Genomic DNA, 144179 nt, shown 5'->3' on the forward strand with positions numbered 1-144179 from the left:
AAGGTAGTTCTATTTTTAACTTTTTGAGGAACCTCCATACTGTTTTCCACAGTGGCTGCACCAGTTTGCAGTGCAAAAGGGTTCCCCTTTCTCTGTATCCTTACCAACATCTGTTGTTTCTTGTTTCTTTGTTGTTTCTTGTATTTTTGATTTTAGCCATCCTGACAGGTATAAGTTGATGCCTCATTATAGTTTGGATTTGCATTTCCCTAATGATGAGTGATGTTGAGCATCTTTTATGTACTGTTGGCCATCTGGATGTTTTCTTTGGAGAAATGTCTGTTCATGTCTTCTGCTCACTTTTAATTGGATTATTTGTGTGTGTGTGTTGAGTTTTATAACTTCTCTATATATTTGGATACTATTTATCGAATATGTCATTTGCAAATGCCTTCTCCCATTCTGTATGTTACCTTTTAATTTTGGTGATTGTTTCCTTTGCTGTGCAGAAACTTTTATTTTGATATAGTCTCAATGGTTTATTTTTGCTTTTGTTTCCCTTGCTTCAGGAGACATAACTAGAAAAAAGTTACTACAGCCAATGTCAAAGAGGTTACTGCCTGTGTTCTAGGACTTTTAGGGCTTCATGTCTCACATTTAGGTCTTTCATCCATTTTGAATTTATTTTTGTGTATAGTGTAAAAAAGTGGTCCAGTTTCATTCTTTTGCATGTTGCTATCCAGTTTTCCCAATACCATTTGGTGAAGAGACTGTCATTTTCCCATTGGATATTCTTTCCTGCTTTGTCAAAGATTAATTGACCATATAACTGTGGTTTATTTCTGGATTTTCTATTCTGTACTATTGATCTGTGTGCCTTTTTTTTTGTACCAGTACCATACTGTTTTGACTACTATAGCTTCAAGTAATACAACTTGAAGCCCAGAATTGTGCTGCCTCCAGCTTTGCTTTTCTTTTTTAAGTTTGCTTTGGCTATTCAAGTTTTTTTGTTGGTTTCATATAAATTTTAGGATTGTTTGTTCTAGTTCTCTGAAAAAAAAATGCTGTTTGTATTTTGATAGGGATTACATTAAATGTACAGATTGCTTTGGATTGCAAAGTAAGGTTTTTAAGTTTATTTTGAGAAAGCAAGAGAGAGAGAGAGACAGAGAGAAGGAGAGAGAAAATTCTAAGAAGGCTCTATGCTGACAGCATAGATGTGGGGCTCGACCTCACAAACCATGAAATCATGACCTGAGCCAAATCAAGAGCCCCACGCTTCACCAAATGAGCCACCCAGGTGCTCCCCTAAGGGAAGTAATTTTTATAGAAAACTTCCAACATATTAGGTACTGGCACATTATATATATCAATACCAATTAATTTTGATACATCCAGGGATGTATTGACAGAGGAGGGAACTGAGGTTTAAAGAGTTTAAAGTGGCTTAGCCACTGTCATGCAATGGGTAGGGGTCAGAGTGATCAGTCTACAAAGCCCATGCCCCTCCATCAACCCTGGGGTGCCTCCCAGTTTATGGGAGTTCAGAAGGTCTATCTTCTAGGAAGATATTAATGATGAGATCAAGACTTGGAATTCTGGGGCACTCCAGCTCTTGAGAAGAGGAGCTAGCCAAAGAAAAGGGAAAGACCCACCATGGTGCTATGGGTGTGGGTGAGTACTTTGAAAAGCAAAAGGGTGTTCAGCCGTCAAATGGTTCAAAAACATCAGGAAGGATGAGGAGTGAATTGGATCTGGTAATTAGAAGCTCAAGTGTGACCTTTGTGAAAACCAATTCTGCCGGTGCTGAAAGTAGAAGCCAAGTTTAAAAATTTTTTTTTAATGTTTATTTATTATTGAGAAACAGAGAGAGACAGAGTGAGCATGGGAGGGGCAGAGAGAAGGGGAGACACAGAGTCTGAAGTAGGCTCCAGGCTCTAAGCTGTCTGCACAGAGTCGGACCAGGGGCTCCAACTCACAAATCCTCACAAACCTGAGATCATGACCTGAGCTGGAAGTCAGACGCTTAACCGATTTAGTCACCAGGCACCCCAGTAGAAGCCAGGTTTTAATGAGCACACAAGTTCATGAGAATTGAGGGAGTGAGGAGTGTCAGTAGACCGTATTGAGTATGGGCTGTGACAACAAGGGAAGGAGCCAATAGTGATGGCATATCTCAGAATTTGGAGTTCCAAGGAGGAGCAGGCATGAGGGATTAGCAGTGGATAGAGCAGGATAGAGTGGGCGCCTTTTGAAATAGGAACTAAGGAGGTAAGAAAGGAGTCATAATTGGTAGGTCTGTGCATGTGTGAGAAATTTGGGCAGTTTATACGGTTGAAAGTGAAATCTACAAAAGTAAAAATAAAGGATCAGCTGCAGCACATATTGGAAATCCCTGTAAGCTTACAAATTCCTAATTTGTTATCCCTCTTTTACAGATTGGGTACTTCAGGTTCAGTAACTTGATCAAAATCAAATTGCAAAGACCAACTCATGACCGCGAAGTTCTTAACCTAGGTTGAAGTCAGCAGTAACTCGACCTCGCCAGCGGCCGGCGGCCCGGGACACGGCTGGAACTACACTTCCCAGTGTGCTAGGCTGGGCGGGGCGCGAGCGGGGAGGGCGCAGGCTCCTTCCCAGAAGCAAAAGCGGAAACAAAAGAGTCTCGCCGGCGTCCCCTCCCGCACACTCGCGCACACTCGCGCTCGGGCGCACTCGGAGCAGGCACCGGCTGCCGGAGCGAGTTGGCTAGCAGCGAGCCGGGGACCTGCAGGGTTGATCCAGCCGAGCGGAGAGTGAACAGAGCCCACGACGACCCTACGTCCCCGAACCCTGCAGCCGCCCCCAACCGGCCGGTGTCCCCGCCGCCCTCCCTGACCCATGGCGCTGAAGAGGATTCAGAAAGTGAGTGCGGAGGCCAGGCCTGGAGCGGCGGGGTGCGCTTCGGCTCCCTGTCCACACTCACCCGGGCGATGGTCCCGAAAGACGCGCTGAGAGGGCACGAGATGGGAGGGTGGGCGGGGATCCGGCCAGAGATGCCGGACCGGCCAGAGGGCACTGGATAGGTGAAGTGGGAGCAGGAGCAGGTCCCGGGTGGCCGGAGGTGCTTGGAGGCGGGGGCCCCGCTGCGGTCTCGCGCAGGAGCTGAGCCGGGAGCCCTAGGGTGGAGATCCTTCTCGGGCTTCAGACCTTCCCGAAATCTGTGCTTCACGGTCACGACTGGATTTTGCCCTATACCGGTCTAGTTTTGGCCCCTGTCATGCTGTTTCCTCCACGCTGTTTCTTAAGCGTGTTCTCTTATGTTCTTGCTTCCCCGGGCTCCGGGAGAGGGCAAGGAAGGTGTGGTGGGCCTGCAGCCTTTCTCCTCGGTACTGTGGGTTTGTTCTTTTTCTCCTCTGCGGTTGGCTCCTGCTCAGATCCCCGAACGGGCTGGAAAAGCCCATTTGGGGCCCAGGAGCCAGAAGAAGCCTCTTTGCCTCTTCTATTTTGGTACCTCTTCTGCTGCCACTTCAGGTCACATAGCTGTAGTGAAAACATAGTTGCTGATACACAACAAGATGACCTCCTGGCTGTGATTCATCGTGAGTCAAGCCAAACAGGTTTTTTCCCCCTTATGATAAACTTACATGTAAAGTTCGAAACACAAAGAAACTGCCACAGTTTAAGTTGTTTGATGCTTTGACACATGAGTATAGAATGAAGAAGAAATGTGTATGTTCATTCGACAAATATTTATCCATTCCAACTCTGGTAAGGAATTATCTTCTCTTGCATAATACTGTATTTATTGCTACTGTTTCAGATGTGAACATCCCACAAAATTGGGGTTGGGGCATTTTTTTTTTTCTGTTCAATTTTATTTTTTGTTGGGTTATTGGTCTGTTCAGTGACACAAGTTTTAAAAAGGTTTTATAGCTACAGTTTATGTGGAGAACACTGAGAATTTATATCTTAAATGGGGAGTGTTTCAGCAAGTTAAGCCAACAACAGACAGCATGCCTTGTAAATAATTTTAGAGGAAATCAGTGCTACAGAAAATTTTTATTAGGTTTTTCAGGCATGAAGTGATAGAGATAATATATACATTGTGCTGTCATCTTCTAGTACAGAGGACAGCAACTTTCAGGTCCAGACTTTTTTGTTGTTCAAACACTGAATCTGTAAAATACTGTGTGTGTTTGTGTGTGTGCGTGCGTGCCATTTGAGGGTCTTTCACTATAAAACTAACATCATTAAAGCTAACTAATTAACTTTCACTATAAAAGCTAACACTCCACATCTATTGATTAATGTTTTCTGATTTGAAGATAATGCAGTTATACATTCAAAATTATCCTAGTTTTGAAGCCCTAATCAGCATCTTTGCCATGCCTTGTATACTTGCAAATGATGATGTAATATTGGCTTACATTTGAATTAAACAACACACATGTTCCAAGGAAGTTTTAAAATTCCATTTCCTCCTTTCCTACTTGTGACAATTCTTCATAAGACTTTGCATATACCATAGCTTTTAAATAATTTAGAATTTGTCCACAGCAAGTAGACAAAGAAAATGGACACTATTTGTGAATACTTTACTGGGTAGTTGTCAGTCACCATGCTGAACCAATGTATTTGGCTTATATTTATAATATGGAATACACCCAAATCATATTTTTAATTTATAACAGAGTTGCCTGGTAAAAAATAAAATCACATAAAATTGATGTTAGGCCTGTAACAAATTGATATTTTGGAGAATAAATTGGGGATCACATAATGTCGCATCTCTATGTGTCAGTCTTTGGCTTTCCTTTTTTGTTATCAGAAAAGTTGGCTTGCACAAATCTCCCTTTCCACTAGTCACATGTTCCATTCCCTCAAACGTTAAGGGGTGTTATTTTGTTTGATTTTCCACTTTTCTTACTTTTCACACCTTGATTAGAAACCAGTTCCAGGTAAGGTGTGCTGTTTGCCTTATGAACAGTAACAAAGCCTTTTTTTATATCATCAGTATATAAATTTATATTTGAATCTTGGCATGTTCCAACCAAAGAAGATGAATATTAAAGAAGATGAATATTAACTTTTGGCCTTTCTCTGTAAATGTATGAAAATAACACTATTCAATACCTTCCAGGTCATTGGGTTGTGATTTTCCTTTCCTAAAGTGGCAGACCTTCAAGTTGTGTAGAACTACTGAGAACTCTGCATTTTGGAGTTGAATAGAGGGTAGGGGCAGCTTCAGAATAGCTTTGGAACTGCTTCTAGGGTAGCATATTAGAAATAACTGTGGGACGTTTTCAGACTGTCCCCACTGTTGTAAATGGAAAGATGTTGAATCCCTCAGATAGGCTGGGGTGGAAAGAAGGTTGAGAATTTGAAATTATTCAGAGAAGGAACCTGAGGCCAGGAGTGAAGGAATGCTTTGTTTAAGTTAATCTCTGAAGAAGTGACTTGAGAATGTTGAAAAAGTCATGACTTCACATTTCTTTACCTCATGTGAAAAGATTAAAGATGATTGAATTAAAATTGTATGTATATACGAAGCATGTAGATATCAATGTTTAAAATATATTTTTATAGTAAAGTATGCTAAATGACTTAATACTCTTATTTAGACATCCAGTGCCAGTTTTGCATTTCAGCTCATAAATTTACACACCCATGCCCTATTTTTTGATATAGTAGAAGATGTTATCACAGTCACCTAAATCACTAAAGGGAGAAAGTTTGGACAAAGTCTGAGGAAAGATACCTAAGATATATTTGAAAAAAGAGGATAGTTTTTTAGCTGGGCATCTATTATTTTCTAGAATTATTTCTAAGTGTTTCTCTTATCAATACTATGTTTAATCCTTGATAAGCTTTTGTTGGAAATCACTTTTAAAATCATGAATGTTATATCATAATACTGCATGTTTTGAAAAGCAGAAGAAAAACAGGAGATCCTAATATAGTCATTATTATCATCTTAGTATATTTTTTTCTAGATTTTTTTATTTGATAAATTGAAGTTATGATCATCATACTATCATGATATGATATTATTGCTTTTTTGGTCTTTTGAAAAGTGAAACAAGTTTTGTTTTGCAAATATAGCAACACAGATAACTACTCCTTAGTGTACAGTTCTATCCTCAAAATGGAATATTTGCTTTTTTAATAGTAATTTGACTTAAACTTCTTATGTAAGAAGATTAAAATACAACTTTATAAATGTTTTGAGCTGCTGAATTTTTTTATTTGTACAATTCCACAGTACACTCTTTATATCAGTCTGGGAGATCTTAGGATACTTAAAAAAACAACCAAGCCCTTTGTGGATAGAGCATCAAAGAGAAGAAGATCTGTTTTTTTATTTCTCGCTCTGTGACTTACTAGTCTGTTTCCCTATCCATATAATGATACTGTAGCTAAGTACAACCAGCATGTAATATATAATGATTACTCTGTGATAGATGCTGTTCTAAGTGTTTGACATATATTAATTGATATAACCATTAGTGAATCCAAGAAGTTGAAATAATTATTATCCCTGTTTTGCAGATGATGAAGCAGAGGCACAGAAAGTTGAGTAATGTATTGAGAATCACATATCTAATAAGTGGCAGTGCTAGGGTTCAAAACCAGGCAGTTGGCTTTAGATTCCATGCTATTAACCATTTTAGTACATGGCTTTTCTTATCCAAATGGACTTATATCTATTGTATTTAAATTGATAGACATATAGAGTCAAGTGAGTTTATGGTCATGATTTGCAAACTGGACTATTCTATACATATGTAAAGTGGTATTTAAACCTTGGCATATTTAATCATTTTCACTGATGCATCACACTGTGTTGTTGTGCATTTTAAATCTCTGGTCTCAAGTAACATATGCTGAATCATTTAACATGGTAAATGAGTAATATAACTTTGTTTATTCTTGTTCTATCACTTAAAATTTTTCTCCTCCAAAGGGATTTAGAATAATTGTTTGGAAGTTATAAATATTCTGTCAAAGTATCATTTCATTGTGAAGTTTTCATTTGAGAAAACTATTTATGAACTGATACAGCTGTTTAGTCCCTCTAGTGGCTTTGAGTAGCAGTCGACTGTTCAGATGACACAAATATGTTAGGAAGGCTTGCAGATTACAAGATTAGGTCTAGGACTCCAGATTCTTTCAGTAAAGAAGGATACAACTTTGGGGCACCAGGGTGGCTCAGTCTGCTAAGCATCCACTTTGGCTCAGGTCATGATCTCACAGTTCGTGGGTTTGAACTCCACGTCAGGGTCTGAGCTAGAAGCTCAGAGCCTGGAGCGTGCTTTGGATTGTCTCCCTCTCTCTGCCCCTCCCCCACTCATGTTCTGTCTCTGTCTCTCAAAAATAAATAAAGGTTAAAAAAAAGAAGGATATAACTTTAACAAAAATTTTAGAAAGGAAGAACACAGTATTTATGCTTCTTGGTAGATGAAGTGGTTTTCCTTGAGATGAAAGGAAGAAAGTGTTCTTTTTCTAAAAAGCCACAATGTCAGTTTTTTTGGCTTCTAAATCTTTGCAATTAAGCTCGCTCTTCCTTTTACCCTGGGTATCATGTATTTTTCTTTCTTAATCACAACAAAAGTGTAAAAAAACAAGATAACCTATTACAGGTAAAGAGTTCTGAGGTCCTTCTCTGTGGAAATAAATAGCATAGATCTAAATGAAGCTGTTTATGCCTATTTTAGGAAGCCAAACACATATTATAAAAACCAAGTTAGCAGGATGTGGGATTGCCCCCACTAAAGCAGAGTAGCATCCTTACATGCTTTAGTTCCCTGAAATACACATAGAAAACATATTTAATGAGTGCTACTAATCAAAATAATAAGCCTGATACTTTCCATCAAACTGAATTAATGGTTGTCTATAATGTATTAGCTCTCCTGTCTTCCCACCTTCTTTTTAACAGTGGGTGAACTGATATTACATTAATTAAAAACAGGTATTGAGATACTTGTCCTGTCTCCTTTTAACCTTGTGATGCTGGAATAAAAGATGCTAGAATATACAATCCAGATTTTCGGGGAATTGGAGGGATCCTCAGGCTACCTCAGAACATCTGTCTGAAGGCAAAACAGGTTCTATTTCTAGCCACTCTTGGTCAAGATGGCCTCTGAAAAGCTGAACTTTTTCTGCATTTAATTGGTTCTGGGATGAATTTGAAGGTTCTGTTAAACACATTACACAGTATTAGAGGCTACTATGTTCTGCAGTTGTCCTTTGTATGGGGAGGAAGCTACCATCCTGAAGCTTAGTTTAGTGCTACCCATCGTGTTTCTGGATGTTTCCTCCACTGCTCTCTATTCCTATTATTCTGTTTTTTGTTTTGTTTTGTTTTGTTTTGTTTTGTTTTGTTTTGTGGCTCTTTCTCTTCAGTGTACCACATTGCTTATTAGATGCCTAGTATCGTTTTGGATTTATGAAAACCTTTCCAACAGGGATAAGGTTGGTGTGTTGCTTCCTTCACTTTAAACTTACTTAGTAGTGCAAACAATCTGACGATTCTCAGTGCAAATGACTACCCTCCTTATGTGAGCGGAGTCTGGATTTTGTTTAGAGGGAACCAAAAAGACCTGATGGCCTGTGCTCATTGTTCTTCTCTAAACCAGTAAAATTCTGGCCTGTGTTTTTGCTTCCCCTAAATTTTGATGTGTTGTATTTTCATTTAGTTAAAAATGTTTCCTAATTTCCCTTTTGATTCTTCAACCCTTGAGTTATTTAGAAGTATATTATTTATTCTCCCAATACTTGTGATTTTACAGATAGTTTTCTTCTCTTTTCGGTCTTTTTTTTTTTTTTTTATGTTTATTATTGAGAGAAACAGAGCCTGCATGGGAGGGGCAGACAGAGACGGGGACGGAGGATCTGAAGTGGGCTTCCCTCTGACAGCAGAGCCCAAGGTGGGGCTCAGAATGACAAACTGCCAGGACCTGACCTGAGCCGAAGTCAGACCCTTAATCTACTGAGCCACCCAGGCGCCCCCAGATAGCTTTCTGTTATTGATTCTGAGTTAATTCCATTATGAACAAAGAAATTGTTATTTGACTCCTTTTCAATATTTGGGATTTGTTTTATGGCCCAGTGTATGGTCTGTACTTTATCCTTCCATAATAGTGATGCCCTTCAGATGCCCAACATAGCTTTTGAATGAAAATATTTAATGAATTCCAGACGTCATTTTGCCAGTTTCTGGTTGGTGTCTGTGGAGCCTAGGTTATTTCTAAGGAATGAATGCCAAACCTTCCCGATGTCTTCTTGCACTTTTATGAGCTTCCAGAACAGGAGTGATGAAACCAATTTAGTGGGTCATAAACATCATTTTAAAAAATGGAATAGAAAATGGAATATTAATGCTTTAGGTATAGTAAGAGTGGTAGTGTTTCATGAAACTTTTCTTTTTTAATTATATATTTGTGCCTGTGCCCTGTGCCTGTGTGTATGTGTGCTAGGTTGTACTATATGTATCATATTTTTCTTGTTATGAATTGCTGTAAGAAAAGTATGAAAAACATTGTTCAATAGCATAAGATCCTTAGGTAAAATTAATATTATCAGAAATATATGCCACACATTCGTATGTGTGTATATATAGAGAGAGCAAATGGACATACATACACATAGAAACACATATACACATATATATATGTATATATATATTCACATATACAGTATAAAGTACTGTAGCCTTGGAAACCGTTCTATTTGCTACAAACCGCCAATGCTCATTGTTTTCTACTAAAAGTTGTAGCATTTGTGATATATAACCACAGTATTCAAGAATAGTGCTGAGTGATACTAAGATTAATTGATTTATTATGCAAATACTTATTAAGTGCCTGCTGTATAACAGTTATTTGGGATAGAACTGTAAGAAGTGATACATAATAAATATTTGGCAAATATTGAAAGATGTGTTGGTCTTTTAAGTAGTTTTTAAGAAATAGGCTGCTAGCTTTTTATTCTTTCATTTTTTTTCTTTCTTTTTTTCCTGAAGCACCTTTCTTTGTTACTATGAAGTAAATAGTAACTTTTAATAATGTAGCATTGAAAATGCTCTATGTTGCATGTTACATTATGTGTTAGAATTGTATTATGCATTTTGAAAAGTTGTCTGTAATTTTCTATCATGTTTTTCTTGCCTCTCAGAGTATCTTTTTTTTTTTTTTTTTAATTTTTTTTTTCCAACGTTTTTTATTTATTTATTTTTGGGACAGAGAGAGACAGAGCATGAACGGGAGAGGGGCAGAGAGAGAGGGAGACACAGAATCGGAAACAGGCTCCAGGCTTCGAGCTATCAGCCCAGAGCCTGACGCGGGGCTCTAACTCACGGACCGCGAGATCGTGACCTGGCTGAAGTCGGACGCTTAACCGACTGCGCCACCCAGGCGCCCCAAGAGTATCTTTAAACAAAAACATTCCTCAAAGCTTATGGAGTAGTGTTCATTTCTAACCTTTTGTAAAATTAGAGTTCCTGGGAGAAGAAAAAGAATCCCTTTTCATTTCCTCACTTGTCACACTTTTGTGTTTCTTGAGTATGGCTGAAACTGTACAAATGGCCTTAATTCAAGTACCAGAGTATTGTTGACTCCAATATTGATTGAGAATAATGGGCTGTAGTTACTGTAGCCTTGAGGTGAGTATTGTTTCAGGGTGGGGAGAGTGCTGGAGTGGAAATCAGATGGTCTGAGCCTTTGTTCTAACTTTGGCTTTATGACCTTGGCCAAGATACTCATAGTCTTTATTTTCTTTATCTAGAAATGATGCATTGAACTAGATCGTTTCCGTGGTCCTTTCTGATTTATAATGAGTCTTTTAAGATGTCTTACTCTTTGATTAAAAAGCAGTTATTTGTGATGCAAATAAGATATATTTCTGTTTTTGTACCAGTATCACATAACAAGCTTTTCTAATTCCATTTAGCTTCCATCTGTTTCACAGGTATCTTTAAAGTATAGAGATCGTTTTATCCACATATTTAGAAAACTGCCTTATACAGCTACCTTCCATGTAGTAGATTTTTTTGGATTCTAGTTAATGCATTTATGGAGTACCTTCTGTATATAAGGCATATACAAAATGAAATAAGGAGATACATGGAAAAGTGATGTATAGCTAGCATGAACCTAAGAAATTTAAAACTATTAATAGTGAGAAAGATACCATAATTATTGGGTAGACTTATGAAAGTACAGTAAGGAAAATGTAACATATTTGAACAGAAAGAGAGTTGAAGGTTGGACAGACCAAATTTATTTAGGGAAGATCAGGAAAAATATTATGCAGATGGAATTAGATATAGGTTTGGAAGAATGGGTAGCATTTTTAAAGATGAGGTTCATAAAGGAAGCTACAGAAATGAAAGCACCAGAAAGTACTTGTCTTGTTTAGGAAGGAACAGATAATCCTGCCTTTGGGAAGCATTTGGGGAATAGTAGACATACAAGTTCATACAGTGGAGGGCCTTGAAGACTCATCATGAGAAATGTGTACTTAATGCTTCAAATTTGGGAAAGTTTGGGAAGCCATTGAAGTTTTTTTGAGTAAGGAAGTAACATTCTTAATCATATTCTTAGGTATCCATTCTTGCCCTCATAGAACATAGGATTGTTTACCATTTGTAATTACAAATCTGATGAATGTCATAGTATAGAGTTCTCTGGGAATATAGCAGGGATCCTTTGAAGTGTTCAAGCAAAACCTTAAAAAAATGTGTTTAAGATGAGACTTTAAAGGTAAAAGGAAAGTAGGTAAAGTGAATGAGTGTGTGTGTGGTGGGGAGGTGCTTAGGAGTCTTCTATCTAAAAGGAAACAAGGGACAAAATAGCATTTGGGGACTTTAAAGTTATGATTGGTATGGAGAGCATTGGGGGAAAATGGTTGCAGAGAGAAGGAGTCAGATGCTAGAAGGCCTGGTAATAAGCCATTTTAAGGATTTATAAATTTTATGTTAAAGCTAATGAAAAATATTGAAAGGGTTCAACTTGGTACTTTGAGAAGATGATTTTAACTACAGTGTCTTGGTAGAGAAATAGGACAAGTCAGTTAACCCACTACACTTGTTTAAGTGAGATCCAAAGAGGGTCTGACCTAGGATGGTGGCAGAAGACATTTGGAAAGAGGGTTATATGAGAAACCCTGGCCTTTTTGAGTTGGTCTGACCCACCCATGCCTACTTGGCCTTTCAGATCAGATCTCTAAGGCTCGGTGGTCAAGGCAGTCTCTTCAGACCCCTACTACCCAATCTGTTCTCAGATACTTTAATAGTGTCTCCCTGATTTGAACCTTTGGCTTCTTATGCTGAAATGTCTCATCTTGCTCTTCTCAGACTTTTTTTGTCCATTGGACCTCAGTTTTTTATATTCTGGGACCCTTTCAGTGGGAGGGATTTGGACTGAAGGAGAATCTGAACAACTTGTACTGATTAATTTGAGGGATGGGAGAGTGGGGTGGGATATGATGAAGGAATCAGATGGTGATTCTAAAGTTTAGAGTTTGGATTACTGGAAAAAGTATACTTTTATCATAATACTTCATAAAGAAGACTGAAATACAGTTTTTACTGGGATATCTTAGATTTATCTGAGATGCATTTTTATTTATGTAATTCCTGTGATGGAAATATATGTAAAGGAGGTGACTGGGAGTCTTCTCTTTAAGAGGAAGCTATGTTTTAAACTACAGGCAAGATAATATCGTGAGAAATTGAAAGTCATTATGACTGCTGTAGAAATCACTGGGAAAAAGTGGTTGCAGATCTAAGATATTGGGTAGATGATGTCCCTAATCTTGACCTCAAACATTTATTCCAAATTATGCTCTTTATAACTCTGGTTCAATAAATACTATTTTGATGTAACAAAGTCAGTAGCATAACTGCTTTCTTCATCTTTTTTTGTGCGGAATTTGGCTGCATTATTATTATTGATTGATTGACTGATTTTTTAATAAATAGCCTTTACCAGATATATCTGGTGATATATCTAGTGAAGCAGCTAGGACCATTGTGTTGAAATGAGTAGTTCCTATGACTTAATCAATTGGATGCCATCAGCGTTTTGAAGTCTTCCAGGAAAAATCTGCATGGTTAATAATAAAGATGTTCTTTAATTCAAGAGTTTAAGGAGGTTCTGTATATGGAGACCTTTCTGACAATTGTTTGATATCTCTATTGAAATAGCTCTAGTCAGCTGGATAAGGAGACCAGAGTCTGAACTGTAAGCCTGTGAATGTTTATTTACAGACAAATCAAATATAGCTCATATATCCCTTTAGAGACAACATCAAAAATACAATGTGGTAAGAATCACTGTCTTGTTTTAGGAGTTTTCAGGTAAAGATAGTTGTGTCACATGAATTAATTGCCTGTTGAGCCAGGGTTTATGAAATAATGTTTTCATATGCTTTGGGTTCAGTAATTTAGATTTTGGACTGTAAATCAGTCCCTATGAACAGGCTGTGCATTAATGTCCTTTATACACATCCAGTGGGGTATATATTGTATCTATTACAGAGATTTAGACCTTCTGAACATTGAAGCTAGAGAACAACCAAGCTTTTTCAGTCTGGTCAGCATAATTTTTTAGAGAATATTTACTGCATAGTGTCATATTAAGTTTGATGGTAAATAAATAAGGCAGCTCTGACTTGTTAGCTTTCATTCTCCACTGTTCAGGTTGGACTGTTAGCCTTCTGGGAACTGAGAGATTAATGCAAGCCTCTCTTCTCTTAGATTCCCTTCTTTGTTTCCTTTTATTTGTTTACTTTCTTTGAATTAGGCTGCCTCATCTACTTTTAGATTTTTAAATTCCCTAGAGGCAGGGACTGTGTCTAGGTTGGTTTTATGGAGAACACTCAGCATATTGTGGGGGTGTTATAAACATGCCATCTGTATCAATTTAAAATTCAGTTTCAGACCTCTTAGTACTTTCCTTTGTGTCTACTTGGTTATAGAAATCTGAACTGGAATAGAGGTGCTTAGCCATGTAAGGCTATATAAATCCATTAAGTACACATTTTTGTGGACGTATAATGCTTCTATAGTTCCAGTCAAAATCTGCCTTTCATATACAATATCTTACATTTTTATCTTTAAATTTAGATACCCCAATTAGTTTTTTTATTTGAATGTTAATCACATTGGAATAGAAAATTGCTTCACTGACAGATTACTTTTGTCTGGAGCATCTTTCACCAGTTTGATGGTATTTATTGCCTGATCTGTGTTTAGGTATAAGGTTAGTTTGTTTTAAGCTTACTTTGTCTCAAAGGAGAAGAAGGAAATTGGATCAACTATGTATTTCAATTTTAGATTTTAAAAGTCACTGGAAATGAAATTGGAAGATACACCCATACATTAGACACACACACACACACACACACACACGCACACACCACATAGTGTGTTGACTATAATGAATTTCTTTTCATATATGGATTCATAACTAGTCTCATTGTTTGATAGACATCTGTTAACATTAGAAGATTTCTACATATTTCTGTTAGGTATATACCTGACAGTAAACTTGCTGGGTTATTAAGTATTCCTGTGTTTACCTTTGGTAGTTAATGTCAAACTTTGCCTCATTCACCAGCAGCATGAGAGTTCCAGTTGCCTACCATCTTTGCCAACACTTAAATTTTTTCTGGCTTTTTCACTTTAACTATTCTGCTGGGTTTGTGGTGGCATCACATTTTGGTTTTAATTACATTTTTCGTTGATGCCTAATGAAGCCAGTCCCCTTCTCATATATGTATTGGCTGTTTGGATAGTCTTGTCTTGTCTTGTCTTTTCCTTTCCTTTTCTCTTCTCTTTTTTCTTCCTTCCTTCCTCCCTCCTTTCCTTTCTTTCTTTCTTTCTTTCTTTCTTTCTTTCTTTCTTTCTTTCTTTCACAGTCTCTTTTATAAAGTGCCTATTCGAATCTGTCTTTTAAAAATTGATCTGTAGATAAAGATTTTATGTATTCTGGATGTGGTTCTTTTGTCAGATACGTATATTACAAATATTTTCTTCTGTTTGATGGTTTGCTTACCCTGTAATACTTTTAATGTGTCTTTCGATGAACAAATGTGCTTGATTTTAGTCCAGTCCAAATTTTTTATTTTTTCCCTTATGGGTGGGTAGTGCTCTTTGTTTGTGTCCTGCTTAAGAAGTTTCTGTCTCCTCCAAGGTCATGAAGACATTTTATGTTTCCTTTTAAAAGCATTATTTTATCTTTTAAATGTAAACCTATGATCTATTTAGAATCCATAGAACCATATCCAAAGATATGGTTTGAAGTGGGAGAGGTCAAGGTTTATTTTTTTCCCATATGGATACCTAGATGACCATCTATTGAAAAAATTTTTCTTTTCCTCCACTAGAATCCTGCTGACTTCACTTTTAATTTTTGAAGGCTAGGTTTGCCATTGTTTTCTTTCCATTTGAAATACATTGATAAGTAACGTAAATACTCATGGTCCCACTCATATGTCAGACACCATCACTTTTGCTTCTACATCAAAAGTGCTATTTGTTTATCAGAAATAGTGATAATATCCTAAGTTGGGTTTAAAGGATATATTGTCCATTTCTTTCATGTGCAACTCTCTGCAGTTAAACTTTATAGAGCCCTAGGGAGATACCACCCCATTAAAGTGTGTGAAACATACCCCCTGGATTTGGCTTATGCCCTGTGTGGCAAAATGAGGCAGCCCTAACTGCTACTTGTAATAACTGGCTAATACAAAAACAAAATACATTAAGTTTTCTGTGCTGTAGCAATCCACCTTTTGCAAATAAGGGTTATTTTTATTTAAGTATAGTATTGTAGTGTGCCACAGGTTTAAAGGGGTAGAGTAGGAGATAGTCTTTGAGGTAGTATATGTGGCTTTCCCGAATTTACTAGATCATATAACCTTATTTATTAATGTTTCATACTTGTACTTATTTTTTATTTAAAAGGTATTTAGTGTCAGTCCAGATATTCTATGCCAGTTCCTTACTAGATCACACTTCTGTCCTAGGAAGAAACTTTCTAAGATCCTTAGAATGTTCTAAACTTGAGTAGACACATTCAGAAGATGACTCTTGAGGTGTATGGCTACTCTTAAATGTATTTGCTTGGAGACAGAACCATTTTTAAGTTTCTAAGAATCTAGAGGCCCTCTTTACTATAGCTTTTAAACTGTGTCTTATGAAGTTATTTTTTTCCACAAATCAGTTCTCCTTGAATTTCATGCCTCAGTTTAATCATCAACAAATATGCCTGACTGGTGACTTAGGAGGATTTTTATTAGCATCATAACCTGATATCATTAAGTCTTTAAAACATTGAGAGGGTAAAGGTGGGATAATAGTATAAAAACAGAATCATAATCCCTATTAGATAGGATGTGGAACTGCTTAATAAACGTTTGCTATAATTAGTCCACTGGTTAAATTAATCATGGGACAAAAAACAACAAAAACAAAAAACTCTGTCATTGCCACAAACTGCGGCCCTATCCCTGGGCAGCTCTGTCACCAAGGATTGCCAGTGGTTGGAAGATACCCTACTTTGAGCCTGGTCAACTCAGCACAAACCCCTAACTCCTGTCAGAAAAGCAACCAAAAGCTGTATCCTGACATTAGGTCAGCAGCATCCTAAATAAGGATGGAATATTTAGAGTTATGAGGTCTTCTAAACCAGAAAAAAAAAAACAAAAATTACTAATGAGAATTTTGTGTGGCTTTGGCTATTTTACTAGAATATCATACATTCTGTAAATTGAAAATAGTTGCAGCAGTAGCATGGTTTTTAATACTTTAATGATTAATATTCTTTTGAGATTCATTTTTAGGTATGATTATATGTTACTTAAAAGGCCACCTCGGTGTTTTTAAGTGAACTGCACTCTTCTCTCTTAACACCTGTTATTACAATACTCTTTTTATTATATGTAGTCTACATGGCTACCTAAGGGAATAATTGATTCTGATTCTGTTGCCAAGTCTAATTATTTGCATTTTTTTAATGTTTTTATTTATTTTTGAGAAAGAGAGACACAGAGAGACAGATCATGAGCGGGGGAGGGGCAGAGAGTGAGCAAGACTCAGAATCTGAAACAAGCTCCAGGCTCCAAGCTGTCAGCACAGAGCATGATGCAGGGCTCCAACTGGAGATGAGATCATGAATGGAGCCAAAGTTGGATGCTTAACTGACTGAGCCACCCAAGCACCCTAATCATTTGTATTTCTAAAAGATTTAAATTTGAGTTGTCTATTCCCTGCTGATCATGTTTTTCCTTAAATTTTATTGGTTAGCTGAAATCATATCACACACCCTATATGAAAGGCATTGTGCTAAGGGTTATGGAGGAATCCATCAATAAAATGCACTAAAACCCTAGTTTAAAAAAAAAAAAACAACATTCTGGTAGAAGAGGAAAAGGAGGGAAGAAATAAGTTCTTATTATTATACATGCCAAATATTTAGGTACTTTTGCATTTTCATTCAATTTTCAATATAGTTCTTCAGGGTTACCAGTGATGTCCCCAGATGAGGCACTTGATACTCAAAGAGGTTAAGTTGCCCAGAGTCACACAGCTAGTAAAGGTTAGTGCAAGGCCAGATTTCATCCAAGTCTGACCCCAAAACTTGTGGTCAGTGACTGTTGAGAAGATGGCCACTATTAAGGAGAATGGGTAAATTTTGGGCATAGGGAAACAGAAAGAAGATTATTTTAGGAGAAAGAAAATTGTGAAGGCCAGAAAATTTAGCCTTATTACAACCAAGTAATCAGGTGAAACCTGACTAGATGCTCTCAAACTTTTGGTTCTTAGGACCTCCTTGTATGAAAAGCACTGAGGGCTTCAAAGAGCTTTTTTGTTTGTATGGGTTATATCTATTAATATTTACCATATGAGAAACAAAAACAAATTTAAAAATAGTAATTTAGAAATAACAAAACCATTACATATTAACATCAAGTAACATTTTTATTAAAAATAACTTTTCCAGGGGCACCTGGGTGGCTCAGTTGGTTAAGCATCCAACTCTTGACTTTGGCTCAGGTCATGATCTAATGGTTCATGAGTTTGAGCCCCACATTGGAGCTGCACTGTCAGTGCAGAGCCCGCTTAGGATTCGGTCTCTGTCTTTCTCTCTGCCCCACCCCCGCTTGTGCTCTCTCTCTCTCAAAATAAATAAGAATTAAAAAAATCAAAATCTAAGAATTAGATGATAGTTGAATCCTCATATCTGCTTAGGAATTCAGTCTGTTACAATCTCACATGCCATATAACTGGAAAACTCCACTGTATACTCATGAGATATTGAGAGTGAAAAAAGGTAAATAACATGTTAGTTTTATCATGAAATTAATGCTGTCTGCATAGACCTCCTGAAGGTGTTTTAGAAAACCCATGGGACTTCTTTGGAGTATTATTGGGCAAGCTTGTGAAAGAGAACCCAATTGAGTATGTAGGGTTGAGTTCATTGGTTAAGTTTGGTTTTAATAAACAATGTGGGAGCCACTGAAATTTTCTAAGGGAAGATGAAATAGAGCTGTGCTTTTAGAAGATTATTCTACACATAATGCATAGATTTGGGAAGCAATTGTAGTTGTACTATAATTGGTTGTTGAGGTAACTGTGATAAGCAGTGTAACAGATATTGAGAATATATTGTACTCTTCATCTGACTATACATGAAGGACAAGAGAAAGAGTCAAAATGATGCTGAGATTTTTGAGCCTTGTGACTGGGAGACTAATACTCTATTAGTAGATCTAGGAAACACAGGAGAAGAAGTAAGCTTGAGAAGGAAAGTAGTGGATTAAGTTTTAGAAAAATGTACAAAATCTACAAAAAAAATGTTTTACGTTATTATTACGTTGAAATAAATTTAGTCTTAGAGAAAAGTTACAAAAAATGATACAAAAAATTCATATGTATCCTTCACCTATTTTTCCCTAATATCTACAACTTACATAACCATAGTACATCTATCAAAATGAAGAAAGTAACATTAAGTACAATACTATAAACTAAACTCCTGACCTAACTCAGATTTCACCAGTTTTTCTACTGTTCTTTTCCTATTTGAGGATCCATTCTGGGACCCCACACTGAATTTATTTGTTATGTCTCCTTAGTACATATATTGTATATGTACTAAGATATGTACTAAGGTAGTTCCTCGGTTTTCCTCTTATAAAAATTATTTAGTGAAAAGAGAAGATGTTTATTCTAAGTGTAGTGGAAAAAAGTGTCTTTTCATCTTTTTAAAAATGCCTAAGAACCTGAGTAAAATTTCACTATTTTTTCTTTAAAAAGTTACAAAAGTGGGCGCCTGGGTGGCTCAGCCAGTTAAGCGTCCGACTTCGGCTCAGGTCATGATCTTGCAGTTTGTGAGTTCAAGCCCCGGGTTGGGCTCTGTGCTGACAGCTCAGAGCCTGGAGCCTGCTTTGGATTCTGTGCCCCTCCCTCTCTCTCTGCCCCTCCCCTGCTCTCAGTCTGTCTCTTTGTCTCTCAAAAATAAATAATAAAAATATTTTTAAAAAATAAATGGTTTTAAATGCTTTGTCTTTGAGACCTTTTACCTTTAGTCAGTGTGAGGTAAAAGCATGGCCATGAGGAGGCCTAGGCAAGGGATTAAAATGAAGCAGTTATTTGGAGACTACCTATAGTGTACATCCTAGATTTCGAGGTACTTGGTGGAATAGGAAGAAGTATTCAGGAAGTCAGAGCCAGGGTCGGGTTGTGAACTGTATTTTAGAGTGGCTTCCATGAGCAGTAAGAAATGTGAAGTTAGGTTTTGGCTCTTACATGAGGATCTTATGGACTTGAGCAATTTGTATAATTCAGTGATGATTCTTAAAGAGACAGTGGAGAGAGGAGCAAAGGAAGAGATTACTAATCCTAGAATTTCCTTTTGAAATAACATAAGAATCACTAAATTATTTTTAATAGAAAATTTATGTGGCTGTGATGATAGAAGTAGATAAGTAAGAATGCCAATTAAGTCAGAAAAACTATAAATCAATAATAAGACAGTTTTTGAAAAACTTGGAGTAAACTAAATCAGAAGAGACAATTTAACAAGGATCAGTGGTTCTTGTTTTGTGTGTGTGTGTGTGTGTGTGTGTGTGTGTGTGTGTGTCCTATCTTAAAAGTACACTGGCTGCTGAATAGACTAAGAACAAAAGGGTGGGGTTTTGGTTTCTTTGGTTTTAGTTTTTGTTTGTTATATATTTCACCCCCTTAGCAAGTCTCAGAATTCCTCATTTTTCTTTATTCAGTTTTAGGAATCTGTAGTTTTCTGGGTGAGGGAGAGTATATTTTGAGCCTTTTGTTTTCTGTTGGTTCTGTCTGTAGCTAGACAAAATAGTTTCATTTATATATTTCCAAATATATCAGGGCATATTTCTAGAGATGTGGTTTAAGAAAGGTATAGAACCTTAGATATTTAGACACCTAAAAAGTCTAGGATGTGTTAGTCTCCTCACCTAAGCATTAGTGTCATTATTAGTAACTAATGATCAATCTCACTGTTAAGAATGTTTGATGTACTGTCAGCTGCTTCTTTCCTATAATAAGTGAGCTTTAAATAGACAACTTAAGAACGTAACCTTTACAGTTCAGTTGTGAGATTTTCTCTCTTGTCCTGAGCTCTAACTGCTCCTAACAGGAGGTAGAATCAGGGCACAAAAATATAAAAACAAGATAACCTTTATTTTTCTATAATATGTTAAGGAGATTTGAAGAACAGTTTAACATTTAAAATTTGAACATGATTCAAGGCTATTAAAAATAAAATTAATATGGAGTTGTTAGTATACAAAATAAATTTATGTATTTATATATTTGATATATTCACACATACAATAGTTCTGTAAAAGCTGTATGGAAGTTATTTATAACTTCCAGTTTTTTAACTATGGAAACTCATTTTCTTTTTTTTAAAAATTTTTTTTTTTTTAACATTTATTTATTTTTGAGACAGAGAGAGACAGAGCATGAACGGGGAAGGGTCAGAGAGAGAGGGAGACACAGAATCCGAAACGGGCTCCAGGCTCCGAGCCATCAGCCCAGAGCCTGACGCGGGGCTCGAACTCACGGACCGCGAGATCGTGACCTGGCTGAAGTCGGACGCTTAACCGACTGCGCCACCCAGGCGCCCCGGAAACTCATTTTCTAAATAACTAGTTTTGTAGTTAAGATAAAGGCAAACTAGTCCTATTTATCCATTTACACTAATGTTTAGAAAACTCAACGTGATTAATATTTTCAGAAGTAATCTCCTAAAAGCCCAGATTAGAAAACTATTAAATAAAGCACAGTCATCTAAAATGGATCTTGACTTGGGAACACCCCTCCCCCAGTCATTTAAACTGTTCAATAATTGCATTCTGCTACTAGAGAATTGGACAGTTATCCATTCCATATTAACGTAACATTTACTTGAATGCTTACTACATGTCAGGGATTGCTGTACATTTCACATGTATCATTTCTCTTGTTTGTTATAGAAACTATGGATAAAGGTACAAATGCCACTTTACATTGAAGAAAACTAAGGTTTAGAGAGGAAAAAAAATGTTTTGCCCAAGATCATATGGCAAGTGAGTAATGGCACCTGGACTTGAAGTTCCAAGCCTTGCTTTTTGACCATTTTTGCTAAGTCAAAGACTGAAATCTTCCTCTTTATTGTTCAACTATACCTGGAGCAAAGAAGCTGCTAACTGTGTTGAATTCTTATCAGGAAGAAGAATATAGCACCAGCTGTGAAGATAACAGCAACAAAAACAAAATGAAAGTACCAAGATATACTGGAGAAGATTTGGAAGAAGGAGACCAGAGTTTGCATTTGGCTCAGTTTTAAGCTCATATGTCACTTTCTTAGGAAGGCCTTTCCTACCACATCCTCTTCCATATTTGTCTCTGTTAGAACACTGAACTCATTGCTGTAATTATACAATGATTCTAAGGTGCACATATTTTTCATTGTAGCATGTCTAAAATCTGGATTCATCTTATAATTGATGGTATCTTAATTGGTAGCACTTCTTCTTAATTGTTGGTACAGAAAATAAGGATGTAATTTATGTTCGATGGCATCTTAGATTTGATGAAACACAGTATTTAAGTGTGTTCCCATGGAAAGGTTTATATCATTCCAACAGTTTTAAGTACCAGGTAGAGACAACGATTTTCCAGTTTCTAACCTAGTTCTCTTTTAAAGTCCAGATCTGCATGCATGATTAACTGAATCTCCCTTTGATACCACAGGGATCCCTGTTTCAATATGTGTACTTTCCAAACAAACTTTGTCTTTTAGTATTCCGTCTCAGTAATGGAATCTACATTTGTGAAGCTAAAAAGCTAGAAGTTTGCCAGGTTTTGAATCCTACTTCTACCCTATACTAGTTATAAAGAGACACAGTGAAACGTTTGCCTTTATCCTTCACCTGTAAAATGGGTACCATAATAACACCTACCCCCTGAAGTGGTTAGGACAATAAAACATGGAGTACATGTTAGCTGCCACTAATCTTCATGATAAATATCTGTGACCTTTCTTCTTCACTCTATACATGTAATTTCATCATGAAACCCTGTGAGAGGTAAGCTCTTCAAAACATCTCATTTCTATCCACTTTTATCTCATTGCTACTTCTCCACCCCAAGCCCTCATTTTTCTCACCTATACTAATAGCTTCTCCTCTTTTGCATCTCTAATCTGTTCTATACAAAGACCAGTCAGCCATCTTTCAAATCAGGTCATGCAGCTTCTTAAAACCCCCAATCCTTGGTATGATGTGTATTGTTCTCAGTTGTCTGCCTGGCCTACATTTTCAGCCTCATCTTTTGCCACTCTACCTCACAGTGTCACTCATTTCTCCCAAAACAAAGTCCCATTCATCCTCATTTTTCAACTTAGATGCCACTTCCTCAAAGACATTCTGATCTTCCAAACTTGAAGTGGGTACTTCAGTCCTAATGTATAATCTTTTATATTGAATTTATACCTTTCAAATTTGGGGTGAAGGTAAGGAAGTTAAATGATTTCTCCAAGGCTTGTGATGCTAGTTATGGCAGAACTAGAATGTCAACCCAGGACTGGCCAACTGTCATTTCCATGATCCTTCATTTGCTTCCTTGAGAGCAGAAAAGAGCATATGAATCAATGTGCCAGGCTTTCAAATATGGCCTGACTTCTCTCCTTTCTTTCCATTTAATCTTCAGGTTGTTCTTTCAATATCCATTTGGCTGTCAGCCATCACTCCCAAAGTAGATTGTAGACCTACTGAAGTCGTTCTTCATATATTCTTATAGTATAGGTGCTTTTTTTTTTTTTTACATGAGAGAGCATTTGCATGAGCAAGGGAGGGGCAGACAGCGAATCCCAAGCAGGGATGGGGCTCAATCTCATGACCATGAGATCATGACCTGAGCTGGTATCAAGAGTTGAATGCTTAACAGACTGAGTTACCAAGACACCTCTATAGCATTCTTATATATCTAGCACTTACATAAATTACTTTGCATACAGTAGATACTCATAAATATTTTTGCCTTAGGAATATTAGAGAAAAACTATTGTAATCAATTTAATTTTTTCAAGGTTTGGAGCTATCTCACGAAGGAATTTCATACCTCCCATCCTCTTCTACCAATCAGTAACAGTACATTGGCTGTTTCATATTTTGAATAGAACTGCCTAAAATTATTTTGAAGTAATTTGTGTCTATTCTATACAAAGACAATAGTTTGTGTCTTCATGAATTATTATGATTGTGTCACTGGAAAAACAATTAACCTTAAGTTTTTTTGCTTTGCTACAGGAATTAAGTGATCTACAACGTGACCCACCTGCTCATTGTTCAGCTGGACCTGTGGGAGATGACTGTAAGCATTGCTTTCTTGCTAGGATTTTGCTACCATTAATGGTATAGGTTTGAACACTTGTTAATGACTCCAAAACTCCTTTGTTTGTTTCAGTGTTCCACTGGCAAGCAACTATTATGGGACCTGTAAGTATGATTCACAAATATGAAATTAATTCTCTCAGCCATACTTCATTCTTGCCATTTCACCTTTGATCAGATGTTTGTAGCTAAGGTGGAGTTTTTTTGTACTCTGAATCACTCAGGAGGAAAAATACAGTTAAAGGATTTATGATAATTTTCTAAAGCAATGGTGGCAAATACTTGCTAGGATCACTGTGATTTTTCCTTTGCCACATCCTTGATCATTACACATAGTCATGGATCATGCATAGTGCAACCAGGCTGTGTGTTTGCTTTATCTGTTTAAAAAAAAAATTTTTTTTTAACGTTTGTTTATTTTTGAGACAGAGAGACAAAGCATGAACGGGGGAGGGTCAGAGAGAGGGAGACACAGAATCTGAAACAGGCTCCAGGCTCTGAGCTGTCAGCACAGAGCCGACACGGGGCTCAAACTCACGGACCGCGAGATCATGACCTGAGCCGAAGTCGGCCGCTTAACCGACTGAGCCACCCAGGCGCCCCATCTGTTTTTTTTTTTTTGTTTTGTTTTGTTTTCAACATTTTTTATTTATTTTTGGGACAGAGAGAGACAGAGCATGAACGGGGGAGGGGCAGAGAGAGAGGGAGACACAGAATCGGAAACAGGCTCCAGGCTCCGAGCCATCAGCCCAGAGCCTGACGCGGGGCTCGAACTCACGGACCGCGAGATCGTGACCTGGCTGAAGTCGGACGCTTAACCGACTGCGCCACCCAGGCGCCCGCCCCATCTGTTTTTAAACACAAAAGTCAGTTGTTCAGAACTAAGCATTATTCTCATATCACCAAGTTTTGTAGGTTAGAAATGAGTCTCATTAACTCAGTAATGGAATACCTGCAAGTAACAAGCACCAGTTTACAATAACTTTCTTCACTGTTCGCATGTGTGAGAGAACGGATGAGATATTGCAATGGATCTGTCTTTGCCACCTCACGATTGGTTGTTTTTAGTTTTGGTGTATTGTACTGAACTCAGAATTACCTGTGATTTTATGATTGGCTTTTCTTAACACTTAACCACCTTTGTTAAGATTATTTCTTTCTATACCTAAGAGGCAGTTATGACTTGAAACAGGCTTTTCTTTCGTGCACAAAAAACTGATTGCATAAGAATGGGCATTGACAACCTTCTGGGTGAGAGTATACTAGTAGCATGTTTCCATGAACATCATTCTCTCTTCCCTCCCCTGAAAGAGCTGTATCTAGTATGCCATAGATGTTTTAATCATATTGCCTTGTGTTTCACTTTTAAAAACAATAGCAATTACTGAATTTTCAGAGCTGGAGTCCTCGGAAAATGTCTCAAATTACTAAATTGTTATATTAAGTTAGCTTACCAAAGGGTAAAATGCAATATATTTATTTAAATAACAATAGTAAGAATCTAGGTATTTGTTTTTCATTGCTTACTAAGAACCTTCAAAATACTATTATTAAAAGGCCCACCCTAACCACTTGAATTATAGCCCTTCACAGATATTTCTTAGGTGAATCACATGTAGCAAATGGTTACAAATGATGTTACTCATCCCCCCTTTATTTTAGTAATGCATACATGCCACTCTATAATATGATTTGAATATCTGAGCAGACCATATCTGTTGATTGTAATTACTTACATTTTCCACATTCCTTATAATTTTTGATGAACTAGAATTAAACTAGTAAGAATAATTACACTATACAGTTTTCTAATGTATATGCAGAAACTTAAGGAAGTAATGATAGTCTTGCTGTTATTACCAAAGTGGTAGTTTAACATGATAAATGTAATTAAATATAAAGGAGTCAAAATAGAATTTTAGGGTTTAACTGTTACTAAGTGAAGATTGGAGGTCTGCATTGTGTTACTTAGCCTTTCCTGTTTATAACTTGGTCTTTTTAGTTTATCTCTATTCTTGCCCCTTTCTTATAGGACTATCAGAACTTAAGTTTTATAAATAAAAAGGTAAACATAGCCCTAACCTTTTTTCCCATACTGATTACTGTTGCAGAAAATTCTTCTTTTCTCAAAGCAATCTTGCGTGTATACTGATCTTTAAAAATCTTTACTCACAAACAGACCTGTTTGAGTAAGTCACACCACTGTGTGTGTGCGATTTTTATGTTTAACCATCATGATTGTTGTCTTCCTTCATACCTGCAAAGGGAAACCTGTTTTCAAGGTAAATGATTTGAACTTATGACAAAATGATGGCATTTTTTTTCAAATATATTTGGGGGGAAATCATCTTAGGTTATTAAATAAATATAATAACCAAACACTGATGCAAATATTTGTAATTTCAGCCTGATAGCGCCTATCAAGGTGGAGTCTTCTTTCTCACTGTACATTTTCCGACAGACTATCCTTTTAAGCCACCAAAGGTATTTTTAGTTTTATGATTGGTGTGACTCCTTTATCAGGGATTTTACTTTCTACCCCAAGATATGTTCATGATATCAGAGACTTTGGGTAGATTAGCATGTTCAAACTATTCTGTAAAATCACTGTATCTAAAATATGCTTTCTTACTCAAATATTGGACTATATCTGTAAAACAAAAGGTGGTATCTGATATACTATAAATTAGCTTCTTTACCTTTTTTTCCCCCCTCCTCATTAGGTATATATGTAGTTTGGGAAATTTTTTAATGGTCAAAAATCAGACTTTTCTTTTTTTTTTTTTTTTTTTAAATTTTTATTTTTAATGTTTATTTATTTTTGACAGAGAGAGAGGGAGACAGAGCATGAGTGGGGGAGGGGCAGAGAGAGGGAGACACAGAATCCGAAGCAGGCTCCAGGCTCTGAGCTGTCAGCATAGAGCCTGACGCGGGGCTCGAACTCACAGACCGTGAGATCATGACCTGAGCCGAAGTCGGACACTCAACCGACTGAGCCACCCAGGTGCCCCCAAAAATCAGACTTTTCTGTTCAGAGGATTATCTTTCCAAAGTTGACCTTATTTCTCAGTTCTTAAGTATTCAACAAAAATTTATTGAGCACCTCCAATGTTCTGTTACATTGGGGACTACAAAAGTAAATATGACACAGCCCCTTTATTAAGTATGGTAGGGAAAATAAAAACATGTTCTTATTAAATTAAATTTAGACTAGACCTGAAGAGAAAATAAATGATGGTGACATCAAGGAGGGACAGATTTGTTAACAAATTCTGTCACTTGAAATAATTATTTTATATTTTTAAGAACACCTGATTAACATTATATTTATGAAACAATATAACAATAACTCTTGTGGAAGATTAGAATTGTTAGCAGATTCCTTAGGATAAGTAATAGGCTGAGGCCCCTCAACTTGCCTCTGGAACAATGTCAGCACTCTATTTGTAGATCCAGGCATCACTTGTAAGTATCAGTGATTTTCAAATTAAGAAAAGGATTACTTTGAGGGATGATGGAAGCCATGGTTAATTATTCAGGTACTACTCAGCCAGTCATACCGGCTATCATGGATTGTCACATTTTTGTTTTGTTTTTAGATTGCTTTCACAACAAAAATTTACCATCCAAACATAAACAGTAATGGAAGTATTTGTCTTGATATCCTGAGGTCACAATGGTCACCAGCTCTGACTGTATCAAAAGGTAATTTCATTTATCAGATTTATAAAGCTGATAACAGTGAGACAGAAAAAATATTTAGGGACTAAATATTTAGGGAAGTATTAGCGGAAGTATTCAGGGACTAAAGTTAAAAAAAAAATCTGTGTTTTCTCCTGCTTTGATTTTGCTTTTCTTACCTAGTTCTTCTATTACTCTTTTGCTTTTAGCAATTAACTTATGGGGAGGGGTTGATGGGCAAATATAAATGATAAAATGAGAGAAATCTTAAATGTTAGAGCTAGAAATTTGGATAAGCCTGTTGACATTTTGCCCCTTTAGTTTGGGCTTTAAAGAGAGAGACAGAGATAGAGTAAAAATAAGATTTTGGGACCAGCTGCCTCATTTATTATGTGGGATTGTTGATGTAATGAGTAAAGCTTTATATCTTTTACTTCATCTAGGAAATACCTGATTAGGCTGATAACTGATTTAAAATGAATGACACATTTCACTCTTTAGAATAATGCACTACATTTAGCATGTTATTCTAAACTTTGAATAATCAATAACATTATTGTAATGACTGATAACATAATCCCTGCGGATTCTCATCTTTCACAGATATATAGTTTTGTTCTTTGCTAAATTATCAGATGTACCCTAGACTATCTGAAGCCTTTTTGTTATTAGCCAATACTATTTGCTGTGCCAGCCCTCTTAATTCATGTCTTGTTTCTCTAGCAGAAGAGAACCTGACTGTTCAAAATATTGTTTTGAGTTAGAAGCATCTGCCCCTGAAGTAATTTGGTAGTTTTCCCTTTTTGTAAAATTTTTTTAAAATTTAGGAAAACTTATTTCTCTTGAAGGATTCAGGGGAGGAATCTATGGTCATTTAAAATGTCTTTTAAATAAATGCTATCTGAATGTTTAACTTATTTTTTATAAAAGTGATAAGGATTATAGGAAGCAGCATCCACAGCCATAATTATTTCAAATATTAGGTAAGTAGTAGCCCTTCAGGTCAGCTAGTTATTATGACTGGCAGCTTTTCTGACCAAAAATATTTGTTTAAAATGTTCATGTCGATTCTAGTGCCTTTTTAAAAAATCTCACATAGTGTAACTGTTATGCAGTAGATGTAGGAAAAATTTTCTGTCGAAGGGTTATTCAAATTAATATACTCTTTTCCTGGAATGGTATCACAAAATGAAATTCATTTGGCATAAGTGCTTAAGTACTTACACATATAAAAGAAATGGCAGACTGCCAGATGTTAAGCATTTATCTCCTAACTCTTGCAGCTTTTTATAAATATTAATTAGTATGGTTGGCTTCTGGAAACTATCCTTTAAGAAGAATTTCTAATAGCCTCAGTTTCCTCATCTGTAAAATGGGGATTATAATAGTATTACCATATAAGGTCACTATGCATCTGGCACATAGTAAGCACTCAAATGAATGTTAACTATTACTACCTTTTTCCTTATCTTAAAACATTTGATTTGTGTGCATGATCGTGAAATAAGGGCACCTGGCTCTTGACAGCAAGAGTGGGGAATGAAGAACTTCCCTCTTGGTTATTTTATAGGGTAGCTTATACTTTTGTTCATTTGTGCATTTTTCACTTTTTAATATTTTAAATGGTTTATTTTGCTTTTTATCATGAGTTTAGTATGGAAACTTTCTAGGGATGTGGGCCCAGATAATCTACCCTATTGGTTTAATATACAAGGCATAAAATTTCACTGGGCAGATAAGGAAGATGAATAAAATATTAGTTTTCTCATTAGCCCTGAGCAACCCCTTGTCTGTATCATTTAAGAATTAACTCTGCTTTATACATTCACTTGTGGATTTGTAAGAGTAGGAAAAGGTAAAGGAACATAGAGGTGGGTGAAGATGAAATATTGTTCCAAAGACTCCTTGTACCCCCTCAGAAGTGGTAGCATGCAATTGAAGCAGAAAAATGAGGAACCAGACAGAGTCCTTGTTCCTTACTTTTTCAGATACTTAGATTTTTTTTTAAATGTAGCTATTTGAATTTGTATTTTGACATGGCAGTAAACAACTACTTTTTCAATTTTCACTTATATTTTAATATACTATACAAGCTATGTATTGATAACTGTTCACATTATGTTTAAATGAGTGATACAAATGTGTATGGAATAAAAGATTCATTAAAAAATCTGACAAATGTTTCTTCTTGGTAGGCAAACTATAGCACCAAAGTAAAAAAGTGCATAAACATGAGTCCGAAATGGTTTTTGGACTGTTAACTGTAATTTGATTGCTTTAATTTGAATTGATTAGAACATAGATCTTCTGCATTAGATAATTTTCTCATTAAAATACAAAAATATCTCTAAGAAATATCTAAAGTTAGGATACGTTCTAACAATGTTTTGATTAGGTACCATATTTGGGGTGTATACGTATTACCTAAAAATATTTTTGTAGAGAACTCTTCAGTTTAAATGTTGTTAATAGTTACTTTAGAGATGCACATTTTTTAAATAAGTAGAAATTCAAATAGAATTTAAAACTTCAAAAGTTTTAGTAATTTTTTATTATATACATTGTATGGTAATTTTATAATTTTAAATATTAAAAATACTTGCTCCTAACCAAAGATAATCTAAAATGTAATTTAATATGTTTATTTTATTTTGTTTTCTTTGTAAGTTCATTGTCTATATTCAGTAAAGTCATTTTCATACATGTGATTGTATAAAATAGATCATTATCTAATGTGATGTTCTCTTTTCAATCTAGTTTTATTGTCCATATGTTCTCTACTTTGTGATCCTAATCCTGATGACCCCTTAGTACCAGATATTGCACAAATCTATAAATCAGACAAAGAAAAGTAAGTGTTTACTTATATTAGTTTCTGCTTAGAAGTATTTCTAGGTAGTCTGCCAAAACATAAGTATTATTAATATATTTAAGTCCATTTAATTGTGCTTATTATCTTTCCAATGGAAGATATTGTTCCTTTTAAAAATTTTTTAAAATCTTTTTTAAATCTTTTAAAAATATTTTTATAAAAAATATTGTTCCTTCCTACATAGTGTTTAATCCTTTACTATTTAATAGTACATGTTTATATTTGCATGATATGTCATGTTTTTTGATAGAAAGAACTATCCATAGTTCTAGGTAATAAATTTAAAATAAAAGTATTTGATAATTGGAAAGCATTGAATATTATATTCCTTATCTTCTCCCCAGAAGAGAAGATATCCCTAACTGCCTCCACCCTGACCTAATTTTCAAGCTGCCTCATTTTGCTGGTACCATTGATTCATTTACAGTTTACAGATTAATGCCCATTCAGGGTTGGCTTTTATAGATTTGTTAGAAATTGGTTTCTTCATTTTTTTGTTAATAACTTAGGTATTTTTTTATATTGGTTGTAGAGAAATCCATCAGTTAAAAAATCACTTGTTTTCTGTTTTATTTAATGTATGGTCTAAGTCACATTGACCCAATAATTGGCATATGAACGATTATTGCAATTAAGTGTAAGATGGTAGAATATACAGTTTTATGTAAACAGGTCTTCTAAAAGGTTCAATTTGTATGTTTTTACTATATCCCTTTTGTATGCCCACAGATACAACAGACATGCAAGAGAATGGACTCAGAAATATGCAATGTAAAAACAAAAAAAAATTTCATATATACCAGAGTACTGTAAAATCTAGGTTTTTTCCAACATTAGCAGTAAATTGAGCACTGTTTACTGTTTCATTGTACCATGAAATCTTTGATTTTTATCCATTTTACATGTATTTCTGAAGCAAGACAGACTTCCAAAAATACCCTTAAGACTGTGATGAGAGCATTTGTCATTTTGTATGCATTGAGAAAGACATTTATTATGGTTTTTAAGATACTTGGACATCTGCATCTTCAGCTTACAAGATCTGTAGTGCATCTGAAAAGCAACCAAATTATTTTTTGCTGAAACTAGATGTTTTTACATGAGAAATACTGTATGTGTTGTCTAAGATGTTATCAGTTTTATAAATCTGTATTCAGATTTCATTCTTTGTTAGCTCACTTTATAATTTGTATTTTTTTACTGTATAGACTAAATATATTCTATGTACATGTACCTAAACTCGTTACCTTTTTCCTGTGAACAGTATTGAAAAAAACCCAACAACTGGTAATTAAATGAATTAACTGTCTGTCTCCCTTGTTTTAGGGTATTCTGTAGATTGAGTGCAGATTTCTTAAACCTGAAATGATCTTTACACTGTAATTCTCAGTATCCTGATTATGGAGAAACACTTGTTTTGATTTTGTTATACTTGACTTAACTTTATTGCAATGTGAATTAATTGCACTGCTAAGTAGGAAGATGTGTAACTTTTATTTGTTGCTATTCACATTTGAATTTTTTTTTCTGTATAGGCAATATTATATTGACATCTTTTACAGATATTAATGTAGCTTTTTCCATATAAATAAAATGCTTTTTCTACTATTTGTCTTGATTACTTAAAGAAATAAATTATCTATAAGTAAGGATAAAAACTATAAAATTTTGCATGAAAATTAATTCCAAATTGTGGAAATGAGGTCTGTTGTATTTAGCATTAATTGCCATTGATTTTAAAAATTCTATTTCTTTAGGTTTGTATCTGTTTACTGTATTAAAAGTCTAGAGGATGATATACATTGGTCCCTTGTTATAGAAGAGAATTTAGAATATGCTGAGGTTTGTCTTGGATCACATTTTAAATGGATTATTTACTAAAGTACTGTGATGAGTATAAGGCAGTGTCACCCACATTGAAGAAAGTATAGACCTGAAAAATACATTAGTTTAATTCATTAAAATGCCCCTCTAGATGAAATGGACATTGTATTTCTTAACATTTTAAAAGCTAGGATTTTTATCATTTGGTGTCATCACAGTTTGAAAGAGGACATCCAGTTTTTACTAAAGATGTTATAAAGAAAATTCTAAAATGATGCTTTCCTCTGTTTTTATAAATTTCCAGTTAAAAAGTGATTTAAATAAACAGGTTATCTTTGCAGATTTTAAAGAAAGCTAGAAAGTTTAATGTTTTAACTTGAAAAAAATACATTTCTAATTATTTAGCATGCTTACCAAACTTGAGTGGGTGTCATTTTTAAGAAGAGTTGTAGCTCTTTGGATTATTGCAGTAGCTGTGTAAGTGTACAAGAATCTGTGATTGATGTAGTCATTAGCGAAGCATTTAAATCACTTAAGTATTTTATCATGGATCATTATTATTAAAGTACAAAATAACCTGTTCTTAGAAAATGTGTTTTTATAAATGAATGTAAAAATAATTAAATGAATTGTGAAGTGGATGTTTAAGAAAATAGAGGCTTAAAAAGTACTATTAAGTAATGTCTTGAAACAGACATATCATGAAAAACACTGCTTTACTACCTATATGATTATAAGCTACATTCACCCAGAATTTGAACACTCAACATCATTAGATTTCAGTATTTAGTGTATTTTGATAGTAAAGGATTTTGTTTCTTGAATATCTTCCACTTTTTTAAAACTTTGATTTGTGTGGCATTTATTTTTGGAAGTGGCTTTTTTTTTTCTTTATTAAAGTTTTTGAAAGTCGTCTAACTCTTGTTTGCCTTTGCTTACATCTGAATTATACGACCAGATTCTGGAAGAGTGAACACAAGTTACCATACTTAAATAAAAACCTTAAGAGTTCAACAGTGGCATAATGATTAGCCAGGTCACCATTTTGGTTATGTTGTTTTTGCTTAATGCTGACAAAGAGTGCATCAATTACCTTGTACAACTGCAAGTTCAAAGCAGGGAACTTCCTCCATGGATTAACCATTAATTTAGGGACTGCTTTGGAGTGAAGAAAATGAATAGTCTTTGGAGATTTAGGATTTTAACCTTTTGAAATCTTGGGTGGTCCAAGACAGTTGGAAACCATATTCAAATTGGATTCTGGACACTTGTAACTGCCACATATAGTAAGTCAGTAATACAAGTTGTAAGGGTAACCTGACTTGCATCCCCCAACTAACTCAAAAGCATGTGGTTCCTGTGGTACAGGCTTTACACCTACCTATGTAAACCATATATGATTATTCATTTTTGCTTTAAGTTATCCCCTTGCCCCCCATCCTTAAACTATTTAAGGAAGGTGAAAAGTTTACTTTGTAGATCAACTACTTATGAATTGCAAAGAATCATAAGGTATCAGGTGAGAAAGAAACACAGAAACAAGAGGAACCCTGAAAGTTAATATTCAAAAGAGTAACTTTTAAAAAAACTTGAAAAAAATGTCACGTAGTTTTTCATTTCTTTTATTACTTTATCACAGTGATCTGTTTATCTTTGTATATGATTCAGTCATTGATGTTATGCAGGATCCTGCTCTCACAGTTCTGTATTTTTAAGATGGAAAGATTGGGGATATTAATTTTCCTCTTAGATTAAAAGAGATTGTTGGTCATGAAAGAGATTGTTGGTTTGATAGAGTAGAGTATCCTACTCTATCAAAGTAGGATTTTCAAAAAATGTTTGCTTAAAACAGAGGCTTAAATGCAATTCATTAGCCCTAAAGGATAATGCAGGTCATTTGTGAAAGTTCTCATTTAAAAAAAATTTTTTTTTTTATGTTTATTTAATTTGAGAGAGACAGAATGTGAGTGGGGGAGGGGCAGAGAGAGGGAGACAGAATCCAAGCAGGCTCCAGGCTCTGAGCCCTCAGAATAGACCCAACACGGGCTCGAACTCAGAAGCCGGGAGATCATGACCTGAGCTGAAGTCTGACACTTAACCGACTGAGCCACCAAACACCCCTTAAGTTCTCATTTTTTTTTTTTTAATGTTTATCTATTTTTGAGAGACAGAGAACGAGCAGGGAAGGAACAGAGAGAGAATGAGACACAGAATCCAAAGCAGGCTCCAGGCTTTGAGCTGTCAGCACAGCCTGACGCGGGGCTCGAACCCACGAACCGTGAGGTCATAACCTGAGCAGAAATCAGTTGCTCAACCGACTGAGCCACCCAGGTGCCCCGTTCTCATTTTTTTAATAGTACTTCTCTAATAGTTCTAATAGTTGCACAGATGAGAGACGATTCATCTGATTTCACTTGTAAAAATTGCTATGTATAGATAACTAGTCGTGTGTGTGTGTGTGTGTGCGCGTTGAGTGATGTTGGCAAACTTCCTACACAATTGATGTGCTTTCACCAGAAGTTTTTTCAGTAGTAGTGATAATTAAAAATTTGTGGACAGCTGATGTTTTTGGTTGTAGAAATAATCTAGTGTAAAAGTATCTTCAGGACAACCTGAGTATTAAACCACTTAGTTGTATTGTATTACATTTAAATTTCTGCTGCCATTATCCTGTTATATATAAGAATGTAGTTTTAAATTATAAATGAATTGAACTAATAGAAGGAGGGAATATTCACCTAAAACTATTAGCATTTGGAGGCATTTTTATACAATAAGATATATTTCTTTAAAAACTTACTTTAGCACTCTATTAGGTTCTACTTGTAGAGGAAGGGATGTGCCTTTTTTACCTCAGGAGGAAGTTGCCTTTATTATTCTGAGTTATGCTTTCCCCATATAATTTATTTGTGTGACGATCTCTTTACTGCAAAGGATCACGATGAGTTGTGTATGAAATACAATATTGTAAATTCTTAATATACATATTATGAGAAACAGTTGTGACACCATTTGTGTTAGCACTTCTGACCCACTCGTTTTAGCAGTCCTGTGAGCACCCACACATTCAACGTGTCAATGTAATTCATAAGACTAAGCATGTGGTCATACTCCTAGCTAAAATTTATTATAGTGACACAGTGAAGATACACAGCTGGATCAGAAAGAGGAAAAGACTAGAGTCTAGAGGAATCCATGTGCAGGCTTCCTATGCTGTCCTTGAAGGGGCCACATTGAGTGCACTCCCTCCAAAAATGCATTAACCTGGGCACACTGTTTCTCCCTAGGGAAACCTGTTTAAAATTCAAAGTCCAGGGTTTTTATTGGAGACTAAATCATATAGGCACATTTTGCCCTCCAAAATCCTAATCTCCCAAAAGAAAAGCAAGTATTCACCATAAATCATATTGTTTTTAAACAGTCTTATCAGGCTAGCACAGCCTATACAACCTTTGCACATAAAGAAAATTTCAAAACCAAGTTCTAGATGCCTGCTGAGGGTCAATCTTGTAAGCAAGCCCTTCTAAAGATCAGGCCTGCACCGTTGAAAAGACTTTTCTTTCCCTTTGAATGGTCATGGTACTCTTGTTGAAAATCAACTAGACACAGGTTTATTCTGGACTCTATATTCTACAGATCTACATGCTTTATGTTAGTACCATACTATATTGATTACTGTAGCTTTGTAGTAACTTCTGAAATCAGGAATTATGGGTCTTCCAAATTTGTTCTTTTGTGATAGTTTGACTCTTCACGTCCCTTGTGATTCCAAATGCATCTCAGGGTCAGCTTTTCCACTTCTGCTGAGATTTTAATTGGGATTGTATTGAATCTATAGAGAGGTTTTAGTAAAGACATCTTTTGTTCTGGTTATTTATTGTTGAATGACAAATAACCCCAAATTAAGTAGTGTAAAGGAAAAACCTTTTTTATTATGCTCATGGATTCTGTTGATAAGGATTTGGGATGGGGCACAGTAGGGATGGCTTATCTATTCCATGATACTTAGGCCTCAGTTGGGGGCAACTAGGGACTGGAGGCTTAAACCATCAGGAGGTTTCTTCACTCAGATGTTGGCATCTGGACAAGTATTGTCTACTAGAGCACTTATTAAAAGACTTTCTATGTGACTTGAGCTTCTCACAATATGGCAGCTCAGCTCTAAGAGGGAGCATCTGGGGAGCAGTGTTCCAAGAGAACAAGGAGAAAGCTGCATGACCTTTTATGATCTAACCTTTGACGTTACAGTGTCACTTCTGCTGTACTTCATTGGTGGAAGCAGTTATAAGCCCTCTCAAAGGGAAGGTGACATAGACTCCCACCTTTCCATGAGAAAATCTGGGGTCACTACCACATCTTATGAATTCCTCCATTCCATGAATATATATTCATGTTTAATGGTTGAATGTTTTATAGTTTTATGCATAGAGGTCTTGCATATTTTTCACTGGATTTATTCCTAGTATCTGATTTTTAAAATGTATTAAAATGTTTCTCATTTTCTATGTTCTTACTGTATAGAGATCAATTTATAATATTTTCCTTGTATCTGGCAACCTTGTTAAATTCCTTAATGGTTTGTACAATTTTAAGGTTTTCTGCAGTTATATTTATGTAACCTGTCAATAGTGATAACTTCCTCATTTCTAATATATATATATATATATATGTCTCTTATTTCCTTTTCTTTCCTTGTTGCATTAGCTATGACCTCCAGTATCATGCTGAATAAAAATGATGACAGCAAGCATCCTTTCTTGATTTCTGAGGGAATGCTTTCATCTTTTCAGTATTAAGTATGGTGTCTGTTTATTACTAAATTACCATCTATTCCTAATTTATGGATCATTTTTACCACTGTTGAGTTACATGTTAAGTTTTATTGAGTACTTTTGCTACATCAATCAAGAGTATTATTGTGCTTTTTATCCCTTTTCTCAATGTAGTATGAATTACATTAACTGATGTTCAAATGTTAAGTTATCTCTACATTTCTGGACTAAACCCCCTTTGAGATGCATTATCCTCTTCTAAAACCGCTGACTTCTGGTGGGAGCTAGATGGCGGCATAGGAAGAGGACCCTAGGCTTGGCTCATCTCAAACACAGCTAGATAACTATCAAATAATGCTGAATATCCAAGATTGACCTGAGGACTGACAGAACAAACTGCACAACTAGACAGAGAGAAGAGGTCAGCCACAGGAAGGAAGTGGGAGAAGAAACAAATTGTAAGTGCTGCAGAGGCGGGGGGGAAGCCCTGGTCGAGGAGAAAGGCAAGACAGAATGGAGTGCACAGGGATATGCATAAGGAGAACACCTCCCCAAAGCCAGTGGCTGGGAAAACGAGAGGCACTGATATTTTCATGAGTTTTTGCAACCAGTGGGGTCAAAGACTGGAGTTTCAGACGTCAGCAGGTTTGGCTGGGATAGATCACTGAAGGTGTTGCCCTGCTCCAGGAGAGAAGGCATGCAAGCAACCTCGGGGCAGAGGGCATGATCTGAAGATCTCCTAAGGTGCGCGGGAAGAGAATGTTTGCTCTGCTTGGAGTGCATCTGTGAGAGGTAGCATTCACAGAGAAGCCTCTCCTGTGACCAAAGAATGAGGGGGGCACCATTTCCCTCCCCTGCCCCTCAGAATAGGTGCAGAGACCTGCTGAGGACCACTAACCCAGATACTGGCTGTTTAGTCTGCTTTGTTCCAAATCCCATACCCCTGAACTTGAGTGCCACTGCCCTTGTTGGTCAAACCTGCATCAGTTGCAGCATGGTGAGACCCACCCCCAGAAGACTAGTGCAAGTATCCCTGCCATTCAAGGACCCTAAAGTTTGGAGTTATAAAGTCACCAGGCTTGGCTGGGATAGAGCCCAAAGTGCACTGTTCTGCTTCAGGTGGGCAAGCAACCCAGAGACAGACAGCATGAAAACAATGATCTGAAAAATGCCTGGGATGCAGGAGGGGAAATTATTCACTCTTCTGGGAGTGCTTCCCCGAGAGCAAGAAGCATGGGCTCCCCTCTAGGGGACAAAGCAGCTGGCTGGTGCCATTTCCCTTCCCCACCCCTCAGCATCAACCAACTTCAATAAACAGCACAACACCAACACTGGTTGCATAACTGGCTTACAGCAAGTCCTGCCCTGCTGTGCTCTGTTGATACTGCTTTTTTCAGGCAAGTGTGCCTAGGGACTAGAGCAGCAGGCTCCTTCTCCAGAAGAGTAGAACAAACCATGCATACACCTTGCCTACCAACCATAGAGTTCTACAAGGCTTCAGTTCTAGTGGAAGTAGCATCAGGTCTCATTTAACAAGGAGACCATAGTACCCCTAGTTAAAACTCATCATACTCTGGCCAAGGTCCAAAATTACCCACTCCCGGCAAGGAGAGCCTCTGCATATGACTGACCTGAGGGACAGGCTGCCAAAACACATCAGCAGAGTGCACACAGCACACATCAGACATTCTCTGAAGCACCAGGCCCTGGACACTATATGACCCCTTCTTTATAAAGACATCACTCTCAGGAGCAAAAAACACAAAATGCCACAATGGAGGAATTCATCCCAAAAGAAAGAACAAGAAAAGGTCAGGGCCAAGGATCTAAGTGAAACAGATATAAGTAATATGCCTGATGGAGAATTTAAAGCAACAATCATAAGAATACTTGCCGGGCTTGAGAAAAGCATGGAAAACATCAGAGAGACCCTTACTGCAGAGATAGAATTAAAACAGAAAAGAAAAATGCAATAGCTGAGATTCAAAACAGATGGACATAATAAATAAAAGCATGGAAGAAGGGGAGGAATGAATAAGTAATATAGAAGATAGAATTATGAAAAATAATAAAGCTGAACAAAAGAGAGAAAGAAGAATGATGGATCACAAGAGTAGAGTAAGGGAACTCTGACTCCATCAAGTATAATAACATTTGTATCATAGGAGTCCCAGAACAAGACAGAAAAGGGGGGCAGAAGGTTTATTTGAAAAAATAATAGCAGAAAACTTCCCTAATCTGGGGAAGGAAACAGATATCCAAATCCAGGATGCACAGAGAACTCCCATCGTGATCAACAAAAGCAGGCCAACACCAAGACATATCATACTTAAATTTTCAAAATATAGTGATAAAGAAAAGATCCTAAAGCAGCAAGACAAAAGAAGTCCCTAACTTACAAGGAAGGACCCATAAGGCTAGGTGCAGATCTCTCCATAGAAACTAGGAAAGCCAGAAGTGAGTGGCATGATATATCCAACATGATGAATGGGGGAAATCTATAGCCAAGAATACTCGATCCAGGAAGTCTATTATTCAGAATAGAAGGAGAGATAGTTTCCCAGAAAAACAAAAACTAAAGGAATTCTTGACCACTAAACCAGCCCTACAAGAAATATTAAAGCGGACTAATTGAATGGGAAGGAAAGACCAAAAGTGACAAAGACTAGAAAAGAACAAAGAAAATCTCCAGAAACAACAAAACAACAAGTAATAAAATGGCACTAAATACACATCTACCAATAATTACTCAATGTAAATGGACTAAATGTTCAAATTAAAAGACAAGGGTATCATATTGGAGAGAAAACAAGACCCATCTATATACTGCCTACAAGAGACTCATTTTAGACCTAAAGACACCTGCAGATTGAAAGTGAGGGCATAGAGAAACACTTACCATTCAAGTGGATGTCAAAAGAAAGCCAGAGTAGTAACACTTATATCAGACAAACTAGATTTTAAAACAAAGACTATATAATAAGAGATGAAGAAGCGCACTATATCATAATAAAGGGGACTATACAATAAGATTCTAACAATTGTAAATATTTATGCTACCAACTTGAGAGCATCCAAATATGTTAAATAATTAGTAACAAACATAAAGCAACTCATAGATAATAATACAATAATAGGAGACTTCAATAGCCATCTTACAACAATGATACATGATGTAAACAGAAAATCAACAAGGAAACAGGGCTTTGAATGAGACACTCAACCAGATGGACTTAACAGATATATTCAGAACAATTCATCCTAAAACAGCATAATATACATTCTTTTCAAGTGCACATGGGATGTCCTCCAGAATAGATCACATACTAAGTCAAAAATCAGACTTCAACAAGGACAAAAAGATGGAGATCATACCATGCGTATTTTCTGACCACAATGTTATGAAAATTGAAGTCAACCATAAAAAAAATTGGAAAGACCACATATACATGGAGCTTAAACAACATACTACTAAAGAATGAATGGTTCAACTAGGAAATTAAAGAATAAATTAAAAAAAATACATGGACACAAATGAAAACGAAAACACGATGGTCCTAAGGGTTGCAGCAAGGGGGTCATAAGAGGGAAGCATATAGCAATACAGTCCTACATCAATAAGCAAGAAAAATCTCAAACAACCTAAACTTACAACTAAAGAAGCTAGAAAAAAAGCACCAAATGAAGCCTAAAATCAGCAGAATAAGGGAAATAATAAAGATTAGAGCAGAAATAAATGATAACGAAACTGCTTAAAAAAAAAAAAAACAGAACAGATCAATGAAACCAGGAGCTGATTCTTTGAAAAAATAAAATTCATAACCTCCTAGCCAGACTTATCAAAAAGAAAAGATCACAAATGAGAGAGGAGAAACAACAACCAACACCACAGAGATCTGAACAATTATAAGAGAAAATTATTAAAAATTATATGTCAACATATTGGGCAATGTAGAAGAAATGGATAAATTCCTAGAAACATATAAATTACAAAAAATGAAACAGGAAGAGATAGAAAATATGAACAGATCAATAACTAGCAAAGAAATTGAATCAGTAATCAAAAATCTCCCAACAAACAAAAGTCCAGGACCAGATGGCTTCACAGGGGAATTCTTCCAAACATTTGAAGAAGAGCCAATACTGGGGCATGTATCTGGCTCAGTCAGTGGAGCATGTGACTCTTGAATTTGAGGTTATGAGTTTGAGCCCCATGTTGGGTGTAGAGATTACTTAAAAATAAGATCTTTAAAAATAAAATTAATTATAGCTAGCTAGCTAGATGATAGATAGATAGATAGATAGATAGATAGATAGATAGATAATATATAGATAGGAGTCAATACCTATTCTTTCAAACTATTCCAGAAAGAAGACATGGAAGAAAAACTTCCAAAGTCATTCTAGAGGCCAACATTATACTGAGTCCAAAATCAGACAGAGACCCCACTAAAACAAAGAGAATTACAGGCCAATATCCCTAATGAACACAGATGTAAAAATTCTAAACAAAATACTAGCAAATCAATCCAATAGTACATTAAAATAATCATTCACCATGATCAAGTGGGATTTATTCCTGGTTTGCGAGGGTGGTTCAATATTCACAAATCAATCAATGTGATATACCACATTAAGAAAAGAAAAGAACCATATGATCCTCTCAATGGATGCAGAAGTATTTGGCAAAGTACAACATCCATTCATGACAGAAATCCTCAAAAAAGTAGAGAAAAAGGGAACATACCTCAACATAATAAAGGTCACATATGAAAAACCCATCCTCGGTGGGGAAAAACAGAGCTCTTCCTCTATTGTCAGGAACAACACAGGGATGCCCACTCTTTATTTAACACAGTACTGGAAGTCTTAGCCTCAGCAATCAGACAACACAAAGAAAAGTCATCCAAATCAGCAAGGAAGAAGTCAAACTTTTACTATTTGCAGATGACATTTGCAGAAAATCCAAAAGACTTCACAAAATAATTGCTAGAACTGATAAACGAATTCACTAAAGTCACAGGACACATTCAATATCCAGAAATCAGTTGCATTTCTATACACCAATAGCGAGCAGCAGGAGAAATCAAGAAATAATTCCCACTTACAACTGGACCAAAAACCTTAAGATACTTCGGAATAAACCTAGCCAAAGAGATAAAAGATCTGTATTCTGAAAACTATAAAATACTGATAAAAGGAATTGGAAATGACACAAAAAAGAAATGGGAAAATATTCTATGCTCATGGATTGGAAGAACAAATATTGTTAAAATGCCTATACTATCCAAAGCAATCTATACATCTGATGCAATCCCTATCAAAATACCACCAGCATTTTTCTCAGAGTTAGAACAAACAATCCCAAAATTTATATGGAACCAGAAAAGATCCCAAATAGCCAAAGCAATCTTGAAAAAAAAAAAAAGCTGGAGGCTTCACAATTTTGGACTTCAAGTTATATTACAAAGCTGTAGTGATCAAGGAAGTATGGTATTGGCACATAAACAGACACATAGGTCAATGGAACAGAATAGAAAACCCAAAAATGAACCCATAACTTTATGGCCAACTCATCTTCAACAAAGCAGGAAAGATTATCCATGGACAAAAGACAGTCTCTTCAACAAATGGTGTTGGTAAAACTGGATGACAACATGTAAAAGAATGAAACTAGACCACTTTTTTACACCATACACAAAAATAAATTCAAAATGGATGAAAGACCTCAAGGTCTTTGGTGATCTATGAGCTTCATGAACTTGGAAATCCAAATATCCCCAGATTTAGAAATTTCTCAGCAATTATTTCTTTAAGCTTTCTTCCCCTTCTCCTTCTCTTCTCCTTTTGGAACTTCGATAATTTTCAGAATGTTTCTTCGTATGATATCCCATAGATTATGTAGACTTTCTTCATTCTTTTCCATTGTTTTTATTGTGGTTGTTGTTGTTCTCCATCTAAATAACATCAAAGTTCTTGTCTTCTGACTCACAGGTTCTTTCTTCTGTTTGTTCATTGTGATGTTGATGCTCTCCATAGCATTTTGCATTTAATTCATTGAATTCTTCAGTTCCAGAATTTGTTTTAGTCTTTTATGATTTTTATCTCTTTGTTAAACTGCTCATTTTTTTCATGTATTGTTTTCTGATTTTGTTGAATTGTCTTTGTGTGTGCGTGTGTGTTTTGCGGGGGGGGGAGAGAGAGAGAGAGGGAGAGGCGGGTGGGGGGGGAGAGAAAGAGAGAGAGAGAGAGAGAGAGAGAGAGAGAGAGAGAGGGAGAGAGAGAGAATCTTAAGTAGGCTCCATGCCCATCATGGAGCCCAACTTGGGGCATGTTCTCACGACCACGAGATCGGGACCTGAGCTGAAATCAAGAGTCGTACACTTAACTGACTGAGCCACCCAGGTGCCACCCGCCTTTTTTTGTAGCTCATTCAGTTTCCTTAAAATAGCTATTTGAATTCTTTACCAGGTAAATTGCAGATCTCTATGTTTTGGGGATCATCAGTTCCTGGATGATTATTGTGATCCTTGGTGGCATTGTTTTCCTTGATTTTTTTTATGTTCCTCAAAGTTTTGCATTGCCACCTTCACATCTGACATAGTACCTCCTCTAGTCTTTACTACCTTCAGGAGAGAAATAACTTCCATCAGCCCTGCTAGGGATTCTGAGGCTTTCTTAGATCTTCTATGGATATACCTGTTCCATGCTTCTTGCTCCCTCTTGTGGCAGAATTCTTAAACTTATATGCCTTATCTTGATTCTGTAATGCACCAGGTTGAGTGCTTGATAGCTTCTGTTTTGTTTTCCCAAAGGTGGTGTTAAAGCTCAAGTTTGTGGTCTCTCTTTGGCCTGTAGATTCCACGTGGTTCTCCATGAGTGCTCACTAGCCATATGTCAAAGTTTGCTCTTACTGCTGTCATCAGAAGTGCACACAGGAAGTTGGACACAGGGTATAAATTTGTGTGTGTAGTGTGTGTGTGTGTGTGTGTGTGTGTGTGTGTGTGTGTGTGTTGCAATGAGGGCTGGGGGGTGCCCATGGCAGTTGGGAGGATCCATGGGTGAGGCATCCCCAATAGCTGATGGGCTGGTTTATTGATGGAGTCCACAACACCATTGGTAATACTCACATTCCTTTAATGCCCTCTGAGAATCCTATCTGACACTCCCTCAGCCTCTTCCTACTCCCCAGTCCTGAAGTTTATGATTCAGTGTTCTGCATGGGCTGAGAGGAAAATGAGCTCCTTTAACAGTGTTCTACACAGCTGGGGAAGTGGATTGCTCACTCACATACTGTCACTTTCCCTTGTTGGAGAAAGTGTGGGCTCAGATTTCTCTTGGCCTTATGCTGTGCTGTCTTAAGAAAGAGGTGATGACTCTGTTCCTCTTACCTTTTCCAATGTGTCAAAACTTTTTTTTTGTTTGTTTGCTTTTTTGCTGGAAGTTTTTTTCTGGAAACCTGGACTTCTACCATGGCTCTTTTGGCCTTGATTGTCTAAGGCAGTGTTTTGCAGGGACTCCTAGACTGTGGCTTAGAGGGGCTGGAGTGGTTCACAGGCCACTGCAGTGTCCACAACTGACACTAAGGTCAATATGCCTATTACCCATCACACAGGTGGGTGGAACTCCTCCCAAATCCCTTGGCAAATAGTGCTAGATTCCACAGCTCCCACCTAGGCACTTGTATTCATGGATGGATGTCAAATTGTTGGGGACACAGATGAGGGATGTCTTATTCAGCCATAATGCTGACATCACTCCACCCCCAGTGTGTCTCTTTATAATTGCCCTTACCATGCTATATTATCAGTATCATTAACTGTGAAATACTTTGTGCTTTCCACTTTTTACTCCCTGGCACTTAGTACAATATCTAGCACACAAGATTTCAATTATTAATTGAATAAATAAATAAATAAGGCAACAGAAGATACTTGGAATTTTTAATGGCATATTTAAATGGGGAAGGCATTAATTAAGATAAGTGAAACCAAGCAAAGATAATAAAGTAGAAGTAGAAATAAGAGAAATAAATAGTGGCCTTGGAGGTCTGTGTGCAATTAATGAGAGAAAAGATTAGGCGGAGAAGGCAGATCCACTGGATGTGAAACCTTAATTTGATAGCCTATAAAAAGTCAGTGTAAGTTTTTAGCCAGAAAACTTATGTAATAAGAGCATTTGTTTAGGGATATTTATTTACCACAGTATAGGATTTAAATTGGAACAGTCTGTCATACCAGAATCCTCAAAGTCATTCTTGGCTTGCTGGTTGTACTGAGAAATGCCTTTGGATTTTGAGTCGTAGCAGCATGCTAGTTCAGAATTTCAATCTCTTTCCTGGATTATAGCAATAATCTCCTCACTCCTCTTTTTTAAAGTTTCCTCATTCCCATCACCTTCTGTGCTCCTACCAAAGATATTTATCTAAAAACAAGTTTAACCTACCTAAAAAGTTGTTTATCTTTTGCTAACAAACTCCTTAGCATATTACACACAGACCTTCACAACCTTTTGGATTTGTGTCATATAACTCCTTTCTACATATGTACAGATTTTTAAAGTACACCATGCTCTCATGTATATCTGTGACTTGAAAATTACTGTTTCCTTTTTCTGAAATGCACCTCCATCCTTCCCGACTTGGAAAAAACAGTTCAAGTGTCACCTGCTTTATGAAGCCATCCCCTCCTCCCCCAGGGAGATTTAAACAGATGGATAATGCCTTAGTCATCTTTGTATTTTTAGAAGTTATTGCAGTATTAAAAAAATATTATAGGGGCGCCTGGGTGGCGCAGTCGGTTAAGCGTCCGACTTCAGCCAGGTCACGATCTCGCGGTCCGTGAGTTCGAGCCCCGCGTCGGGCTCTGGGCTGATGGCTCGGAGCCTGGAGCCTGTTTCCGATTCTGTGTCTCCCTCTCTCTCTGCCCCTCCCCCGTTCATGCTCTGTCTCTCTGTCCCAAAAATAATAAATAAAAAATGTTGAAAAAAAAATTAAAAAAAAATATTATAAAAGATTAATATTACTGTTATATTTTGGGAAAAAATGTAAATCAATACAGATTTATATACAGTAAAAAGTGAGTACCATCTACACACTCATGCAATACTCAGGTATAATCACCAGTAAGCCCAATTTTGTGTGTATTATTTTGCATACTTTTTAATGCATTCACACATGTGGATGTATGTGCATAGTCAAAAAAAATTCAAGCCTAAATGTTTTTGAATGAATGAGTGAATAAAGGAGCTTAAGATGTTATTATTATTTTTAATGTTTACTCACTTTTGAGAGATGGAGAGAGACAAGCATGAGTGGGGTAGGGGGAAAGAGAGAGGGAGACACAGAATCTGAAGCGGGCTCCAGGCTCTGAACTGTCAGCACAGAGCCCAACTCAGGGCTCGAACCCACAGACTGCAAGATGTTATTTTAACAGTCTACTCATTAATTAAAGAAGTCAAGAAAGCCTTTAAGGGATAGAAAAGAACAGTATATGAGTATTGAAAAAATAAACTACTGTAACTTGATGACTCACTAGCTTATATTGTCCTTACATACAATAAAATATAATTTCAAAGTTGCAAACTATGGATTCATAGGTGGAAATTTTTAATAAGATGCAACAAGAACAAGAATCCTTCCTATCTCTCTCTCTCTGAATACCAGTTTTCATGTCTGTATAATACAAAGAATTCCAACTTGTAGGATTTTGAATGATTAGAGATAATGTATTAAAATGTTTGGCACATACCAGAGGGGAGGTGAGTGGGGGGTTGGGTTAAATAAGTGATGGGGATTAAGGAGTGCTCTTGTTGTGATTTTATTTTATTTATTTATTTAGTTTATGTTAAAGAGTGAGTGAGTGTGAGCAGGGGAGAGGGGCAGAGGAGAAAGGGAGAGAATATTAAGCAGGTAGAGAGCCTGACACGAGGCTCAATCCCATGACCCTGGGATCATGACCTGAGCAGAAATCAAGAGTCAGGTGCTCAACCAACCAAGTCACCCACGCGCCCTAGGAGTGCACTTGCTGTGATAAGCACAGGATGTTGTATGGAAGTGTTCAATTGCTATATTGTACACTTGAAGCTAATATAATACTGTATGTTTACTAACTGGAGTTAAAATAAAAACTTAAAAAACATTTGGCACATATTTGAGCAATAAATTATAATTTGAATCGATCAGGTGTTTTATAATAATGTGAGGGCAAATACTCTAAGTTATCCTGTTTATTAATAGCATTATTCCATCAATATAATCATTCTGGATTTCTTCCACTCTTTATGTCAGCTTTCAGGAATATCCAGCAATATGAATTTGAGTTTTATAATTTGCATAAAATTATAGCTATCCTGTTTTACTTGTCCTACCTCCTGCTGACTCATAGAATCAACTTTAAAATAGAAAAGCTATATTTATTTTGCATAATGTTGCCACAGCAATGGCTAAAAATAACTTTGATATGCTGTTAATAATTAAGGCTGCATCTACACTTTGCTCTACTTGAGAAATAATTTATAAACCAATTTGGATATCTGGGAACTGTTAATATGCAATAGATCTTTCTTTCTAATTTTTCTCTCCCTTCTATCCTTTTGTATACTATTTTAAGGCAAACTCAAGTGTGGTCATAATAGACACTAAGTAAATGAAAATGTATTAAAAAAATTTTTTTTTCAATGTTTATTTATTTTTAAGACAGAGAGTGTGAGTGAGGGAGGGGCAGAGAAAGGAGAAGACACAGAATCTGAAGCAGGCTCCAGACTCTGACCTGCCAGCACAGAGCCCCATGTGGGGCTCAAACCCAAGAACTGTGAGATCACAACCTGAGCTGAAGTTGGATGTTCAACGGACTGAGCCACCCAGGCGCCCCAAATGAAAATTTTTTGAAGGAAAAACTTACATACACAGTTTTCTACTGTAACTAATTAAAATCTTGATTTATAGAAAAGATAAGCTTTTTCCCTCTTGCTGCATTAAATTGTTATACTTTTATAATTTTCATGTGTTGTTGCTTTGTTTTCCTAATCAGAGTGAACCTCCTTGGGACAGGAACAATGTCTTATTCTTATTGTGCTACTTCCAATACCTATGCAGGGCTATTTAATTGAGTAAATTGTCTTTACATGTGGTGTTTACAGTATAATCTTATTTCTTATTTCTACATTTACTTATGAGTTCAGAATGCATCTATTCCTTGTGCTAAACCTATCAGGTGATTGCTCTTATTTTAGTGAGTTTATTTATTCATTATAATTACAAAAGCAAAACTGCTTTCTTTTAGGAATATTTTTTCTTTGAGTGATATCACTGTATCTAACTCCATTATTCAGTAGGGAATTATCTTGGTCTCTGCTGCTATTTATTGCTGCTGCTATTTATTGTTGCTATCTTCAACTTTACCAAGTATTAATAAACCATGATCATTATTTTCATATATATTTTCCAAAATTTTACATGGTTCCTATCTCCACACATAACTGTCCCTTCTATTGGCAGCTGCTATTTTCTAACAGGTAGTTGCTATTTTCTACGAGGCCAAATTTGCATATAAGTAATTTGTGCAGATACAAATCTTTTTACATTTTCTTTCTTGCTCTTCCTCTCTTCCTCCCTCTTACCCATCTGTCATGCTTAATATACTACACTAGGTACTACAACTGATAAGTGATAGGAAGAAGAATAAGACTTGATCTTGTCTTCAAGAGCTTACCATCTATTGAGGGAAAAAAAAAAAAAACATCTGCACATAAAAAAGGTTAAACACCAGAGCAGTATATGTCACAAGTAAATAATACAAGCTCACACACTATAGAAGATTCAAAGAAGATATTTGGGGCTGGAATAATGTATGTTGAATGAGTCTGAGGGATAGTCTTATACAATGGGGGAAGCATTAAGACAATGAATTGGAAGACCAGGTTTTCACATTCACAACTTACTAATTAGTGTATGTAATTTAATAGAGACAGAAAATGACAAAGTAATGACAGGTTTGTGATGCAAATCTGACTTTGGGGAAAATTTATACTATACCTATAATTATTTAAAAGCTAATAATAATTGTTATGAGTAATATAAGGATAATTATAGCCACTGTTTGTTGACCCTCTTACTATGTCCCAGGGACTCTGTTAAGAACTTTTTGTACATTTTCTAATTTAATCTTTGTAACAATCCAAAGAATCAAACATTATTATCCCCATTTCACAGAAGGGAAAACTCTGGGTCACAGAAATTGTCATTTGGCAAGGTCACTCAGCTAGTAAATAACAAAAGCAGGATTCAAACCTAGATCTAACTTCTGAGTCTGTATTCTTATCCAGTAATTTCCATAACTTTGGCATATCACACAACATGCAATGGTAAACTCAGAGCCAAATGAAGTGGTTTCAGTCAGAAGAAATAGATGTTTAAATAATAAATTATTTTTAAGCAAGGTTGAAGTGAGAAATGAAGCTATAGGGGAAACAAAAAAGCCAGTTCATGGAGGACTTGTATGCCATGTATGAGAACTTAAACTTGATACCATGGGCAATCAGAAGCCACTGAAGGTTTCAAATATAGAAGCATGATCATTGCCTGGCATGGAGTCTGTCTTAATAAACAAGTGAATAAATGAGATTTGCCTTTTAGAAAGACTGACTTGGTGACAGAGTGGAATATGATTAGGAGGGAAGTAAGCCTGAAAGTAGGAAAAGTACTTGTAAGAGTTTGGGAAAAGATGTCAGAGCCTGAACCAGTGAGCGGCACATAGGAGCTGGTTGGTACTGGCCTGGACAATCGATTATATATATCTCTTCCCAACTTCAGGAGTAATGATACCAAGTTGGTAGTTTGAAATCAGCCATCGTAGGAGTGTCTATATCACAGACCTCAGCAAACACAAATTAGGGCTTTCTTTTTGAGACCTGACTTACCAACATATTACTGTCCTGAACAAAAGCAGCAGCAATTGGACTGGAGAAGAAGGAATACTTACTAGAGGGGTTAATGAGGTAGAATCATCAACACTTATCATTAGCTGGTTGATGGGGAAGAAGTTATGCCACCAGCTAGACCCCTGACCTTTACTGCTCACCTGCTAGTACCTACTGACCTTTGTCCCACATTTTTCCTTAAGCTCTTCTTTCTAGCTTCTCTCTTAATTCAGGCAAAAGACCCAAGGGGAAGGAAACCGAAACTACCCCTCAAGCAATGACAACTGCCTGGGCAAAGAGTTCAGTCAGCCCAGACTAATTTGAGATTAACCCCAACTCACACCTGTACAGATGGACCATGGAATGACTGACAGTTACCTTTACCTCATTATACTAAAATCTCCATCCAAGGAAGAACACAAGTCTCATTTACATAACATATGATGTATGTATAGGCATGTTTCTTTAAGGTGCACGCATGACCTTATGCCCACCTCTACATACAATGACAAAGCTTCCCTATCTAAATATTCATCCTAACCCTAAATAAAAGGAACTCATTCACCCTTGCTCAGAGAGTCATAGCTTTGGAAGTTTATTCCCCATCATCTCCTTATTTGCTGCAAATAAAAGTTTACTTTGTGTCACAATTCCATCTGGTATAGTTTCTATCTGTGACTTGCCAAAGACCAAACTCATGTTAGTTCAGTTACAGTGTCAATGGGAGATATTATAAAATGATTTATCAAGTTATTAGCTTGGATGATTCAAATGGGATACAGGTGCTTCTTAAGAAGAGAAGTTGTTCAAAACAGGAGAAAGATAGTGAATTCTGTTAATGAAAAATTGAAGTATCTGTGAGACATGATGGTAAAAATGTCCAGAAGACAGTGTTTATGTAGATTTGGGACTAAAATGGATTCAATATAAGATATGGGAACCATGAGGATATAACTGATAGCTGAAGTCATGGGAGTAGATAAACTTTTAAAACAAAATAAAAGAACAGAACCCTAGGAAGGGCTGTGGTAAGTCTTCATGTTTCATAAGTGAAACTCAAAGATAATTTGAGTAAGCAGGTAGAATTATATTTTCTTTGTAAATGCTGCATTTGGAATAAAATTTTGCTGCAATGTAAATGACTGTTAAGGAATATTGGTATTTGCTGAAAACAAATATTATAGATCAGATTTATAAGACCTTTACAGTAAGATCAAAATGACACTCTAAAAAAACAAAAAGATTTTTTAAATATCCAAAAGAAGTTTTGTGGGAAATCAAATAGCTATGTCTTAGTTAAGGAGATTATAGGGAATGCATTACACTGCTTTCTGGCCCTGCTGAAAACAGCTGACCAGTATCTAGTTAGTGCATATTTAGGGGTTGGGTCTTTCCTGTGCTCATGAATTCCTTAGACCATGTTATCTATGGAATATCTTATCTTGTTCTCCACCCTGCTTTCTGCATCTGCTCTTTGGTGGTCTTGGGAATGCCTTGTTTTTTGTGCACACTTTCTATAGATCTTACTGGCACATAGCCAAAGACATATTGTGCAATGTTCTCCCTATAATGTATGCTTAATATATACAGGAGCTGGAGATCAGGTAGGGGAGATTTCCCTTAGCCTCCCTCTCATCTCTCTTGACTTGCATGGAGTCTTGAATAATCTTTTCTGCTGAACCCACAATTGATGATAGGCTAAACCTGCAATTGGTGACCCCAATGTGATAAGCCGAACCTGCAATAGTTTTTTTTAGCAAATAACTGAAAGAACAAAAATATTCTAGAAAATATAGAGAAAACAAATTATTTCAGAACCCAGCTAAAATGTTATAAGGAAGTATATTCTATACTTACCTCTGCCTTGTTAGTGCATTATAATTGTTTATTTCCTTCTGTCAGACTTTATTGGGAGTGGGGGAATGTTGTGTCTTTTACCTAAGTTTGGGGCCTTGTACGTAGTTATGTAATCAGAAAAAAAAAGCTGTTTTTCCATGTCAAGATGAGAAGTTTGAACAGATGACCTGGAAAGTTCCTTTCAGAAAAGGGAGTAGTGATAGTTGTTTACATACCACTTAAAAGTGGGCTTTTCCTTTGTTGCATCAAGGGCCAATGTTTCAAAGCTACAGAAAGCAGTTGACTCTCAGCTTAATATTACAGTGGTAAGAAGTTTCTAACAAATATAGCTACCCAATAGAGGCTGTTTCAGAAGGAAATAATTGGAATATAAAAGCTGATCCTTATGTACCTTTAGTTTAGGTCTTCCCAATCTTTTTCATGCCATTGCCGACACAGAAAATGGTTATACAGCATATCGATCAATATCTCAAGGCGTATTTGTCACACTTCCTCAGGACTTCGAAAAAACTAATCTAGTCTAACATCCTCATCTGCAATGGGGGAAAGTGAGTCTTAGGGAATGCTACATTTCCGGATCAAGACTTTAACGTTAATAATGGGAATAGAGTCTTTGCACGACTAATCAGCCAAAGTTTCCTCCCTACTAATTAAGCAGGGTTGGATGTCAGGGTTGAAGACTGGGTCTGGGATAGTTGCAGTGGAGGGGACGAGGGTCTAGTTCAGTATTGCTTTAAATGTGGTCCTGGGGCGCCTGGGTGGTGCAGTCGGTTGGGCGTCCGACTTCAGCCAGGTCACGATCTCGCAGTCCGTGAGTTCGAGCCCCGCGTCAGGCTCTGGGCTGATGGCTCAGAGCCTGGAGCCTGTTTCCGATTCTGTGTCTCCCTCTCTCTCTGCCCCTCCCCCATTCATGCTCTGTCTCTCTCTGTCCCAAAAATAAATAAATGTTGAAAAAAAAAATTTTTAAATGTGGTCCTATGACCACTGGCATCAGAAATTGTTAAACAATGAGGAACCTGTTGAAAACAGAGTCACGGGCCTCACAGATATACTGAATCAGGCACTGCAGCAAGTCCAGGAAATCTGCATTTTTAGGTTTGAAACGTGCCCCACTTCCCCCGCCCCAGCAGTGTTTTGGATACTGAGCGCCAGTTGCGGCCTGAACTCAGCGGCTCTGCGGGTCGCGCAGCACCCGCCAGCTTGACCTCGGAGCAGCGCAGGCCGCACAGCTATCCCGCGTCCTCGCGGTAAAACTGTTACGTACTGGCCCTTTCGGTCGTCACAGGCGGACGCCAGCCAGCCCCGCACTGTTGCGGTGAGGTGGCCACAGTGCCTCCATCAGCCTCCAGGCCGGGCGGAGGAACCGAATGCGGAGGGGAGGGCCGGGGGCAGAGGTGGCTCAGCTGCGCCTCCTCTAGGCCAGGGCTCTCCGCAGGCAAGCCGGGCTGCGGTTTCCTTCTCCGCCCCCGAGCCCTCCTCCTTTGCAACCTCACCCACCGGGAAGCTACTACAGCGCCTGCGTGAATTCTGCCCTGCCTAGCTCCCCGGCTACTGACCGGATGTTAGCCGATTTCCCATAGTGCCTTGCGAGTGGCGGGCATGAGAGTAAACTACAGAGGGTCACCAGCGGGTTCTGTTCGTCATTGTTGGAGTTCTGTTGTGCCGCGGGTCTGTAGGAGGTTGGCGCCTGGTCGCTGCCTTGTAAGTTGGTGCAATGGCGCTTTTCCGGGGCGTGTGGAGCGTGCTGAGTGCACTGGGAAAGTCCGGAGCGGACCTCTGCGCGGGCTGTGGAAGTCGACTGCGCTCTCCCTTCAGGTAAGGACCTCTCGCCTGCACTTCAGGAGGCGGCACGGCTCAGGACGGTCTGGGTTGGAGTGTAGACGTTTTCGTACACTTTTTTGTGTCTCCTAGGTGGTCCGGGCCACCGTGGCGCTTTGAATCATGCCGCGACTTTGCGAAGGGGCTGGTGGTTTTGCGACCAGGCCTTATCCAGCAGTCTTACTTTCCGGCCACCCTCCACCTTTCCTCTTCCTTCCCGCCGCTCCGCGCTGTCCAACCTTGTAGCCCTCGTTCAGAGTTCTCTGCGAAGTCGCGCGCCAAAGAGTCTGCCTCCATCAGTAGAGGCGTTGAGAAGGCAGGGTCCAGGAGCTGAAGTGCAGATGCTTTCCTCCACTCTGCCCTTCTTAACAGGCATAGATGAAGCTTTGAGAGTTCAGTTTTGCAGGTCTTTTCTCTGGTTAGGACAGGGTTTTAAAAGTCACTAACACCGTGCCATATATAGCATTCTGATAGCGTCTTTTTGGGGGGGAATCTGTGTTCATCTAAAAGTGAATATTGGCACTTAAATACTTGATATTGGTTATTTTCTTTATACGTAGTTTTGCGTATGTACCGAGATGTTTTTCATCCACCGTGAATAGTTATCCAAAGAAGCCTCTGACTTCATACGTTCGATTTTCTAAAGAACAGCTACCCATATTTAAAGCTCAGAACCCAGGTAAGGAGTTTTGGAGCATTTACTGTTTTCTGATGTAATAAAGAAGCCACTAAACAGTTTTACTTCAAACTTGATTTGCACTTTGAAAGCATCCAGTAACTGCGGAAAAATAACCATTAACGTTTAGTGGTCTGTAAAGTATGACATTTTTTACCAAGTACAAATTCCTTATAAATAATTGAGCTAATGAAAGGTATTTTTATTTATTTCTTATTACTATGTATATTTTATTGAGGTATAGTTGAAGCACAGTGTTACACTAGTTTCAGGTGTACAACATAGTGGTGACTGGACAACTGTATACATTATGCTATGCTGACCACAAGTGTAGCTACCATCAATCACCATACAAGACTATTACAATACCATTGACTTTATCCTCCTGACTTACTCATTTAATGAAAAGTATTTTAAAAATAGCAGCATGTGGAGTGGAAGCACCCAGGGAAGAAGATGAAAAAGCTGAATTTTGGGGGTCTAGTTGCCATTGGCCTGGAGCACCATTGATGAATCATTTTATTACTTGCTTTAGCTCCTGCTTCAGGGAATTGTTAATGAAGTTGCAATGAAATAACTTATGTGGATGTGTTCTGTAAACTGTAAAGCTCTATACAAATTGCTAATTCCAAGAGCTTTTTCACTGGAAATCGGTTGACTTCCTGAAAAAAAAAAACGATTTCCAGGTAGGATTTTTGTTGACTCCCTAGAAAGGCTGTGGGCCTTCATTTGTGATTATAGTAGTGTAAAGATAATAACTAAATTAAGAATAGTCAACTTTATGATTTCTAGAGCCCTTTCACAGGGTACTTGTGAAAACCAAATGAACTGTAATGAAAATTCCTACATTATAAAGAATTGGTTTAAGAGACATGTTTAAGAAGTACTCACATGTTTTAAAATGTTGTAGTTCAAACTAAGTGGTTTGTTAAAATGCCACTCCAGTTAAGATGAGGAAGGAAATGGGGAATAATGAATTGATTTTAGAATAGCTTGTTGCAAGTAGTGTTTCTGTAACTGAAATACAAGGCAGTGTTACGTGAATCAAGATTATATTTTATTGTTGAGTCAGGTTTTATGAACTTAATAATTCCTGAAAGATGGGAAAAAAATTTTTGTTTGAAATATGAAGTAAAAAAGCTTGAAGACAGTGATTACCCAACTGCTTAAACTAACAATTTTGGGGGGATATGTGACATATTTCTTAATTATTAGGTAACAGACTTTAACAATTCTTTTTTTTTTTTTTTAAATTTTTTTTTCAACGTTTTTTATTTATTTTTGGGACAGAGAGAGACATAGCATGAACGGGGGAGGGGCAGAGAGAGAGGGAGACACAGAATCGGAAACAGGCTCCAGGCTCCAGGCTCCGAGCCATCAGCCCAGAGCCTGACGCGGGGCTCGAACTCAAGGACCGCGAGATCGTGACCTGGCTGAAGTCGGACGCTTAACCGACTGCACCACCCAGGCGCCCCGAGACTTTAACAATTCTGGATAAAGTATGAAATTAAAGAAAACCTAAATCATTGTATTAAATTATATGTGGTATAGAGGTGTCTGTAATAAAACTTAGAGCTAAAGCTAGACTTCCTAGAAGTCTTTAGAAATTAATCCTGAGACATAAAATTGTGACTTTTTCATTTTATTTCAATCTATAGATGCGAAAAATTCAGAACTAATTAGAAAAATTGCCCAGCTATGGAGGGAACTTCCTGATTCAGAGAAAAAAGTAAGCATATTGGTTTTCAGTATTGCTGACCAGTTATTCTGCAGTTAAGAATAATAGTCATGTCCTTTAAGGGACTAGATGATTAAAAAAATTTTTTTAATATCTGTTACCTATAAAGGAACTTCATACTTTCTGATTCATAATGATTAGAAGATGGATGTATGGCAGTGGCAACAAAGGGTTGGCAGTATCTGAAACTGAAGACTAGTTGTTAGACTCTCACCTTTGTTAACATTTTTATGAAAAAAACATGTTTTTAGTCCATATACATGTGATTCCAGAGCACATTTTTCACTTGGTGGTTTAGTCTGTCTTTTTATTTTTTTTAAATTTTTATTTATTTTTAATGTTTATTTTTTTTTTAATTTTTTTTAATGTTTATTTATTTCTGAGACAGAGAGAGACAGAGCATGAGTGGGGGAGGGGCAGAGAGAGAGGGAGACACAGAATCAGAAGCAGGCTCCAGGCTCCGAGCTGTCAGCACAGAGCCCGATGTGGGGCTTGAACTAACAAGTTGTGAGATCATGACCTGAGCTGAAGTCGGACGCTCAACTGACTGAGCCACCCAGGTGCCCTTAGTCTGTCTTTATCTGAAGTCATGCAATTGTCTTTCCCTGGCGGGTGTGCTGTGTTTGATTTATCAGCAGTAATTTATTGACTTCATGTTTGGGTTTTTATTTATAGATATATGAAGATGCTTACAGGGCAGACTGGCAGGCATACAAAGAAGAGATAAACAGAATTCAAGAACAGTTAACTCCAAGTCAGATTGTATCTTTGGAAAAAGAAATCCAGCAAAAACGTTTAAAAAAGAAAGCATTAATAAAAAAGAGAGTGAGTATCAGTGAAATATTTTTTTCCTTTGGCAAAGAACTGAAATTTATAGAACAATGAATATTGGGAGTTTTTCTTATTTTGATATATGTGGCTAAATGGTAGAATGTCATCAGGAGTACCCCAGTTAGGAAAAAATGGGATAACTCTTTTCTGCCACTAGGACCACTTGGCATTGAGTCTGTCTTGGAACCCCTTGTTACTACTTTTGAATGTATCCAAATTTAAGATACGTAGTTAGGACTAGAATGAAAGCTGAAGGAACAGAGTTATGAAACAGCCAAATCAGGAATAGCAAGAATCTTTGTGTCTGTGTCTTGTCTAGGATAACCTGCTGATTTGAATTGTTTTATAGGTAATGGTGAGTTTGATTATGGATGAGTTTCATTATGGATGTTGCTAAATAGACTGATTTCATTAACACATCAGGAAAAAATGCCTTTATTGTATCTAGTCAAATAAGAAGTCCTATAGGATGAACTACTTTTCCTCATTAAACACCCCACATGGTTCAGATTTGTAGTCTGGTCCCAGTTTAAGGTTATTAATCCACATAAATACTATTGCTTGAAAGACTACATTTTTCTGTAGGAACAGTATTAGGTATGAGATGGTCAGCTTGCTGGTCCAGTACATATACTGTAAAAAATGGTCATCAGAGTTAAAACTATTTCTTTGAAAAAGTAAATTTGAGACTTTAATGTGAGATGACAACATATGTCTCCCTGACTCTTGTTGAGCTCTCCTAGCACCAGAGTTCAGGACTCACCCATTTTAAGTCAGTAATCTAGATAGCAATCTAGTCTTCTGATCCAATTAGTAAAAAGGAGCTAGAAAAGACAATAGAAATACAGTGTCTGCATAGGGGTAAGTATTTGGAGGGGTGGGTACTGAAGTTTATTCTCCCTCCTTTATTCTCCCTTCCTTTTTAATGCACCCATCCAATGTAAGAGTGGAGAGACCAGAAATGAGGATTGGGCAGTAATATGGGATTTCCCTTTCATATATTTCTTTTTCTCTTTCTCCTCCTAGTATTCCCATTTTATGTTGGTTACACCTGTTCTAAGTTGTCCTATAGTCCTTGGATAGTCTTCAGTTTTTGGTTTATTTTTCAGTCTTCTCTTTGTTTTGGATTTTTGAGGATTCTATTATTACATCCTTTAGCCCAGTGAGTCTTTCTTCAGCCATGTCCAGTCTACTAATAAACCCATTAAAGACATTCTTCGTTTCATTACAACATTCTTGTCTCTCTTCTCTCTCTCCTTTCTCTCCTCTCTCTCTCTTTTTTTTAATAGGTGCCATACCCAGCTTGGAGCCCAGTCTCCTGAGCTGAGATTAAGAGTCAGATACTTAACTGACTGAGCCACCCAGGCGCCTCTGTTACAGCATTTTTGATCTCTAACTTTTTTTGTTTTTTGGGTTTTTTTGGTTACTTCTTGGGATTTCCATCTCCGAGTTTTATGTTGCCAATCTGTTCTTACATGCAATCTGGAGCCTTTAGCATACTAATCTAGTTGTTTTAAATTCCCAGTCTGATAATTTCAACATCCCTCCCATATCTGGTTCTGATGCTTGCTTTGTCTCTTCATATTATGTTTTTTGCCTTTTAGTCTGCCTTGGAAGTTTTTTCTTGATTGATGGACATAATGTACTGAATAAAAGGAACTGCTGTAAATAGGCCTTAGCAATGTGGTGGTGAGGTGTGGGGGTCAAGAAAAGCATTCTGTAGTCCTACAATTAGGTCCCGATCTTTTAGTGAGCCTATGCAACTGGTCTGTGAACTTCACAAGAGTTTCTCAGTTCACTGTTCCACACTCCCCCTCCCCATTAGGTGTGAGTCAGGATGACTAGAGTGTGCAGGAGTTGGGTGTTTTCCCTTCATGCAGGTAAGTTAGGCTCTGGTTAACTAGTTTTCCCTGAAGGCAGGCCTTGTTAATAGTTGAGTGCTCAGGCATTTCAAAATAGTTTCTTTTCCTCTCTTCCTTTCTTACAGAAGCAGGGGAAATATTTTTTCTGGTATTAATTGTGGAAATCTGGTTTAGCTCCTAGAAGTATATCACAATACTGTGAGGACTGTCTTCTTTTTTTTTTTTTTTTTTTTTTTTTTAATTTAAGTTTATTTATTTTGAGAGGCCAAGAGAGCCAGCAGGGGAGAGGCAGAGAGAGAGAGAATCCCACTCTGTCATCGCAGAGCCCAATGCTGGGCTCAAACTCACTAATGGTGACCTGAGCTGAAACCAAGAGGCGGACGCTTAACTGACTGAGCCACCCAGGCGTCCTGTGAGGACATTCTTATGACTGGCTCCCCCTGAAGCCAGAACATCCAGCAATTAATTAATTACAGTAGAGGTTTTGGTACCCCAGCACTGGTTCCAGCAGGGGTTGCTTCGACTCCCTGTATTTACTTGTGTGTCTCTCCAGTCTAGGGGGCAGCAGTTTGAAACAAACTTCTCTCCCTTAGGGATCCAAGAGGGTTGTTGATTTTTCAGTCTGTTCAGCTGTATACTTATTGTTAGGAAGGATGATGAATTCCAAGCTCTAGAAACAAAAGGGGAAACAGTTACGTTATGAAGTACCTGGAGTCTGCAGTAGTTTTATAGTAGTTCTGTGTCTGAGAAGTCCAGGAAGAATGAGGTTAACCACAGGGGCTGTACTTTATTTATGAAATAAAATTGGGTTTGTTATTGACTTTAACCAAATTGCCATTAAAAACCACATAATTTATGAATTACAAGTACTACTATCCAAATTCAAAAACTAAATAGAATAGTGCAGCATCCTTTATTCTCTGAAACTCAGAAAGTAAACATTAAAAAAAATTTTTTTTAATGTTTTTATTTATGTTTGAGAGACAGAGTGTGAGTGGGGGAGGGGCAGAATGTGAGAGGGAGACACAGAATCTGAAGCAGGCTCTAGGCTCTGAGCTGTCAGCACAGAGCCCGAACTCAAGAGCTGTGAGATCATGACCTGAGCTGAAGTCGAACACTTAACTGACTGAGCTACCCAGGTGCCCCTTGAAACTAAACTAACTTAAACAGTAAGGGATACATGTATTTGCTATTTCTTGCCTCCTCTGTCCTTTGGTACCTAGTTAAAAGAATTGAATTTAACACATCTGTTGAAGTTTAAAAGTTGAGAGATACCAAGGAAGGAAATGAAATGAGAGATTATTAAACAGATACTCTAGTGTTTATGAGTTGTGGTAGAGGCATATAGTGGCTGGGAGATGGTAGTGTTCTGGAAGGATGAAACTGAAATTGTTTTAACCTTTAAAAAAGATTTTGTACCTAAGTGCTCAGTTATTCACTTCATGGAGACCATGAAAATAATATGTAAGGGAAAAGTTTTTATATGGAAAATAACTCATAAAATAATCACAAAATATCACAAAAATAATTCTGATCCCAAGAGTGAGTAGTCATTTTGTATATACAAAGAATCATAACATTCACTTATAGGAACTTCCTGTAATGCATAGTAGTGAATAAAGTTTCTGTAGGTAAAGTCTTACAGAAGTTAAAACTATATCTAACTCTTCCATTTTTGTTACTCAGGAGTTAACAATGCTTGGAAAACCGAAAAGACCTCGCTCAGCTTACAACATTTATATAGCTGAAAGGTTCCAGGAACATAAGGATGGTACATCACAGGTAAAACAGAATTAGATTTGTTTTTTAAATTTTTGTTTTGATTTTTAAAATATTTAGACAGAAAATTGTAGGGGTGTCATATGTTAGGATGTGAAGAAAAGTAGCAAATTGTTATAAATAAGTACTTTATACAAATAATGCCCTCTTGTATCTTTTAAAGGAAAACACATTTTCTTGCCACATACAATTTGAGTACTTAGCGGCCAATATATATATTGTCAGCTTTTTTAAATTTAAAATAATAACATTTTCAAATTTATAGGGGTGTTAAAGTTCTGGACTTCTTATCAGTCAGTCCTGGGACTGTTTTACCATCACTGGGAAAGAATGAGAGTGGGATTATAATACTTTGTACTGGGATTTGAGTATAACCTTGCTTCACATTATATCCTTTAATAAAATTTTGGTTATGCCCATGGGAATGTATTACACCCATGAGCATCACCATATGAATATGTCAAAGAAGAAAAGAAGTGTGTCATTCCTGCCGTGGCTTATTCTTTCCTTATTTCCTTGTTAGAAGCTCCAAATTGGCAATTGTATTTTTCCTTTTATAATATGATAGGGTAAGAAGAGCATACGTTCAGATCTCTAACTTTTGTCAATTTGAGATGAAGGTTTTTGCCACTGTGCCACATTTTGGGTTATTAGGATCTGTAGTTCATTTCATAAGTCCTGTTTGACACTTGATTAAATAATATGTATATGTGATATGGTCTTCCCTGGCTGTATACTTGCATTTATTTACTCCTTGGGATTTTAAAATTGTTTCTATGGCCTTAAATTACTAAAAATATATGCTTGTTTATTTTTTTAGATGGAATTTGCTCAGTCATTAAATGACTTTGGATTTAGTTTTCTTATCAGTGTAAAAAGGTTATATGCTAGAGAATGCTTCTAAATCAGTGGTTCTCAACTCGACTGCACCTTGGAATCACCTAGAAAGCTTAATGGCTGAGGGACCCTATCTCAGGATATTAAAATTAATGCAACTATCATTTTTATTCATTTAAAAAATATTGGGTATATATCCTTATAGTTAAAAGAATCAAAATAAGACTTGTTATAAAAGATAACCAGTTTTCACAGCCCTGTCATGTAAGTGAATACCTTTTATTGTTAGCTCATTCTTGTGCTGTTTATCTTCATTTCTGTAAATAACAGCCTTATATTGTTACTTCTTGATTTTTTTTCAATTTTCAGCATTACCTATATTTTAGGCATTATCTCCCATTATTTAAGATGAGTATTTATTACTTTCTCATCCCACTGTTCATGTTTCCATTTTCCTGCCTCCCAGTATACTTACAATTTTGGTTAGAGAAGTATCGAGTATGATATTTGCTATGCCATTTGCTATGCCATTTGCTATGACTATTTTTTTTTAATTGCAAAACTTTCACTGAAGTTCAGTATGTCTTATGTTTTTGTTTCCTTAGTTTTTTATGTATTATCAGTAATTTAGCCCCAAACCCTTAAATATTTACCAGCTTTCAGTGCATTTAGATGCATTAGCTATTCTGTCAGTTTCAATCTGGAACCTCTGTTTTGTTCCACTTTGGTTGTAGCCTTTTATTGCTAGTACACAGTTGACATTCATCTTTGTGGTGGTTTTGCTTCTGCTGTTGTCTTTCTTGGTTTACTGATTTTATTATAGGAGCATCTCCCCAGTGAGAGTACATGGAAGATCAATTTTTTGAATTTTTGCTTGTCTGAAAATAATCTCTAACCTTATATTTGCTTGATAGTTTGGGCATAGAATTCTAAGCATAGAATCTAGAGATCATGTTCTTTCAGAATTTTAAAAATATTGCTTCTTTCTCTTGTTAATAGCTTTTGAGAAGTATAAAGCCATTTTGATTATTGGTCCTTTGAATGTGATCTGGTTTCTTTTTTCTTCTCTCCCCTCCCCCCCCACCTTCCCCGCTGTGTTCTCCTTAAGACCTCATACTTGTTTTTGTGTCTTCTGAGCTGGTCCTCTCATTTTCTTTTCTGTATTGTTTTTCTCTTAACCTTTTTTGCTTTTCTTTCTGGGATACTGTATACATACATTTTTACTTAATCTCCTTGTTTTCAGTGTGGTACCACTGGCCCCAACTGTACCTAGTATCCACAGAGTAGCTCTATTTTACCCTTTTGAGGGGATAAGTCCTAGAATCTGCCCATGGTGGGGATTTAATCTCTTTTTCCAAGAGAATTTCAGTCAGTCTTACTGTTTTAAGCACACCTTTCACCACCGTTTTCTACCTATCTGGTGCTGCCAATTCCTGAGCTGCTTGGGAATTCTGCATTATAAATTGGTTTGCTTTACGGCTTTCCCCAGTACCAGGTTGGGAATCTGCCTTCTTGGTTAGGTAACTCAGTTACCATTTCTCCACCTACTTTTTAGCTGCTAAAATTTTGTGTTGGTAGTTTCCTCTCCTGTTGTCTTTGTCCATGTGGGTTTATGCCTTAAAAAATGTTGTTTATTCATTTACTTAAAAAAAATAAACAATAGAAATTTATTGTTCACAGTTCTGGAGGCTGGGAAGTCCAAGATCAAGGCACTGCCATAGTTGTCTGCTAGTGAGGTCCCTCTTGCTTCATAGCTGGTACCATTTCACGGTGTCCTCACATGGTGGAAGGGCTTATTTAATGAGTTTTAGGAAGGAGCAAAACTAAACATCTTTCCATCTCTTTAATTTTCTTTAATGAATTACTTTATTAAGGTGAAAGATCAGATTTTTTTATGCTTGCAACTTTATAAATTATTGTTGAACTCAGTGAATACAAAAGCTTATGGATTAAACATAAGGAAAAAGCTTAGCTATGAAAGATTGAAGCAATTCCTTCCAGAGCTAAGAGAGCAATTATTTAGTGAGTAAATGTCCCTGAATATATTAGATGTGTTTATAAAGGTAAGTATTAAAGTGTTCCAAAACATGATGGTTATGTAGTCTCAGATACTGTCTATACCTCTATTTTTGTTGGTAGGATAAAATAACAGAGTTCTGGTCAGAACAGTAAAGTTCATTATTCTCACTCTGCTTCTGTTTAAAATCACTGATGACTTCCTCTTAGATTTAAATAGATTCTTTTCAGACCATTTCCCTCCCTTCTTCACACTTGCCTTCTCCGACCCCTCTGCCCCTCATTCTTCACCCACCCATTTATTGCCTCAGTCTCTGCTTTCTGGGAGCAACAGCACATACTGTGTGAGGTGTGCTGACTCTCCTCTCTAACTCTCCTCCATCCCTGGGTTTCCTGCATCCTTTAATTTTATAAATGAAGAACCAAGCCTAAGAGAGGTAATAATGACTTTTTCCAGGTCATATGATTTAAGTTCAGCTAAGTAGAATTAAGGACCAGTGTTGTATTGTTCCTATGAGTATGCCTGAATAATTAGGTACAAATTTTAGAATAAAACATTAAGATACAGGGAAGAAATAAAACATTTAAGTCTTTGAAGTTAGTCTATCATAGGAATATAGATTTATACTTGAATATAAGTATTGTTGAATCAAAAAAGATACATCTGCACAGCAAAGGAAACCATTAACAAAGTGAAAAAGCAACCTATTGAATGAGGGGAAAGATTTGAAAATCATATATATGAAAAGGTTAATATCTAAAATATATAAAGAACTTGTACAACTCAGTAGCAAAAAAACAAGCTGACTTAAAAAATGGGAGAGAATCTGAATACACATTTTTCCAAAGAAGACAATACAGATGACTAACATGTACATAAAAAGGTTTTCAGCACCAGTAATCAGGCAAATGCAAACCAAATGAGATATCACCTCATATCTGTTAGAATGGCTGTTATCAAAAAGATAACAGGTGGTGGCAAAGATGCTGAGAAAAGGGGGGCGCCTGGGTGGCTTGGTCGGTTAAGCATCCGACTTCGGCTCAGGTCATGATCTCACGGTCCGTGAGTTCGAGCCCCGCGTCGGGCTCTGTGCTGACAGCTCAGAGCCTGGAGCCGGTTTCAGATTCTGTGACTCCCTCTCTCTCTGCGCCTCCCCTGTTCATTCTCTGTCTCTCTCTGTCTCAAAAATAAATAAATTAAAAAATTATTTAAAAAAAATTAAAAAAAATTTAAAAAAAATTAAAAAAAAAAGATGCTGAGTAAAGGGAATCGCTGTGCATATGTTGATGGGAATGTAGATTGCAGCTCACTGTAGAAAATGGTATGGAGTTTCCTCAAAAAATTAATAGAACTTTCATATGATCCTGCAGTTCTACTTCTGGATATTTATCCAAAGGAAACAAAAACACTAACTTGAAAAGATATCTGCACTCCCATGTTCATTGGGCATTATTTACAATAATCAAGATGTGGAAGCTATCCAACTGTCCATTGATGGATGATGGATAAATAAACTGGTGTGCATGCATTATTCAGCCATCAAAAAGAATGAAAATTTTGGGGCGCCTGGGTGGCTGGTCGGTTGAGCGTCTGACTTCGGCTCAGGTCATGATCTCACGGTCTGTGGGTTCGAACCCCGTGTCGGGCTCTGTGCTGACAGCTCAGAGCCTGGAGCCTGTTTCAGATTCTGTGTGTCTCCCTCTCTCTGTGACCCTCCCCCGTTCATGCTCTGTCTCTCTCTGTCTCAAAAATAAATAAACATTAAAAAAAAAAAATTAAAAAAAAAAGAATGAAAATTTTGCTGTTTGCAGCAACATGTATGGTCTTTGAGAGCATTATGCTAAATGAAATAAGTCAGAAATAGACAAATAACTGTATGATCTCTCTTATATGTGGAATCTTGAAAACAACAACAAAACAACCAAGTTCATAAATAGAATGGATTGGTGGTTGCTAGAGGTTGGGGTTGGGATGCAGAATGGGTGAGAATGGTCAAAGTGTACCAGTTTCTAATTTTAAATAAGTAAGTCCTGAAGATACATTGTACAGCATGGTGACTGTAGGGGTGCCTGGGTGGCTTCATCGGTTGAGCATACTACTCTTGATTTTGGCTCAGGGTCGTGAGGTGAGCTCCGTGCTGAGCGTGGAGCCTGCTTAAGATTCTCGTCTCTTCCTCCCCCACTCACATGTGTGCACATGCTCTCTCTCTCCCCTCTCCCTCTAAAAAACAACAACATGGTGACTATAGTTAAAAATAATATATTGCACTTTTGAGGGGCACCTGGGTGGCTCAGTTGGTTGAGCATCCGACTTTGGCTCAGGTCATGATCTTGTGGTTTGTGAGTTCAAGCCCCACATGTGCTGACAGCTCAGAGCCTGGAGTCTGCTTCAGATTCTGTGTCCCCCTCTCTCTCAGCCCCACCCCTGCTTGTGCTGTGTCTCTCTCTGTCTTTCAAAAATGAATAAACATAAAAAAATTTTTTTTTAAATGACATATTACACTTTTGAAAGTTGCCTGGAGTAAATCTTAAAACTTCTTGTCGCAAAAAAAAATTTTGTAACTATATATTGTGACAGATTAGTTAACTAGACTTACGGTGGTGATCATTTCACAGGATATACAAAATGATGAATCAAGTTTACACCTGATATTAATAATGTCATATGTCGATTATATATCAATAAAAAAGGATAATATCTACATTCTATTCACTTTTTGTGTGTTTTAAGTTTAATAGTTCTTACTTAGAAAGACGGGGCTCCTGGGTGGCTCAGTCGGTTGAGCGTCTGACTTCAGCTCAGGTCATGATCTCGCAGTTGACGAGTTTGGGCCCCGCGTTGGGCTCTGTGCTTATAGCTCAGAGCCTGGAGCCTGCTTCAGATTCTGTGTCTCCCTCTCTCTCTGCCTTTCCCCCGCTCATGCTCTGTCTCTCTCTGTCTCAAAAATAAAGATAAACATTAAAAAAATTTTTTGTTTTTTTTTTTTAGAAAGAAAGGTAAGGAGCCCCTGGGTGGCTCAGTCAGTTATGCATCTGACTCTGGCTCAGGTCATGAGCTCATGGCTCATGGGTTTGAGCCCTGCTTCAGGCTCTGTGCTGACAGTATGGAGCCTGGAGCCTGCTTCAGATTCTGTGTCCCATCTCTCTGCCCTCCCCCACTTGTCATCTGTCTCTCTCAAAAATAAAGAAACATTAAAAAAATTTTTTAAAAAAGGGAGGTAAGGAATTGATAAGACTTTGCCTGTGATTCTCGATATCAGATTTTATTATTGGAATCAAGAATTAAAAAAGATCTTTCTTTAACCACTGAAGTCTCTGTATCTGGTACTTAAACATATGTGTTTTACAGGTAAAGCTGAAGACTATAAATGAAAACTGGAAAAATCTCTCCAGTTCTCAAAAGCAAGTAAGTAGTATGGTTTTAGTCTCAAGTGTCTAGTTGGAATATCTGTGAGAGAATATATTAGGGCGAGGCTTTATTCATGTGAAAACAACTTTATATCACTAGTATCACAAAGTATTTTAAAATTATTTTTATATCTTTAGGACCAGTTTAGCTTTTTTCTTTTGGTAGTTTTTAACTACAAATAAAAAACAATGTCACTCATAACTTAAAGTGTTCACTCTATCCAGTGACAATCTCACCTTGCCTCAGCTCCTTACCCACATCCCAAACCCTGAAATTGTAACAACTTAATTATCTTTAACTCTTAGCCTTTTTCTCATCTTTTATATCAAAAAAAAATTCCTTCCTTAGTCCCCCATTATACATGTAGAATAATAGTAAGGTGATTTCTAGAGTATATGGAAGCATTCCAGAAATTAATTGTAAAGATTCTTCTAAAAGAAATTATTTTAACAATTACACTTTTTCTCAGGTGTATATTCAACTTGCTAATGATGATAAAATTCGTTATTATAATGAAATGAAATCTTGGGAAGAACAGATGCTTGAAGTTGGACGAAATGATCTTCTACGTCGCACAGTAAAGCACCAAGCAAAAAATGGCATTGAAGAGTATTAAAATAGAAGATTGAGTTATGTTCATAATGGATAGACACAAGAAACCAATTAGGTCTCCATATCTGATGCTGTTGAAAATTAGAAAGGATAAAGTTGGTGAACATTTTATATTTAATTCCTTTTTCTTTAGCCCATGGACTTCTGCCAGTTCAATACATTTTGTATTAGTATCTTGCTTTGGAAAACCCAAACAGATAAAAAGTTCATGTGAAATTTACTTTGTGTTAAGGAACTACTGAGAATCACAATAATCCATGAAATGCAGTAGTGAATCATTTTACCTTTGATAAAGGTAAATCAGACTGTGAAGTTTTTCATACTTGATGACTGGAAAGAGTATTCTTGTTTCCTTATATATATATGGAGGCAGGAGTTTCATATTCAAAAGTGCCCCAAATTGTAGAAGTCATGGTGTTTTATGATACAGTTGTACATGTTTAAAAGAGGGGTGCCTGGGTGGCTCAGTCAGTTTTACATCTGATCTTGGTTTCGGCTCATGGTCTCACCGTTCATGAGTTTGAGCCCTGCATCCAGCTTTGCTCTGATGGTGTGGAGCCTGTTTGGGATTCTCCCCGCCCCCCTCCCCGCCCTTCCCTCACCTGTTCTCTCTCTCTGACCCTCCCCACTCATACCCTCTCTCTTTCTCTCTCTCTCAAAATAAAAGAGCACCCAGTACTCATCTATGTAAATGCCAATTCCTAGGTATAATTCATATATTCAGAATTGATAGTTGTACTTGCAAGGAATTGCTGGTTTCAGTTGCAACTTTTTATAAAAGGGATGGAGAGATTTATAAACCTTTTCCTTATTGCCTTGTTTCCTAAAGTAAAAACCAAGAAATTGTGTACCAAATCTATGCATATTGTTTTATATTGCATAGAATAAAAATTTTAAATGTTTCCTAATTATATGTTTTAGGGTGAAAGATTCATTTTGCAAAAATTTTTCCTGTCTTCTTTTTTAAGTAGGGATATGTATTCTGAATTATTTTCTCTGTCTCACATGAGTGTATTTATCCAGGAAGTAGACAACTTGTCTAGTATAAGTTTTAAAATGAGAGATCTAAAAAACAAAAGTCTCCAATGTCTTTAGACTTGGAATTTAAACATTTTGTGTAACATATAGAAGCCCATATAAGGTATAGCCAACTCTGGTCTGTGGGCCAAATCCAGCCCAATGCCTGCTTTTCATGGCCTGTGGGCTAAGGATTGTGTTTACAGTTTTAAGTGGTTAAAAACAATTTTTCAAAACACACAAAAATTAAAAGAGATTTCGTGTCCATAAATGAAATTTTATTGGAACACAGTTGTACTTTTTTCCTCATGGTTTATGGCTACTTTTGTGGAACATTGTTGAATAGTTATTTCAGAGACTGTGTAGCCTGCCTAAAGCCTGCCTAAAATATTTACTATCTGACCCTTTACAAAGAAAGTTTGTCAACCTGTGGCCTTTAGTATAGACTAGTGTGACTAGTGTTCTATGTGTATACTACTAGTGTCCAGTGTATAATTGTTAGTAATAGTTCTATAAAACTCTTTTCAGAGGTTCTTGTTTTAGAATCTTTGTCACCATTATCTTAAGAGGAAAGAAGTCAAATCACTGAAGAAGCTAAGCAAAGTTGCTCCACAGTGTTAGCAAGGAAAATACTCTTTAGTTTCAAATTATATTAGTATAATAAAAAAGGTCCATGTAGTGTAGGATGAGATTCTTTTAAATTATTTGTTATGGCTTAGTAAAAGCTTCATAAGCTTTCCAGTTAGTATATACCACATACCTTATCAACTTTTAGCATTTGTTTATCCTCTCTGGGGAGTCAAGCAAAGGTTTTCAAAATCTATACCACCTTTTGATTAAAATCATTCATCTTTTCACCATCAGTTCACAGGAACAGGATAACTCAAAATTTATATGCACTTAATTTTATGCTAAATATGGAGAAAAATTGTAGCTTCTAAATCTCCAGAAAAACTCTGAAGATTTTTGTAGTTTCTATATAGAAAATCAATACAAAGTCATGAAAAGATAACTTGTATATAATAAGCTTGACAAAAGTAGGGACTGAAGAGAAAAATAGAACTTAAGAGGAAGAATAAGATTTAAACATATAAAGTTGGGTGTTTTCAAAGTTTCCCCTGTGGTTACAAATACAGGATGGTCTGCCATTAGTTAAATGGATATGCCATGAAAAAAAAAATAGATATAGCGTGATTCTGAGGCTAGAAGGATTTGGGGAAAGAAGAGGAGGTACACTACTAGTGTCTATCAGTCTTTATCATTAGGGTTTCCAGGAAAGAATTAAGCCCTCATTCCCTGTGGCATCTAGAAAGGTACTGATTATGTACCATCTTGAGAATGGAGAAAGTCATCAGTGAAATAATTTGCTGTGTTCTGTGCTTCACATGAGCCCAAGGAGCACATATGAGTCCGTGTTGATAGTACAATATTCATTGTAGAATGGGTAAGATAGAGAAATGAATTTTGTAAACATCTGCCTGGACAAATGTAGTACAAAACATATCTTCACAATTACCTTCTGGGTGCTTTTAACATTTAACTACCTATGTATGGTATTTTATACAGAACACATTCAAATCATATCTTTCCAAGTATATTGGGAAATCCAGTATCCGGTAAGTTCTCAAGTAGTTACACTCTCATATTGGAAAAAGAAGTATGAAACAGTGGCTAGAGCCGAACCACATTATGATAATACTTTATTGGGTATTGATAAAGTTGGGTATCATTATAAAATAATGATAATTTATTGGGTTTTCTTCATTTCTAAAAGAATGTTATTGTTAATACTTTAAATATTGGAATATCTGAGTCCACACCTTAATAAACTTCAGTACATGCGGAAGACTGGAATGCCATATACCAAATGCAATCTAGATTCACAGTATACACAGTTTCTGTTATAACTTTTAATTTTTTTTTATTTTTAGAGAAGGAGAGAGCAAGTGGGGGAGGGGGAGAGAAAGAGGGACAGAGGATCCGAAGTGGGCTCTTTGCTCACAGCAGACAGCCCCATGGGGGTCTCAAGCTCACAAACCGTGAGATCATGCTTGACCTGAGTCGAAGTCGGGCGCTTAACCAACTGAGCGACCCAAGTGCTCCACAAAGTTTCTATTATAAAGAACAGGATCTTACTGGTCAATAACCAGTGGCCACTCATAAAAAGCCTTACTTTTGGGGCTTTTCTTAAGTTGCCCCAACAAAGTATTTGCTGTAGGAGGTACAGAAAGTGCTAGAGGGAAAGATGCTGAAGAAATGAAACAAAGTAGTGTTTATGCTGTTCTAAGCAGTTAGTCATAAAGAGATTTTTGTACTTTTGTTCATTGGAGTACCAATGTTGGGTTCTTGAAATAATTTGATGACAGGAGAGGGGGCGGTGTGATTACTTTCTGACATTTACTTAAAGGATATTGTGTGCACATTCAGCCTACTGTAATTGTGTAGTTTTGCTATTGTTTTTGGCTAACTTCTTTTTTGGAAATGCCATTTTAGAAGATAAGCCTTATGTTTTTATAATGGCTCTAAATGTGTATATTTAATTTGTAAATTAAAAAGGTATTACTATAAGTGGATTTAAAGTAACCAGAAAATTTTGATTTTTTTCTGACATTTGCTGCACCTAAAATTAATCACCACCAGGTTGTGCTAAAACAGCAGGAAGTTTTAGTATAGTTAACTGATGGTATCCATTATTTCTCTTAATGTTATCAATATTCACTTTAAGAAAATTCTCTTCCTTACTTTTTTATTCTCTACCACTCTTTTCTTCATAGCACCAAGCTCTTACAGACAAATTTGAAAATGTTATTAAGCACAGATTCTGTGTGTTTTGCAATTTTAAAGCAGTAATATTCTTTTCTAAATTGAAGCTTTGGAAAGAATAAGAAAATAAACATTTATTATTTTGAACTTGTAAAACTCCAAACAGAAAGTAAAATTATACAAAGCTGCTATTATCAGTCTCTCACATTTTTCACAAATAGAATACTTCTGACAATTGATTAAATCATTGATTGCATTTAATGGAAAATACATAAAATGCAAAACCTTTTTCTAATACATTTAAAATATTAAAAAAATTTACTGGATAAGGATCTAAATCCTAAAATTGACCCTAAACAAGAATTTTGAATAAGCTAAACATTTTTCTTACCTTAACATCATTCGAAATATTTTATATAAAATGGTTTCTGATTTACATATGTGATGTACAAGAAGATACTTGAGTAATTCTTTTTTGCTGAATTTAGAATTTATCCAATTTCATTTCTCCTCCTGCCCCAAATCATGTATAAAATATGGACAGAAGAAAGGGAGTGCATGGTTTTGACACAGTGACCTTTTATTATACAGGCTGCCAACTACCAGCCTTCACATTAGAAAATTTGATTTGGTTGTACCCATCTCAAGGTCCTATTTAAATTACTTGTTTAAACTGGAAATTTACTGCATTGAATTGGGTGGGATTAATGATGAGAGGAGGGATCCAAATTTGTTTATTAATCCTTCAGAAATTATTGAAGCATTATGAGCATTTTCTATGAGTTTTGGATTTTTTTTTTTCCTCATTCACCCATCAGAACAGGACCTTAGTAGTTGTGTAACTAAGGTTTATACCCTGACTACAAGACTACTTAGGTGGGGGGAGTGGAGATTTGTTAAAAACATAGCAGTTTTCTCTTAATTTTGACATTAATAAATCTGATTATGTGTAAGCTTAGTATCAAATATAAATTAGACCTAAACAACTCAGGATATTTCCCCAAAAGTTATCTCCATCCTCAGTTTTTACTTTTGCAAAGCTCCTACTTGTCCTCTGTAATAAGAGCCTGAATGACAATTTGACTGAATGGTGAGATGTCATAACCTTTAGCTAATACTATTACTGACAGTATTATCTTGGATTCAGATGTGATGTGTTCCTTTTTAAATGGAAAATGGGAATTGATTGTTGATGGACTTTGTTTTTATTTAATTCTAATTGGTTAACATGTAGAGTAATACTTTTTTCAGGAGTAGAATTTAGTGATCAATCACATATAACACAAGAGCCCTCCTTAATACCCATCACTAATCTGGCCCATTCTGCCTAACTTCCTCCATCAACCCTCAGTTTGCATATGAGTGGGGAGAGGGACAGAGAGAGGGAGATACAAAATCCCAAGCAGGCTCCAGGCTCCAAGCTGTCAGCACAGAGCCCGACTTGGGGCTTGAACTCAGGAACTGTGAGATCATGACCTGACCTAAAGTAGGACACTTAACTGACTGAGCCACCCAGGCACTCCTGTTTTCTATAGTTAAGAGCCTCTTACGGTTTGTTTCTCTCTCTCGCATTTGTTTTTCTTCTCCTTCCCGTATGTTCATCTGTTTTGTTAAATTCCACACATGAGTGAAATCATACGGTATTTGCCTTTCTCTGACTTCTTTCACTTAGCATAATAAACTCTAGCTCCATCCACGTCATTGCAAATGGCAAGATTTCATTCCTTTTGATGGCTGAGTAATATTCCATTGTACATATATAGCACATCTTTATCCATCAGTTGATGGACATTTGGGCTCTTTGCATACTTTGGCTATTGTTGATAATGCTTCTATATAATCAGGGTACATGTACCCTTTCGAATCTGTATTTTTGAATCCTTTGGTTAGATACCTAGTAGTGCAATTGCTTGGTTGTAGAATAGTTCTATTTTTAACTTTCTGAGGAACCTCCATACTGTTTTCCAGAGTGGCTGCACCAGTTTGCATTCCCACCAACAGTAAAAGAGAGTTCCCCTTTCTCTGCAACTTTGTCAACATTTGTTTCTTGTGTTTTAGCCATTCTGACAAGTGTGAGGTGGTATCTCATCATGGTTTTGATTTGTATTTCCCTGATGATGAGTGATGTTGAACAGTTTCATGTGTCTGTTAGCCTTCTGGATGTCTTTTTTACAAAACTGTGTATTCATGTCTTCCACCCATTTCTTAACTGGATTATTTGGTTTTTGGGTGAGTTTTATAAGTTCTTAATAGATTTTGGATACTAACTCTTTATCAAATAAGCCATTTGGAAATTCTTGTCCCATTCCATAGGCTACGTTTTAGTTTTGTTGATTGTTACCTATGCTATGCAGAAGATTTTATCTTGACGAAGTCTCAATAGTTCATTTTTGCATGTTTCCCTTGCCTCCAGCGACTTGTGTAGTAAGACGTTGCTATGGCTGAGGTCAAACAATTTGCTGCCTGTGTTCTCTAGGATTTTGATGGTTTCCTGTCTCACATTTAGGTATTTCATCCATTTGGAACTTATTTTTGGGTATGGTGTCATAAAGTGGTCCAATTTCATTCATCTGCATGTTGCTGTCCAGTCTTCCCAATACCATTTGTTGAAGAGACTCTTTTTTTTTTTTCCCCCATTGGATATTCTTTCCTACTTTGTCAAAGATTAGTTGAACATATAGTTGTGGGTTCATTTCTGAGTTTTCTATTTTGTTCCATTGATTTATGTGTCTGTTTTTATGCCAATACCATACTGTCTTAATGACTACAACTTTGTAATGTATCTTGAAGTCCGGAATTGTGATGCCTCCAGTTTCACTTTTCTTTTTCAGGATTACTGTGGCTACTTGTGGTCTTTTGTGTTTTCCATACAAATTTTAGGGTTATTTGTTCTAGCTCTGAGAAAAATGCTAGTTGTATTTTGATAGGGATTGCATTAAATGTATAGATTCCTTTGGGTAGTATAGACATTTTAACAATATTTTTTCTTACAGTCCATGAGCATGGAATGTTTTCCTGTTTCTGTGTCCTCTTCAATTTCTTTCATAAGTGTTCTATAGTTTTCGGAGTGTAGATCTTTTACTTCTTTGGTTAGGTTTATTCTGAGGTATCTATGGTATTTGGAACAATTTTAAATGGGATCGATACCTTGATTTCTTTTTCTGCTGCTTCATTATTGGTGTATAGAAATGTAATAGATTTTTGTACGCTATTTTTATATTCTGCAACTTTACTGAATTTGTGTATCTGTTCTAGCAATTTTTGGGTGGAGTCTTTTGGGTTTTCTACAGAGTATCATATTGCCTGCAAAGAGTGAAAGTTTGACTTCTTCCTTGACATGTTGGAGGCCTTTTGGTTTTGTTGTTGTTGTTGTTGTCTGATTGCTGAGGCTAAGACTTCCAACACTATATTAAATGGTAATGGTAAGAGTGGACATCCTGTCTGTTCCTGAAGTTAGGAGAAAAGCTCTCCATTTTTTCCTGTTGTGGATGATATTACCTGTGGTCCTTTCATATATGGCCTTTATGGTGTTGAGGTATGTTCCATCTATCCCTACTTTGTTGAGGGTTTTTATCAAGAATACATGCTGTATTTTGGTCAAATGCTTTTTCTCCATCTATTGAGAGAATCATATTTTTTTTATCCTTTTTTTCTTTTTTTAATATGGTGTATCACAATGATTGATTTGCAAATATTGAACAACCTCTGCAGCCCAGGAATAAATACCACTTGATTGTGGTGAATATTTCTTTTAATGTATTGTTGAATTCGATTTGCTAGTATCTTGTTGAGAAATTTTGCATCCATGTTCATCAGAGATATTGGCCTTTTTAGTGAGTTCTTTGTTTTTGGAATCAAGGTAATGCTGGCCCCATAAAATGAATTAGGAAGTTTTCCTTCCATTTCTATTTTCTGGAACAGTTTGAGAAGAATAGGTATTAATTCATCTTTAAATGTCTGGTAGAATTCCCCTGGGAAGCCATCAGCTTGGACTTTTGTTTGTTGGGAGGTTTTTGCTTACTGATTCAATTGCTTTGCTGGTTATAGGTCTGTTCAAATTTTCTATTTCTTCCTATTTCAGTTATGGTAGTTTGTATATTTGTAGGAATTTGTCCATTTCTTCTAGATTGCCCAGTTTGTTGGCATATAATTTTTTATCATATTCTCTTATAATTGTTTGGATTTCTGTGATGTTGGTTGTGATCTCCTCTTTCATTTGGGATATTTATTTATTTGGGTCTCTTTGTGATAGTCTGGCCAGCAGTTTCTCAATTTTATTAATTTTTTCAAAGAACCAGCTCTTAGTTTTTTTTATCTGTCCTACTGTTTTTGTTTATTTGTTAGTTTCTGTATCATTGATTTCTGTTCTAATGTTTATTATTTTCTGTATTCTGCTGGTTTAGGGCTTTATTTGCTGTTCTTTTTTCAGCTCTTTAAGGTGTAAGGTTAGGTTGTATATCTGAGACCTTTCTTCCTTCTTTAGGAAGGCCTGGATTGCTATATATTTTCCTCTTATGATCCCCTTTGCTGCATCCCAGAGGTTTTGGGTTGTGTTTTCATTTTCATTGGCTTCCATGTACTTTTTAATTTAATTTAATTTTTATTAAATTTTAATTTTAATTCCTATATAGTTAACACCATTTCAGATGTACAAAGTAGTGATTCAACAATTCCATACATCAGTGCTCATCATGATAAGCACACTCCTTAATCCCTATCGCCTATTTCGCCCATCTCTCCCACCTACCTCCCCTCTGGTAACCATCAGTTTGTTCTCTATAGTTAATAGTCTATTTCTTGATTTGTCTCTCCTTTTCTTTTTCTTTGCTTATTTGGTTCTTTTTCCTTAAATTCCACATATGAATGAAATCATATGGTGTTTATCTTTCTCTCACTGACTTACTTTACTTAGCATTATACTTTATAGCTTCATCCATCTTGCAAATGGCAAGATTTCATTCTTTTTTGTGGCTTAATAATATTCCATTGGTAAATGTGTTTTTGTGTGTGTGTGTATACACACATGCCACATCTTCTTTATCCATTCATCTATTGATGGACACTTGGGTAGCTTTCATATTTTGGCTTTTATTAGTAATGTTGCTATAAATATAGGGATGCACATATCCCTTTAAGTTAATGTTCTTTTATTTTTTGGGTAAATACCCAGTAGCATGATTGCTAGATCATAGGGTAGTTCTAGTGTTAACTTTTTGAGGAATCTCCATACTGTTTTCCATAGTGGCTGCACCAATTTGCATTCCCACCAACATGCATGAGGGTTCCTTTTTTCTCCACATCCTCGCCAATACCTGTTGTTTCTTGTATTGTTGATTTTAGCTATTCTGACAGGTGTGAGGTGATATCTCATTGTAGTTTTGATTTGCATTTCCCTGATATTCAGCATTTTTTTTCATCAGTCTGTTGGCCATCTGGATGTCTTTTTGGAGAAATGTCTGTTCATGTCTTCTGCCCATTTTTAAATTGTTTTATGTGTTTTTTGGGTGTGCAGTTGTGGAAGTTCCTTACATATCTTGGGTACTAACCCTTTATTGGATATATCATTTGCAAATACTTTCTCCATTCAGTAGATTGTCTTTTTTTAATAATTTTTTTTAATGTTTATTTTATTAATGAGAGACAGAGCATGAGCAGGGGAGTGGCAGAGAGAGAGGGAGACACAGAATCTGAAGCAGGGTCCAGGCTCTGAGCTGTTGCACAAAGTCTGATGCAGGGCTCGAACTCACGAGCCACAAGATCATGACCGGAGCCAAAGTTGGATGCTTAACCAACTGAGCCACCCAGGCGCCCCTCAGTAAGTTGTCTTTGAGTTTTGTTGACTGTTTCCTTTGCTGTGCAGAAGCTTTTTATTTTGATGTAGTCCCAATAGTTTATTTTTGCTTTTTTTTCCCTTGCCTCAGGAGACGTATCTAGAAAAATATTGCTACAGCTAATGTTACAAATATTATTGCCTGTGCTCTCTTCACAAATATTTATGGTTTCAGGACATTTAGGTCTCTAATCCATTTGGAATTTATTTTTGTGTAAGGTGTGAGAAAGTGCTCCAGTTTCATTCTTTTGCATATAACTTTACAGTTTTCCCAACACTATTGGTTGAGGAGACTTTTTCCCATTTCATATTCTTTCCTCCTTTGTCAAAGATTAATTGATCATGTGACTGTAGATTTATTTCTGGACTTTCTATTCTATTCCATTCATCTATGTGTCTATTTTGATACCAGTGCCATGATGTTTTAATTACTACAGCTCTGTAGTATAACTTGAAGTCTGGAATTGTGATGCCTCCAGATTTGCTTTTCTTTTTCAGGATTGATTTGGCTATTTGGGGTCTTTTGTGGTTCCATACAAATTTTAGGGTTGCTTTTCTAGTTTTGTGAAAGCTGCTATTGATATTTTGATAAGGATTGCATTAAATGTGTAGATTGCTTTGGGTAGTATAGATATTTTAACAATATTTGTTCTTCCAATCCAGGAGTATGGAATGTATTTCCATTTCTTTGTGTCATCTTCCATTTCTTTTATCAATGCTTTATAGTTTTCAGGGTATAGGTCTTTCATCTCTTTGGTTGAGTATATTCCTAGGTACTTTACATTTTTGGTGCAATTATAAGTGATTTTTTTCTTTTCTTAAAAAAATTTAATGTTTATTTATTTTGAGAGAGAGAGAGAGATAGAGCACGAGAAGGGGAGGGATAGAGAGAGAGGGAGACACAGAATCAGAAGCAGGCTTCAGGCTCTGAGCTGTTAGCACAGAGCCCAATGTGGGGCTTGAACCCATGGACTGTGAGATCATGACCTGGGCTGAAGTCAGATGCTTAACTGACTGAGCCACCCAGGTGTCCCTAAATGGGATTGTTTTCTTAATTTCTCTTTCTGCTGCTTCATTATTAGTACATAGAAATCAACTGATCTCTGTAAAGATTTTGTATTCCTGTGACTTTACTGAATTCATGATCAGTTCTAGCAGTTTTGGGGGTTTTGTTTTGTTTTGTTTTGTTTGTTTTTTGTTTGGTAGAGTCTTTCAGGTTTTCTATATAGTATCATGTCATCTGCCAATAGTGAAAGTTTTACTTCTTCCTTACCAATTTGGATGCCTTTTAATTTCTTTTTGTTGTCTGGTGCTGTGGCTAGGACTTCCAGTGCTATCTTGAACAAAAGTGGTGAGAGTGGACATCCTTATCTTTTCCTGACCTTACAGGAAAGCTCTCAGTTTTGTTTTTGTTTTTTCTTTTGAGTATGATGTTTGCCATGGGTTTTTCATATATACGCTTTAATATGTTGAGTTATGTTGCCTCTAAACCTACTTTGTTGAGGGTTTTTATCATGAATGGATGTTGTACTTTTCAAATGCTTTTTCTGCATCTATTGAAATGATCATATGGCTTTATCATTTCTTTAATGGATGAAATGTATTATGTTGATTATTTGCAAATATTTAGCCACTCTTGCATGCTGGGAATAAATCCCACTTGACTGTGATGAATGATTTTTAATATATTGTTGGATTTGTTTTGCTAGTATTTTGTTGAAGATTTCCACATCTGTGTTAGTCAGATACTGGCCTGTAGTTCTCTTCTTTTATGGCATCTTTATTGGTTTGGTTATCAGGGTGATGCTGGCCTGATAGAATGAATTTGGAAGGCTTCCTTCCTTTACTGTTTTTTGGAATAGTTTGAGAAAAATAGGTTCTATTCTTAAAATCTTTGGTAGAATTTACCTGTGAAGCAGTCTGGTCCTAGACTTTTTTTGTTGGGAGTTTTTCGATTACTGATTGAATTTCCTTGCTAGTAATCAATCTGTTCAAATTTTCTATTTCTTCCTCCTTCAGTTTTGTTAGGTTATATTTTTCTAGGAATTTATCCATTTCCTCTGGGTTGTCCAGTTTGTTGACATACAGCTTTTCATAATATTTTGTTACAATTGTTTGTAATTCTGTAGTGTTGGTTGTTATTTCTCCTCTTTCATTTGTGGTTATGTTTGAATCTTTTCTCTCTTTTCTTTCTTTCATGAGTCTAACTAGAGGTTTGTCAATTTTGTTGATATTTGCAAGGAACCATCTCTTGGTTTCATTGATCTGTACTTTTGTTTTTTTAGTTTCTATATCATTTATTTCTGCTCTAATCTTCATTTCTTTCCATCTGCTAGTTTTGGGTTTTGTTTGTTCTTTTTCTAGCTCCTTTAGGTGTAGAGTTAGGTTGTTTATTTGAGATTTTTCTTGCTTCTTGAGGTACGCCTGTATTGCCATAAGCTTCTCTTTTAGAATTGCTTTTCCTGCATCCCAAAGGTTTTGGATCCTTGTGTTTTCACTTTCATTTGTTTCCATGTACTTTTTATTTCTTCTTTGATTTCCTGGCTGACCTAGTCATTACTTAGTAGTATGTTATCTAAACTCCATGTGTTTGTGGTCTTTCCAGATTTTTTTTTTATGGTGGGTGATTTCTAATTTTATAGCATTGTGGTCAGAAAAGATGCATGGCATGACCTCAATCTCTTTGAGTTTGTTGAGGCTTGTTTTGTGCCCTAATATGTGAGATATTGTGGAGAATGTTCCATATGCACTTGAAAAGAATTTGTATTCAGCTGTCTTAGCACGGGATGTTCTGAATATATCTGTTAAATCCGTCTGGTCCAGTGTTATTCAAAGCCACTGTTTCCTTGTTCCATTTCTATTTGGATCATCTTTTCATTTATGTAAGTGGCCTGTTAAAGTCCCTATTATTATTGAATTGCTATCAATTAGTCCTTTATGTTTGTTATTAACTGTTTCATATATTTAGATGTTCCATATTGGTTCCATAAATATTTACAGTTGTTATAGCTTCTTGTTGGATTGTCCCTTTGATTATTAGTGTCCTTCTTTGTCTCTTGTTACAGTCTTTTTTTGTTTTTTAAGTCTATTTTATCCGATGTAAGTTTTCCTATCTTGGCTTTCTTTCGATATCCATTTGCATGATAAATGTTTGTACATCCCTTCACTTCCAGTTTGTGGGTGTCTTTTGGTCTGAAATGAGTCTCTTGTAGGCAGCAGATAGATGGATTTTTTTAAAATCTATACTGTCATCCTATTTTTTTTATTGGATTGTTGAGTTCATTTACATTCAAAGTAATTACTGATAGATATGTATTTCTTGCCATTTTGTTACTTGTTTTGTTTCCATAGTTTGTCTTTGATCTTTTCTTGTACTGTTTCATGGTTTGCTGGTTTTCTCTAGTGATATACTTGGATTCCTTTTTCTTTATTCTTTGCATATCTATTACTGGTTTTTGATTTGTGGTTATCAATAGGGTTGTATGTAACATTTTTTGCATATCTCAGTCTATATTAAGTTGATGGTTGCTTAAGTTTGAACCCATTATTTACTCCTCTCCTCCCTTCATTTTAGGTATATGTTGTCATATTTTACATTCTTTTATTTTGTGTATCTTTTGGCTGATTTTTACATATATATTTATTTTTTATACTCTCATTTTTGGTCTTTCCTTTTCACTCATGGAATCCCCTTTACATTTCTTGTGAGTCTGGTTTAGTGGTCATGAATTCCTTTAGTTTTGTTTATCCAACAACTTCTCTATCTCTCCTTCTATTCTGAATGATAACCTTGCTGGATAGAGTATTCTTGGCTGCAGATTTTCCCTCTCACCACTTTGAATATATCATGCCACTTCCTTCTGGCCTGTAAAATTCCTGTTGAAAAATCCACTGATTGCCTTATGGGGTTTCCCTGGTATGTGACTGTTTTCTTTTGCTGCTTTTAAATATTTTTCTTTGTTGCTACTTTTTGGCATTTTAATTACTATGTATCTTGGTGTGGATCTCCTTGGTATGATTTTGGGGGGGAATCTCTGTGCCTCCTGGGTCTTAGTATCTATTTCCTTCCCATATTAGGGAAGTTTTCAGCTATTATGTCTTCAAACATATTTTCTGCCATTTTTTCACTCTGTTCTTTTTCTAGGATCCTTATAATGCAAAATCATTACAATTGATGGAGTCACTGAGTTCCCTAAGGCTATTCTTGTTTTGCATAATTCTTTTTTCCCCCCATTTGCTCAGCTTGATTAATTTCCATTACCCTGTTTTCCAGATCACTAATTCATTCCTCTGCTTCCTTTAGCCTGCTGTGTATTCCATCAAGTGTATTTTTAATTTAATTTATTGTGTTCTTCAATTCTGATATTTTTTTTCTTTCTCTTTGTTAAGGATTTTACTGATGTCCTCCCCTATTTTCTCAAGTGCAGTGAGTATCTTTGCGATCATTATTTTAAATTCTCTATCAGGCATATTTTTTATAACTGTTTGGTTAAGTCTCTTGCTGTGGTTCTGTCCTATTCTTTCATTTAGGACATGTTCCTCTGTCTCCTCATTTTGTCTAACGTTATGTGTCTGTTTCTGTGTGTTAGAAAAATCAGCTATGTCTCCTGCACTGGAAAGTAGTGGCCTAATGGAGAAGGGGTCTTGTAGTGCTCTGCTGTGTAGTGTCCCATGTTTGCAAGAATCTGTTGCTTCAGGAAGTTCTCTTGTGTGTGTTGCATGTGCCTTGCTATTATGGCTGGGTCACTTTTTCCTTCAGTGCAGTCATCTGTAATGGCTTCCTTGCAGTATTAGTGGGCCAATCTGGGGACTCCTTGGGCTTGAGTTGAATCAGACCAGGCATTTATTTGAGATTCAGTAACACAAAACTGTTGGGTGCTTTCCCTGTGTTATCCCCTGAGAAGTTTTCATTGGTGGACGGGACCTACAGTCAGACTAGTAGTTTGCCTCCAGCCCACTGCTGACGTCTCTGTCTGATGGGTGTGTGTGATTATCTTTCCCTCTCTCTGGAGCAGGAGTCACTTTGGAGTTGTGCTGGCCACCATAGGGGCTGCTTGCACACTGCCAAACCTGCAGCATTGCCCTATAACTGTGTTCAAGAGTGCCCCTTGGAGAGGGTGGTTCCCTCGAGGCACAGTGCAGGGGTAGTGTCATGAAGGGGGGCCGGAGAGATGCCTTCAAGCTTGTAGGTCATGGGAGGGGCTCTGTAGCACCAGCACTGAAGTACCCATCAGTCTCCACCGAAACACAGTGCATGGCAGCAGTGCGGTAAGGGGGTGGTGCATGACTGTTCCATTGCAGAAGGGGCCCTGTTACACTGGACTAAAGCTGCCCTTCCAGAGGGGTGGATTGGTGGAAGCACAGCATGTAGAGGCAGGGTGGCAGTGTTAGCAAGTTAGGTAGGGGACAGGGAAGGAAAATGGTGCCTGCCAGTTCCTTTGTTCCTAGAGGACTTCCCCAGTGATTTCTATGCCTCCAGACACTCTCTGAGATGAGTAAATGACTCTTCCTCCCATATGCCCCAGGCACCTTTCAAACTGCTGCTTAGATGCTGTATATCCACCAGCTGTTTGTTGTGCTTTTTAAGGGGGTCGGGAGGACTCAGTGTCCTCTCAACCTCCTTACTCTCCCAAAGCTGAGCCCACTGATTTTTTTTTTTTTCTAATTTCAGGTGTTAAGTCATTTAGCTCCTGACTGTGTCTCCACCCTCCTACCCTTTTCCATGTGCACTCTTCTCCACAGTTAGTTGTGGAGTTTATTCTGCCATTTTCTGAGTTATTTAGACTGCTATTGGGTGTTCTCTAGTTGTATCTGTGGGATGAGGTGAGCCTAGACTTATCCTACTCTGCCATCTTCCCCAAAAGTCAATATGGTATGTTTATACACAGCAACAAAAACGAATGACATACTTATATATACATTAGGATGAATGAATTTGAAAAGCATTGTGTTGATTGAAAGAAGCCAGACATAAAAGAGTATATTCTGTATGATTCCATTTATATAAAAATTCTAGAAAACACAAACCAATTTATATGGACACAAATCAGACTGGTAGTGACTGGGGCTGCCAGTGAAGAGAGGGATGGACTACAAAGGGTTTTAGGGAAGCTCATAAGGATGATAGAAATGTTCTGTAACTTGCATATGGTGATGAGTTCATAGGTGTAATGTAAAGAATTAATTGAATTGTACCGTTTATATATCGTATAGTTGATAAAATATGTTTAAAGTTTTCATAAATATTAAAATAAAATTTTATTGGGAATATACAGAAGAATAAATCCCTACACAAAGTAGTAAAGTCTGTCTCACTTTTGAACCAAAGCAAATAGTGCTGCTGTGATTAATTCATCATCTGACTTCATCTCCTATTCTATCTATAACTCACCTCATTCCACCCACTTCTCCCCCACCAGACCATAGGTCCACTTCTGGGGCATGCTCCTCTCCATAACTTTCTTCAAGTCTTTCTTCAAATGTCATCTTTTATTAAAGGCCATTCTGAACATTCTTTAAAATGGTAACCTAATACAGGGAAAGACAGATACCATATGGTTTCACTCTTATGTGGATCCTGAGAAACTTAACAGAAACCCATGGGGGAGGGGAAGGAAAAAAAAAAGACATTAGAGTGGAAGAGAGCCAAAGCATAAGAGACTCTTAAAAACTGAGGGGCGCCTGGGTGGCTCAGTTGGTTAAGCGGCCGACTTCGGCTCAGGTCATGATCTCGCGGTCCGTGAGTTTGAGCCCCGCGTCGGGCTCTGTGCTGACAGCTCAGAGCCTGGAGCCTGTTTCAGATTCTGTGTCTCCCTCTCTCTGACCCTCCCCTGTTCATGCTCTGTCTCTCCCGGTCTCAAAAATAAATAAAACATTGAAAAAAAATTTAAAAAAAAACAACAGAGAACAATTGATGGGGGGGGTGGGGGGGAGGGGGGAGGGGGGAGGGGGGGGAGGGGGGGAGGGGGGTGGGTATTGAGGAGGGCACCTTTTGGGATGAGCGCTGGGTGTTGTATGGAAACCAATTTGACAATAAACGTCATATATTGAAAAAATAAATAAATAAATAAAATGGTAACCTATATCTTCCTCACTATACTTTGATCTCTTCTACTTCACTCTTTCTTTATTCTATAGGCCTTAACATCTTCTAAGCACTATATAATTTACTCATTATATTTAGGATTTATTGCCATTTTGGATGTAACTTCCATGATGGCAGAAATCTTTGTTTTGTTCTCTGCCATACCTAGCTAGAACTGTGCCTGGCATATGCTCAGCCCTCAGTAAATGTTGAATAAAAGATGAATGAAAGTAGACTCAAAACTGAAGACTTCTCAAGTTGGTATATATTTGTGTCACTAAGATCCATCATTAAACATTTTAAACCCTTCTAGGGATTAAAGATAAGGGTACTCTGATAAAAAATCAAAACAAAAAACTTACAGTTTATATAACATGTATAACAACCTTCTTGTATGACAGAGATTTATGCTTTCAGTCACATCACTGAAACCTAGTTTCTCAGAGATTTTATCATTCCTAATTCAAAGGAATGTCTACTTTTGACACAAAAGTGTCATAGCTTAGGTAGATTTCTGTACTACATATGTTTAGCACCCAAAGAAATGGAGTGAGAAAGTCAGAACTGGGTCAGGAGAAACTGGCCCAGTTGTGGGATTATTGTCAGTGCTTGAAGTGCTTTTACTGAACTGTTAAGTAGATCAAAAAGACAATAGTCTTTAGGATGTCCAATCCAGTGGCCTAATTAAGGGTAGGGTGAAGGTGAAATGTGCAGTGTTCAGAGGGAATGTAAACAACAGGCAATGCTCAGGTAAGTAGAAACAAGTAATGCCTCAGGAAGCAGGATGAGGCGAGATAAGCAAACACACAAGAGAAGGTTTCTAGCACAAAGGCTGGGCAACATGGCAAGAAGGGCAGGGTGCAAACAAGGACCCCAGTTCAAGCAGAAACTATCAAGACACCTTGCAGTTTGGGGGACTAACCTGGAGTAGTAAAATATGTAGGGAAAACTCTCTCTTCTGAGAGCACTGAGGAAGCCACAGAGCATTCACCTTTGAGACCCCTTAATCTTAGAATTTATGTAGGATAGGGAGATTGCAATCAAAGATGAATTTCAATTAGGGTCAGAAGACTAACTTTTACAAAATTTCTCAATATTGAGAATCAGCATGGTACAGTAAGAATAGCACTTTCATTATAGTCTTGTTTGAAGATCAAATTAGTGATGTTTATACTGCATTTAGAATAGTACCTTACATAGTAAGCACTACATTATCAGGAAATGTGTCTTATAATGGAACATAATTCTGTGAAAATACAGTGCCTAAGTTCTCACCCATCTAGTATGTAACAAATGTTATGTTGTACCTTCCTGAAAAAAACGTAAATTTAGAAATTTCTTGAGTAAACTTTTAAAATTGCAAATGGAACTGAATATTGATGGATTTGAAAAATATTGCAGAGCTGATGAAAAGAATAGTGGTATAAGAAAAATGTATGAATGTTACACATGTATTTGCACTTCTACTTTACCTGAATGACATCTAAAAATAACGAAGTAAATGAAAAATAAGTGGCAAAAGACAACTAATAGTTAGACTACAAGAATATTGACAGACCAGTGAAATTACAATACTTATGTAGTGTGTAAATAAACTATATGATCACATAGTATATATAATGCATATAATTGCATAAAATTGTATGAACTATCATTTAAAGGATGTCTATCTCATGTTGCTCTCTGAGAAGAAAAGTGTCACCGTATAAATTGAAGTAGATAAAACATTCTTAAGTCATCAACTGGGTAGCCAATTGTTTTGTGCTCATAAATCCATCTTTCCATCTGTGAATAACTCTGGATGACCAGGAATGACCTTTACTGTACTTCCATTATAGTTCTTAGAAAATGATATAGATAGCCTCAAGCTCAAAAGTACCAAAATATGAATATTTGTGGAGGACTTCTTGCTTCTGTGAACAAATTTGCCCATGAACACTAGCCAAATTTCAGGGCCCTTTTGAGGCCGAGCTTGCTAAATGGAATGGTTTGCCCTCTCATAGATCCTGGATCTGACTTCAACTTAGTGAGAAGACTTATTTCACCCTAGATATGAGTTCTGTGGTTACTCTAACGCTGTTTCTCAAAGACTGTTCCAAGGACCTGCTGAATCAGAATCACCTGTTGTGCTTGATAAAAAAGATACCAAATGGGCCAAAGATCTTAGGAAACACTTCATCAAAGATTTGCAGATGGCAGATAAGCACATGAAAAGGTGCTTTTCATCCTATAAATAAAATACAAATTAAAACAACAATAAGATACTACTACTACTACCTATTAGAAAGGCCAAAATCTAGAACATGGACAACACTAAATGCTGGTGAGGATGTGGAATAGCAGGAACTCCCATTGATTGCTGGTGGGAATGCAAAATGGTACAGCTACTTTGGAAGACAATTTAACATTTTCTTACAAAATAAACGTACTCTTACCATACAATCCATTAATCATATTTACCCCAAGGAATTAAAAACTTACATCCACACAAAAACCTGCACTTGAACGTTCACAGCTACTTTATTCATAATTGCTAAAACCTGGAAACAACCGGGGTGCCTGGGTGGCTCAGTCGGTTGAGCATCCGACTTTGGCTCAGGTCATGATCTCACAGCTTGTGGGTTTGAGCCCCGTGTTGGGCTCTGTGCTGATGGCTCAGAGCCTGGATCTGCTTTGGATTCTGTGTCTCCCTTCTCTCTGCCCCTCCCCCACTCACACTCTGTCTCTCTCTCAAAAATAAATAATAAAACATTAAAAAATTAAAAAAAAAAAACCTGGAAGCAACCACAATGTGCTTCAGTAGGTGAATGGATAAATAAATTGTGGTATAACCAGACAATGGAATATTATTTAGCTCAAACAAGAAATGAGCTATCAAGCTGTGAAAAGACATGGAGGAACTTAAATACATATTATTAAGTGAAAGAAACTAATCAGAAAAGACTATGTACTGTAAGGTTACAACTACATGTATGGCATTCTAGAAAAGGCAAAATTATAGAGACAGTAAAAAGATAAGTGGTTTTCAGAGGTAAGTGGAGAGAGAGGGATGATAGGGTGGAATATAGAGGATTTTTAGGTCAGTGAAGCTACTCTGGGTGACATTATAATGGTAGGTATATGTCATTATACCTTTGTCCAAACCCATAGTATGTACAACAAAGGTGAGCTGTAATGTGAACTATGGACTTTGAGTGGTAATAATTTGTCAGTGTAGGTTAATCGATTGTAACAAGTGTATCACTCTGATGGGGGATGTTGATAATGGGGAGGCTATGCTGTGTGGGGGCATGAGGTATATTGGAAATCTCTGTACCTTCCTCTCAATTTTGAATCTAAAACTGTTCTAAAAAATAGTCTGTTTACAAAATAAAAAACCCCACCAATTCCAGCACCTAATCCCAGACCTATAGAGTCACAATCTCTGAGGAAAGACCACTTGGATCTTCATTTTCTGCAAGCAATCCAGATGATTCTTATGCCTACTAAAATTTAAAATCTACTGCATTGGCATACATACATATGCTTTCTCAACTCAGGCTGCTCCGTTCAGGAACAGCTCTGTGCCCAGATGGCTGAGGTTGAAGGCAATTGAGGCTGAAGCAAGCTGGATTGGGCTCTGGCTGTGTTTCATTCAGCATATATTCTTCCCAGGCTCTCTCACTCAATCTGTTAACCTCAAATGGTAGTGTAATATACATACTGTTTTTGATTTTGTTGTTATTATTACTGTTTTACATTAGCAGTGTATCTAAAAGAAAAAGAAGCATAGAGAACTGCTTCTGTTTTTGTTTTTGTTGTTTTTTTGTTTTTGTTTTTGTTTTTTAAGCCTGTGCTGTATTCCATTGCATGGCTATAGCCACAACTTAAAAAAAAAAACAAAACAAAAAACCAAAACCAGATTCCCTAATGATTGATTGTTTCTCAACTTTAGCTGTTACAAAAAAAAAAAAAAAAAATGCTGCCATAAATAGTCTTGTACATGTTTACACATGTTTTTAGCACCTCTGTGAACATATATAAGATAAATTCCTTAAAGTGAAAATGCCAATTGGAGGTATATGCATTTGTAATTTTGATCTGTGGTGCCAAATTGCCTTCCACAGAAGTAGTGCCAATTACATACCCCTAGCAGTATGTGAGCACTGCATAACTTTTTAATGACTGCTTATTATTCGACTGTAGAGATTACCATAATTTGTTTAATCTGTCTTTTGTTTGTGAGCATTGAACTTTTTCTCTAGCCTACATTCATTTTGATCTCAAAGCCACACTATTTTGTAGTACTATGACTAAACTAATCAACATGGGGGATTTGACAGCCTTGGGAGGGTCCTTGTGCTTATTGTTGTCATTATCCTAACAACAGCCCTACAAAGTCTTTTCAAAGTGCTTCTCCATCTACATCTCACTTTTGTGGCCAGACCTCACCCTAGCCTCTGGGAATTTCTTCAGTGAACCCAGCAGGATGACATCCCTTAAGTTAAATTCCAAAGCTTTGAAGCATATCAGCAGATCAGGACCCCTTACTGACTAAATACACACAGCCCTGACCCCACACAGCTTCAAGCTTGTTGTTTTCTGCAGCCTTTCATCCCTGCATCCTTCAGTCCATCTCTTCCCCAGTGGGAAAGCAAACAGTGGAGTGGGAAGAGCAAGATGCCAGTCCCACAGGCTGTGCAGATGGCTCTGATCTCTGCAGTGACTTGTTTGCAAACAACTTCTTTCCTTTAGTGCCAGAGGACTGAAGAGAGAAGTGGGAATGGGGACAGCTCTGGCACCTGGAAACTGAAGGTTAATCTGCATGAAGCAATATAAGAAGTGGTTTATGCTGAGCATCTCCAGCTTGTCATATTTTAGTTCAGCTCTAGCCTCAAACTTGGATGGTTTCTTACTGTTTGTTAAAGAGTTTAACAAACTCTTTATTTAGAGGTTTATTTAGAGGTTCTCAGAGATGGTGGTCTTGGAGTAGAAACAGTTCTCAGAAAAAAGTGCTACAACTCCAGCCATGATGGCCTTTTGTCATTAATCTCCTAGGCTCTTCTAGTCTGGATCCAATTAGAAATCAGAGTGAGAGAGAGATGATACTAGAAATTACTGTAGCCAGAGACCCATGAAGATTTAAATCTTACCAAAGAATAGCCAAGAAAGACATACAAGGAAGAAAGGTTAGCAAAGGAATACAAAGTAACGCATGGTTGATAAATGTGCTTCTGACCCCGCAACCCCAATATACACAACTAAAGTTTTCTAAAGCTTCCTTTAGGTAGTACCTATTCTAATGTAACTTCACCCAAAGATCCCGAACCATAGTTCTGGTTTGCCACAAAAAGGCCCTAAGGAAAGAAGAGGGAAGTGAGGAGGTTATGACAATTTACTTCCTGTGAACATGGACCCTGGATCTATATCAACTTGGAAGGAAGATGAGAGACTCACACTCCTGTGGATGCCATATTGGAGGAAACCAGGCTCCAAGCAGGGAGAAAGTAAAGGCACTGAGGCAGGAGCATTCTTGGTGTGTATAAGGGACAGCCCCTGATCCATGGATTTATTTAATTTATGATTCTGGCAAGTGTTTTGGATTACAGTTGGTGGCTTTGGATTTAATAATTTTAAATATAGTAGCCTTCATTTTTTGGATGCACTGAACAATACTTTATTCAGAATTCTGTTTTCATCTGTTGACATATGCTTGTTCCTACTGGCATATAAAATTCTGAAAATCATGGGGCACCTGGGTGGCTCAGTTGGTTGAACAGCTGACTCTTGATTTTAGCTCAGGTCATGATACCAGGGTCTTGGGATTGAGCCCTGTGTCAGGCTCCATGCTGAGTGTGGAGTTTGCTTAAGATTCTCTTTCTCCCTCTGCCCCTCTCCTCCCACATTCCCTCTCTCTTTCTAAAATAAAAGAATAATAAAAAATAAAAATAAATTAAAATTAAATTAAAATTCTGAAAATCAATGATGTCACTCTTTTCCTAACTGTGGTTGGGAAGACCTTGTAAATATAGATTACAAACCAAGAAATGTCAAATTAATGACACTGACAATAAATTAAATTATTTTACTGGAAGTCTTCACTTTGGTCCATAATTTGTATAAATCATTCATAAATTAATTGATCATCTGCTTTTCTGATCATTGAATTTACCAAAAGGAATAAAATTTCTCCATTCTGATTATAAAGGGAAAAATAACCTATACCTAGAAGTTTGAGCCAGTAACACCTTGGCAAAGTTTGATTTGGATGTTAATTGGCCAAATAATTTGGAAGTAGTTTTGGTGTCCAGTGGGTTTTTCCCAGTTTCCAAGAAGTTTAGACATCTATAGCTACTCATCCAAGAAAACTACAGCTAGATGCATTCCATCATCTGGTTATATTTCAGTGTTTCTCAAGAGTAGTTTATTCCACAAACATCAGAGGGCAGCATTTGATAGGTATTCCAGAAACACAGAAAAAATTCTCCACATCAAACCTGCCTGAATGTTCCATTGAGCTATGCTTTTCTCTCTTCTCTTCTGATTGCATTTCTGCTCTTTGCAAGCCAGCAAATGCCTTCACCTGTGGCTTTTCACTACTCACTGCTCTCTCCTTCCTCCATGGACAGAGCCGGCTGGCTGAGGTTCATCCTTTGCCCCTCCATTTAGGATGCTTGTCTGTACCTCATAGGCTGGGAAACCAAAAACTGTATCTCTGTTTAGGGCTGCAAATGTGATTTAAATTTGGCCAATCACTTGTGGGATGCACTTGTGGGATATTTGGAAGACAGATATAAGTATGGAGGAGTGCTGTTGTTTCTGTTTCTGCAGGCAAGCATGGTGTGGAGGGGTTGGGCTTTCTGTAGCAGCATCACAATATCTAGTCACTAGCTCCATTGGGCTCAAGGCATGGGATACTGGACATGCAGGTTTTGCTGATGCTGGTCAAGCAGGAGCAGTGTAACTTCAGAGACAAGAGCTATAGCAGTGGGGCATTGTGATTTCAATTCCATGGCAGTTTCCTGATTCTCTACCTTTTTGATTATGCCATGGTAGCTGGTTTCTTGGCAGGCCAGTTCTGTCTTCTGGGAGTCATTCCTGGAGGCCCTGCCTCAAATTTGTTTCCCCATCTTTTCCAATATTTTATATACACCCAATTCTCTGCATTTCTTACATTCCTTTTTGCTGAAAATAGCTAATGTGGTTTCTGTTTTCTATAACTGACCCCTGAATGATGCACTGGCTAGAGGTAAGCAAAAGTTCCAGCTCAAGTACAGTACCAATCATATTTCTATGATCTTTGTAGCCATCCAGTGAACTGAACTGAAATACCACCATGAAATCTAGGGAATAAAAATTCTTCCCATGTGTCTTGCCCCACTTTTAAAGTAAGTTACTATGATTCTACTGCTGCCACTAACATAATGGATTTGAAGTGAGGATCTCTTGGATTGCATGCTGGCAATTAAGCTTACAGCCATACTCAATAAACATTTACCTAGCAGATGACAGCAAGATAGTTTAGAAAGGGTTATCAGGAACTAACCACCCTAACGTTAGCGTAGTGTAGCTTCCCTGGCCCTCAAAAGACACATTGGCTGGAGGATACTGATATAGTTGGCTTGAGGAATCCACATATCTAAGGATGCCTGCCAACTTCCTCAGCTATTCTATATACCTTTCTTTTGTATGAGGCATAGCTTGGATATGTTCCCTGACACTATTCACATGCTAGCATGAGAAATGTCTAAACCCATTTGACCTCACAAGATAGATCCTAAACAAATATGTTCTATTTATTCATGTTTCCAACAGCTACTATTGGGGTATTTAAACTATTCCTTTACATGAATTCCCAGTATACCAGCCACTCTTAATGACATGATACTCTAGTGGGCATATTGAATAGAGTCTCTGGTAAGGGAACTCTTTAAAAATAAATGTCCAGGATTTTTATATAAGAGAATTGACAAGACTGTAAATCCAACCTATAATCTAGAAGATCAAACTCAGGGTTTTATTTTCAAGGAGACAAACTAAAATTCCTTATTTTTTTATGATCAGCATGCCACAAGAATCCCTAACTCTTATAGCTATAGGGCTGAGATTACTATAAGAGTTGAAGAAGGAATCAAAGATTTCCAAGCAACCAATCCCTCTTTAAAACACATACACACACCACCACCACCACCATTGAAATTTCATTGCATAAGGAAGCCTTTCTGTCTTTCTCGTTTATAGAAACTATACTTTTTGCTACACTGAAAGCTCTCTTTCAGGAGGAAGCTGATAATCCCCTTCATGCTACATCTACTGTCAGGAGACTAGGGACTAGGACCACATCCTATTTTTCCCTGTGGTCATGTGCACAACTGGACATTTCAAAAGAAATTTCTGAAAACATCACAGGAATTGGCAAACTCAACTAGCAAAAAAAAAAAAAGCTACTTGGCTCAGATACAGAGATGATACTTTCAGATGGGGCTAAATTTGTTTCTATGAGTGCACAATTCTCTTATGGCTCTCTACCCTATAATTTGATCCCCGGATCCATATTCCTATCTGTTAGGATTCTTCAGTCATTAACAATACAAATCAATGCTGGGTAGCTGAAACAGTATAGAAGTTAATAGCTTAAGCTTACCTTGGTACAAATTCTGATTTTTTTAACTTACTAATTATGTCATTGGGCAATAAAACTAACCTCCATTTGTTTTCATTTGTATAAGGGGATAATAAAAATACTACACACTTCATAAGGCATTGTGAGAAATAGGTGGAAAGTTGTATGTCAAGAGTTAGGTGCATAGTAACTTTTCAATGGATTTCAACTATGATTTTATTTCTGGATGGCCTCTCTTACATTCCTCAAAGGAATTGTTTATGATCATTAAATAAAAAACATACCTGGAGCCCACCACATAGAGTTTTTGATGCTTGTAAATAAGTTTTCCTTTCCTGAATGAATGCTTATAATTTTTGTGTTTGCCCTTGTGGCATTAAATTTGGAGTTTGTACTCAAAACCATTTGTGTCAGTTGGGTTCTAGAGTAAGCAGACCCTGAGACAAAGTTGGAAGTGCAAGAGGTTTATTGGGAGATACTATCTGTGACAGGCAAAAGGGGAAAGAAGTGGGATTTGGCAGGGAGAGCCTTCAGAATATGATACAGCTCTGACACCTGCAAAGGAAGAGAAATGGAAAACAGGAATGGATAGGGAGAGCCTCAGATCTGACAAAACATCAGCCAACCTGGTGGGGACGTCTAAAGCAAAGATTGCTTTTTAGAGTATGCATTAATGGTGAGGCACTAGTGTCTCTGTTGTGTTGTCATTGGCCGGGAATGGCTTAGAAGAATGTGGCTTCAACTTGAAAGTTAAGGCAGATCCTGAAAGCATTAATAGCTGAAGCTGCTGGCAAGTTCTTTCTTGAAGGGAGTTCTGAGCAGTCAGCATCCATGGCTGCCACAGTCCACCCTTCATGCTTCTTGGTAGCAGCTCCTCCAGGGTTCTAATGAGCCTCCATTCCTAGTGAAGAAGTTACAGTTTCCAGCTGATATTCATTGTCTTTCGTCCTCCAGTGACCGTTCTAAATCCTCCCCTTCCTTAGCTACCACTTCTCTGGCCTCAGTGACTTGTCTGTTGGTTTTTCCCTAAAGCTAATTCCTGAGGAGTCTGAGCCTCAGAGAACCATCACAAACAAAACTCTATGCCCATTAAAAAAAATAACTCCCCATTTCTCCATCCCTTCAGCCTCTGGTAACTGCTATTCTACTTTCTGTTACTATGAATTTGCCAATTCTAGGTACCTCATAGAAGTGAAATCATATAATATTTGTCCTTCTGTGAGTGGCTTATTTCACTCAGCATGTCTTCAAGTTTCATCCATGTCATAGCGTGTGTGAGAAGATGGCTTTAAAATTTTTTTTTAATTTTAACTTGTTTTATTTTCTATTTTTTAAAATTTACATCCAAATTAGTTAGCATATAGTGCAACAATGATTTCAGTAGATTTCTTAATCCCCCTATCCATTTAGCCCATCCCCCCTCCCACAACCCCTCCAGTAACCCTCATTTTGTTCTCCATATTTGTGAGTCTCTTCTGTTTTGTCCCCCTCCCTGTTTTTTTTTTTTATTTTTGTTTCCCTCCCTTTATGTTCATCTGTTTTGTATCTTAAAGTCCTCATGAGTGAAGCCATATGATTTTTGTCTTTCTCTGATTGACTAATTTCACTTAGCATAATACCCTCCAGTTCCATCCACATAGTTGCAAATGGCAAGGTTTCATTCTTTTTGATTGCCAAGTAATACTCCATTGTATATATATACTACATCTTCTTTATCCATTCATCCATAGATGGACATTTGGGCTCTTTCCATACTTTGGCTATTGTTGATAGTGCTGCTATAAACATGGGGGTGCATGTGTCCCTTCGAAACAGCACACCTGTATCCCATGGATAAATGCCTAGTAGTGCAATTGCTGGGTCATAGGGTAGTTCTATTTTTAATTTTTTGAGCAACCTCCATACTGTTTTCCAGAGTGGCTGCACCACCTTGCATTCCCATCAACAATGCAAAAGAGATCCTCTTTCTCCGCATCCTCACCAACATCTGTTGTTGCCTGAGTTGTGAATGTTAGCCATTCTGACAGGTTTAGGTGGTATCTCATTGTGGTTTTGATTTGTATTTCCCTGATGATGAGTGATGTTGAGCATTTTTTCATGTGTCGGTTGGCCATCTGGATGTCTTCTTTGGAGAAGTATCTCTTCATGTCTTTCGCCCATTTCTTCAGTGGATTATTTGTTTTTTGGGTGTTGAGTTTGATAAGTTCCTTATAGATTTTGGATACTAACCCTTTATCTGGTATGTCATTTGCAAATATCTTCTCCCATTCTGTTGGTTGCCTTTTAGTTTTGCTGATTGTTTCCTTTGCTGTGTAGAAGGTTTTTATTTTGATGAGGTCCCAGTAGTTCCCCTAAAAAAAATTTTAATTGAAGTATCACATACAAAGAGAAAAGTTGATAACTCCTTCACCACTTAAACGCATCAGGGTAAGCAACACCTAGATAAAAAATCTAAAATTACTAGTGCTACAGAAGACCCCCTTGTACTCCTTTCCAGTCATAACCCCCAGTGGTAACCTCTATCCTAACTTTTAAGAGTATAAATTTTGCCTACTTTTTAACTTATGAAGCCACACAGTATTTACTATTTTTGATATGCTTTCTTTTTTATTATATTTGGTAGTATTCATCCTAATTGTATATATTTATAGTTTTTAAAATTCTCAGTCCTTTATAGTATTCTATCAAAGAATATTTTGATATTCTATTGATGTAACAGAATCACAATTTATCCATTAAACTATTGATGGATACTTAGGTAGTTCTTGTCTTTAGTATTATAAATAGTGCTGTTCTGAACATTTTTATGCATATCTTTTGGTGAACACATGAAAAAATTTATATTACTTATATGCATATATAATTTATTGAATATATGGTATATAACCTGAATATATAATGTGAACATATTATATATATACCTAGACATATGTAGTCAGAAGTGGAAACATTGGGTCACAGAATAGGCATATATATATATATATATATATATATATATATATATATATATATGTTTAGATTTAGTTGCTTTCTAAAATGGTTTATGCATTTAGAAACAGGCACATTTAGGGGTGCCTGGGTGGCTCAGTTGGTTAAGCATCCAACTTTTGATTTCAGCTCAGGTCATGATCTCATGGTCTTGGGATTGAGCCCCACGTTGGGCTCTATGCTCAGCATGGATTCATCTCCTCTTTCTCTCTCTGTCCCTCCCCTGCTTGTGCACACTCTCCTTCTCTCAAAATAAATAAAAACAACAAACAAGCAAATAAACATTAAAAAAAAAAGTCACATTTAAGCTGTGGCCTGAAGGACAACAGGGAGTGGAAGCTGCACTGATATTTCTGTACTAACATCTCTCCATTGCTGTGCCAAAAATGTATCCTTTCTTAAAGTGGTTCCAGTCCAATGGGAGAAGTCCTCCACCTCCTTCTGGCTGTGGCCTCCCAGTGACACTTGAGTGAGATGAGCCTCTGTCATTGTGGTCAGATCCAGGGAGACAGGAGATGCTGACTGATGACTCAACCCCCTCGGCTCCACTTTCCAGAACTCCACTCACCACATCAGTGAGCCTGGCACTAGGGGGAGACTAAACACAACCATGGTGTTGATATCAGTACTAGCAGAGATGTCAAGAGTGAAAGCCTGAGAAGAGGAGGAGAGAATTGGGGTAAATATGTCAATGGAAAAAAGATCAAGTGAGGGACTTGAAAGTCATGTCTAAAGAATTGTTTAAGTAACAGTGGCAAATGAAACACAAATCTCTATTGCTAAAATAAGCAGTGGGTACCTATTTCAGATTCCTAAGCATCTTTTTGGGAGGTCTCGGGACTCAGAGTTTTGCCAATTGTGTGGCCTGGGATGAGAGCCATCAACAGAGGTTGGAATTCAGGGTTTTCTTCTCAACAGAATTGAAAGGAGGCCAAAAAAGCTGGCCACAGTAATGCCTATAAATGCTGTGCGAGTGTGAGGGACTGATTCTTTGTCCTTGTTCAGGAAGTATAAATAAAACTGGTAGAAATTTGTCATTTTGAGGAAAAGTTTCCAGTGGGAAAGAGAAAGGTTTACTGGTTTTGCCCTTCAGTGGTTTAGAGTTTCCTCAGGACATAGAGGTTCCAGTGTGTTTCTTTGAGGTGCTGCTCATATTGTCCCATCTTTTGAAAAGAAGAAACAGAACAAAAATTATTGGTGTGTTAAGGTGGGATTTCATTCTCATCTATATGGTCACAAGTCACTGATCCCTTTTTGAATTGTTTGTGTCTTTAAGGTTGCCAAACAGGTGTGCAGCAAACTGCCCTTAAGTACAATGCTCAGGGCTAGAAAGGATTGTGTCTTATGTCAAAATCTCTTCTGGTTATTTTTCTTTCTTTAGTATGTACAAAAAGTGAGATTTTAATAGTATCTCAGGGTCATCATTCTGAGCTTGAGCTGAGTGCTCATCTTTTATAGATTAGAGCTGTAGATGGAGAAAGTATTAAAGATTGAAATGTATCTATCCTCCAACAGTTGTGTGTATGTGTGTTCTAACAGAATTTCTTGTTCTAACAGAATAACTCTCTTTCACTTATTTGTGTCTCCTATGAGTCCTCTGGGAAAATAAAGGTTAAATTAGCTTAGAAAATTCTGATTGGTTGTGTCCCACTTATAGTGGTTTCCCTATAATTAGAGATGAGGGGAACAAGGGAGAAAGATCCCATTTAAACATTGGGCCCCATTTGATACAGTCTGTATGATGCATCACATTCAAATAAATACAAGTTTGACAATAGAGACTAATCAGAAGATAATTCGAATATTTGCCAAGACTCTCAAAGAATGACAAAATAATATCTAGGAGAACTCCTTAAAATTACTTCATCACTCGTCCCATTCCCTACCCACTCTAAAGTTCTTTCCAAAGACTCTCTCAGCCCACCAAATCTGTTTATCATCCCTATATACACTCAGAGTTCTGGTCTCCACGCCCTGCCTCCCCCATGGCTCCCCCCACCCCACAACAAAGAAGGTTTTTTTTTTCTCTTTTTAAGATTAAAAAATAAATATCCTCAGGCTATTATCTTCCAATGCCAGGAGGTAAGCACATAGTCACAGAGGGGCAAAGTTGAGAACTCTCACACAATAATGCTTTTGGCACCACTTGAGCATTTTTTAACAGACTATATTCCTGTCACTAAATGGCAAAACATTTTTTTTTGCAGTAAGAGGCAAGGTTGACAGTTACCAAAATCCACATTTTTTGAAGACTGGAGGAAGGAAAGAGTTGAAATGGTACAAAATGAACAACAAATTTGAGCACAGATATAATTCTGCTTAGACCCACCTTTCTTCTGGAGGCTGTATTTCTTGAAACCTGAAAACATAAACCAGTAAGTCATCCCCTTGTAAATTCACCTACTTTTCTTGAGGGGCTGGGATGGGCTAAGGCCAGTATTTAACATTGAACCTGAAGTAGGATAGCTAAAGTGCTTTACTTGATGTATCCAAAAACTAGAGCAGGCAGAGAGGGAGTCTAAGAGCATGCAAAGTAAAGACATAAACAATATGATTTGATAAGATATAAGCATAATAAAAAGTTAGAAAAGAAGAAATACCAAATACACACTAAATGTAAATGTGCTGAAGAGATTGCCAGAGTGTTTTCATAGTGTGGCAGAATAAGTAAAATGTTTCCTCAAAAAACACTATATTGAGAAAATTTCCATGTCATTTATATTTGTCTAGAAAGAGCTATTTTGAGAGCACCTAGATGTCTTGGGATTAAACTTCTCAGCTCTTAGGGAAGGAAGTAATTGCTTGTTCATTTATTAACAGAATAAGTTCAAATAAAATTTACTGTAAAAGCATAGTATTAGGCAATAGAAGTAGGACATAGAATAAAACCAACATGGTCTTTACTCTCTTGGAACTTACAATATATAACAGGGAAGACATTGAATAGGTTATTACTCATTCAGACATTGAATATATGCAGTGAGAATTATGATGGAGAAGTGCATGGTGCTTTTCAAGCTAGTCAGGGAAGGCTTTATAGAAGAATATGATTTACAAAAAAAAAGACAGAGTTGCCTTCCTTTCTCTGGCATATTAAACCAAGTAAATATGTGTTGAGTAATTCAGGTGTTACTACTATAACCTCTGGGCATAGTCTTTCTCCTTTACCTAAAAAGCATACATTAACATCAGATTAAGTGAAGAGCTCATAAAATGCATGATGGCACACTGACCAATCAAAACATGCCAAGCATTCTTTTTCAGAGGATTGGGAAAGAGATTCATTTTGAAATAATTATCTGGCAATAGGTTCAACCTGAAAAAAACAAACATGAAGCCATAACTGTTTTCCAACAAAACTGTAGACCTATTCTACTTTCTGAAATTGTATATCTCTTTCATGGCACTGGAAGGTCAATACCATGTTTTATGTTCTAAGGGTAAAAACATAATGTCTGTTTTATTTCACAACGTGAATTGAAACATTTGTGGGACAGGATGTTGTTTTGGTTGAATAGGTTGTTCAAGGTTCCTTAGGAGTTTTATCCAGTAACTGCTTTCAGCTTTAAGGTATTAATGTTTCCACTTGGTTCTCAGGTCCAAAGACTGCGTAAGCAGATTTTTCTGTTTTTGATCCTTTGTGCTACTGCTAGTGTGGTTTAAGGTAATCAGTCATATAACTGAAAGTAATAAAGGACTCTGGCTAAGAGTTTTTACACAAATAAAACATGCATTGGGCTTGAGTGGAGATGGCAATTATTCAAGGATTGCAGGAATAACTTCGAGTCAAACCTCAAAAATGTCCCAGATTTGTAACTCGTGAGCTGGTTGGGAAGGCTGTCCCTCATGTTAACTCAGGTAAGATGCTGGCCAGGCTTATGTTAGGGAAACTAGAGTGCCTGTTGGGAAAAATAAAGTGACCTGATTCCCTTGGGCTATTCAGCAAGTCTCTACTCCTCCTTCAGGAATCTACCTGCCAGACTCTACAAGGAAAACCTGCTCTACTCCCATCTTTCCCTGGGGACCTTGCATTTAGGAACACAATTAACAAGTCAGGTTTGTCATAAACTGTTTTCGCTCAGGACCCTTTCCCCTTGGGGTCTATCTGCCAGTTCTCAGAACTATACTGCTACCCTCTAGAGGCTCAAAGTTCACCACATTGAAGCCCTACTTTGGTTTTCCCTATTTGGCCCAATATTGCTAATGATAATTCTCCCCAATTTTTTTGCTTCCCCACTACATTAGTTTACTGTTGTTTCAACAAGTTACCACAATCTTAGGGCTTAAAACAGCACAAATTTATTATCAGACAGTCCTGAAGGTCAGAAATCTGAAATGGTGTCATTGGGTTAAAATCAGGGTGTCAGCAGGGCTGCATTCCTTCCTGGAGATTTTAGGAGAGAATCCATTTTCTTGCTTTTTCCGTGCTTTCCTCATGGCCCTTCCATCTTCAAAGCCAGCAGTGGCTGGTGGGGGCTTTCTCTTATATATCTCTCTGACTTTGTTTTTGTCATCATATTTCACTCTGACTCTTACTTTCCTCCTTTTACTTTCAATTTTTATGTCTGTGATCACTTTGGGCCCACCTGAATAACCCAGGATAATTTCCCTGTTTTGAGGTCAGCCTTAATTCCTTCTTTCGTCTTCACTCTCTCTTGCTGTGTAACGTAACTTATTCACAGGTTCTGGAAATTAGGGCATGAACATCTTTCTAGAGTCTTTAATCTACCATACTCGTCTTTAATTTTGCAGTCAAGAATTTTATTTCTCCAATGATTCCCTACAAAGCTGAAAAACAGACCTGATAATTGAACTCAATAGAAGATGTTAAAGGCAAACATGTAGGACATGTCCCCACTCATTCTCCTGTGTCTGTTTACATATCATGAGTCAGCCATGGTCCTTTCCTATACAGAACCCAAATGAGTCTTCAGAATCTTTTTAACATAGTATTCTTGGTAACCCCTTCCAGTTGGTCAGATTCAGTGTTAAGATGAAACTCATTTGATATTGCTGCTTTAGTGGGTTACTTCTTCCTTTTAATTGGGAACTTCCAGATATGCAATATTTTAACCCAAAGGGATACTTTTAATGGTAAACTTTAGAGTACCAGTAATCAACCCGTGGAGACAAGTGTGCTTAGGAGGTTTTCCTGGAATCTTTTAAGATATAATACCTGTGCCAATTCCTGTTCCCCCCTTCCTAAGGCCACCTCTGCACAGGGAACAGGATTGGATGATCTAGGACAAAGTTTCTCAATCTCAGCATTGCAGGCATTTTGCATGGGATTATTCTCTGTTGTGTGTGCTGTCTGTGCATTGTAGGATGTTTAGTAGCATCTCTGGCCTTTACCCACTTTGCCAGTAGCACTTCTCCACTGAAAAACATCTTTAGACATTGTCAGATATACTCAAGGCAACAAAATAGCCCCCAGTTGAGAACCACTGCTCTAGTAGAATGAAGTGGAAACCACCTATTTCTGGAATTAATGTTAGAAAGATATACTTTTGTTTTGTTGTGATTCTTTGCCTTCCCTTTGGCTTTTATTTAATGGCATTTCCATTTCTTTGCCAATTGAAGACCCCATCAACAATATCATTTCCCCAAGTCTTCATTTCAGATATCCAAATCTCAGACCAGAGTGAAAGCCCTTTTGTTAGCAAGGGTGTAACATGAGCACAAACATTGATTCTACCCATTTTTAAGTCTCAGCTCAGGCATACTCCTTTAATAATCATTCTCTGCCCTCTTCTGAATTGCTGTTGGCTAAACCTCCAATGACTGTTATCATATACATTTGGTAGTCCTGGTCATTTTATTTATGGATACATGGCTGACCCGAAATAGAATACTTTGAGAATGGTTTTTATATCTTACTTATGTACAGTATCCTGAATATACTAGGTACTTAACAATTACTTTTTTAAAAAGGTTTACATATTTCTTCCACACAATTTAAAGAGCCAAATAAAACTGTTGAGGCTTATGAAAAGTAACAGAGTTATGATTCTCTCTTATCACTCTCCCATTTTCCAGAATGTAGAAACAATCATTTTTACCTTTTTTAGAATGTCTTGGTGTTTAACTCTATGTTGCTAAATAATGCCTGTATTGCTGCCTCTTTTTTCAGTTTTAGGCGGTATCTATGTAGGGATTTATCTCTCTTTACATATATACAGACTAGCAATTTTCAGGAAATAAAAGTTATATTATTAATGTGTACTTCCCAGTACAATCTTGCAATATGGTTATACCATTGTTTTCAGTTGAATGATTTTCACTGTTTATGCATGTCATTTAGTATATAAGTGCTTTTCATAGCTAAACTGCATAGCATATGATGATTTCTATTCCTTTTCTGTACATTTTATAAAGTTAATAAACATCTACAATCCTTAATTTACAATTTCAAAATTCAAAAAGCTCTGAAGACCAAAACCAAAACAAAATAAAACAAAATTTTACATTGGCAGAAAATTCATTTGACAGCAACATCTGATTTGAACATATCTGGCTACTTATAGTTCTTACTTATGCTACCTGGTGTGATTATTTAGATGCTTTGCTGAAGAAATTTTGATGTGTTTGATTATAGTGATTATAGCAAGTGATCCACTTGGGGAGTTATAGAAAATATATCATATCCACCATATTTCTAAAATCTGAAAAAATCTAAAATTTGAAGATAAGTGATTGTCTCATTTTGTTTTCTTTCTTAAAATTCCTTTTCACAATTTTATACTATGAAATACAACAAACTTACAGGAAAGTGCATAAAACATAAGTGTACAATTTAATGAATATTTGTAAAATGAACGTGTGTTTAACTATCACCTAGGTCAAATAGTACAAGATTCCCAGCACCCAAGAAGCTCCAAGCATTTCCCTTCTCAATCATCATCCTCTCCCATGCCATTAGTGGTAACCACTGACCTAACTTTTATGTATTAATTTCCTTCGTTTTCATTTTAGTTTTGCCACCAAATTACACATCCCTAAACAAATAGTTTTGTCTGTTTTTTAACTTTAGATAAATTAAATCACACCCACAATATATATATTTATATTATATACATATATATAATATATGTATATAATATAAATATACATATATATATACACATACATACATATAGTGCCTGACTTTAATTTTCCATTTAAAATTTCTCTGAAATTGGGGCGCCTGGGTGGCTCAGTTGGTTAAGCGTCCGACTTCGGCTCAGGTCATGATCTCACGGTCCGTGAGTTCGAGCCCTGCGTCGGGCTCTGTGCTGACAGCTCAGAGCCTGGGGCCCGTTTCAGATTCTGTGTCTCCCTCTCTCTTGCCCCTCCCCTGTTCATGCTCTGTCTCTCTCTGTCTCAAAAATAAATAAACGTTAAAAAAAATAAAATTTCTCTGAAATAAATTTATAGAAAAGTTGAAAATATGGTACATAATTTTTTTACACTATACGAGAATAAACTGCTAATATGTCCCATATAATTCTCCATAATGCCCCTTACTTCTGGGATACTTTAGTATGTGTTTCTTTTTTTTTTCTTTAAAAATTTATTTTTTTTAATTTTATTTTTTATTTTTAAAAATTTACATCCAAATTAGTTAGCATATAGTGAACCAGTGATTTCAGGAGTAGATTAGTATGTGTTTCTTATAAACAAGAACATTCTATTGTATAACCTCAATACAACTATCAAAAGCAGGAAATTAGCATTGGTACCATTCCATCTAATCCTTAGATTCCATTCAAGTTTTGCACATTGTCTCAATACTGTCTTTTATACCTACTCCCTAATTTGCAATTCTAAAATTCAAAACCTCCAGTTCAGAATCACACACTCTTGAGGCTTCTTCAATTCAATTCAAAACAGTTCCTCCAATTTTCTTTGACAGTCATAACCATGAAGCTTTTGCAGATTATAGGTCAATTATTTTGTAAAATGTCGCTCCATTTAAGCTTATCTGATATTTACTCTTGATTAGATTTACTTTATACATCTTTGCCAAGAAAATTATAAAAGTGATGTTATGTTCACGGGGCGCCTGGGTGGCTCAGTTGGTTAAGCGTCCGACATCAGCTCAGGTCATGATCTCCCCGTTAGTGGGTTCAAGCCCCACATTGAGCTCAGTGCTGACAACTCAGAGCCTGCAGCCTGCTTCGGATTCTGTGTCTTCCTCTCCCTCTGCCCCTCCCCTGCTCACACTCTGTCTCTCTCTCTCTCAAAAATAAATAAAGATTTTTTAAAAATTAAAAAAAAAGTGATGTTATGTTCTTTTCATTGCATTCTACCAGGTGGCATATAATTTCTATTTGTTCTGTTATTGATGTTGTTAGTTTTGATCACTTGATTAAGGTAGTTAAGTTTGCTAGCCTTCTCAGCTGCAAATTTACTCTTTTGTCCTTTATAATTAACAGATATTTTGTGGGGAGATTCTTTGATGATATTGAAGTACCTCATTTAAATATCTTATGAAACTCAGCTTATTAATTTTTAAATTTATGTTGAGTCATGGTTTCCAATTTTATTCAAAGGATTATAGTGCTTTAACATATGATTTACTGTGATGCTTAAATCATCCCAGACGTGTGGGATAGTCCCTTCAAGACGTCTTTGCCATTTTGACATATCACCATCATTCTTTAAGCCATTCCTTATTTTCTGGCACAAAAAGAAAGAATATTCCAGGATCATGTTCTACTTTTCCTGACCTTATCTTGAAACTGACTATTTCTCCAAGAAATTTAATTCCAAGATTCCACTTAGTGGATTTAGAGAATAAGATCTGGATACTAGATGTGCTTATTGCTTTTGAAGGTATTACTGCTCACATGTTCTCTTAGCGGACATAGCTAGAGAATATATGTATGTGTATGTATACATTTATATGTATATATGTATGTATATATGCATATATATCATATATATATAATATTCATTCTCTGTTTTTATCTTATTTTCCCTTCCCTTCCCTTCCCCTATGTTCATCTGTTTAGTTTCTTAAATTCTACATATGAGTGAAATCATATGATATTTGTCTTTCTCTGACTGGCTTATTTAACATATCATAAAACAGAGAGAGAAACCCTAAGAGACTCTTAAATACAGAGAACAAACTGATGGTTGCTGGAGGGGTGTTAGATGGGGGGATGGGTTAAATGGGTGATGGACATTAAGAAGGGCACTTGGGATAAGCACTGTTATATGTAAGTGATAAATCACTAAATTCTACTCCTAAAACCATTATTATACTATATGTTAACTAATTTGGATTTAAATAAACAAAATAAAATAATAAAATAAAATATGTTCACATATAACAATACACATTTACATCTATATTTACCTATCAATCTATGTGTTGAAAAATATGAATCTACAGTGACAACTCTAATTTTATTTTAGCACCAGAAGGTTCATTCTAGTTTTCCTTCTTTCCACACATTTACTCCCTTTTTCCCAACAGGAAACTGATTCCATTATCCTTAACATATTTACCCAATTGATCAATTTCTTTTATGCAATCCCATCACTGCTGCTCGTTCCTCTCCCACTTTTACGCTGTCATCATTTTACTGGTGCTCTGACACCATGCAATGGGCCTGTGACCAGCCTTATGACCCTTGTTAATCCCTCCATTTTACTCTTCCTACGTGACCACTGATCTTCTATGTATCTCTATAAATGAGTTTGAATTTTCTAGAATTTTATGTAAATGGAATCACACAGTGTATACTCTTTCATTCAGCATAAGTAATTTAAGATTCATTCATGTTGTTATATCACTAGTTCCTGCCCTGTTATTGCTGAGCCTTCCATTGTATGGATATACCACAATTTATCTATTCATCTGCTGATAGACATTTGAGTTGTTTCCACTTTTTGGCTATTAAAAATAAAGCCATATGCTTCATGTGCAAGTCTTTGTGTGGACATGTATCTCCCTTTCTCTTGGGTAAATACCTAGGAATTAAATGACTGGATAATATTATAGGTATAGTTTAACTTTTTTTTTTTTTTTTTTTGGTCACACATCTGCCTTTATTGTGAGCAGCAAATGGGACACTTCCAGCAATAGTAAAAAAATTAATTTGCAAAAGCAGATATTCAGTGAAGCCACCTGGTTGGAACCATTGGGAGCCCATACATAGATGACAACCCAGAGCAACAGGAAGAGGACTCCAAAGCCCATGAAAAGCAAGGCCACCAAGTAGCTGAGAAGCTGTTTGTAGATAAATGTACTTAGTGGAGGTAACCTCATAAATGAAGAACCAGGCAGTGAAGAACTTGCCAATGGTCAACAGCACCACAGTCAGATGGGAGAGGACAACCAAAGTTCATTGGGTTGGTGTATCTGCTCATGGCCTCAGTGTCCATTTTGCCAGGCAAAGGGTGATCCACCACCACCACCAGAATAACACATTGGCAGAAGCGGTATATGTTTAACTTTTAAAGAAACTGCCAAAATGTTTTTCAATGTGGTTGTGCCATTTTACATGCAGACCAGCAGTGTAGGAAAGTTTCAGTTTTCTACATCCCACCCACACTCATAAAGTCTGTCTTTTAAATTTTAGCCATTCTAGTGTACCTCATTGTGCTTTTAATTTGCATTTCCCTAATGACCAATGATATTGAACTCATTTTCATGTGCCCTTTATATATCTTCTTTGGTGAAATATCTGATTAAATCTTTTACCTAATTTTTAATTGTCTTGTTTTTTTCTCTTATAACTGAGCTTTGAGTGTTCTTTATATAATCTGGATACAAGTCTTTTATCAGATATATGCTTTGCAAAGATTTTTCCCAGTATGTCGCTTGCCTTTTCATTCTCATTCTTTTATTTAATTTTCATTCTTTCATTTAAAGAAAAATGGTGTATTTTTACAGAACAAAAGTTTTAAATTTTGTTGAAGTCCAATTTATGAATTTGTTATGAATTGTTTTTGGCATCATATCTAAGAAATCTTTGCTTAACCCAAGGTCACCATAAGTATTTGTTATTTTTGTTGCTGTCATAAGTGGTAATCCTCTTTAATGTCAATTTCCAAATCTCTGTTGTCAGTATATATGTGTAATGCTATATAGTTCCTCTCCATCATGTCTGGAGGCACATAATGCCAGTTTTTCCCACTCATAGTAATTCTTAGATTTGAGTTGAGATAGTACCAACATGATCTTTCCATTAAAAAGTTCTCCTTCAACCTTTCAGTTAGTATTTCTGAACCACTAATGTTGCGTAAATGAATTATTTCATTAGGGGGATGTAAACTGATTTTCTAATGCTATCAATCTTGAATTTACTACCTGTGATTCTTTTATAAAGAAGACATTTCCTTAGTCATTTATTTTGTTAACCTGCAGTGCAATGTACAGGGAAAGCAGTATAAAAACTTGATTCTTTCCTTTTATCATTTTTAGGATAAGGATTTCTTGCTGTAGCAACTTCTAAAAGTGATAATTGAGTTTTTATTTTTGGACTATCATTATGAAAAATGGATTTGTATATATTTGATATACTTCAATTCATTGGAGCCATTATTTTTTTAGATGCTTAAGTTGTCCCATCTTTGGTCAGTATGAGCCCCTTCTGATTGGCTCCTGTGTTCTTTCAGTATGATACTAGTAGCCATTGATAACTTTCTTGCTTTCAGGCTGGACAAGATATCTCTGATTCATCCTGTACATTTGGTGTTACAGATTTGGAACTGCCATCACTAAAAGGTGCTCTGGTTCTCTTTTTGGAGAAATAGTATAATGAGATTACAATCTAGATACAAAGGGCATTCATTACTCCTGGAGTGTCATTGTTTATTTTGGTGGTGTAATTTCATGAACAGAAGTATTTAGTTTAAATTTTGTCAAATTTATTAATATTTTTATTAATATTAGCCTTATATTTTTTTGTGTGTTTTGTTTGGGACTATATCCTTACCCTGAAGTTCTGAAAATATTCACCTATATTATCTTCTAAAAGGGTTTATTATTTTGCCTTTCCTATTCAGTGCCATGAGCTAGGTGGAATTGATTTTGATTTCGTTGCATAGTAAGTGTTCCAATATCATTTTTCCCCAAAAGGATGCTCAACATTCCTGTCATTATGTACTGAAAAGACCACCCACTTCTAACTACTCTACCTTATTATTATGACTTGTCATAAGTCAAGTACCCATATACGTGTAGGTCAGTTTCTGGAGCACACATATTTTATTTGATTTGTCTATTGGCCTGTCCTTGCACCACTACCTTCTTTTATTTTATTTATTTATTTTTGTTTTTTAAAATATAATGTATTGTCAAATTGATTTCCATACAACAGCCAGTGCTCATCCCAACAGGTACCTTCCTCAATGTCCATCACCCACTTTCCCCTCCCCTGTACCTCCCATCAACCCTGTTTGTTCTCAGTATTTAAAAGTCTCTTATGGTTTGCCTCCTTCCCTCTCTGTAACTTTTTTTTCCCCCTTCCCCTCCCCCATGGTTTTCTGTTAAGTTTCTTAGGATCCGCATATGAGTGAAAACATATGTTATCTGTCTTTCTCTGACTTATTTCACTTAGCATAACACTCTCCAGTTCCATCCACATTGCTACAAATGACCAGATTTCATTCTTTCTCCACTACCTTCTTTTAAGTGCTGTACTTTAATATCTTTATTTTTGGTAGAGCCAAGGTCCTTACTATAATTGTTTCTTGTGTATTCTAGTCTTGGTTTTTTTTTTTTTTTTTTGTATTGTATATATATATATATATATATTTATTTTAGAATTGGCTTGTTTTTATTTCTTCAGACCTATTGAGATTTTTATTCAATTGCATTGAAATTGTAGATATATTTGTGGAGAACTGTTATTTAATAATAGAGAGACCCCAAATCCATGTGCTTAGTCTCTGTACTTGTTTAGGTCTCCTTTAACTTTCTTTATTAAAATTTCGTAGTCTTTTGCCATATACGCCTTACAAATCTTAGGCTATAATTATTCCTAATTACTTAAATTTTGATAATATAATAAATGGCATATTATTTTGACTTTTGTTTTTTAAATGTTTGTTGCTCATGTATAGAAATACATTTTATATTGATGTTGTATCTAGCAACCTTGCTAAAGTGAATTAATTATCACTAGATTATTTTTGTATTTCTAGGAACACAATCATAACACTTGCAAATAATGACAGTTGTATTTTGTGTTTAACCCTTATACATTATATTTCTTCATTTTGCTTTATAGTTTTGGCTAGGACCCTTAGGACAATGTTGACAAGAAATGGGACAGAGGCATCCTTATTTTGTTACTTACATCAAAAAGATAACTTTCAGTGTCTCTGCATTAAAAATTATGTTTGCTTGTGGGTTAAGATTGATTTTTATTTATTTTTTTATAAAAATAATCTCTTGTGTTTTAAGTTTCCTGAGCTTTTTCTTTTTAATCATGAAAGTATGTTGAATTTTATCACATGTTTTTCTACATCTATTGAACTGATTGTACAATTTTTCTTCTTTAACTTCTTTTTTTAAATTTATTTATTTATTTTGAGAGAGAGAGAGAAAGAGAGAGAGCATGCAAATCAGGGTAGGGCAAAGAGAGAGGAAGAGAGAGAATCCCAAGCAGGATCTTAACTTTCAGTTCAGAACACCACATGGGGCTCAATCCCATGAACAGTGAGATCATGACCGGAGCAGAAATCAAGAGTCAGCTGCTTAACCAACTGAGCCACCCAGGCGCCCCTCTTCTTTAACTTCTTAACATGGCAAATTACATTGATCAACTTTTTTTAAACTGTTAAACTCCCCCTGATTTGCTGGTTTAAACACATTTTTGTTTATCTTATATTATTTTGCTATACTGCCAGGTGTAAATTGCCATTTTAGTAGGATTTCAAGGGTGACTGAAATTAAGTGCCTATTTTCAGTCTGCCATATTTACCTACAGGTTAATACTCATTAATTTTTGCCAGATGTTTTACTATGTTGGCACTTTCTTTTTTTTTCTAAATGATAAGTCTGTTTATTTTTTTAAGTGGTTATATCAATTTATTTATTTTTTAAATTTTATTTTTCATTTTTTAAAATTTACATCCAAATTAGTTAGCATATAGTGCAACAATGATTTCAGAAGTAGAATCCTTAATGCCCCTTACCCATTTAACCCCTCCCCCCTCCCACAACCCCTCCAGTAACCCTCAGTTTGTTCTCCATATTTATGAGTCTCTTCTGTTTTGTACCCCTCCTTGTTTTTATATTATTTTTGTTTCTCTTCTCTTAGGTTCATCTGTTTTGTCTCTTAAAGTCCTCATATGAGTGAAGTCATATGATTTTTGTCTTTCTCTGATTGACTAATTTCACTTAGCATAATACCCTCCAGTTCCATCCACGTAGTTGCAAATGGCAAGATTTCATTCTTTTTGATTGCCGTGTAATACTCTATTGTATATATATACTACATCTTCTTTATCCATTCATCCATAGGTGGACATTTGGGCTCTTTCCATATTTTGGCTATTGTTGATAGTGCTGCTATAAACATGGGGGTGCATGTGTCCCTTCGAAACAGCACACCTGTATCCCATGGATAAATGCCTAGTAGTGCAATTGCTGGGTCATAGGGTAGTTCTATTTTTAATTTTTTGAGCAACCTCCATACTGTTTTCCAGAGTGGCTGCACCACCTTGCATTCCCATCAACAATGCAAAAGAGATCCTCTTTCTCCGCATCCTCACCAACATCTGTTGTTGCCTGAGTTGTGAATGTTAGCCATTCTGACAGGTTTAGGTGGTATCTCATTGTGGTTTTGATTTGTATTTCCCTGATGATGAGTGATGTTGAGCATTTTTTTCATGTGTCGGTTGGCCATCTGGATGTCTTCTTTGGAGAAGTGTCTATTCATGTCTTTCGCCCATTTCTTCAGTGGATTATTTGTTTTTTGGGTGTTGAGTTTGGTAAGTTCTTTATAGATTTTGGATACTAACCCTTTATCTGGTATGTCATTTGCAAATATCTTCCCCCATTCTGTCAGTTGCCTTTTAATTTTGCTGATTGTTTCCTTCGCTGTGCAGAAGCATTTTATTTTGATGAGTTCCCAGTAGCTCATTTTTGCTTTTGTTTCCCTTGCCTCTGGAAACGTGTTGAGTAAGAAGTTGTTGCGGCCAAGATCGAAGAGGTTTTTGCCTGCTTTCTCCTCGAGGATTTTGATGGCTTCCTGCCTTACATTGAAGTCTTTCATCCATTTTGAGTTTATTTTTGGGTATGGTGTAAGAAAGTGGTCTAGGTTCATTCTTCTGCATGTTGCTGTCCAGTTTTCCCAGCACCACTTGCTGAAAAGGTTGTCTTTATTCCATTGGATATTCTTTCCTGCTTTGTCAAAGATTAGTTGGACATACGTTTGTGGGTCCATTTCTGGGTTCTCTATTCTGTTCCATTGATCTGAGTGTCTGTTCTTGTGCCAGTACCATACTGTCTTGATGATTACAGCTTTGTAGTATAGCTTGAAGTCTGCGGTTGTGATAACTGTTGCTTTGGTTTTCTTTTTCAAGATCGCTTTGGCTATTTGGAGTCTTTTCTGGTTCCATACAAATTTTAGTATTATTTGTTCTCGCTCTGTGAAGAATGTTGGTGTTACTTTGATAGCGATTGCATTGAATATGTAGATTGCTTTGGGTAGTATCAACATTTTAACAATATTTGTTCTCCTATCCAGGAGCATGGAATCTTTTTCTATTTCTTTGTGTCTTCTTCAATTTCTTTCATAAGGTTTCTATAGTTTTCAGTGTATAGATTTTTCCCCTCTTTGGTTAGATTTATTCGTAGGTATTTTATGTTTTTTTTGTGCAACTGTAAATGGGATCGATTCCTTGATTTCTCTTTGTGTCGCTTCATTGTTGGTGTATAGGAATGCAACCGATTTCCGTGCATTGATTTTATATCCTGCAACTTTGCTGAATTCATGAATCAATTCTAGCAGTTTTTTGATGGAGTCTTTTGGGTTTTCCATATAGAGTATCATGTCATCTGTGAAGAGTGAAAGTTTGACCTCCTCCTGGCCGATTTGGATGCCTTTTATTTCTTTGTGTCATCTGATTGCAGAGGCTAAGACTTCCAATACTATGTTGAATAACAGTGGCGACAATGGACATCTCTGTCTTGTTCCTGACCTTAGGGGGAAAGCTCTCAGTTTTTCTCCATTGAGGATGATATTAGCATTGGGTCATTCATATATGGCTTTTATGATCTCGAGGTATGCTCCTTATATGCCTACTTTGTTGAGGGTTTTATCAAGAAAAGATGCTGTATTTTGTTAAATGCTTTCTCTGCATCTATTGAGAGGATAATATGGTTCTTGTCCTTTCTTTTATTGATGTGATGAATCACGTTAATTGTTATGTGGATATTGAACCAGCCCTGCATCCCAGGTAAAAATCCTGCTTGGTCGTGGTGAATAATTTTTTTAATGTATTGTTGGGGTCGGTTGGCTAATAGCTTGTTGAGGATTTTTGCATCCATGTTCATCAGGGAAATTGGTCTATAATTCTCCTTTTTAGTGGGGTCTCTGGTTTTGGAATCAAGGTAATGCTGGTTTCATAAAAAGAGTTTGCAAGTTTTCCTTCCATTTCTATTTTTTGGAATAGCTTCAAGAGAATAGGTGTTAACTCTTCCTTAAATGTTTGGTAGAATTCCCCTGGAAAGCCATCTGGCCCTGGAGTCTTGTTTTTTGGCAGATTTTTGATTACTTATTCGATTTCCTTACTGGTTATGGGTCTGTTCAAATTTTCTATTTCTTCCTGTTTCAGTTTTGGTAGTGTATATGTTTCCAGGAATTTGTCCATTTCTTCCAGATTGCCCATTTTATTGGCATATAATTGCTCATAATATTCTCTTATTATTAATTTTATTTCTGCTGTGTTGGTTGTGATCTATCCTCTTTCATTCTTGATTTTATTTATTTGGGTCCTTTCCTTTTTCTTTTTGATCAAACTGGCTAGTGGTTTATCAATTTTGTTAATTCTTTCAAAGAACCAGCTTCTGGTTTCCTTGATCTGTTCTATTTTTTTTTTTTTTTTGGTTTGATAGCATTAATTTCTGCTCTAATCTTTATTATTTCCTGTCTTCTGCTGGTTTTGGGTTTTATTTGTTGTTCTTTTTCCAGCTCCTTAAGGCTGTAAGGTTAGGTTGTGTATCTGAGATCTTTCTTCCTTCTTTAGGAAGGTTTGATTTGCTATATACTTTCCTCTTATGACTACCTTTGCTGCGTCCCAGCGGTTTTGGGTTGTGGTGTTATCATTTTCATTGACTTCCATATACTTTTTGATTTCCTCTTTAACTGCTTGATTAACCCATTCATTCTTTAGTAGGATGTTCTTCAGTCTCCAAGTATTTGTTACCTTTCCAAATTTTTTCTTGTGGTTGATTTTGAGTTTCACAGCATTGTTGTCTGAAAATATGCACGGTATGATCTCAATCTTTTTATACTTACTTAGGGCTGATTTGTGTCCCAGTATATGGTCTATTCTGGAGAACATTCCATGTGCACTGGAGAAGAATGTATATTCTGCTGCTTTAGGATGAAATGTTCTGAATATATCTGTTAAGTCCATCTGGTCCAGTGGTCATTCAAAGTCGTTGTTTCCTTGTTGATTTTTTGTTTAGATGATCTGTCCATTGCTGTGAGTGGGGTGTTGAAGTCTCCTACTATTATGGTATTACTTCTGATGAGTTTCTTTGTGTTTGTGATTAATTGATTTATATATTGGGTGCTCTCACATTTGGCGCATAAATGTTTACAATTGTTAGGTCTTCTTGGTCTATAGACCCCTTGATTATGATATAATGCCCTTCTGCATCTCTTGATACAGTCTTTATTTTAAAGTCTAGATTGTCTGATATAAGTATGGCTACTCTGGCTTTCTTTGGTTGACCATTATCATGATAGGTGGTTCTCCATCCCCTTATTTTCAATCTGAAGGTGTCTTTAGGTCTAAAGTGGATCTCTTGTAAACAGCATATAGATGGATCTTGTTTTCTTATCCATTCTGTTACCCTGTGTCTTTTGATTGTAGCATTGATTCCTTGAAGTTTAGAGTGACTTTTAGAGTGAAAAATATGAATTTTTTGCCATTATGATGCTTGTAGAGTTCAAGTTTCTGGTGGTGTTCTCTGGTCCTTTCTAATCTTTGCTGCTTTTCATATATATATATATATATATATATATATATACATGTATATACGTATATATACATGTATATATACATTTACACATGTATATACATGTATATATATATATATATATATATATATATATATATATATATATGCGTCTTTTCTCCCCTCAGAGAGTGCCCCTTAAAATTTCTTGCATGGCTGGTTTAGTGGCCACAAACTCCTTTAATTTTTGTTTGTCTGGGAAATTTTACTCTCTCCTTCTATTTTGAATGACAGCCTTGCTGCATAAAGAATTCTTGGCTGCATATTTTTCTGATTCAGCACACTGAATATATCCTGTCACTCCTTTCTGGCATGCTAAGTTTCTGTGGATAGGTCTGCTGCAAACCTGATCTGTCTTCCCTTGTAAGTTAGGGACTTTTTTTCCCTTGCTGCTTTCATGATTCTCTCCTTGCCTGAGTATTTTGTGAATTTGACTATGATATGCCTTGTTGATGGTCGGTTTTTGTTGAATCTAATGGGGGTCCTCTGTGCTTCCTGGATTTTGATGTCTGTGTCTTTCCCCAGGTTAGGAAAGTTTTCTGCTGTGATTTGCTCTCATAACCTTTCCACCCCTATCTCTCTCTCTTCCTCTTCTGGGACCCCTATGATTCTGATGTTGTTCCTTTTTAATGAGTCACTGATTTCTCTAATTTTTTTTTAAATATAAAATTTATTGTCAAATTATTTTCCATACAACACTCAGTGCTCACCCCAAAAGATGCCCTCTTCAATACCCATCACCTACCCTCCCCTCCCTCCCACCCCCATCAACCCTCACTTTGTTCTCAATTTTTAAGCATCTCTTATGCTCTTATGCTCTTTCCCACTGTAACCTCTTTCTTTTTCCTTCTCCTCCCCCATGGGTTTCTGTTAAGTTTCTCAGGATCCACATAAGAGTGAAAACATATGGTATCTGTCTTTCTCTGTATGGCTTATTTCACTTAGCATCACACTCTCCAGTTCCATCCACGTTGTTACAAAGGGCCATATTTCATTCTTTCTCATTGCCACGTAGTATTCCATTGTGTATATAAACAACAATTTCTTTATCCATTCATCAGTTGATGGACATTTAGGCTCTTTCCATCATTTGGCTATTGTTGAGAGTGCTGCTATAAACATTGGGGTACAAGTGCCCCTATGCATACAGGATACCCTCCTGTATCCCTTGGGTAAATTCCTAGCAGTGCTATTGCTGGGTCATAGGGTAGGTCTATTTTTAATTTTCTGAGGAACCTACACACTGCTTTCCAGAGTGGCTGCACCAATTTGCATTCCCACCAACAGTGCAAGAGGGTTCCTGTTTCTCCACATCCTAGCCAGCATCTATAGTCTCCTGATTTGTTCATTTTGGCCACTCTGACTGGCGTGAAGTGATATGTGAGTGTGGTTTTGATTTGTATTTCCCTGATGAGGAGCGACGTTGAGCATCTTTTCATGTGCCTGTTGGCCACCTGCATGTCTTCTTTAGAGAAGTGTCTATGCATTTTTTCTGCCCATTTCTTCACTGGATTATTTGTTTTTCAGGTGTGGAGTTTGATGAGCTCTTTATAGATTTTGGATACTAGCGCTTTGTCTGATATGTCATTTGCAAATATCTTTTCCCATTCCATTGGTTGCCTTTTAGTTTTGTTGATTGTTTCCTTTGCTGTGCAGAAGCTTTTTATCTTCATAAGGTCCCAATAGTTCATTTTTGCTTTTAATTCCCTTGTCTTTGGGGATGTGTCAAGTAAGAAATTGCTGCGGCTGAGGTCAGAGAGGTCTTTTCCTGCTTTCTTCTCTAGGGTTTTGATGGTTTCCTGTCTCACATTCAGGTTCTGTATCAATTTTGAGTTTATTTTTGTGAATGGTGTAAGAAAGTGGTCTAGTTTCATTCTTCTGCATGTTGCTGTCCAGTTCTCCCAGCACCATTTGTTAAAGAGACTGTCTTTTTTCCATTGGATATTCTTTACTGCTTTGTCAAAGATTAGTTGGTCGGTCTAGTTCTGGGGTTTCTATTCTATTCCATTGGTCTATGTGTCTGTTTTTATGCCAATACCATGCTGTCTTGATGATGACAGCTTTGTAGTAGGGGCTAAAGTCTGGGATTGTGATGCCTCCTGCTTTGGTCTTCTTCTTCAAAATTACTTTGGCTATTCAGGGCCTTTTGTGGTTCCATACAAATTTTAGGATTGCTTGTTCTAGCTTTGAGAAGAATGCTGGTGCAGTTTGATTGGGATTGCATTGAATGTGTAGATAGCTTTGGGTAGTATTGACATTTTAACAATATTTATTCTTCCAACCCATGAGCATGGAATGTTTTTCCATTTCTTTATATCTTCTTCAATTTCCTTCATAAGCTTTCTATAGTTTTCAGCATACAGATCTTTTACATATTTGGTTAGATTTATTTCTAGGTATTTTATGCTTCCTAGTGCAATTGTGAATGGGATCACTTTCTTTATTTGTCTTTCTGTTGCTTCATTATTAGTGTATAAGAATGTAACTAATTTCTGTACATTGATTTTGTATCCTGCAACTTTGCTGAATTCATGTATCTGTTCTAGCAGACTTTTGGTGGAGTCTATCGGATTTTCCATGTATAATATCATGTCATCTGCAAAAAGTGAAAGCTTGACTTCATCTTTGCCTATTTTGATGCCTTTGATTTCCTTTTGTTGTCTGATTGCTGATGCTAGCACTTCCAACACTATGTTAAACAACAGCGGTGAGAGTGGACATCCCTGTCGTGTTCCTGATCTCAGGGAAAAAGCTCTCAGTTTTTCCCCATTGAGGATGATATTAGCTGTGGGCTTTTCATAAATGGCTTTGATGATCTTTAAGTATGTTCCTTCTATCCCGACTTTCTTGAGGGTTTTTATTAAGAAAGGGTGCTGAATTTTGTCAAAGGCCTTTTCTGCATCGATTGACAGGCTCAGATGGTTCTTATCTTTTCTTTTATTAATATGATGTATCAAGTTGATTGATTTGCGAATGTTGAACCCGCCCTGCATCCCAGGAATGAATCCCACTTGATCATGGTGAATAATTCTTTTTATATGCTGTTGAATTCGATTTGCTAGTATCTTATTGAGAATGTTTGCACCTGTATTCATCAGGGATATTGGCCTGTAGTTCTCTTTTTTTACTGTATGTCTGTCTGGTTTAGGAATCAAAGTAATGCTGGCTTCATAGAATGAGTCTGGAAGTTATCCTTCCTTTTCTGTTTTTTGGAATAGCTTGAGAAGGATAGGTATTATGTCTGCTTTAAATGTCTGGTAGAATTCCCCAGGGAAGCCATCTGGTCCTGGACTCTTATTTGTTGGGAGATTTTTGATAACTGATTCAATTTCTTCGCTGGTTATGGGTCTGTTCAAGCTTTCTATTCCTTCCAGTTTGAGTTTTGGAAGTGTGTGGGTGTTTAGGAATTTGTCGATTTCTTCCAGGTTGTCCAGTTTGTTGGCATATAATTTTTCATAGTATTCCCTGATAATTGCTTGTATCTCTGAGGGATTGGTTGTAATAATTCCATTTTCATTCATGATTTTATGTATTTGGGTCATCTCCCTTCTTTTTGAGAAACCTGGCTAGAGGTTTATCAATTTTGTTTATTTTTTCAAAAAACCAACTCTTGGTTTCATTGATCTGCTCTGCAGATTTTTAGATTCTATATTGTTTATTTCTCCTCTGATCTTTATTATTTCTCTTCTTCTGCTGGGTTTGGGGTGTCTTTGCTGCTCTGCTTCTATTTCCTTTAGGTGTGATATTAGATTTTGTATTTGGGATTTTTCTTGTTTCTTGAGATAGGCCTGGGTTGCAATGTATTTTCCTCTCGGGACTGCCTTCCCTGCATCCCAAAGCGTTTGGATTGTTGTATTTTCATTTTCATTTGTTTCCATATATTTTTTAATTTCTTCTCTAATTGCCTGGTTGACCCACTCATTCTTTAGTAGGGTGTTCTTTAACCTCCATGCTTTTGGAGGTTTTCCAGACTTTTTCCTGTGGTTGATTTCAAGCTTCATAGCATTGTGGTCCGAAAGTATGCATGGTATGATCTCAATTCTTGTATACTTATGAAGGACTTATGATCACCTAGTATGTGATCTATCTTGGAGAATGTTCCATGTGCACTCGAGAAGAAAGTATATTGTGTTGCTTTGGGATGCAGAGTTGTAAATATATCTGTCAAGTCCATCTGATCCAATGTATCATTCAGGGCCCTTGTTTCTTTACTGACCGTGTGTCTAGATGATCTATCCATTTCTGTAAGTGGGGTGTTAAAGTCCCCTGCAATTACCACATTCTTATCAATAAGGTTGCTTATGTTTGTGATTAATTTTTTTATACATTTGGGGTCTCCTGTATTTGGCGCATAGACATTTATAATTCTTAGTTCTTCTTGATGGATAGACCCTGTAATTATTATATAATGCCCTTCTTCATCTCTTGTTACAGCATTTAATTTAAAGTCTAGTTTGTATGATAGAAGTATGGTTACTCCAGCTTTCTTTGACTTCCAGTAGCATGATAAATAGTTCTCCATCCCCTCACTCTCAATCTGAAGGTGTCCTCAGGTCTAAAATGAGTCTCTTGTAGACAGCAAATAGATGGGTCTTGTGTTTTTATCCATTCTGATACCCTATGTCTTTTGGTTTGGTGATTTAGTCCATTTATATTCAGTGTTATTATAGAAAGATATGGGTTTAGAGTCATTTTGATGTCTGTAAGTTTCATGCTTGTAGCGATGTCTCTGGTACCTTGTCTCACAGGATCCCCCTTAGGATCTTTTGTAGGACTGTTTTAGTGGTGATGAGTTCCTTCAGTTTTTGTTTGTTTGGGAAGACCTTTATCTCTCCTTCTATTCTAAATGACAGATTTCCTGGATAGAGAATTCTTGGCTGCATACTTTTTCTGTGCATCACATTGAAGATTTCCTGACATTCCTTTCTGGTCTGCTGGCCTGCCAAGTTTCAGTAGAGAGATCCATCACTAGTCTTATCGGTCCCCCTTTATATTTTAGAGTGTGTTTATCCCTAGCTGCTTTCAGAATTTTCTCTTTATCCTTGTATTTTGCCAGTTTCACTATGATATGTCGTGCAGAAGATGGATTCAAGTTACATCTAAGGGAGTTCTCTGTGCCTGTTGGATGTCAATGCCTTTTTCCTTCCCCAAATCAGGGAAGTTCTCAGCTATTATTTCTTCAAGTACACCTTCAGCACCTTTCCCTCTCTCTTCCTCCTCTAGAATACCAATTATGCGTAGATTATTTCTCTTTAGTGCATGACTTAGTTCTCTAATTTTTCCCTCATACTCCTGGGTTTTTTTATCTTTCTTTTTCTCAGCTTCTTCTTTTTCCATAATTTTATATTCTAGTTCACCTATTCCCCCCTCTGCCTCTTCAATCCGAGCTGTGGTTGTCTCTATTTTATTTTGCAGCTCATTAATAGCATTTTTTAGCTCCTCCTGGCTGTCCCTTAGTCCCTTGATCTCTGTAGCAATAGATTCTCCGCTGTCCTTTATATTGTTTTCAAGCCCAGTGATTAATTTTATGACTATTATTCTAAATTCACTTTCTGTTATATTGTTTAAATTGTTTTTGATCAGTTCGTTAGCTGTCGTTATTTCCTGGAGGTTTTTTTTGAGGGGAATTCTTCTGTTTAGTCATTTTGGATAGTCCCTGGAGTGGTGCGGAACTGCAGGGCACTTCCCCTGTGCTGTCTTGAATAACCTGTGTTGGTGGGCGGGGCTGCAGTCCGACCTGATGTCTGCCCTCAGCCCACCGCTGGGGCCACAGTCAGACTGGTGTGTACCTTCTTTTCCCCTCTCCTAGGGGTGGGATTCCCTGTGGGGTTGCGTGGCCTGTCTGGGCTTATTGCACATTGCCAGGCTTGTGGTGCTGGGCATCTGGTGTAGTAGCTGGGGTGGATCGGCAAGGTGCACAGGGGCGGGAGAGGCAGGCTCAGCTCGCTTTTCCTTAGGTGATCTGCTTCGGGAGGGGCCCTGCGGCACTGGGAGGCAGTCAGTCCCGCCCCCGCAGGATGGATCCACAGAAGCACAGTGTTGGGTGTTTGTGTGGTGCAAGCAAGTTCCCTGACAGGAACTGGTTCCCTTTGGGATTTTGGCTGGGGGATGGGTGAGGGAGATGGTGCTGGCAAGCGCTTTTGTTCCCCGCCAACCTGTGCTCTGTTGTCTGGGGCTCAACAACTCTCCCTCCCATTGTCCTCCAGCTCTTTCACTCTCCGAGCAGAGCTGTTAGCTTATAACCTTCCAGATGTTAAGTCCCACTTGCTGTCAGAACACACTCCATCCGGCCCCTCCGCTTTTGCAAGCCAGACTCAGGGGCTCTGCTTTGCCAGGAAACTCCCCCTCTGCCCCAGCTCCCTCCCGCCAGTGCATGTAGCGCATACCGCCTCTCCGCCCTTCCTACCCTCTTCTGTGGGCCTCTCAACTACACTTGGCTCTGGAGAATCCATTCTGCTAGTCTTCTGGTGGTTTTCTGGGTTATTTAGGCAGGTGTGGGTGGAATCTAAGTGATCCACAGGACACGGTGAGCCCAGCGTCCTCTTATGCCGTCATCTTCAAGCCAGCACTGTGACTCTTGCAGGTATTTCCAGTGGTTAGCAGTGTAAAAGGCACCTGTGTCACTTTTAAGTATGCTGACCTCCTCGACAAGTCCTTAGCTTGGGATGAACGCACTTCGCTTCCCCAATTTCTCTAATTCTTAAATTGTGCTCTTTTGCCTTAATCTCCCTCTTTTTTTCTGCTTCATTATTCCCTATAAGTTTGTCCTCTAGATTGCTGATTCTCTGTTCTGCCTCATCCATCCTTCCTGCCACTGCTTCCATCCGTGATTGCAACTCAGTTATAGCATATTTAATTTCATTCTGGCTATTTTTTCTTCTTTTATCTCTGCAGAAAGGGATTCTAATTTATTTTTGACTCCAGCTAGTATTCTTATTCTCGTGATTCTAAATTCTGGTTCAGACATCTCATTTGTATCTGTGTTGGTTAAATCCCTGGCTGTCATTTCTTCGTGCTCTTTCTTTTTGGGTGAATTCTGTTGTTTTGTCATTTTGAAGGGAGAAAAGGGATTAATGAGGTAGAAAAATTAAAATAAAAAATATTAAAATTAAAAAAATATTAAAATTAAAAAATTAAAAACACACACACACAAATCAAATAGATGATGCTAGATTCTAGGTGTGTTTTGGTCTGGGTGTTGAAAGTGGTTTGACAGATTAGGGAAAAAAAAAAAGGGGAGAAAAAAAGGGAAATCGTTTGAGAATTTGAAAAAATGAATACACGAATAAACGAAGTAGGCTAAAATGAGATTATGGGAGTAAAATAGAATTTGAAAAATAACATAAAAGTAAAGAATAAAGTAGAAAAATTAAAGAAAATTTATAAAAATTAAAAATAAATTTGAATCTTTTCTTTTCCTGTATTCAAGATAAAGAAAAGAAACAAAAAAGAGAAAACAGATTTTGAAAAAGAAAGAAAAAAAGGAAATCGTTTGAAAATTTGAAAAATTGAATACACTGTAGTAGACTAAAATAAAATTATGGAAATAAATAGAATTTGAAAAAATTTACATAAAAGCAAAAATAAAGTAAAAAAATTTAAAGAAAAATATTTTTAATAGAAATTGAAACTAAAAATGAAGTTTTTCTCTTTCTGCATTCAAGAAAGAGGAAAAAAAGGAAGTTGTTTGAAAATTCGAAAGGTGAGTACACTGAAGTAGACAAAATAAAATGATGGAAGTAAAGTAGAATTTGAAAAAATTTACACAAAAGTAAAAAATATAGTAATAAAAATTAAAGAAAGGTATTTTTAATAAAAATTCAAAACAAAAATGAATTTTTTCTCTTTCTGTATTCAAGAAAAAGAAAAGAAGTGTAAAAGAGATAAAGGAAAAAGAAAAAAAAAAGAAAATTGAATAGATGAACCTAACAGATTGAAGTAGGACTGAAATTGCTTCGTTTTCCCATAGAAGTCAGTCTATTTAGCTCTTTATAGTCCGTAAATTAAGCCGGCGGTGAGACTTGTGTACTTGAAGAGTGACGTTGGCCCAGTTGGGTGGGACTCAGTGTAACAGCTCCGCCCTCCACTAGATGGTGCTGCTATCCTACTGGGGTGGATTGTTGCAGCACTGGTAGGAGCGTATGCGCATGTGCGGGAGCGGTGAAAATGGGGCCACCCAGCTACCCAGTCTGTTCTCCCAGATCAGCAATCACACACCTGTCCTCTGTCTTTAGCTCTTGTCCACTCCCAGCTTTTTCACTTTCTGTGGCCAGGCCCCAGGCAGTACCTTTCTCCCAAGTTTTGTCTCAGATGCAGCTATTTTCTCCGGCTCCTTACTTCTGAAGGACTGTGGTTTTGACCCCTTCCACCCCACTGCGGGAGGGTCTCACCAAGAAATGGCTGAATGCTGGCTGCACCCAGGAACGCTTGCTGGACCCTGCTGCTGCCAGTGCCCTGAGACTGCGGCCAGGTGCCAGCCCAACCCAGAAAAATTTCACAAGATAGTGTAGCAGCAGCATTTCAGGGATTATGAAAAATCACAACACACATCTGGTACCAGGCTTCACCCTTAACGACCTTGCCCTAGCACCAGTGGATGTAGCTGTTTTCTGGGGTCTGCTGGGACCACGTGGCTTCAACAGTCTCTACCAAATGTCCTTCCAGCAGTGTAACCAGTTTTTCCTGTGTGGCCCAAGAACCTCCCAGACCCCACTCTGTTCCTGGGGATTTGCTCTTTCCATCAGAGTACCACCAGGTATCAAACTGTGGAGTTGCAGCCTTTGCGCTCCCCTTGTTTACAGTCATAATACAATTTAAACCCTCTCCTTCCTCCTTTCTCCGTTTTTAGTTTAGTCCCTGCGGCTCTTTCCAATTTTCCACTTTCTCTCCAGCTGCTTTTGGGGAGGGGTGCTTTTCCCGTATTCTCTCCCCCTCCCCAGTCTCAGTCCTCTCTCCGCTCGCAAAAGCAGTTCCCTACCGTTCATGGCTTCTCACTCCCCATGTTCAGCTCTCTGCACTGTGTACCTGCTGAACTCTGTGGTTTAGGTTGTGCAGATTGTTGTGTTAATCCTCCGATCAGTTTTCTATGTGTGTGGGATGGGCTAGTGTTGGTCTGGCTCTATTTCATGGATGTGAGACACACAAAAAGCTTCCATGTTGTTCTGCCATCTTGGCTCCTCTGGCACCTTCATTTCTATGTGGTGTTTGTTCCCTGCCACCCCTCTCTACCCTGAATCCTGGCACTGCCTATTGCATTGTTTTCTGGTTGCAAGTGTAATATAAGTGTTTCCAGCGTCATCCTCATACTACATTAAAGTATTTTTATTTATGCTATTTTTCCTTTATTATACAGTGAACACATGGCAGCTTTATCTTTGTACTGTCAGATGCCTGACACCATACGTGACTAGTAAAGCTGTGGTGAAAGGAAGGGTGAAGAGTAACTTCCATCTTCCCCCGATATGTATTAAATATCTGTTATTGTTACCTTACCATTTGGCAACAGCTAAGAATGACAGCTGCCAAATGGTGTACAAGAATATGTCTAAATGTCCCATGGGGTGTAATAAATTACACTAGTGTAGAACCATTCTATTTAACCTTGTAAAGAGTATTCACAATTATCTTCTTTGACCCTCACAAGTGTGAAATATGCAAATTCGTAGCTTTAGCCCTGCTTTACATATAAGTAAATATATGTAAATTTAGCCCAGAGAGACTAAATAATTATCTAAGACTATATGGGAGTGTTTGGCCAAATTTGGGTTAGAGTCCAGGTCTCTGGACATTTAAATCCAGGCTCTTTTCAACACACCAACGGTTCTCAAAATCTTGGTCTCAGAGGCTGCCACTGAATGAAGATATGAAATAAGATGGAGGGTGAAAGACCAGGGATGGTTTTGCTTTTTCCCTTTCACATATTAGTTTTGCAAATAATTTTTCATTTGGAAAGTAGCTCTGTTGCTGTTAACAACATGAATCCGCTAGTCATTAAGCATGCATTTGCTTTCTGGCACCATGTGATATTTCAGGTTTATTTTGTACACTCCTTATCCTAGACCCGGTATCAGACATTTCTCCAGGTAGCTCTGTTCCTTTTAGCTGGGATTGAGATTTAGTATATAACATCTGGGCTCTAGGTGTGCTCATTGCTACTGGGGCCTCATTGTTTCTAGCTACCAGGAAATTCCCTTAAAAAAATCCCGAGTTCTTGCTGATACTTCGAATTCAGATCTAATACCACAGGGTTACTTGCTATCTTCTCTCATTCCATTTTGGTATGTCTCTTTTTCCATAGTGAAAACCCTGCTTCCCAAGCAACACCACAAACATTTATACATTTGCTCTATTCTACACTGCACACAAAACAGTTTTAGAGCAGTACCGTTATTCAAAACTAAATCGAATTCCAAATTTATTTGCCACACTTTTTTATCCTCTATCATACAAAAGGTGAACAGTCAGGTAATTCTGTTTAAAATTTACTTGAGGGGCGCCTGGATGGCTCAGTCTATTGAATATCTGACTCTTGATTTTGGCTTAGGTCATGATCCCAGGATTGTGGGATTGAGTCCTGCATTGGACCCTGCACTGAGCATGGACCCTGCTTAAAATTTTCTCTGTCTCTCCCTCTGCCCTCTTCCCTGCTTGCACCCTCGCTCTCAAAAGTTAAAAAAAAATTTACTTGAATTATTTTCTCTGCGTGGTTAAGTGTTCTATCAATTTGACTTATAGGTAGAGTCATATATTTCTGTTTGTGTTCAATTTTAGAGTTTGGGTTTAAAAAAAATCATCTTTACTTAACTTTAAAAATATTTATATGTTGACAGAATATATATAATTACTATATATTATTAGCAATATATAATAAGATGAAACATTAATAATTAATTGTTAGCTCAAAGAAGTCGTGATCTCTATTTCTTCACTCTTCATCCAGTTCCCAACCACTCTACTCCATATACATAGATAATCATTTTCATCTGTTGGTTATCTTTTCTCTGCTTCTTTTACAACAATAACTGTATATACACTCTACTTTCTCTTCTTATAAAAATGGTAGCGTACTCTGTTATATCTAGCTTTAAAATTTTTTAAATACTTTCAAATTTGTCAGTTTATAATTTTGTGTTTAGTACTTTTTGTTTCTTGTTTAGAATTCTTTATCAGCCAAAAGGTCATGAATATTTTCTGGTATATTATCCTCTAAAATTTTCAAATTTTTGCCTTTTACATTTAAATCTTTAATCAGTATACAATTGACTGCACGTGTGGTATGAGAGAGTAATCCTTTTTTTTTTTTTTTTTTTTTTTTTTTTTTTTTTTTTTTTTAGTGTGGATGTCTATTTTTTACCCACTGGTCTTCAATGTCAGTTCGGTTCTATATCAAGTATCTACACTTTCATGAATCTGCTTCTGGGCTTTTTATTTTGTTTTATTTTTCATCCCATCTATTCCTGAGAAAAAAATCTCTTATTTTTAAGTTTCATATGTATTTTCTATTCTAAAGTTTTTTATTAAAAAAAATAGTTACTATTTCTCTGCTGGAGGATTTTCTACTTTTTCATTCGTTATGAATATGTTTTCATCTATGTTCTAGTTTCTTCTAGTTTCCTTTAGGTACAATAACATTTTTTATAATTCCAACATCTGATCTATTAGTCTCCACTAATTGCCTTTACTCTTCAGTATGCATTATTAAATTATTCTATTTTTATATGTCTAATAATTTTGGATTATATCCTAGACACTGTAAATGATATTTTGTAGTTTCTGAATTCTGTTATATTCCCCTGAAACTGTTGGTTTTGCAGGCAATTAATTTTGCTGACCTCATACTCCTAATCTGTCTACCTTGCAGGTGAAAATCTCTGTTTAACCCCTTTAGCCTTAGCAGGAATACTTAGTCTCCTCCATACATGCACAGTTTAAGGGTCAGCCAGAGGTTTGGGGAAAATTTATATGCAGAATTTGGGACTCTCCCTTTCTGGATCTTCCCTTTCCTGGGTTTCTCCCCTTACTTTTCAGCTACTGTGTTTGCCCCAAACTGTTATTTTGTTTTCAAGCCACTAAGATTATAGGCTTCTACTTGAGTTTTAGTGAACTAATGCTTGCCCTCAAATAAAAATCCATTTTAAAATGGAAAATTCAGTTCATTTATCTTCATCTAAGTGTAAATTTCTCTCCAGTTTCCACCTGATTTTAGTTGTTTTTCAGTTATTTCAGAGAGTTTTTTTTTCTTTAATAGTTTTTACAGAATTTTAGTTGTTATATGTGGAGGGTTAGCCTGATAGGAGCTACTCAATCATTACTGGGAGCAGAGTACCCACATTATTTTACTTATTTTTGGCTTGTTAATTAGTCTTCTATCTTGTATAACAAATTCCTCACCTTAGTCTAATTCTTCAGAAGTGTCTTAGCTATTCTTGCGTGGAACCTAAAGTCTTACCAAGTACACTCTTCTATCTCCCAGGAACAAATGGAAGGATTTCAGAATGAGTCATGTCAAAAAAACATAAAGCTGCTTATGTTTTCTACATGCATCTCTAATATCAGGGACGATGGCAATCCAAGGCACAGACATGATATACATGTGCATGTCTGGTGGGTTGAGGGAAGGTTGTTTGATTACCAGGACTGAATATTTAAGGAAAATAAATATTAGTTGAATGGACAAACACCTGTGAAGTCTGAAAATGGAGACATGGGTGAATTAATGGGTGCAAGAAGCAGGTGAACTGAGAAGCTAAACTAAAGCATATTAGTGAGGATGCAGAAAGAGACGAGATTTGAAAGAGAATTTAAAACTGATAAGCCAGTATTTGGTGAAATGGTACTGAAGGAGATATTTATAAAGTTAAGAAACATTTTCTCCTGTTACTCAAATCACAGCATGTGTTAACTTCTTACTTTGTTTACACATGTAACAACACTATAGAAGGTAGAAAAAAATCACTAAAATTTTACTACTTTTATAAAACTACAAAATTTTATATTATCTTTCAGACCTTACTCAGAAACAAATGTGTATTTTTAATAGATGTAATTATACCCCAAGTTAAATGTCTTTGACACATCATAATTTTGTATTATTTCTATCATCTCACATGAATAGGCTATTTTTATCTGGCTGATCTTTATAATTATATTCTTCTTAATGCCTGCATTCCATTTTTTTCATGTACCTTGGCTTTTTGAACCATTATTCCATTTGTTAGGCATTTATATTGCTACCATGAATAATGTTCCATGAACATGTTTATATATATAATTAGTCTTTCCCTTTTGTGGAGGATAGATTGTCAGCAGTAAGATATTTGTGATAGAGTAGACACATTTAATATTATTTCATGTATCTTAATATTTACTCATTATAGACCTGGCATTACAAAACATTTGGAGTTATGTGTGTGAGAATCTTTGTATTTCAGATCATTACTGAAAGCAGGGACTTTGCCTAGTTTATGGTTGTAGCATCTAGCATAGTGCATATTATTAGACTAATAATAGCTGTGTTTTAAATGAATAAATCAGTGGATGAATGAGTGATTAATTCAGTTGTCAGATAAAGAGAGTTTCAATTCATTTCTTGCCATCTGGATGAAGTTTGATTTCAAGTGTACCCTATGATATTGGCAAGATCTGGAGAGCTATTAAGATAAAGAGTTACTCCTGTGATCTGGATCTTAGAAAAGCCTGGAATGTTGCCCTGAGAACACAATCTGCAACAGTGACTGTCTGGGATTTTTGCTTTTGCTTTCTGGACCACTACACACCCAAGTATTTCCATGGGCTGCTTTCTGAAAAATGGGCTGTGATCTTTTCTTTCTAAAAGAAACTTTCCCATTATTTTTTACCTCAATGCAACAGGCCCTTGCAGGGCAAATTAAACTTGAGCCACAATGTTTGGATGTCTGGATTTTATTCTCTCCTGGGCTTCAGAAAACAACTAGGTTCATGATCAACTTAAACTAGATCACCCTGTTTCATTGTTTGGTGTTTTTGTTTTGTTTTGTTTTGTAAAGGGAGAATAATTTTTATTGAGATCAAAACATAAAAAAAGTAGTTTGTTTTTAGATTTAGCTAATTAGTACCATGTAATAATGCAATAGAGATCTTATATCAATGCCATTTGTCTTTTATCAGCTATAATAATTACTATTTATGGTGCTTTGTGATTTCCATATATTACTACACATAATTTAATTATTATAGCAACCCAATGAAGTAGATATCATTATGTGCATTTTCTGAATTAGGAAAGTAAGGTAAAAAGTCTTAAGTCACCTTTCTATGAGCACATGGGAGTGGGGGGGGGGTGGTCAGTGTTCAAAGCCGATTCTGTCTGATACCAATGTCTATGCTTGTATATCCATTTAAAGCACTTTTATGTAAATTCTACTCTCTAATTCATGGTTACAACACCAGAAGAAGACTGTGATTTGTCTTGTCTGCAAAGGTGGAGAGAGATTTGGGGATTGTGTTCTTTCCCATCCAAGTTTTCACAGGAATGAATGATCATAGCTAGGATGTGAATGTCGACCTTCTGGTTCTTCATCCCATACTTTTCCACTGCTCCCATTCTAGATCTTCTTTCTGAATCCTTCACTCTATAGTGGAAGAAACTGGGTCCCAGAATATTGTGATGATTTACTAAAGTCATATGGCTAGTTAGCAAATTAAGACTACAGGCCATATTTTCTGCCTTTGAAGCTAGTGTCATGTCTTATCTCTTATGTCTATGTGGCAAACAAAAGCTTGCTGTTAAAGAATGTTCAGTGTGAGTTATATTCCAAACTAGAATGTACATTAACATAGGCCCTCCAATGCAGAGACCTTTGATTCATCATTTTCATTTTGTTAAAATGTCCTCCATCATTTGAGCTATCTAGTCAATCTGTTAATCATCAAATATACACTGAATGATTAGTATAAATGTGTCTAGCACTAGAGATCAGTCCCTCAGTGTGGTCTGTCATCAGTATATGAAAAGTCTCAGATTTGCAACTCTTCCTCCCCCAGTATAGACCTCAAAAGAGCCAAAGTAAATAAAATTTTCTGCCTCAACAGCTGTATTTATTTTGGGCTGTTTCTCCACCTACAGTGTCCATTTTCTGTCCTCAGAGCTTCTGAACCTGTTTATTTTCAACCTCCCAGAGGCAGCCAGCTGTTGTATTCCTGTGTCATGGCACAAAGAAGTCAATACGTTCTTCTGGAGGGAAGCAAGCCATTTCAAGGGATTAAAGCATATAACCCAAAGGGGAGTTTACCAATTGTGGCTATTTCCTGAGCAAGACACCAACCCTGCTCTCAAATATCTTACTCAAGTAGCTTAACAAAATATAATTGGAGACAGAACTTGAGCACTAAAAATTATACAATAAAATAAAAAGAGTCAAGGAGTAATATAAGCTCTGGGCTTAAATGGTATCGAGTGAATGTGGTTAAATAGAGTCTCCTAGTTGGTGGTCTGGACTAAGCTTTTTTTGTTTTAGTTCCAAGTTTGTTTGTGTATGTTTTTTAAATTTATTTTTTAATTATTTTAATGTTTATTTATTTTGGAGAGAAAGAGAGAGAGAATGAGTGATGAAGGGGCAGAGAGAGAGACAGACAGACAGACAGACAGAATCCGAGGCAGGCTCCAGGCTCTGAGCTGTCAGCACAGGGCCTGATGTGGGGCTTGAACTCAAGAACCATGAGATCATGACCTGAGCCGAAGATGGACACTCAGCCGACTGAGCCACCCAGGTGCCCCCGAGTATGTTTAAGTGAGCCAACAGTTAAAAGTTGAGAACGTTTACCTAAAAATCCAAATATATGACTTCTTTTAGGAAAAATCAGATCTGTTAATATGGGGCAACTATGGGCTGGAGTGGTAGGTGTGTTAGATGAAACACACACTTCCTGGTTTGCCACAGTCCTCAACATTTACTATTTTCTTCCCAATGTTGAGGCCAACTTTTAATTGCTTTGTATCCTGAAATTGCAGTGTTCTTTTTCTTATACTCATTGACTTCAGTTATGTGCTGGGCCCACAGGCATGTAAGTGTTCCATTCCTGCCAGAGCCATCGCATGCTGTGAGTTCAGAGGATGATGAGACCTTGAATGGCTGGAGTGGATGTCACACTTGTTAGGTGGGTGCTATAATGTGATGAGCACTGTGTAAGCATGGTATCTCACTGACTACTCACAGAAGGCTCCATCAGGCAGGTATTATCATTCTTATTTTAAAAATGGAAAAAGTGAGGCTCACAAAGGTTTTGTGGTCAGTCAGAAGTCATCTAGTTAGTGAGTAGCTAGGATTCAAAACCATCTGGATGCAGGTTTTGATGCTCCTTAGCAGCTCCTTAGATGCTGCCTCGCAGAGAACTAGGAAGTAATAAAACTGGGTTCTGAACCCAGACTGTCTGTCTCCAAGCCTAGTGGCCATTTTAAATGTTATTCTCTTCCAGAGGCACAGGCCCTACTGTTTGCAAATGGATATGCAATCCATAACTGAGCAGCTGGATTTGTGCTTCTAGGGTAGATAGAAAGTTTTGGCCATTAGCAGAGTATTAAGCTACTTGAAAGCACCATTAGGTATTTCAATGTGAAAGATCAAATCCTGTGAAGAAGCTCAATAAAGACTACAAATTCCAAATAGCCTAGGAAGATAAAGGAGAAATAAAACCTATATTCTAGATCTTGAAGGGCAGATCTAGGTCAACTATCCCGTGGGTAGGGGCTGGACTGCAAAGAAATTCAAGTCCTATGTCAAAACTCATCACTTTGCCTTAAGCTTATTCTGGGCACTGGAAATTCAAAAGATTTAAATGTTACTTATTCCATTTTCTACTTTAAAAAAAAGTTTTGGTAAGTTGCAAATATTGGATTTAAGTCCAGGATTTCTTGGGTTATTTCCATTATATGCTGCCTTCCAGAAAACAGATGGTAGAGAGGGGAAGGGAAGGCATTACAGGTACAGGCTTGCTGTGTAAGGAAATTTCAGATTCTGTTTGGGTAGAGAAGGAAATAAAATAGCAGAGGTTGAAGCCTCTGACAACAATTACCAATTTATCACTTACTGTTACCACAGATTGCAGAGGACTGACAATGTGGTCCCCACTGAGGTTCCCAAGGGCCATATCTCTAATGACCACTCTGCCTTTTAACTTTTCTTTCCCCAGTCATGCTATTTAGTCCCACCTTCAGGACCCACCCAACTCCAGGCTTCTGGGTCAATTCTCTTGGTCAAGGTAAGTTGCAAGCTAATAGGTAAACCACAAACAATCTTTGAGTAATGTTAAATAGCAACAAAACCCAAAATGATAATTCTATAGCAGTAATAATAGCAATTACTTTTATTGAGCTATTTTTGTGTTCTAAACACCTTGTTATGTAATTTATATATTTTACTCCATTTAATTATTATATCAGCCTGTGAGATATATATCATAATGAGTAGTTCTCTGTCAGTCTCTTACATTTCTGCACATCTTGTGAGTGAGGCACTGGTTCCCATTTGTTTCAGACTAATTTTTGAAGGATGCTTGTACAGCAAATAGTTTTGGGAGATAGAGATAATGTCTTCTGTCAGGCTTCTTTTATTTGTTTATGTTATGTTTTGAATGTTCTTATTTTATTTTTGAGAGAGAGAGACAGAGCGTGAGGAGGGGAGGGGCAGAGAGAGAGACACAGAATCGGAAGCCGTCAGCTTCTGAGCCGTCAGCTTCTGAGCCGTCAGCACAGAACCCAACGCAGGGCTTGAACCCATGAACCGTGAGATTATGACCTGAGCTGAAGTTGGACACTTAACCAACTGAGCCACCCAGGTGTCCCTTCTGTCAGGTTTCTTAAACTCAGCGTTCCCATTTTGTGAAGAACCCTCTTTTTGCAGCTCCCTTTTGGAAATGGGCCTTGGAGACTAAGCACAGATATGCTGGCTCTGTGGCTACTGCTGTTGCCATAAGTCATAAACTGTTCTTTGTCTCTGAACCAGGGATTTTGTGTCTTCTAGCATCCATTAAACTGTAGCAGGCTAATCTATTAGCATGCAAGTTGGGTAGCATCTTAGACCCTCACATTGTCCTTTGGAAGAGTTTTTTCCCCTTAAAACAACTTTATTTGAAGACCACCCCACATGGAAAACCTGTATCACTTGCCATCATTAGAAAGGAATCATAAAAATAAATTGATTGCAAACTAAACAGTATAACTGAAGTTTTGCTTTCTAAGGTAGCTGGAATATTCCAAGCCTGCAGCCTGCTCTGTCTTTATTTTTTTAATTAATTAATTAATTTTAAAATTTACATCCAAGTTAGTTATCATATAGTGCAACAATGATTTCAAGAATAGGTTCCTTAATGCCCCTTTCCCACTTAGCTCATCCCCCCACCTCCCACCACCCTTCCAGCAACCCTTTGTCTCCATATTTAAGAGTCTCTTACGTTTTGTCCCCCTCCCTGTTTTTATATTATTTTTGTTTCCCTTCCCTTATGTTCATCTGTTTTGTATCTTAAATTCCTTTTATGAGTGAACTCATATGATATTTGTCTTTCTCTGACTGACTAATTTCGCTTAGCATAATACCTTCTAGTTCCATCCACATAGTTGCAAATGGCAAGATTGCATTCTTCTTCATCCTGAGTAATACTCCATTGTATATATAAACCAAATCTTCAACCATTCACCAGTTGATGGACATTTGGGCTCTTTCCATACTTTGGCTATTGTTGATAGTACTGCTATAAACATTGGGGTGCATGTGCCCCTTCGAAACAGCACACCCGTGTCCCTTGGATAAATACCTAGTAGTGCAATTGCTGGGTCATAGGGTAGTTCTATTTTTAATTTTTTGAGGAACCTCCATACTGTTTTCCAGAGTGGCTGCACCACCTTGCATTCCCACCAGCAGTGCAAAAGAGATCCTCTTTCTCTGCATCCTCGCCAACATCTGTTGTTGCCTGAGTTGTTAATGTTAGCCATTCTGACAAGTGTGAGGTGGTGTCTCATTGTGGTTTTGATTTGTATTTTCCTGATGATGAGTGATGTTGAGCATTTTTTCATGTGTCTGTTACTCATCTGGATGTCTTCTTTGGAGAAGTATCTCTTCATGTCTTTTGCCCATTTATTCAGTGGATTATTTGCTTTCTGGGTGTTGAGTTTGATAAGTTCTTTATAGATTTAGATACTAACCCTTTATCTGGTATGTCATTTGCAAATATCTTCTCCCATTCTTTCGGTTGCCTTTTAGATTTGCTGATTGTTTCCTTTGCTATGCAGAAGCTTTTTATTTTCATGAGGTCCCAATAGTTCATTTTTGCTTTTGTTTCCCTTGCCTCTGGAGACGTGTTGAGTAAGAAGTTGTTGCGGCCAAGATCAAAGAGGTTTTTGCCTGCTTTCTCCTTGCTTCCTGTCTTGCATTGAGGTCTTTCATCCATTTTGAGTTTATTTTTGTGTATGGTATAAGAAAGTGGTCCAGGTTCATTTTTCTGCATGCTGTTGTCCAGTTTTCCCAGCATCATTTGCTGAAGAGACTGTCCTTATTCCATTGGATATTCTTTCCTACTTTGTCAAAGATTAGTTGCGATATGTTTGTGGGTCCACTTCTGGGTTCTATATTCTGTTCCATTGATCTGAGTGTCTTTTTGTACCAGTATTACATCTTGTAAGTACAGGATTGTGATGCCTCCAGCTTTGGTTTTCTTTTTCAAGATTGCCTTGGCTATTTGGGGTGTTTTCTGGTGTTATTTTGATAGAGATTGCATTGAATATGTAGATTGCTTTGGATGGTATTGCCATTTTAACAATATTTGTTCTTCCAATGGGGGATGTTATTTTTTTTTTTTTAATATTTATTTGTTGTGGGGGGAGGGAGGCAGAGAGAGATGGGGACAGAGGATCTGAAGCGGGCCCTGCACTGACAGCAGAAAGCCCTATGTGATGCTCGAACCCATGAACAGCGAGATCATGACCTGAGCTGAAGCCAGAGGCTTAAACGACTGAACCACCCAGGTGCCTCTGAAAGATGTTATTTCCATTTTACAGGATAGAAACTGAGATTTTAGAAAGTGTTTTAAACTGTAGTGTTTATTATGTCTGATCTTATACTTCAGTATTCACCTTGATATTCTGCCTTGTTATAAAAATGAAATCCCCAATTTGGAACATACTTCTGGCACCCAAGTCCTAGTTTTATTCTCTATTCCTGATATAGTCATTTATTCATTGATCCCAATGTTTATTCAGCTCATAATATTGATTTTGCTTTCATCAGTTATCCTAGGGAATGGCATCTTTCTTGGAACTCAAATTCCCATTACTAATAATATCATGGTGGAAATTAAGTAAAAATAATGGATGTAAAAATATCTAATACAAATGATTCTCAAACCTCAGGTTGCATCTGAGATACTGGAATATTTCTTTTATATACAGATCCCCAGGCCTCATCCCAAGGGATTCTGAATCAGCAGATTTAGCTTAAAATCAAAACTCAGATTTTGTTTGTTTGTTTTGTTTTTACAAAAGTCTCAAGTAATTCTGGTACATGTGGATCCTTGGCTTCTTTGAAAAGCATTGATCTATGGGACAAAATGAAGGTCCTTTAAAAGGTACCTTAGAATTTCCACTACTTACTCCTCTTATGCAATTGTTCCTTACTCTGTGCTTTACATTCTAGCTACTACTACTATCTCAAAATTCTTTCTACTTCTACTCTTCTGTACTTTGACAGTCTTTCTTCTCTACCTAGAATAATAACCCCCTACTCATTCTTTAGGTCATGTGTCTCCTCCTCTAGGAAGACTTCCCCATCTTAAGAGGGTATATCATTTCTCTCCCAAAAGTTTGCTGTGCTTCCCTCTATCATTTACTTCTACCTTTTATTAAAATCATGTGCCTGTCTCCACCACCAGAATATAAAATCCTTGAGGGTAGGTAAAATGTCCTTTTGACTTTTATACTTTATATGGGAAGACATTATAGGATACCACAGTATCTGGTTCATAATAGGTACTCAACTTTGAAATCCAATTTTGTTGAATGAATGAAAGAATAAGTTGCAGAATTAATTAAGTAATTTGTTTGCAGATAACTTTTGATATAAAATCCTATTAATGGCATATTCTTATTTTCTTAAAAATATTTATTTCATCTGAGATAACATCAGGAATGTGAGGAAAGGGATATAATACAAGAAGTAGGATTTTAGCATGGCTAGAGAGAATAAAGGCAATATACCCCAGCCTCATTTTACAGAAAAGGAAACTGAGGTTCCGAAAAAAAAAGTGAGTAACCCAACATCACACAGCTTGTTAGTGGCAAAGCAAGATTGGAAGCTTTATCTCTTTTCTCTCAGTCTTAATCTATCTATCTATGTATCTATCTACCTACCTATTCATTCATTCATTAAAATTTTTATTATAATCACCAGGTGCTCATCACAAGTGCACTCCTTAATCCTCATCACTTATCTCACCTATCCTCCCACCCACCTCCCCTCTAGTAACCATCAGTTTGTTCACTATAGTTAAGAGTGTGTTTCTTGTTTTTCCTCTCATTCTTTTTTTTCCTTTGCTTGTTTGTTTTGTTTCTTTAATTACACATGTGTGTGAAATCATATGGAATTTGTCTTTGACTGACTTATTTCACTTAGCATTATACTCTCTAGCTCCATCCATGTTGTTGCAAATGGCAAGATTTCATTCTCTTTTATGGCTGAATAATATTCCATTGTGCACACACACACACACACACACACACACACCACATCTTCTTTATCCATTAATTTATTGATGGATACTTGGACTACTTCCATATCTTGCCTATTATAAATAAGGTCGCTATAAACATAGGGGTGAATGTATCACTTTGAATTAGTGTTTTTATATTATATGGGTAAATACCCAGTATTGTGATTGCTGGATCACAGAGTAGTTCTAGTTTTAACTTTCTGAGGCACTTCCATTCTGTTTTCCACAGCGGCTGCACCAGTTTGCATCCCACCAACATATACGAGGGTTCCTTTTTCTCTGTCTCCTTCCCAACACTTGTTTCTTGTGTTGTTGATTTTAGCCATTCTGAAATGAGGTGATATCTCATTGTAGTTTTGATTTGCATTTCCCTGATGGTAACTGATGATAAACATCTTTTCATGTGTCTGTTAGCCATCTGTGTGTCTTTTTTTTTTTTTTAATGTTTTTATTTATCTTTGAAGGAGAGAGAGAGATAGAACATGAGCGGGGGAGGAGCAGAGAGAGAGGAAGACACAGAATTCGAAGCAGCCTCCAGGCTCTGAGCTGTCAGCACAGAGCCTGATGTGGGGCTCGAACTCGTGAACTGTGAAATCATGACCTGAGCTGAAGCCATACGCTTAACCGACTGAGCTACCAAGGCACCCCCTGTATGTCTTTTTTGAAGAAATGTCTGCTTATGCCCATTTCAATGGGATTATTTGGTTTTGGGGTGTTGAGTTAAGTTCTTTACATAAATGGATATTAACCCTTTATTGGATATGTCATTTGCAAATATTTTCTCCCATTCAGTAGGTTGCCCTTGAGTTCTGTTGATTGTCTCCTTCTCTATGTAGAAGATTTTTATTTTTATATAGTCCTAATAATTTAGTTTTGATTTTGTTTTCTTTGCCTCAGGAGACATGTCTAGAAAGAAGTTGCTACTGCTGATGTCAGAGATTACTGACTGTGCTCTTTACTATTTTTAAAAATGATTTTAGGTCTCACATTTAGGTCTTTATCCATTTTGAATTTATTTTAGTGTATGGTGTAAGAAAGTGGTCCAGTTTCATTCTTTTTCATCTAACTTTCCAGTTTTCCCAACACTATTTTTTGAAGAGACAGCCTTTTTCCCATTGGATATTCTTTCCTACTTTGTTGAAGATTACTTGACCATGTAGTTGTGGGTTTATTTCCTGGTTTTCTATTCTGTTCTGTTGATCTATATGGCTATTTTTGTGCTGGTACCATACTGTTTTGTTCACTACATCTTTGTAATATAACCTGAAGTCTAGAATTGTGAGGTCTCCAGCTTTTCTTTTCTTTTTCAAGCTTGCTTTGGATATTCGGGGTCTTTTGTGGTTCCATACAAATTTTTGATTCTTTGTTCTAGCTCTGTGAAAAATGCTGTTGGTATTTAAAAAATTTTTTTTAATGTTTATTTTTGAGAGAGAGAGAAACAGAGCATGAGTAGGGGGAGGGGCAGAGAGAGAGGGAGACACAGAATCTGAAGCAGGCTCGAGGCTTCAAGCTGTCAGCACAGAGTGCCATGCAGGGCTCAAACTCATAAACTGTGAGATCATGACCCGAGCCAAAATCGGATGCTTAACTGACTGAGCCACCCAGGCGCCCCAAAAATGCTGTTGGTATTTTGATAGGGATTGCATTAAATGTGCAGATAGCATTAGGTAGTATAGACATTTTAACCATATTTGTTCTTCCAACCCATGAGCATGTAATGTCTTTCCATGTCTTTGTGTCATCTTCAATTTCTTACATCAATGTTTTCTAGTTTTCAGAGTACTATTCTTTCACCTCTTTGGTTAGGTTTATTCCTAGGTATCTTATTATTTTTGGTGCAATGGTAAATGGGATTTTTTTTTCTTAATTTATATTTCTGCTGCTTCATTACTGGTGTACGGAAATGCAACAGATTTCTGTACGTTGATTTTGCATCCTGTGATTTTACCAAATTCACTTATACATTCCAATAGGTTTTTGGTGGAGTATTTTGGGTTTTCTATGTATAGTATCATGCCATCTGCAAATGTGAAAGTTTTACTTCTTCCTTACTGAATGCTTTTATTAATTGTCTGACTGCTTTGGGTAGGACCTCCAGTATAATGTTCGATAAAAGTGGTGGAAGATAAAGAAGACATCCTTATCTTGTTCCTGACCTTAAGGATGAACTCTCACTCCCCCCCCCTACCCCCATTGAACATAATGCTTGCTGTAGGTTTTTGATAGACGGTGAGGTATGTTCCTTGTTAATCTACTTTGTTGTAGGTTTTTATCATGAATGGATGTTGTACTTTGTCAAATGCTTTTTCTGCATCTATTAAAATGATTATATGGTTTTTATCTTTTCTTTTTTTAAAAATATTTTTTAAAGTTTATTTATTTTTGACACACAGAGCAAGCATGAGCTAGGGAGGGGCACAGAGAGAGGGAGACAGAATCCGAAGCAGGGTCCAGGCTGCCTGTCCAAGCCTGATGAGGTGCTTGAACTCACAAACCATGAGACCATGACCTGGGCCGAAGTCGGACGTTTAACCGACTGAGCCACCCAGGTGCCCCTATCCTTTCTTTTATGGATGTGATGTATCACACTGGTTATTTGCAAATATTGAACTACTCTTGGATCCCAGGAATAAATCTCCCTTGGTCGTGGTGAATGATTTTTTAAAAAATATATTGTTTGGGGCGCCTGGGTGGCGCAGTCGGTTAAGCGTCCGACTTCAGCCAGGTCACGATCTCGCGGTCCGTGAGTTCGAGCCCCGCATCAGGCTCTGGGCTGATGGCTCGGAGCCTGGAGCCTGTTTCCGATTCTGTGTCTCCCTCTCTCTCTGCCCCTCCCCCGTTCATGCTCTGTCTCTCTCTGTCCCAAAAAAAAAAATATATATATATATATATATATTGTTGGATTTGGTTTGCTAGTATTTTGTTGAGGATTTTTGCATCTATGTTCATGAGAGATATTGGCTTGTAGTTCTCTTTGTTTTGGTGTCTATCTGATTTTGATATTAGGGTGATACTCACCTCCTAGAGTGAATTTTGAAGTTTTCCTTCTTCTATTTTTAGAACAGTTTGAGGAGAACAGGTATTAACGCTTCTTTAACTGTTTGGTAGAGTTCACCTGTGAAGACATCTGGCCCCGGACTTTTGTTTGTTGGGAGTTTTTGATTACTGATTCAATCTCCTTGTTGGTAATCAGCCTGTTCAAATTTTCTATTTCTCCCTGCTTTAGTATTGGCAGGTTATATGTTTCTAAGTATTTATGCATTTCTTCTAGGGTGTCCAATTTCTTGGCATATAGTTTTTCATAATATTCTCTTACAGTTGTTTGTATTTCTCTGGTGTTGGTTGTCATTTCTCCTCTTTTATTTGTGATTTGTTTATTTGAGTTCTTTCTCTCTCTTTCTCTTTCTCTTTCTCTCTCAGTCTAAGTAGAGGCTTATCAATTTTCTTGATCTTTTCAAAGAACTAGCTTCTGGTTTCATTGATGTGTTATTTTTTCTTTGGTTTCCATATCATTGATTTCTGTTCTAATCTTTATTATTTCCTCCCTTATATTGTTTTTGGATTTTGTTTGTTCTTCATTTTCTAGCTCCTTTATATGTAAGTTTAGGTTGTTGCTTTGAGATTTTTCTTGCTTCTTTATGTAGGCCTGTATTGCTATAAACTTCCTTCTTAGAACTACTTTTGCTGTATCTCAAAGATTTTGAACTGTTATATTTTCATTTTTGTTTGTTTCCATGTACTTTTTAATGTCTTCTTTGATTTCTTGGTTGACCCATTCATTGCTTAGTAGCATGTTATTTAGCTTCCACGTATTTATGGTTTTTCCAAATTTTTTCCTGTGGTTGACTTCTACTTTCATAGTATTGTGGTCAGAAAAGATGCCAGCTATGACTTTGATCTTTGTGAACTTGTTGAGGCTTGTTTTGTGACCTAATATGTGATCTATTCTGGATAATGTTCCATGTACACTTGAAAAGAAATGTGTACTCTGATGTTTTAGGATGGAAAGTTCTGAATATATCTGTTAAATCTATATGGTCCAGCATGTCATTCAAAGCCAATTGTTTCCTTGTTGATTTTCTGTGTAGATAATTTATCTATTGATGTACATGAGGTGTTAAAGTCCCCTACTATTATTGTATTACTATTGATTACTTCCTTTATGTTTGTTATTAACTGTATATGTATTTGGGTGCTTTCATATTGGATGCATTAATATTTACAATTGTCATATATTTTTGTTAGATTGTTCCCTTTATTATTATATAGTCTTGGTTTCTTGTTATAGTCTTTGTTTTAAAGTCTATTGTTCCAGATATAAGTACTGCTACCCTGGCTTTCTTTTTACATTGATTTTCATGATCAATGTTTGTCTATCCCCTCACTTTCAGTCTGCAGGTGGATTTAGGTGTAAAATGTGTCTCTCATAGGCAACATATAGATAGGTCTTGTTTTTTACCCTTTCTGTCAACCTATGTCTTTTGGTTGGAGCATTTCGTCCATTAACATTTGAGATAATTATTGATAGATATGTATTTACTATTTTTTTCCTCTTTCAGCTATTTCTTTTTAATTACAGTTTTGGTTCAATGACAATCAATTTCACAACATGAGAAAGTACTATGAATCAAAGCAGAAATATGGAAATACAATATACAATCCAAAATAGATATACAGCATTCATGTAGGAAACAAAATGAAATTTTCATTGGCACAAATAGTAGCTTGGGATCTGTTGGGTATAGTTGTTCTGGTGTAGGTTCCTAAAGATAGGAAAAAATAGTATTGGTTATCATTGGTTATCAAGATTACTGTGGCCATATTAGATATTAGAGCATCTTAGCATCAATATGTGACCATGTGAACAGAAGACCTTACAGTATCTTTATAAAAAGCTTTATGTGCACTGAGACAGTTGTGAAAAGAGTTACTTTCCAGAATCAAGCCCACTTTAGGCTTAAGACCAAGTTTTAACTACCTAAAATTATTGACTAACAGAAAATGTTCCAAATATGGTTATTCTAATTCAGAATTAAAAAAAAAAGTATTTGCAAAAAGAGTATAAAAGTTTTTCTGAATTTAATGTGAGTAAGCCTCTAGTCTTCACTTTACAAATACTTGATTTACAATTTTGGCTGCTGCACATATTTTGCCTTTTAATTTTAAGATTTGTCAATTTTACCTTCAAAACAGATCACTTTTTAAATTGTAAAAATATTCAACATAAGCAAAAATTAAAAAAGCATTTTTAAATTAGTTGAGGTCAATGTACTTCTACTCTTTGGAATCAGTTTAGCTAAATGAATCTGGCACTATTGTTGAACAGGAATAGGTGATGAGTATGTAAGCAAAATTTGGATTCTAACACATCATTGCCCTGGCACATGTAAATTACTATATAAAAAATCAAATGCAATGTGAAATTCAAAGCCTCAGAGAAGAGAGTTCAGTTCCCAAGAAAGAATGATAGCTTAATAATATAAAACTTTATCTAGAGTAAATAGGCATTAAATTAATACTGTTGAAACAATGCATTGAGGATTTGCTATAACACCTGGAAGTTCCTTCTAATGTGCATATAAATAAAATCATGGAAGCTTTTTGTATTACCTGAGTTATGGTCTTAAAGATTTAATGAACCAAATGAAAACTGAATCTGTTTTTATCCTATCCTTTAGATACAGGTAAGATAAAATTTATTCTCATTTTCAAGGTAGAATTTTGTATGTCCATACTTCTTAAGCCACATTTAAAGAAATAACCTCTTAACTAATCTTGGATGTTGTCTTCTTGTACATGAAATTCCAGTAGATTTCGTAGATATTCATCATCTAGTCAACCCCTTCACATGTTCTTCAATGAAATTTGGAATCCTCACCATTTATTGAAATGTGGAGTTAGCAGATTCAATGAAAATCTGTTTTTTCCTTATCACACTGGATATCTGGACACCATTTGGATTGGGTTTAGAATATGGGGAGGTACAGATGTTTTTTTGGCCTGAGTCTCTTAGCAGTAGAGATGTAGAAGGAAGAATGAGATCACGAAGAGACTGGCTGTGGACTGCAGAGCACTACCAGTTGCTGTGGACAGGCATTAGCTGGGAGCAGTTACTTGAAAGTGTTACAACAGTTGTTTGATTTGAATAAATCTATGTGGGTTGTACCAGTGCCAGAAGCAGCAACCCCAGTCTGAGGCTGGCCACCACCATTCTGCCCATGTCCACTCTGTCTGCATGGGTGTGTGGTTCACCTCATTGGATGCTGGGCAAAAAGAAAATTGTTGGCTCAGGGCAGGTGCAGGCAAGTTTGTATTTATTGCCATTTATTAATTGTTTTGTGGTCATTTCTGAAGATTTTCTCTGATCCTTTCTTGTCTTTCTCTCTCATGGTTTGTTGGTTTTCTCTAGTGATTTATTTGCATTTCTTTCTCTTTATTTTTTTGCATATTTGTGGTTTTTGATTTGTGGTTACCATTAGGTTTGCATATAACATCTTCTGCATATAACAGTTGGTAAGAAATTGATGGTCGTTTAAAGTTTAAACCCATTCTTTACTCCTCTCCATGTTTTATGTATATAGTGTTATTTTACATCCTTTTTTGTGAGTTCTCCGACTGCTTTTTTACAGAAATATTCATTTTTACTGCTTTTATGTTCCCTACCTTCATACTGTCACTTTTGGTCTTTCCTTTCCACTCAGAGTCCGCTTTCATATTTCTTGCAGGATTCGTTTAGTGGTAACAAACTCCTTTAGGTTTTGTTTGTCTGGCAACTCTTTATCTCTCCTTTTCTGAATGATAGCCTTGCTGGATAGAGTATTCTTGGCTGCAGATCTTTCCCATTCAGCACTTTGAATATATCATACCATTCCTTTATGGCTTGGAAAGTTTCTGCTGAAAAGTCCTCTCATAGCCTTATGGGGTTTCCTTTGTATGCAATTGTCTTATTTTGTTTTGCTGCTTTTAATATTATCACTATATTTTGCCATTATGATTACAATATATCTTGGTGTTGACCTGTTTTTGTTGTTTTTGTTGGAGGTTGTAGCCTCCTGGATCTGGATATCTGTTTCCTCCCCTGGATTAGGGAAGTTTTCAGCTATTATTTCTTTAAATAAGTGTTCTGCCTCCTTTTCTCTCTCTTCTTCTGAGATTCCTGTAATATGAACATTATTATGTTTGATGGAGTCATTGAATTCTCTAAGTCTATTCTCATTTTACATAATTCTTTTTTTTCTCTCTTCTGTTCAGTTGGATTACTTTCCATTACTCTGTCTTCTAGGTCATCAACTTGTTCCTCTGTTTCTTCCAGCCTGCTGTTCATTCTATTAAGCATGTTTCTCATTTTATTCATTGAGCCCTTTATCTCTGCTGTTATTTCTTATCTCTGTGTTACCTACTAATAACTCACTCATGTCCTCCCATGTCCTCCACTCTTTTCTCCAATCTAGTGAGCATCCTTATGATCATTGCTTTAAATTCTTCATCAGGCATGTTACTTAAACCTGTTTTGCCATGGCCTTGTCATGTTTTTCATTTGGCACAAATTCCTCTGTCTATTCATTTTATCTCAGTCTCTGTATCCGTTTCTATGTGTAAGGAAAGTCTGCTATGTCTCCTGTTCTTGAGGGTAATGACTTATGAAGAAGTGGTCCTGTAGTGTCCTGCAGTGTAGTGCCCCCTTTCCTCAGGGCCTGGCACTTCTGAGAATGTCTCCACTGGGTGCTGCATAGGCTCTGCTGTTGTGTTATGGCTGCCTTCTCCTTCAGGCCAGTCATCTGCAGAGGCTCTCTTTCCCTTCTGTAGGTAATGTCTGGTCCCTGACCTGAATGTGACATATTTTAACTAGGTGTTGTCTGGTCTGCTTGTGAAATGAGACCTGTCCCTGCTGCCACTGGAACTGAGGCCTCACAAAACTTCTGGGTAAGGAGACATAGTGTTGGCAGGCATTCAGGCCAGTCTTCTGGAGTAGGGGGCCTGCTGCACTGGGGTTGAAATAAATGTGACTGGAAAGGGCAGTTCTTCCAGAGCACAGGGGGCAGGGCTTGGTGTAAGCAAGTTAGGTAGTGAGTGTAGGCATTGCACTGGCTCCTACAGGTGACCCTGTGCTTATGCTGTGGAGCAGGGATGGAAATGGTGCTTGCCAGTTCCTTTGTACCCGGTGGGGCCTCTCCATGAATGCTGCCTCTGGAAGATGCTCCAAGATGAGTGACTAAGCTCCCACTGTGTGCCTTAGGTGTTCCTTAGATTGCTGTTTCCATACTGTATGTCTGTGGGATGTTTGCCCTGCTTTTTCTTCAAGAGCAACCCAACATCCTCCAAACTCTTCTGGGACCAAACATGCTCACTTTTAAAACTCCAGGCTTTAAGTACCATTGATGGCAAGAACTCATGAAATTTGGCTCCTCTAGCTTTTCAAGTAAATTGTTACAGGGATTCATTTTCCCTGTGTGGGTTCTCTGTCAGTCTGTCTCTTGTTCTTCTCCGCAACCATGGCTCCCTCCCCACCACAGCAGCCATGATCTGTTTCTCTCCCAAGCCATGTCTCCACATTTCCTGCCTTCTTTGATGTGGCCTCTTCTCTACCTTTAGTTATAGAGCTTGTTCTGTCAGTCTTTATATAGATT

General features: G+C 36.9%; 2 protein-coding genes and 1 pseudogene across 3 annotated transcripts; 2 read left to right on the forward strand and 1 right to left on the reverse strand.

The window, feature by feature from the left end:
- The first annotated feature begins 2590 nt into the window (after window positions 1-2590).
- On the forward strand, window positions 2591-32002 carry UBE2D1 (ubiquitin conjugating enzyme E2 D1). Of its 2 annotated transcripts, XM_058696369.1 has the most exons (9): window positions 2592-2844; window positions 21442-21534; window positions 21675-22536; window positions 23758-23821; window positions 23915-23946; window positions 26248-26325; window positions 27441-27546; window positions 30280-30373; window positions 31124-32002. In XM_058696369.1, the coding sequence occupies exons 5-9, from the start codon at window positions 23938-23940 to the stop codon at window positions 31167-31169; spliced, it is 333 nt and encodes a 110-aa protein (XP_058552352.1). In that variant the 5' UTR covers window positions 2592-2844; window positions 21442-21534; window positions 21675-22536; window positions 23758-23821; window positions 23915-23937; the 3' UTR covers window positions 31170-32002. The 2 variants fall into 2 exon arrangements, with proteins under 2 accessions (XP_058552351.1, XP_058552352.1); XM_058696368.1 differs by lacking the exons at window positions 21442-21534; window positions 21675-22536 and having other exon boundaries at window positions 2591-2844.
- A 21090-nt stretch (window positions 32003-53092) lies between these two features.
- TFAM (transcription factor A, mitochondrial) lies at window positions 53093-68251 on the forward strand. Its single transcript, XM_058696370.1, has 7 exons — window positions 53093-53580; window positions 54144-54262; window positions 55918-55988; window positions 56673-56822; window positions 60377-60472; window positions 66672-66728; window positions 67201-68251. The coding sequence occupies exons 1-7, from the start codon at window positions 53480-53482 to the stop codon at window positions 67345-67347; spliced, it is 741 nt and encodes a 246-aa protein (XP_058552353.1). The 5' UTR covers window positions 53093-53479; the 3' UTR covers window positions 67348-68251.
- A 25058-nt stretch (window positions 68252-93309) lies between these two features.
- On the reverse strand, window positions 93310-106001 carry LOC131492414 (transmembrane protein 258-like; annotated as a pseudogene).
- Between the last annotated feature and the right edge of the window lie 38178 nt (window positions 106002-144179).

Source organism: Neofelis nebulosa, chromosome 13 (assembly GCF_028018385.1).
Source record: "Neofelis nebulosa isolate mNeoNeb1 chromosome 13, mNeoNeb1.pri, whole genome shotgun sequence".
Classification (NCBI taxonomy): Eukaryota; Metazoa; Chordata; class Mammalia; order Carnivora; family Felidae; genus Neofelis; species Neofelis nebulosa.

Coding starts and splice junctions, on each gene's coding strand:
- UBE2D1 (XM_058696368.1), top strand. CDS start 2,821: ATGGCGCTGAAGAGGATTCAGAAA. Junction 2,845..23,757: donor CGCTGAAGAGGATTCAGAAA/GTGAGTGCGGAG, acceptor GCTTTGCTACAG/GAATTAAGTGATCTACAACG. Junction 23,947..26,247: donor AAGCAACTATTATGGGACCT/GTAAGTATGATT, acceptor TTGTAATTTCAG/CCTGATAGCGCCTATCAAGG.
- TFAM (XM_058696370.1), top strand. CDS start 53,480: ATGGCGCTTTTCCGGGGCGTGTGGAGCGTGCTGAGTGCACTGGGAAAG. Junction 54,263..55,917: donor ATTTAAAGCTCAGAACCCAG/GTAAGGAGTTTT, acceptor TTCAATCTATAG/ATGCGAAAAATTCAGAACTA. Junction 60,473..66,671: donor ATAAGGATGGTACATCACAG/GTAAAACAGAAT, acceptor TGTGTTTTACAG/GTAAAGCTGAAGACTATAAA.